Source organism: Mchenga conophoros, linkage group LG23, assembly GCF_057382185.1.
Source record: "Mchenga conophoros isolate Kocher_MC1m ecotype Shallow Benthic linkage group LG23, M_conophoros_male_GT1.1, whole genome shotgun sequence".
NCBI lineage: Eukaryota > Metazoa > Chordata > Actinopteri > Cichliformes > Cichlidae > Mchenga > Mchenga conophoros.
Window position 1 is genome coordinate 42,106,460 of NC_140547.1, and position 103,043 is coordinate 42,209,502.

Consider the following 103,043-nt stretch of genomic DNA (forward strand, 5'->3'; position numbering starts at 1 on the left):
TCTACCCGCAGACATGCAAGCGTCCACCATAACCAGCTCTGAGGCAAGTCATGTGGCAGTGGGTGTGTACAGGAGTGTGTTTCAGTGAAATACGCACACATTCTTTCACAGGGAAACACATAACAGTAAGGCTGTGATGTCATTAACTGAATCAATCTGGTACCTGATAATATCCTAGCAGGGTAAAACCTTCACCTTCAGATCATCTACAGTCCCTGGATTTGGTTATATTTTCCAGTTATGTTTCCCTGTTTTCGTCTCTCTTTATGTGTTTCTATCAGTGTTCCTCTCCGTGACCAGAAGGTGGTGTTCTAGCTCCATATTTTCTGAATAAGTGACTTCATACGGTCTAAAACGAATCATAACTGAGGTTGCTGGTCGGAATAACAGTCAGCGAAACCAGAGGTGGTGCCAAGACTCCATGACCTAGTTAATAACTGATAGAGTAGTGGTGCAATAACATAAACCTGCGTGTGTGCGTATGTGTCAGATTGAACAGATGTTGTGCGACAACAGAGTCTCCGGTGTTGGACCACATACAGTACCAGGCTGCACACGCACACTTTAAAATTAGAAAGCACCAACGCAGATGACCTACGAAGTCTTAACCCTTGACCCCAAGGTTGCAAAACCAAAGTCCTCACCTCCTCTTGGCCCCTTGCTTCTTTCTCTGTCTCCGTGCTGTGAACTTTGCCCTGCCCAGTGGCTTTGTGTAAGCAGACAGCATGGGTTTGGCCACAGGACTGTAACTGACAACTGGGATGTGTCAGCGCTGGTGAAAGGGCAGGCCACAGGGAAAATGAAAATGGGAGAAATGTTAGCATGCAAACAAGGCGGCAGGCGTTTTGGAAGGGAAGTACATAGATTTTTGCGGATTCTTTTAGCCTCCAAATATATGCGGTTTGTTCATGGAACTGACTATAATGACCATATTGCTTATATAATAGTAAAAATAACAATAAATTGCCTTTGGAAGACCTGAGGAATCATGTTAACAGTAGAAGTTTCAGCCCCCACCTTCCTTTTACACTTCTCCTGTGGCCTGTGCCATAAATTCCTAGGTGCCCCCCCACCCCAACCTTTCTCTGTACTCCTAATTTAGTGTACTGGCCCTTTATCACTGCCGATTTTCAAATGTTTATAGTTATTTTCCAAATAAGCTTTATTATTATTATTATCATAAAGCATCCTGGGTATCAAAGTATCAATTTCAACACATCATGAAAGCAACATTACTGTAGAGAGAAATCAATCAAATGTATCAATTATTATACACAAGGAGCTGCTGTATTAGCCTGGGCTGGTAGGTCGATATTAAAGGATAATCGCTGGAGATTGAGCTGCTGTAATTGAAGCTCTGTGATGGAGAAATCCATCATATCATCACTGGACTGTGCCCGACGTGTAACACAGACTGCGATCTTCGCTATTAAAACTTGTGGCACAGCAAGAATGATGTGGGAATCTCTCTCTCCACCTGGGACCTCCCTGTTTCCCTCCACCCCTCCTCCAGACCGTCACCTAACTTCCGGCCACTCTCTCTCTCGCTCTCTCTCACCTCTATCAGCCTCACCCCCCTCTCTATGTAGCTCGTCCCAGTTCCCACACACAGAGACACACATTACACCGGTTCAGTGTAAGTGCCGTGTAAACGCTCTCCCCCCGGACCCGGACTTTCGGCTCGCTGGATCAGAAACCGCGGTGTGTGCATCCGTTTTGCGTAGCGGCTCCGCCCGGTGTGCGGTGCGGACTGACTGCACACATCTGAGAGTTTTATTGGATTGCCCGACAGCGGCGGGAGAGGACTGGTCTTACCCCCAACGCGGGACAAAGAAAGCGGGGGGAAATTAAGGAAAAAGGATAAGAGTGGAATAAGAGAGGAGGGAACATGGATAAGTGTCTTTTCGCATTCGCTTTCGGGCTTTTGATGCTCGGTAAGAGACCTTTCTTTGCTTGACTATATTGATGGTCAATTAACTCCGATAGATGTCGGCATTCTCTGGTCGCGAGAAGCCAGTGTTGTACTCCGTTTTGAAATCTGACGATTTAATATGTTTCGGTTGTCTATCAGCGAACATCCATTTTAAAACATCATTTAAACCATTTTCCGCATATTTAACACCACCTATATAATTCGGCATATAGCCAACCCATCAACTATCACTTATTTTTAATGGATTTGTAACTTTGCAATTGGCTCCCGCTGCTAGTGCTGTGGATTTGGATGGAATAAGTTTGCGAGGGCAGCAAGCTAGCCTCCTTAAAAACTTGAAATTTCAGTGAAACAGAAGTGTCGGTTGGTGTATTGGGTTAGGCCGAATTGAAAAGTCAATCCAAGAGATTGAAAATCAATGACCGAGTTGTTATCTGAGACGCGGCTGGGTGTGACTGATAGAGTTACGTAAAAATGTATTGTTTTTAAATGAAGCTCGTCACGGTAAAAATTTGCACCTACTTCCTCCATAAAAAAATTTTTTTCAGTGTCGACCTTCTCATACAGGTGTGTTAAGCGAACGTTTTGAAGTCATTTCCACCAGTGATAATTTATTTGGTGTGTATTTTTTTTTAAATAAAATTATGTAAACGTGTTATAAATACTTTATTCTATTTAACGGTAGGGCTTAGGAGAAAAAAGGGACTAAAAAGGAAAAAATTCAAGTTTCGGGTGTTCTTCTGTCTCTCAGTCTCTCTCTCCTGTTCAGCTTCTCATTAGCCTAGCAAACTGTGCTCCCATTAAGACCAATTAGCCAACATGAGTTGACATGGTCCCATTAGCCTGCTGAGAAGTCACGGCCCGGCCATAATGATGAGCTGTATTATTATAATCACATCAGACTGGTCTGAGCCAAAGTGCCAAGCCAGACCAAGCCGGTGTTAGGCTGGTTTTCTCCACAGGGACAAACCAGGGCCTGTTCACTGGCATACCTGGATACTGCAGTTGCCATATGTTTATGAGCATAACCATGACTGCCACAGGGTTTCTCCAGTATATGTGTGTGTGTGAGAGAGAGAGTTGGGGACTTGGCTTAAATTAGTGCAGTGTAAGATGATCAGATGCTGCCAGCGCTCATGCTGTGTGTATTCTGACTCCACACAAGGAGAAAGCGACTATAATATGCAAAATACTGTCAGGCTTCAGGTAACACAACATCACATAACCGACTGTTGATCTGTTTCTGGTTGCAGGGCTTAAAGATCACTTGCTGTGTGACCTCAGGTAGTCCCTACAGAGCCTGGTCCCATCTTAGGTTTCCCAAATGTCCCATGTACAGCCATACCCATAAAGAGGAGGAAGCCTCTTAAGTGCAAATCCATCAAAATTAAATCTAGGATAACGGGACAACTGATCCATCTGTTAGTGTTTAATTAACAGTCATCGATGAAAGTTTAGAAAGTCTTAACCCTGACACTGGATGAATCCAGATCCAGTGTTTCACCCTGGAGCTGGGGATGAGTTCTTCAATCTCCTCGATCTTTGCAAACTCAACCTCAAAGAGTTTTATTTTCTTTTTAAGATGATGTATTACTTTAAGAGAGCATTCAGTCAGAGATCACACATTAAAATCAAAGAAGCACTGCATACATGTGCAAAAGAGAGTTGTCACATGTCACAAAACTAAGTAGACCCTTACTGCTTCCCAAAGAATTAGGGAATGTTATGTAGCCAAGTATGGCTTGTTTGGAAAAGTTGGTGGGAGAAAGCCTTTTCTCTGTAAAAGAACAGAACAGCTTAGGTTTGCAAAGTTTAATCTGAGCGAACTGCAAGACTTCTCAAACATAATACACAGCACGTTTGTTGAAAAGCCAAACACCCCATACCAACTGTCAGCACGATGATTTGGGATTGTTTGCAGCCATGGCCCCGGGCACATTGGTATATAGAGAAATCCATGGGCAACTCAATGACTGCAAAGTCTTCTAGACTTAAATTTGAGACCATCAGTCAACAGCAAATGATCCAGAGCACAGCAGCAAATCTACAACAGAATGGCTGGAAAAGAATCAAGGTGTTGCAGTGGCCCAGTTAAACTTCAGACTAACTACACTGAAATGCCATGAGGAACCTTAGAGAGCTGTGCATAAAGAAGTACCCAAAAAACTGCAATGACTTGAAGCAACATTGTAAGAAAACAAAGAAAAAAAGACTGTGCCAAACTTTCTCCTTAATGAAAACCAGTACTTTAAGTTATTATTTTCTAAAAGCTACTAATTCATGGGATCTTATTTTGTTCATAGCATAGAGTCCCTTTGAAAAAGCTTTTTCTCATGATTGTATAATGTACCCTAAATATAGTGTTCGTCCATATAAATCATGGGATTTTCTGAAAGCTGTGGTGAATCAGAAGTCTGAAATGAGAAGAACACCTATAATACCAGACAGTATCTATTATAGTACTGCCCAAACTATAGATTTAGATTAGCTATCGTACTTATTAATATAGCTAGGTTAAATAATCCCATCAAAGCTTTTGCAATCATCTTTTATTGGAAGAAACTGTTGAACCTGATCGTGACTCAGGGCCCCCAAACCAGTGCTGTTTGTGGTGACTCATTGCAATGTTTCGACACATAGTCATGAATTACAAGGAAAACAGGAAATTAGAGACTTGGTGTCACAGTCTGATGCCTTATTTTATATAGGAAGGGTTTTTTTCTTTTTCAGATAAGAAAACTCAGCTGGAAGCAGAAAAATCAAACGAGGTCAAAAAAGGGGTACAAGCTTAAATTGTAAAATTGCTGACTCTTGCCACCTGTCTGTTAGCAATAGCATAACTGCCTCTAATGAAGCAGAAATAAAACCTCAGCTATAAGACAGAAGAAACAGGTTTCAGGGTTTTTGCTGATAAGATTGACAGTCAGCATCACCTCAACATAAAAAGCCAACTGAGCATCCAGATGGTGATCCAGACGTGCTCGCTCATTCCAACACAGTGACGTAAAAATATCCAGACATCCCTTTTTTTACAAAATCGTATCTTGTGGGAATTTTCGGGCTCCGCTGGTTCCAATCTTTTATTTTCACAAGAGACCAAAAGTCATACAGGCTGGAAACTAAGTTTGAACATAAATCTCAACAACGTTTTTCCTCTTGGTGATTAATGGCCCTCATGCTGTTTGACCCTTTTGTGTTAATGTACCTTAAAATTAAAAGGGAAGCAAAGTTTTTGGTTGCATCACGTGATCGTAACTTAGCATTAGCTAAGGAAGTAATTTAAATGGCATGTGGAGGAGATCTGCTTGCTGCTGGCTTCGCCTTGGTGGTGCAGAAAACCTCAGTGAGCCTCAGGTGCTCCTTGTAGTGGATGTTCACTGTTAGCATCACATTGTCATTTGAGACCAAACTGTCAACCATGCATGTCTGATGTGAAGATGGAGACAGATTAAACTGTAGACCACTGTAGACAGACAGTGAACTGGAACAGTAGGTTTCATATGCTTCTTACTTCCATGTTACTTGCAAAGCAGAAAAAAGCCCACACTCAGCAGGCTCACACATGCACTCACACCGCCAGGCCAACTGCCAAAACATAAGAATTGAACCTCTCACAAATATTGATGGCTCATGCAAGCACAGGGCTTTTTCTTGAAGTACTGTGTTTTTTTTTCCTGATCCATTTATAGGTTTAAGGGTTTAAAGATAGAAGACATGACTTTTGCTGTAAAAATCCTCCTTTGCTTGCAGACCTCTCAGTATAGAGGTTTTGGTGATGTGTTGATTGGTATATATAGACCTAAAAATACCAAATTAAACATGGGGTTGCTTTTGAAATTACAATATATGTTGCCAAACAACAGTCTGACCAGGTAGGTCCTGATGACGGCTGAAACTTAATAATTTCTGAGACCTGTTCTGTGAAGTCTATACAGAACTAATTATTAGATTATTTCCCAAACTGTTTGATGATCTGCGTGGTTGTTCTCCTTATTTTTATTAATCTGGCTTCGAACAGAGTGGAAATGCTCCGATTGAAAGGCCATGACATGACTGCTTAAGTTTCTTGGCCTTCAAGAATATTCAATGCACAGACACACTTTGCAGTGCTGCTGTTCTCATAGTACACCTGCTGACAAAACGGATGGTAAAAGCAGTTAATTGGAACCTGACTTCAGCAAACCTGAGTTTAAGAATAAAACGGAGGATGTTAAACAGACACCCGTTGCAAACCTTAGCCTATTGAATTGCCGTTCCTCATTATCAGTCCAATGTTTCCTGTACTGTTTAGTCAGCAGGTATAGACACTCCTCATTGGTTGTCATTGTGTCTTTCTGAATGGAGATAATAGGCTAAGTTCTTCAGATTAAACCAAACAAGAGTCTGATGTTTTAGGTTTTGTTTGATTTGCTTTCCACATCCTGTTCACTTTAGTTTCAGTAGGCGAAAGCGTCAAAACTGCTTGGTTAAGATTAAGAAAAGATCCTGATTATAAATCACGTTTTACAAAGCACACAGAAAGGCTAGCTGTCTCCTTTGTAATTTAGATAGCTTCTGGTTTATCAGCGGTTACAATGGAGGATAACTGAATACTGAGCTTGGTAGTAAGTGAAAGCGGGCGCCTACTGATGATGCCTACAGGACTCATTACAGCTGATAAGGGCGTTTCAGTGCGCTGAACTGAGCGCAACAGGGATTGAAGAACTTTTCCTACATAAGGCCTCATAAATTGTATTTTATTGGTATTTTTAATTGTCCCCATAAATTGATTCTCTGCATCTGGATGAAGCGTTTCTAGTGGGAGAAATGTTTCATCAGTCATCAAAGTGACTTCTTCAGTCTGGACTCTTCTGATGAACAGCACTAACTTCCTGGGATGTTCTTACCTGTATGTTACACGATGTTTTTCATGGTGTTTTCACCATCTGTAGAGAAGAAGAACAACACTCAATAGGATTGTGAGCAGGGGCAGACACTACATGTGATAGCTTCAGTAGACATGAGTGGTGTGAAGGTGGCGAGACATCCTCAGTGACGTATCGCACTTGCTTTATGGTGATTACACTTTACTACCATCAGGACGGAGGCACACCTCCTTTGTGAACATCTCGTGCCCTGAGGTCTTTTATAGCTTGTAGTATAACTCTGAACAAACCAAGTTGAAATATGATAAGACGTGGGTGTTGTGTTTGAGCCGTCTTTAATGCCTGTAACTGTGATGTCTGTATTGTTGTCGTGTTGGTCGTATTTGTCTGACACCTGGCACGAGGCAAAAATGGAATTTCCAAAAGGAGAGTCGACATTAAATTGACACTGTAGTACAAATAGACTAATCTGACTGCATGTTCAGTATCAGCTTTCATATCTGGGTGTCACTTACCAAAAACTACTTACTTTACCATATTATTATTACCCTACATTGAAGATAATGTGCGGATGAGTTTGGTGTGGCTCGTTAAAACTAGCTTGATGATGCCGGCATTAATTGGTGTGGACCGCGCCTCACCGACCAGAAAGCACAGTATCGCGTAACTGTACATGTCTCCGTCAGTTCGGCTGTGTTGCTACATGCTCTTACCCAGCTGGAATTCAAGAGTCGAACACTTTGCCGAAGGAGGAATGAAATGCAGATGGTTTGATTTGATACGAGAGGTCTTACAATGTAACCAAACAGCACTAATGATCTGGTACGCAATTGAAGCTAAATTAAAGAGGCGCATATAAGTCTCAGCCTCTCGCTGTTGTTTTCTTCCTTCTCTGAAAGCTGCTGGAGGGCTGTCATAACCAGCGGTTGGTGTTCATGCCAGAGAAAATGATGTGGGTGTGAGCGTGTATAGAAACAAGTGTGTGTGGAGAGAGTGCAATTCAGGTTTCAGCACCGTCATCGTCAATAACGTCAGCACTTCACTCAAGTTCCAACAAGACCTGTGTCTGTGCCTTGGTCTCTGTTTTGTTTGTCTTTAAAAAGGCAACTTCAATTGGTAAAATCTTTCTTCTTTAACTCAGTAGAGTTTGTTAATTGGTTGTCAGACTTGTAGCTTGCTCCCTCTTAAACATTTTTCTTGCCGAATTTATGCGAATACAGCTTATTCTTCATGTAAATTCTATTTTACTTCACATAAGGGTGAATCTTCTTTCATCTTAGAGGTTTTGGATTCCAACTAAGCCTCCAAATATTATTGTTTCCTGTTATAGACTTTTAATCTTTTAAAATGTTTTCTCTGTCCTTCAAGGTGGGTGCTCGGCCCGTGTGGTGACGGTGCCTCCTGGTCCATTAATCCGGGTGGAGGGCCAGCCAGTCTCCATCAGATGTGATGTCAAAGAATACACAGGACCTAGTGAGCAGGTCATTTCCCCAACACACACACACACACACACCCTTGAATTGAAAGAGTTGATCCTCTGGAGAGTATGAGTATTTAGTGTATTACTTGTGGCCAATAGATTATTAATTGAACTGCATATTCTGTTTATTTGCAGCTGCTAATAGCACTGTCACTAAGGGTCAGATTTTGTCCTCTGGGTTTCTTGCATATACAGGAAAAAGTGAATGGAAGTATACTTTTAAGGCACTTTGTAATGGAATCAGAGTCTCTTACATTATTGGCTCACAAGCCACTAATGACTGTACTCCCATTAAGCTGAATATTATTTTGGTTGGTGACCCCATTGCTCCGGCCCAGTGTTTCTAATTTACTCCGCCTATATTTATGTGTGTGCATCCACTTAACACTCGGATTGTTTGTATCCCTCCTCTGCAGGATTTTGAATGGAATATGTTAAAGGACGCGAAAGGGCAGAAGACAAAGATAATCTCCTCTTTCGACTCTCGCTACTCCGACCAGTCTTACAGCAAGCGCGTGGCGTCCGGCGACATTTCAGTGGTGCGTCTCCAAGACAACGAGGTGGAGCTGAAGATTGCTGAGGTGAAGTTGACGGATGCTGGCTTCTACGAGTGTCAAACACCGAGCACCGACTACGTCATCAGTGGAAATTATATGGCTCAGGTCCAACTCACAGGTATGAAAGTGTGTGTGCGTGCTCACGTGTGCCTTTGTGTGTCTGTGTGTGTGTATTTGCCAATTTTGTCCTTTCAGGATACAAAGCTTCTGATGCAGAGTAGCTGTGTTTTTACTTTGTGTTTGAGGCTATTTGGTTATGCTGGTCCATTTAACAGCTATCCCCCACAACTTACTAATGCTCTGCTGACCATGGATGTGTCCTCTTGCACATGAACACCCCTGCTGGTTTCAGACAATCACTGGCGTATAATTTGGTTTTTGCATAGACACGCGTACCTCGACACAGTGTCACACGCGTGGGGAGCAGATGTCAGGTGGGAGTACTTGGCTTATGTCAAATGAGGACCAGGGAGGCACGGATTTGGATGAAGAATATCAAGGAGGAGAAATGTTTAGTTTCATGGTTTATTCTGCTTATAATGTTTGTAATAGCTGCTGTAACTGTCCTTGACGTGTTCTGGGAGGGGAAGGGCACCTGCTGCCAGACAATATTCACCTTGGAAAAAGTCAAAAGTGGTTTATAAATTTGGCCACAGGTCTGTTTGTCAGAGGGAGTTAGGTGATTGCTTCATAATTAAAGACTGATTAAGATGGATTCATATTTTCTTAAAGGTTCTTTTTAGACCTCACCTTTTACACCTGCATTGAGTTGCTGCCATGTGATTGGCTGATCAGATATTTGCATTAATGAGTATTTGAACAGATCTACCTAATGAAGTTTTATATTTATGATGAAAATGCTTTGATGGTTCATACCTATGAAGTTACAGTATATCTGAAAAGCCTTAAAATATTTTTTTTACCATAGTAAACTTCAAAACAGACTTTATTATATGATATAGTTTTAAAAAAGGATAACAATTGACTTCAGCATAATATAAAATAATGTGTTTTCCCGATACCTGATTTTTAGCACTATGTATGCATTGGTCAACTTTCAGATCTATGAAGTTCAGCTCAGTTATCTATGTTTTCATTTTTAGTTTCCATTTGCATTTAGATGCACGGCCGATTCTCTGATGTGTGATCTGTTTCTACCTGTGCTGATGCTAGCAGGACTAAAGCTGATCAAGCAGCAGTAAATATGTGAAGCAAGGCTGAAGGATACACTCATAAAATGAACAGAATCATAAGAATATAACAGCACGAGCACTGCAAATGCAACTAAAACATGTTGACATCAAATGGTATGTTATTTGAAATCTATATGAAATAATGACACATCTATGTTTTCCTTTTTTTTTTTTTTTTTGTATTTATTTAGTTTTTCCACAGTTGTGTAAATCAGTCTGTCTGTGGACTGGTACAGCTGAAAAGCCGACGCAGCCAGTTCCTCTTCTTCTTCTTCTTGGGTTTTTTCTCTGGCACAGTCTTAGCTTCAGTTTCGAGTTCAGCTGGATTGGTAGTTATCGTTTTCTCTCTGTCTTCTGTTTGTTGTAGAGAGTCATGCAGAGACATCTCAGTTGATGTCAGGGAGTCTTCTCCTTCTTCTTCCTTGTCCTGTTCTTTGGTGTCTTTTTCCACCAGAAGCTCAGATTTTCCATTTGCTGTGTTGGAATTTTGTTCATTTTGCTCCTGTGTGATGTTAATGTAGGACGCTTTGACTTCTTTCAACTCTTGATAAAGAGTCTCTGCTTTCATGTCATGAAGCTCCTTGTTGGAGCAGAGCTGGGATTTAAGCTCACTGATTTCCATGTTCAGTGTCTCCTGGTCCTGCCTATGTTTATCTTCCTGTTCCTTGAGTTGGTGTTGAGCTTCTAGGAGTGTTCCTATTTGCTCTTGTTGAGTCTTGTATTGGACTTCAAATTGAGCCTCCTTCAGACCTACACAGTCCGTGTGTGAAGCCTCTGTGGTTTGTGTAGAAGAATCCACACACTGCTCTGTGGTAGGGTCGCTGACGTCTTCGTGCAGGACACGAATCATGTCATCCAGCATGACAACTGCTTGGTTGTCCTTTGCTTGAACCTCTGTTTTGCTCGTATCAGGCTTATTATTATCATTAGCCTCCTCCAGTTGCTCTATGAGCTTTTTAATTGTTTCTTCATGCTGTTTTTTGTCGGCGATCATCTGTGCATGAAGTTTGGTCACCTTAGACTGGTAATAAGAAGCCCTCTTATTAGCAGCTACCAGTTTCCAGTAAAGCTCGTTCTGGTGGTTTTGGGAAGCTTGTAGTTGATGCCTGAGAGCAGCAATCTCACAACATGAATCATACTGGACTCTGCCATCATGGGGTATAAATCTGGGATTTGGCTGATGTTGCCACGTCCCTCCATTTGGCCCAGGGTTTTGTCCACTGGCGTTATTCGTGTTTGCCTCTGTCTCCATATTCACGTCGTCCTTTGGTTCTGACATAGGGAGGGATCCAGGGTTTTCCCTTTCAGAGGTTCCTTCAGGGTTTCCTGACACTTCTTCATTTCTCGGGTTGCTTCCATCAGCCACGTTGTTTTGGGCTTCTAGAAGAGCCCGAGCATACGCCCGAGTAATCGGTCGTCTGGGTTCTTCAGCCACTCTTTTCTGTTTTTGCCCCCTTTTTTTCTTGCCTTTCACGACCACTTCGGTTTGAACTTGTGCCAGAGGACGTGTTTCAGGATTTGGTGTTTGGGGTTTTTTGAGGTCATTTTCCGATCTTTGCAAAACCGTTATATTTGGGCTCACGACCACTTCCATCTGTGCTTCTGCCATTTTATATGCGTCTGCTTCAGCGTCTGCGTCTGTGTCTGCGTCTCTGTGTCTTCCTTATCTTGGTTTTAACAAACAGGTTGTTTTGTAGTTCTGCCACCAAAGAGTTGCTATCCGGTTGGCTGAATTTCTCCTTCCAATGACAGAATGTGATGACATCACAAGCTTTGTGCCTTTGATGACATCACAGGCTTTGTGCCTTTGATTCTGTGATTGGATAATTCCAAAATAAACTGCCCACAAATGTACTTTAAAAAAAGTCATTTTATTTTGTAGTATATGTTGAATTAACACTATAAAAGCTACTCGACCAGAATTGCAGTTAAAAAAACAAAACAAACAAAAGCAAAACACAAGTTTTTATAAATGGTTGTTACAAACAAACCTAACCAAAGTAGAAGACGACTGTTTAGTGGAAAAATATTAGACATGCTCACTCATAATAACTGTGTAATAATGTAAACTAATACATGTCGAAAACATTGATATTTATTCAAACGATCCAATGACCAGCATGTTTTAGTGAATGTCTGTAGGCACTGGGAGCTTGGTGGTTGCCTAGGCGACAATATGTCATCTATGTTTTGTTTTTAATTAGTTTCACTGGTGAAACTAAGAAACAACAGGCTGTAGAGGGACACGTTAACAGAGCTTTACTAACTCTTACTGTCATATCCAGTGTGGACAAATCTGTATAGATTTATATTAATATATTAATCATTCATTTGAATAACCAAGGATGCAAAATAAATATCACAGGAGAGTTTATGAGACGAGGTCAAGTTCAGAGACACAAGTTTAGCAGAGGTGAAGCCTCGAGGACAGCTGGCAGCTACACCCATGTATGACAGCACCCACCTGTCACAAAGAGCAGCCTTTCCGTGCCTGACTCTGCATAATTGTCAGCATCCAAGCATTTTAAATGAGTCATCATCCTCAGAAATCATCCTTTGCACAGTTGTTATGAAGAGAAAAATAAACTTTAGAGCTGAAAATCAGATATGAACCGTGTTGATTTTTGCTCTAACTTTAAACTTTTTACCAAGAGTGTGTAGGCACAGACTTTTTTGAACAAGTGGCCATTAAAGGAAATGCAGTTAAGCTTGCTTAATTGCAGCTTAAAAGTTCCAGGTTTTTGCCGATGTTATTTTATCTAAAAGCCGGCTATTTCAAACCGACTCTATCCTTTGAAGAGCTAATGGGTCCCTAGATCTTTTGTAGACACACGGTTGAAAGAGATACGCTTTCCATTACTCAGATCATCTACTACATTCACAGTGTGAAGATTTAATTTGAACTACTTCCTGACAAAGAAACATGTATTCAGCATTTTCCTTTGAATTTAATTGGGTTTCTTTTTTTTCTAGTTGGCAATTAAAGCTGTACTCTCCGCATTGGTTTAATCTGGTGTTTACCCGTGTCCAACCCATCCTTCTCAGGACAATTCTGTCCTCCAGAAAGGATTTCTTTTTTATAAGTGGTAATTTGAGTAAGATTTTACCTGAGGAGGTTTTAAGAAATGAACTCACAAAGAGCAATGTCTGACAGCAGGTTAGTTAGCTCCATAATGCACCATCATGTTCAGCTGCTCTCTGCTTCCCAGCACGGCTCCCCAGACACCTTGTTAAATTTAGACCTGAATTAACTAGGCAGCGCTGTTTGTGAGCGAGAGATTGTCGTGTATATGTAGAGCATATGTATCAGTGAGCGCTTCGTTTTGCAGCATGTAAAGGACAAAATATTTCTGACCGAGACTGTCTTTAACGCAGATGATGAGCTAGATTTATACCATTTGAGTCATATGTGTGCCACATTTCTTACACACACACACAAACGTGCGCTGCCTCTTTCAGCCCACTGAGGCTGATTGGTTATGTAAGAAACAAGTGAAGTACAGGTCGCTGAGGGTTTGAGAACTCCTTTCAGGCTAATTTTAATTGATAGAGCAAAACGCAGATTATTTGCTCTGCCTTTGTCATCTGCCACAGACAGCACTGCAGCACAGCAGCATCAGCAGGCCTGCAGGCTGCTCTGACCTCCACTGCCAGGTCTGACTGGTGTCTGTTGCAGTCCTGTTTATGTCCACGGTTTAAGAATGCCTCAAGGATTCAAATAAGTGCTTTAAATCCTGCAATAAGCACAGTTTTTCCTATGGATAGAATGTTGTTAAACGAACAGAGACATCATGATGCAAATCACCCAAAATCATACAAAGAACCAAAGCCCGAGAGGAGGAGTTCTGTTGATGCCGAATCAACAAAGCACCAGCAACACCCATGCATATCTGCTGTATTCGTCGCTATCAGCAGCATGTTGTAGCCTGATCGTCATGTTTTAATTTGACAGCCTGGTTTGTGTTGAGCTGATCGATAGATAAAGAGTGACATTTAGACTACAGGGGTCGTATGTCTATGTAGCAGTTCACAGAAAAGACTTTGAGTCTTTTATCCAGCTCGTCTGGAATGGGTCCTGCGATGTTCGAGCGTGCCCGTGTGAGGATATACACCAGGTAGCTGTCCAAAGGATTCACACCGAACGAGTGGAAGTTATGTCCCGTCTCCTGCATGGCTGCTCAAGAAAATCTCCCGTTGTGTGCAACTGTGAGAGAGGACAACTTACAGGACACCTTTTCTAGACACTGTCAAGAAATATGTAATGAATGAACCTTTAGAAACAATCATCTGAGTGTATTTCATGCACATACAAGCTGAAATGTGATAATTATGATTGAGACTAGAATCCCAAACCTCTGCTATAGATCTATTTTGATTTACTTATGTTATACATGCAGGTGTTGGTATGTCCTTCACTTAAATATTCACTTCATATCCTGCTCTCTTCCATCAATACTTGTGCGGACGTATGCCCTGAGTTTAAAATGTGTACAGACTCATACATGACAGGAATTGAAATCAGACAAAAAAGGTACAAAAATTCTTCTGAACATGGATAACATCATATTGTTACCTCTCAACAGATTCTGTCCATTTTCATGTGTTTGCTCACACTTTCCAGTGAACATGTTTATTAGAGATGGGAAACCTCGTGATACGACATTATCACAATATAAATTTATTGGTTTTCTTAAATTTTGTGATACTTTGAGTAAATGGTAAATGGCCTGCATTTGTATAGCGCTTTTCTAGTCCATAGGACCCCAAAGCGCTTTACACTACATTCAGTCATTCACCCATTCACACACACATTCACACACTGGCGATAGCAAGCTACATTGTAGCCACAGCTGCCCTGGGGCGCGCTGACAGAGGCGAGGCTGCCGGACACTGGCGCCACCGGGCCCTCTGACCACCACCAGTAGGTAAACACGGGGTTAGTATCTTGCCCAAGGATATTTGGCCTGCAGCCTGGGATCGAACCACCGACCTTCTGATTAGTGGCTGACCCAATATTGCAGTATTGCAGTAACATATTGTGACTAAAATTGCCTTTTTCCAACTGCAGATTAAGTCCTCACACTTAGTCAATAACTTAATTTTATTGGATAAAACAGATACATCAGTTATCTTTTTGATGCAAAATGAAATTTTGAGCATACGATCACTGTCACTAAAACCTGCTATAAATGTTACTATAAAACAGTCAGTCTGATATCAGTCTGTGATTGAATGGAGTCAAGTTGGCAGTTAAAAGCACTCTGCTTCTGATAATGCAGAAATTAACTGTAAAAAATCACATAGCTGTTGCTGTAGACAGCAACAGCTATGTGATAGAAAGAAATTCACATTGGACTATTACAGTTGTGCTCCGCATCCTTCTGGTCTTCTATAGGAATATAATCAGAATACAGGCAGCTGAGTTGAATCCCCTTGAGTTGCGCTCATTCAGAAATCCCCATTAACACTGATGGCAACTTTTTGTTTTTAAACAAACCTTCAACAATCTCTCTGAGACTGATTGGAGTCAGTCCAAGTCAGACTGCAACTGTTTGCAGAAAGGTTGCCTTTTACCTCCAGCTTTGGACAACCATTTAGTCAGCACAAGTTGCAAGAATGATGAACAAAAATCAAATAACCAGGCAGACTAGTATTTATTTTGTAGTTGTTGGTAGCTGTAAGGAGTTGGCTGTCATATTTCTACTCGTGTGACTGAGCCATTAGCCTCCAGCCTTGGATGGTCTGTCAGTTTGGTTTCATTAATGTAAGTTTGCTCGGCTAACGTTACCTCAGGATGTTGGTGCATGAGAGGAGCCCTCTTCTTCACGGTATTCCCAGAATATTTTAATTTACATAGATGATAACAATATCACGACGCAAAATATTGCAATGCCATGTCAATTTATATCAACGCCAGCGTTAATCGCACAGAACAGTATTCACGAAGACAGTCAAACCTGCTACAACACTTGTAAGTGCACAGTAGTAATTAATGTTAATGATTTATTCATTGGAAAGCGATCGAATTTTAATAAAGAGCCGGGACATTTTCACTCGCAGGACAATAGACGGTTGAAGCAGCGCTGTGCATCGTTGTCTACACCCGGACGTGTTGATCCATTGTTTTTAAGTTTGCGTCTGAAGTTGGGGCGAACTTTTTATTCCTAACTGCTTACAAAGCAGTCTTTCCCACAGGATGTAAACGTGGCATTTCTCTAATTCCCATAATGCATAGCCACGTACTTCTCATTCCCGGCCATCTGCCGCTTCTTGGATTCATTTGTAACGTGACTAGAGCTGCCTTCCAAAATACACAGTTCATCATTTATCTAAAGCATTTCAGTGATAAATCTCAGAGTTTGGAGCTACTGTTGCTTTAAAGTGTGAGAAATGGTAATGTGTGCACACAAAGATACACAGAGCACAGATTTCCTTCTTTTTTTTAATATACAAAGTTCAAATGACTTGATTGCGATGATAAAACAGAGCCTGTAATTTTTGCTTAGCAGACACGCCAACCCCACCCTGATATTGCCTCTCAGCTTTGTTATTAACCCCCCGTGTCTTCACTGCATCTCAGCATCTGTCTTTTCCCCGCACTCTTCCCGTTGCGAGGAGCAGAGGTAAAAACTTATTTTCATAGCTCTCGCCGTGCATGCATTTAAAAGCAAAGCCATGCTCCCATCAGGAAACCCAGGAGTTATAGGCCTTTCACTTTATTTTATTTTTTTCTCTCCAGCAGTGACTCATCATCCTCCTTCGTGTGTCATAACAAGAAAGGAATGAACGGTGAAATCTGCTCTGTAAAGACCTTCTGGATGATACGTTTAGTTTCATTTTTAATACGTAAACGAGCCTGAGATGAAAGAGTGGAGGTGAAAGTGGTTGCGTGAGAGTGTTGAGAGTTTACTTGGTTAAGACGGTGACCTTCAGAAGCACTCCTCTGGGCGTGTTGAGGTTTTTTTTGCAGCTTTATCTGCGTCTGTTTGTTTGTCCTTCAACCAATGACCTTGGCACGAGTGTATGCGAAATATTATGTTGGATTACATGAATCACTAGGAGTTTACACTAGCCCTGATTTTTGCCTTTTAGTTTAAGCCGGATGACCTGACAGACAGCTTTGAGGTGTGGTAAACAAAGGTGTGACACTGAAGTAAGATTAAGATTCTGTCACTCCACCCAATAAATAGATGCTAAATGTCGAATTGTTCATTTTTTATCATATGCACCTGCAAACCGTCTAATATCAGACAACAGGGAAAAGCCTTTGCTTGCCTTGAGCTATTATGTCATCGTTTTACCTACAATTTCCAGCTCAAATACACTGCTTTTTAAACCTGGGAATTAGTTTAAACAGATCCTCGAAGTAAACAAGACCTTTTCGCTCACAGCGACGCACAAATAGGCCTCAAGTGATAGACGACGAAGACAAGTGAAGGAAAATGCAGATATGCTGCCGATTAGCTGCCGTATGAGGAATCGTATCTGCTTATGAATCTGTAGGCAAAGGGAAAGATGATTGGTGCACAAAGCTTTCTGGTTTCTGTTTGTTCTGTCTGGTTGTAGTCCAAGTTTTATTGGGCTGTGTGATTAATTCACTCAAAACATTTTCTTTTGGTTTGTTTTCCCGTCAGTCATTCCCAACACCCTCAAGGTCTCCCCCAAGACCCCACCCCCAGTCATCTCAGAGGGAAGTGACCTAACTCTCTCCTGCAACGTCACTCGGGAGCTCATCCACCCCACCTACCTGTCTGTCACCTGGTCGGTGAAGAAGGGGACGACGTCAGAGGAGATTTTGACGTATGGTCCTCAGGGGGATGTGGTCACGGGGTCCAGGTTTGCCCGGCGTTATGCAGAAGGAGGCATCCGATTGGTCCCTGGCAGGAACGGAGTGTTTGAACTGGTGATTTCCAGAATGACGACGTCCGATGAAGGGAATTATGAATGCAACGGGACGGAGTGGACGCACGAAAGTGGAGGAAATTGGATAAAAATCGTGGAGAGTACCAAAGAGATGGGAACTGTTGCAGTTACTCCTACAGGTAAGAGTTTCACTGTTACTTGCACAGCTGATGCTTTGTTTTGGTTAAACTAACTATAGAAAAAAACCCTAAAACATGCTTTTGCCAGACAGATGCATTGCATTTCACTGTAGTGGATGCATGCTGCCCCTAGCTGAGCCTGGTTCTGAAGGAGGTCACTTCCTGTTAAAAGGGAGTTTTTCCTTCCCACTGTTGTCAAGTGCTTGCTCACAGTTGGTGTTTTCTGTCTTATTGGTCTTTTTCTTACATTATAAACTGCCTTGAGGCGACTGTTGTTGTGCTTTGGTGCTGTATAAATAAACAGACTTTGAAATGTGTTATGAAAGATGTCCTGTATCTGTCCTTCTGCCAGTGGAGCTGAATCACTCTGTTAGAGAAGATGCTCTGCTGCCTGTGCAGTAAGTGGTGAAGAGGGCGGTCAGGATTTTACACGATTGTTCGCTGACCTCCTCTCACAGACAGAGATGGCCTTCCTTATTACTTCATTTAGTCTGATTGGCTGATCAGATGGTGCGCGGCATTGTGTTTGTGGGTGGCTCATGTGAGGTGGGCACAAAGGGAGACAGCACAGTTCCCTGTGGAGCTCCAGTGCTGCACAGAGTAATGCACGGGACTGTGGAGATGGTGGATGTGTGTTTACTGACATTTCCTGTAGCTTCTCTCTCTAAACGCTCTCGAGGAATCAAAGGAGGCGATCCTCACCGTGCAGCTGTCTGCAGCATGTAGTGTCTCACATTCAGTCTGTATGCAAACTGCAGCAGGTCAAGACTGGTCTCTGCGTCACCTCCGTCACATGTGATGTGAAGGCAATTAGTTAATAACCGTTAAGCTGTGATGGTACAGGAACCAGATGGGACGGTTTCCATAAAACCGATGTGTTCCCCTGTTTCAGGCTGAGGTTGTAAATGTGACTCAGGATCGCTAACAGCTGAACCTCGGGGCCTGCAGCCTCGCTCTGGTGGATTGTCTCCTAACCCGGCCAAAAGTCACAGAAAAGCCAGGCTGTGCTTCTAAGATATAAACCACACCCTTCCTCAGACCTTTGAGAGCGTGTCTTCAGCTTCGTCATTGCTGTGTGCCTCTCAGTATTTCCCACTACACTGTTCACGCATCCATCCATCCATACACCCTCACTGCTAATAATACCGACGTTCACACTTCGTGGTTTTCTCTTTTTTGTTTTTCTTACTTTCATAATTTTGTCACATTTAATCATTCCTGGCTTCAGTCTGCATCTCTCTGACTTTGGAGCCAGGCTGTGACAATGTTGGCTCGACTGGGATTGCATAATGTTGAGGAGTGATAGATCAAGTGGACGCTAATTTTAACAGAGAGGTTTATTCATACAGATATGATGCTTATCAATATCAGATGCAAGAGCGAAGGTTTAAAAGATGCAGGTGAGATGGTGCAACTGAAATAAAGGACAGGTGGTGAAGCTGGAGGAGGCAGGTTGAATAGTTTGGATGGGACCACAGGGATAGTTGGAGATGGAGGCAGATGATCTTCTGTGGCAGCAGTGAAAACAAGAAGAGGATTAACTAATGAGATACAGTAACATATATTTCTACATGTTTAAAGACTTCAAAATAAGATGTTTCTGGACAACATGCATTTCTTTGTCTCCAGCAGTCCACACACACAGGCAGCTTGTATGCGACCCAGGCATACCGCACTAATGCTCGAGCTTATTGCTGTTGACACAGACTTGTGACTCTGACCTGCGTGGTCTGCTTTAATTCACATTACCGAAAAACTATAGAATCATGCCTAGGGCTGTGCGATATGACCAAAATCTCATATCCCGATATAAGAATTCTATCGTCCAATAACGATATAAATCACAAAAATGTAACATTTTCTGTAAGTTCTGTGAATCTCGGGCAGCTCGTCTTGCGTGAAGTGTTTGTCATGTAGCTGGAGTCGAGTGTTTTAACCGATGCATGAAACGATACATTTTTAGACATAAGTTGTAACAGCCGCCGTTTTCTTTGAGTATTTATTACACGGCGTGCTGCGGGGAAAAGCCCGTTCTAACGTTTGAGTCTAAGGTTTATTTTTTTTAGCACCTGACGGCTCTTTTTTAATTCTTATCCGTAAATACTCTGCATACTCTTTCATGTGATTCAGTTTATTTTGAAAAGTCTCAACAGGATCTTGAGCTTTATTGTGAAAGGTTTATGTGGGAAATAAACAAGCGGACACGCAATGGTTTTACCGTCCTTGTTGCTAACGACAACACATAAAAACAGGCGCTTGTCCGTCTGTAGTGTGGTTATATTAAATATAAGAGAAAGAGAACTTTAAGGAATGAATATAGCCACTACAGTGACCATCAAAACGATGAAAAAATGTTGCTATAAACAGTTTATTTTTGCGACACCACGAAACAAGCGATAGCGTAAAATGAAACGATAGATGTTTTTATATCGTTATCCGATATATATCCTTATATCGAACAGCTGTCGGAGAGTAGCAGTTAATTAAAAGAGGGCCACACAAGTGAACAGTTTATCAGATTTCTTCATGCAGTCTTTAAAGAACCGAACATTAAACTCTGAACACCTTTAAATGGGAACTTGCTTTTCCCGTTGATAAAGTCTGAAATTTATCCAAAGTGCTCCAGTGGCCGGATTGAAGTCTTTGCTCCGGGGACCAATTTTGGCCCCCGGGCCTTATGTTTGACGCCTGTGATATAAACGCATTATGGGGCTTTATACACTGAGCTGTGTGAAGTCTGATCAGGTTTATCAACTAATTATGGGCAACTAATTTTTTTAACAGTCCTCACACCTGTGAGGTGTTTCTGAGGTGAAATGATTGAAGTGAATGATTCTTAACACTAAATCTGCTTACTTATTACTTACTCAACTCTTTCTTTCTTTTTTTTTTTTTTTTTTTTTGGTCTCCTTTTTTCAGCCACAGCGGTTAGTGATTTGCTGCCCGGCCTCAGCTTCGTGCGCTTGTCCTTCCCTTGGACAAAATTTAAATATCTTTTCTGGGATAATTGAAAAGGAAGCTGGCCGGTGGTTATTCAGGCTTCAAAAGATCCTTTGAAAAAAAGCCGAGGGTCATCAGTAGCAGTGCAGTGCGCCGCTCCCACGTGAGTCTGCGCGCACAGGTTCTCTGCACATCCCCAGCAGGGGAGGGATCAGTACATAATCCTCAAATCTGCTTCCTGATTTGGGATAAAAGATATTTAGTATATGCATACTTAATGTGCAGATCTGTGAGCTGCTGTTGGATGTTTAACGGCAGTTCGCAGCAGCGGTCGTCTTGGGACACAATGCTCAGCAAAGTGTAGAGAGGATCCCCACGATTCCCTGTGTGCAAGCAGCTTGCGACAGTGCCCGGAGTGAAATTGGAAGAAAGTCAAGGATGAGAGGGGCGGGGAGGGAGGGGACATGGGAGAGTTCTCCCTCTGTTGTGTGGCTGTCTTCATTTTAAAGGAATCTCCTCCTCTGTGAACCGCTCGTCTTTTCATTCTCTCTGCCTGCCTCGCTCTCTCCCAGGAGGTTCACGACCCTCATTGGCTGACCATAGAGGCCCCTATGTGCACAGACACACACTCAGACACACACACTTTCTCTGTCTGTCTCTCACGCTCATCGGTGTGGTTGCTCTGGTCACCATATCTTATATCTTTCCAGGTTACCATATCCTCTTAAGGGGTTTGTAATGAAACCAGTGATGAGCAGTGCACACACACGCACACAGACACACAAACAGGTCTCGGTCTCAGGTCCATTGTGTCCCAGTCTCTTTATATTGACTTACTGACTTGAGTAAAGAGGATGAGAAAAGTCAAACAGAGTGAGCTTTGTCTCTTTTGTCCGTTTCCAGACACCATACAGACTTTTTTCTCTCCCCCATACTGCTGTTTATGTTGTCACTGGAGATGATATTTACAAGCCCGATCCAATCTTTGGGTTTAAAGATACATTTTTTTTTAGAAAAAGGAGAAGTAGGCTGACAGCCATTTGTAATTGGCTAAACCCCCCCCCCCCCTTTTTTTTTTTTTTTTTTTTTTTTTTTTTAAATTAGTAAAGAGACCTGCAGGAAGGTTTCTTGAGCACCTCTGCGTAACAATGCTGTAGGAGCAATCGCATACACCCATGCACTGCTCTAAATGTTTTTTTGTTATCTCATGACTGATATGACGAGGATGTACAGACTGTGCTGTTACATCCCGTTTTATCCCGAACTATAATAGCACTTCCCGCTTTCGGTAAGATTCGAATCAGCCAGTTGGCCAATTTGCTTATTCATATATCTGTCGTGCTAAATGAGTCACAGGTGTAGTGTTTTTGGCTTTGAATGGGACTTTGTGCTTACGTGTGCTGTCACCGCCCAGCTGGTTTGTGTACATAAAGGAAGTGTTTCCCACAGTTTGATTGGTGGGCATGCAGGCATGGGCACCTTGTTTACTTAAAGGAATAATACTATGCGTACTCTTTAAAGAAATAACTGCGCATTAATTAGCTGCCTCTGCTCCGCGGTGATCTGAAAATGATGTGCCGGGAGTTGTGCCGTTCTCGGCCGCATCAGTAACCCTCGAGCTCCCGGCTAGCTGTCGAGCTGGTGGGTAGCAGACGCCTCTGAAAACGTCGAAGCACTTTTGCAAATATGGGATATCTTGATAAACCGAGCAGATATTTGATGTTTACACAACTACTTTCTCGCCTGAAAATATGTTAAAAGTTTATTTTGTGACCCAGAAAGATTAGTATGAGTAATTTTAAAACTTAGTAGCGGCCGCCATTGCTGGAAACTGGAGTTTGGCTGGGCCGCGCTATGAATTCTGGGATATGGTAGTAATTTGGACAGCCTTCGGCGCGTCGCTGTGACGTAATCGGTCTACAAATGCGGCCTCAGGAGGATGCAGCCCATGAATTTGGACATGTCCAGAGTATAATCGCAGCCTTTGCGGTTAGAAAATTGCACTTGATCATGTCGCGATATTATCACAAATGCGATATATCGTTCAGCCCTAGTTGCAGACGGTTGTTCTGCCCTGCAGCATCGGCGAGCTCAGTGTAGTGACACATGAAAGCCGATCTTCACAAATTAGTCATCCAGCTGTTGGAGGAAAACTAGTCGATCAATCGCATCGTTGATCTATGAAAAAACAAGGCTACCTGAGTAGATGTGTGGATGTAGGAAACACCTCATTTGACAGAATCTGTGCCTTTTCCTGTTTTCTCTGACTAATTGTTAACATGAAAATGTTCATTGTGCTTCAGTACATGAAGTCTCAATTCATAAAAAGAGTCATGAGATGTGTTTTTTGGTGGGTTGGGTCAGTGCGAGGACAGAGACTTGAAGCATTTTATTGTCTTCATGCAGTGTTTTCTTAGGATTCATTGACTGATGCCATGTCTGTCCTCTCAAGGTCGTTCCCTCAACGTGAAGGCCTCACCCTCCTCCTCTCCCTCCTCCACCTCTCTCGTCCTCTCTCCTGGCAACTCGCTGACCCTGATGTGCGGCGTCACCGCCGACAACCTGCCCGCCCTCTCCCTGGAAGTGTCCTGGCTGGCCGACGGCCGTGAAATCATCACCATGGATCGCAGCGGGGTGGTGATCTCAAACACATCCTCCAGCGGAGCGCAAGGAAAAAAGGGGGAGGCGAGCCTGGAGCGAACAGAAACCGGCGACTACAGGTTGGGGGTGAGGGGGGTGACCATTGAAAATGGAGGGAACTACACCTGCCGCATCAGAGCGTTCATCAATATAGAAGGACGGAGGTGGTACATGACAGCGGAGAAGACATCCAACCCTGTGACTGTGAAGGTCTCTGAGATCCGTGAGTGTTTTCCACAGTGTTCTTCTTCTTTGTTGCCACACTATGTCTCATCTCGTATAATGTTTCAAATGAATGAGTTGAGCTTAAAGGACCAAATCAGTAATGAGAAGAAAACATTAAATAATCTTTTTAGAGTGGTCCTATTGTGGTTTCCATTATTGTTACACTGCAGAAATGTTTGTGCTTGTCCATAAAAAGCTCTCGGGTACCAAGTGCTTTTCTATTCTCGGCTCTGTGTGATGTCAGAGAGTGTGTATCATCTCCAGCACATGGGTCTGTCCTTGAGTGGAGAAGCCCCACCTACCTTCTGTTTGCCAAGGTCAGCCAATCAGAAGAATGTTTGCAAAAAGCAGGAGAGCGAGGGACGAATAAAGACAAATCATTTTTTTAGTGTAACTCATGCAAACACTGTTAGAGATGAAAGGTAAAAATATTGAAATGAACATAGGTCTTATTTAAGTTCCTCAAGTAATTTAATTTATTTGTAATAACAGCCTCTTTACTGGGAAGACTGGGACTTCTTTCTGCTTGTAGCATTGTGTGCGCCTGGGATCAGGATTTCTTTCCAGCACATTGGTTAAGAGAAGAAAAAGGTGAAACGCCCCGTTCTGCTCTGCTGTGAGTAAAGCTGGGAAATGCCACCCTGATGTGCTGCTAAAACAATCAGCAATTTATTAGTTATTTTAAACGTTTCACTGTCTAAATCCTCTTCTCGTTGAGTGATCTTGTTGGCTGTTTTTTTAATTACAGCTTCAGTTCCTATGATGGATTTGAATTGCTTTTGGACGTGTTCTGAGCTATGATGCTTTGTTTTTTTTAGTAAACAGTTTAAATTGTGACACAGCAGATGTGGGGCTCTGTCTGTTGGCTTATTGATTTTTGCATAAAACCAATAATGACTGTCTCTTTCTCAATTTTCACCTTATCAGCAAACTTTAAATGTTCCTACTCTCGACAAACGCACTCTCAGGAAGGTGTGTGTGCATCTCCTTGGCTGTGGTTGGCTAATTTTTCTTAAAGGAGTAGTTGGGGGAAGTAACAGTAAGAAGCCATGTGCACGTTTCTCATGTATGATTTCATGAGGTGTGGATGTGTAACAGTGCTGCTAGAGATGAATCTTGAGTCTTAAGGGGGGTAGCTCTTTAATCCCCTCATCAGCCTGTCGACTCCTGCTGCGAAGAGGATTGATTAGTCATGCCTGTCCTGCTCCGTGTACCCCTGGGTATTCTGTTAGTGTGCCTGGGTACATGTGCACGATGCTCTGATCCTGCTTCTAAAGAGCAGTGATGTCAAACACAGTTGACACAGCAATCAATTACTGGCGTGGTGGGTGGTCTCTCTGTCTATCCGTCTTTCCCTTCTCTATTTCCATCCTGCTCTCGCTGTGTTTGAATTTCACTTCATGTTGTATTTAGATATAGCTGGCATGCTGGGAAGGTTATCTGTGTCATGCAGTTAGTCATGGAATTGGTTTCTTTGTTTCATCCTTAATATACATAGCTGAAGTCATGGTAAGTGTATATATACATATCAGTAAATAATAATAAAAACTCATCTTACGCTCAGAAGCTCTTAAAATGAGGTGAATAAATCTTCAGTGGAACTACAAACATGACATATGACACTTTTATTTATTTATTTAACAAAAATTAAGCCAAAATGCAGAAGCAAATCAAAATGTAGAAGCAAATCAAAATGCAGAAGCAAAATGCAGAAGCCAAAGTGCAGAAGGATGTACTGTAGTACGCACACCATTACTACAGTTTGCAGCTCTGGAGAATTCAGGTTTGTTTTAACAAAGTGCCAAGAAGGAAAGAAGTCATCAGTGATCTTAGAGAAGCATCATAATAAAAGGTTATAAGGAAATTTCCAAACAATCCAAAGTTCATCCTTCTACTGGTCGATGCTTCCGGGAGTGGACGTCCCATCAAATTCGCCCCAAAGATCGTGCAATACTCACGGAAACAGTTCCACAGCTTCTTCTCTCTCAAAAGAACATGACAGCATTACTACCAGTTTATAAAGCTGCATCTGAACAAACCACAAGAATTTTGGAATAATGTTCTTTGGATGGACGAGACCAAAGTGTAGGTGTTTGGCCATGATGCACAGCACCACATTTGGTGCACACAGGTCCACACTGGACCCGTGCACCTCGAAGTCATCGACTTGACCATGAACTGCTAGAATACCAAAATATTCTAGGTTCAAATGTGAGGCCATCTGTCTGACAGCTAAAGCACAGCAGAAAACCTGTAACAGAATGGCTTAAAATCAAAAGAATGAAGGTGTTGTAATGGTCCAGTCAATGTCCAGACTGATAGGTCGCTGACACTGATGTTCTGCTCTCAAGGTGGAGGGACCTTGAGAGCAGAACATCGTCAGTCAGAACTGAAACAGCAGGGGGCCTGCACATTCTACACCATGTTTGAGATTGTTTTTTCTTTTTTTGACTTTATCAACTAGGGATTGAAGGTGACTTTTGACTTTTGACTTTTTTCTTTTTTTCTTTTTTTTAATTAAAAGCCGCAAAGGCCGTCTTTCAAGGGCAGATGCAGGTTTTACCACTAAAAGTCTGTTTGGTGCAGACTTGGGTGGTCCAGGCAGAACCAACCTGGAAAATTTTACATAATCAATGGGAAAAGCGAATGAGGGTTTATGCATGTTGTACTTCTTCTAAATTGATCTTGTTGACCCAAATAGTCTTTCCTGCAAGGTCAACCACTCAGAATTTTATAAAAGCAAGACACAACAACAGTGTCATGCAGGAAACAGAATTACTGTTTTGATAATGGATCAAAGCCAACAACAGAATTTAGAATAAAATTAAATAAAATTAACTTCCCAGCCATAATATTTGGTGCTGACTTTTTTTTTCTAAATACTGTCTAATAGGGGCTTTGTTGTGTAGTGGTTAACATTTGCGTTTAAGAAATCCGCAGTTTGACTCCAGTAGGAGACACCAACCAACCTCAAGTAGGGTTCAAGGTTTGGGGGTAAGAAGCAATGGGCGCGTCAGGAAGATGTAAAATCTTTGCCTCTTGGGAACTGAGGGATCAGCCAAAAGAAAGTTTAGTGTATTAACATCTACACCAATGGCTAAATCTTTGGTTTGTTAACCAAGCCATCCTGCTCTATTGTGGCGTCTCCGGTATTCAATACTGATGTAAAAGTCCTGTTATAACTGATCATAAGAACAGCTGAATTTCTCACAAATTCCCCAAATCCCAGATCTCAATGAAAGAAACAGACTATAATGAATAAATAAAAATTTGTTACATAAGCGCTCTTATTTCATCTACTGTACTATATTTAATGGTTTGGGGAATTCCCAGGAAGTGCTTTGGCAGATCGACTGGCTAAAAGTTTGAAAAGCCCAAGTGTTGGTTTATTTCAGGAATAAGGCAATTAGTCTTTTTGTCCCCATTTCGTTTTCGGAGAGCATAAAAGCATAAAACCCTTAATGATATTCATGGAGTCCAGTTTGCTTTGGTGCTTCTTGGCTGTAATATTGTCAGCAAGGATCAAAAGCACCTCGTAGTCCCATAATCCCTCTACGGAGTTTGGGGGACGTGGTTGCCAGAAAATACTTACATCAAAAGGAAATCGGAAACATTTCAGCATTTACTGGACGTTCAACTAACAAGTTAATAACCCATAAATCCCTGAACATTGCGATGGATTTGCCACAAGAGGTTCATGCTGTTGCTGGATTCTTCAGTCTACTTGCCCGATTTGTAGACACAGCTCCAAATCAGAACAACGGTCCCCTCAAGGTGCTTTATACTGTAAGGAAAAGGCCCTACAATAATGGAGGGAAAACCCCCAACAATCAGACGACCCCCTATGAGCAAGCACTTGGTGACAGTGGGAAGGGAAAACTCCCTTTTAACAGGAAGAAACGTCCAGCAGAACCAGGCTCAGGGAGGGGCGGGGCCATCTGCTGCGACTGGTTGGAGATGACGGGAGGGAGACGTGACAAAAGACACACTGTGAAAGAGAGCCAGAGATTAATAATTACTAATGAATGCAAAGAGAGTGAAAAGAAGTAGTCAGCTAGTGCTCCATGGGTGACTCAGCGTTAACAGCCACCTTTGCTTTATCACTTCTTGGTTTGCACCCAGTTTTATAGCCGGCCTTTGGAGAATTTAGCTGGGCTTTCCTTTCCCGTATCCAGCGTGTGGATCAGAGAGAGAATGTGGAATCCATATCCTGGTGTGCTTTAAACAACTGGAGAAGCAGGTTCATTTAGCTTTGCTAACAATGTGCAGAAGCTGGATAATAAAAGCTACAGGGTGTCATTACTGTTAGCGTAAAATCTAACAGTATATCAACCAGCCCGGCTTCAGAATGTGACTTTGAATGTGTGTTGTTCCTGTTTACTCTAGCCGCGCATGAATTATAAAGGCGCAGGGTGCCTGTTGTTTGCTTTGGAACCACTGAGCACCCCCCCCCTCCCGATTGCAGTGCCCTCCTTCAAAATCTTTAGACAAATTGTACTGTTACGAAAACAAAAAGCAAACAGGCAGATTTGTTCCAGCTACACATGTTCAGCACCGGGCACATCTTTGTTTTAAAGAGAAGTTATTGTCAAAGGTTGGCCTGAGTCGACGGTGCGAGCAAGTGATCAGAGCTGGTGACGTCCAGCATGTTAAAAAACAGCTAATGGCTTTGTTTAGACGAAGGCAGGTCTAATGTACATGCACATGGAGCAGTTTAGCAGGATTTCTTTATATGTATTTAGTGTAAAACACATAGTGAGCAGTCTTATGGTGTGGTCCAGCTATTAAACTACAATATATCTAAACGACAGCCGGTCAGTCTCAGTGGACGGTACAGTGCGCCTCTGCTAGCTGCAGGACATCCTGTAAAGTATGTCAAAGGCAGCCTTTAGTTAAACCAACAGCCATCTCTTTTCCAAACTCAAAAGATTCCTCAAGCCCGGAGGATCCGTGTTACATCTGCAAATATCAGCAAAGCTTTGCGGGCACACGCATATCAAAGTCAGCCCGCATAAGGGCACAGTATCGAACGGCACCATCAAGGACATCGTCTCGCTTTCCAACTTAACCGTTTGCATGTGTTTGTGTTTACGTGTGTGTGATAGCACTCAGATTTATCTGCATGCTTCCTCTGCATGTGTGTGTCTGCTGAGTGGTTTACAAGTGTATGAGAATGAAAGTAGGTTTGTTGAAGGCGCTCTCTGGAGAAGTAAGTGCCACATGCACACGCACGCTTCAAACACTGTCTTCAGTGTGTTTGTGTGTCCCACATACTGAGGGTATGAGGCGGTTCTCACTGGTGGAACTCTTACATGCTGGCCTGGGGGTAAACATTCCTTCATACTGCGTCTGCTGAAACACACACACTAACATTTCTAATTGACTATACAGAAGCTCATATATTCCAAACCCGTTCCTCTCAAGTTTTTTTTTGTGCGTGCACGTTGGTGTGTCTCTCTGTGTGTTGTCAGCCAGTCAGCTCCTATTCAACTGATGTGCGGCCTTGAGGATTGCCCCTTCTTCCCACGATGCTTTGCTACAGGCTCACCCTACCACGAAGTGCAAAAAAAAAAAAAAAACAGAGTTGGAGAACTTGTTTAGGAGTTTCCCCACGGCAGGAACACGCACAGACACACACACACAGATACACACGGAGTTAAAGAGGGTGTAATTTGTCTCACCCTTGGCTACACTTCCCCTATGTGTGCGCGCGTTGTCGTGTCAGCTGGAGTTACTGTCAGTAGAGCCACTTTACTGGAAAAAAGACATCTTGTAGTTCATGCAAAGTATTCAATTTTGTGTATTTTATGAATATGCGCAGCAGTCATGTCTGCGTACCACGCAGATACGGACCTGTGCACATTCGCTTTGAATCTGTGAATCATTTTGGTCTCTAAGCTGCTGTTTCCAGATTATCTAAACCACTTCATTTGAAGGTAAACTCAAAGGGTTTGTGCACACAGCTGTGGCACGTATACACCATGAAACTGAGACAGTTTGGTCAGTCCTGTGCAGTAACGTGTCTGCTTGACCTCTTTGCTTCATATCACCTCTTTTAGTGGAAGAATCAATATAAAGATGAAAGAGTAGACTAAAAAACATTATCAGTAAATTTCTGCTACAAAAAGGGTTTTAGTAGTCTTCATGTAACCCTTACAGTGCGCCTCACGGATCCTATAGCTAAAGGAACATGTTCACCCTTTATACAGTGTCATATGACACTGTTGGGAGGAGCAAAGACAGGTGGCTCTAGTCGTGTGTGGCTGTTTGCTGTCAATTTGTAGCAAAAATCCGGTAGAGCAACATGTACTGGCTGCATGCATACATGGAAAATCCAGTATATGCATATGAGTCAAAGGCATCTGATCTCAAGCTGAACTAAAGGAGCAGCTCAGAGCTTTGATTCTTGTCACTAGTTTTGATTTTTATCTCCATCTTGAGCTTGAGCCAGTGGATTTCTCACATAGAGGGTAAATGGAAGATGTCTATGCTTTTCCCAGCATTTTATTGCAATAAGCCAAACAGTCGAGCTGTTGTGGTTTTCCTGCACGCACTTGCATCATGAAAAAAAAGCTTTGTTCATTGCGATTTAATGAGGGATGATCGGGCGTTATTGGGTTGTGATCTCAAAATAAAGATTAGCACTCACACATCTCTGGTGTTGGAGAACAGAGATGTGAGCTGTTCGTTAACCACTTGATCTTTTTTTTTTCTTCTTCTGCAGTCAGTCTCTGAGCACAGGACAGAAAATGAGCAGCTGAAATCTCATTTCTCTGCTGCCTGCCTGGCCTCGTGCCACGGCACAATGAGGAATTCAGTATTATGTGTGAACCTCTGTGTGTTTCAGCTGCCACTCCACACTGAGAGGAGTCAGTGGAGGTAGTTGAACCACTTGGGGGAGGTCACAGACCCACTCAATTGGATGTATGACTGAGAGGAGACAGTGAGACCTCTCTGCAGACAGGATGGAGAGGCTCAGCCTTCCGGCTGAGATGTGAATGTCAGGTGGTGTCATTTGCAATGGAAAAAGCTCTGATCATCCAACTGTACTGGCACCAAACAAGCTGTTATCAACCAGCTGATAAACATACCGGAGCATTTAGCAGCTAAAGGGGCAGATCTTCTTCCAGCAACAAAACGCAGATTAAAAGAGAAACTGCTGGAAACGAGGATTCTGGATTCGAGTATCTTTCTCTGTGTGTGCTGAATGTAGGAACAGGCAATACTTTGCACACAGGATTCCTGTGAAGCTGCATTAATACATCATTGTTAGCTTGTAAAATACTGGAGCCTCATTTGTTGTAATTACCGTGTAAGGCAGCTTCATTCTTATAAGATTTGCAAGAGATCAGGCCTGTGCTATAGGATCTACTTGCAATAAAAGATGGATGTGCTTTAGATGTGCCAATGATAAATTGTCTATCTGATAACCAAGTTTTATTGAAAGTAGTTGCCTTCCATAGTTGTCATGAACGTTTTTGTAAGATTTGGAAAGAGTTGTTTAACCCTTTGCTAACAACAACAACCAAACTGACTCCTCACTAGCTCTCAAAGAAGCTCTAAAATCTCCCTCACCTACTGATTCTGTGCATTAATTTGCAAGGTTGTGTATTTTGAGGTTTTGCAGACACGTGACTGTTAACTTGTCCGCCACTTGGCTGTGTGACAATCATGGTGGCAGAGTCAAGTGAAAAAGGGCCAGACCACATGTGCATGGAGCATCTGCCATCCACCAGTTGTGAGGGGGAAAATGAGCATTCACTGACCGGTTGGCGAGTGTTTGCCAGGTTAATTGCAATTGCTGGATAGTCGATTGCTGAAGTTGATGGATGAACTGGTGCTCTACTTGAGCATGAAAAGCACTTCATGCTTTTTATTTGTTCTTGTTTCTAATGTCTCTGTAAAGCACTTTGAATCACCTTGTTGTTGAATTGTGCTATACAAATAAACTTGCCTTGCCTTATACAACATTTATAACACGCCCCACTCACACAGGCATTGCTTTCTATCTGACATTCACACACATTCATACTTGCGGTTCAGTATCTTGCCCACGGATATTTAGGTATGCAAGGCATTTAAACTGGGGACTGGAGCGGCGATGAAAGGAACCACCAACCTTATACCACTTAAGCTCCAGCCACTCCCAACTAGGTGTGTCCCAGTCACAAAAGGCTCAAGACTAGTCAGTGAACCCCTGGCACCTATGTGTATCTGCGATCAGCTGGCCGAAATCCTACAACTGCTTTTGTTGCTTTCAGTCTGCCACAGCTGCCCACAGTTTGCAAGGAATTACATGCCTGGACTTGTCTATAAACTCTCACTTGTTACACACTGGTTGCTATTGAAAGTGCAACAGATTAAAGATAAAAAGTGAAATATTTTCAGATGTGTTTGCGTTAGCACTTGGACCAACTTGTACTACTACTACTAGTATAGCAAATAGTGTTTTCAAACAAGTCTGCATAAACTACAGCAATTTCCTAGCAACCAAAGAAACCACAATGAGTTTTGTTGGTGCACCGCCTTCTTTCCGATTAGTTTCACCTAGCGACTGCCGACAAATTCCAGGAACGAACTCACCAGCCAGTCAGGGAATACACACTTTTTTTTTTTCATCGTGACCAGAGGTTGCATGACATTCAACACGCTGGACACCTGACATCACGCCAGAAACCTGATTAAATAATTAGCTCTTGGTCGATGTTCTATCAATTTCCATGGATGTTTTAAAGCAGGCTGTCCTCTGCCAATCTTTTTCAAATTTTCCTTTAACGTTTAACTTTATTGTAAAATTGCAGGAATTAAAACATGTATGTGATTCATTTGGAAAAAAGAAATGCAAATAAAGAGGACGTTGTGTTTCCTCAAACCGTGTTGATGCTGCCGAGTGTTTGTGTTGTGGGTGTCCGTAGCTTAGGGAAGTAGGGTTGGCTATCATTCTTGGGGATGGTGGTTTTAATTCCTGCCCACATGTTGAAGCTGATAAGCAAGACACTAAATCCCCAGTTGTTTCCAGCATATGTTTCAATTGGAGAAAAAGTAAGTAATTTTAAACGAGTAATGTTCCAGATTCATTTTAAGGATCTGAAAACTGTAATTAGTCTCTACTTTGTGTGTAAGGGTTGCGTGAATAAGAGAGTTAAGCTTGGTAAACTTTGTTTCGTACAGGATTAACTGTATGACTTTTTCTCCCCTAAGGAAAGTGTTTAAGATGCTTCCTGCTGCTTTCCGGCAGTTTCCTACACTCAGTGAAAATTTATCCTTCAGTAAAATGAAAAGCAGCTAAATTAAGGAGGTTGTGCATGGCCACGGGCTGCAAGAAGCTCCACTCTGTGGTTTTGTGATGTTTAGCATCTATAGAGTTAAGTGTCTGTCTTTCTAGCTGCAGAGCTTGAATGTTCATTCTCTGAACCCCTGCAGGTTTATTGTGCCCTGGCATGATTTTCACCTCGCCATCAGTTTGAGGTGTATTTGTCCAAAGTAATGTAAGCCCTCTTAGAGATTCAGTGTCTTAATACGAGTGTCTTATCCGACATTAGATTAGTAGTTGTTTGAGCTGTAAACGTGATATCAAAAGCACATCTGTTCAGTGTCAGCCCGCATTTTCCCTCCGTCCTGGGAGAAGTGCGCTGTGTTGACAGAAGGAGGGAATGGCTCAAGTGGTCCCCCCCCCCCCCCCCCCCCCCATTCATATCTGCTTTTCCCGTCTCTCTCTCTCTCTCACTCACACACACACACACACACACACACACACACACACACACACACACACACACACTGTGTGCGCACGCTCCAGCGCAACAAGGGCGACTCACATGCCTCTGGTTGTTTTGACATCATAGAAACACTCCCGTTCGGTGAAACTGCTGAATCTGCTCTGGTTGAGAGTTTAACGCCGCTGCCCAGCTTAATGGCACAGTCACCGCCAAACTTCCCCAGCTAACCTCCGCTAGTCACCGCGGCTTTATCGTGGCTCACGGCCCACCTGTAACTGAGCTGAAGCAGGAAACGGTGACCAGACGCATTCCAGTTAAAGCCCAGCTCATCGAAAGAACAACACGCAGCACTTCTGAGCTCCAATGAAACCTCTGCTGATGGCTGCACTTCCTTGTTTGAGCAAAGCTTCACTTTAATGGATTCTCGGATACATTTTCACAAACTGAAAACTTTGTAACAGCCTGTAACACTATATGCGTGTACTTGTGCGTTAACTGGAGGTGAATCTCTGTGCTGGCTCCCACCTGATTCCTCGACATCACACATATAACGTTAAGTCTAAACTTAGACGCAGGAGCCACCTTAAGAGAGGGACTTAAAGCCATATTACAGTTTAAGATGTGAGAACAAAGTTTACAGCATATTGTATCTCTTAAGTCTTTTTTTGTGCTCATGTTTTTGGTCTCTGCATTCTCCTGTCGCAAATCAAGATCTAAGGCTCCTTTATTTGTGTTGTACAATAAATTAGACAGGAAACTGCTGCTCAACACAGGATCTCCTCATAGTATAGATAAAAATAGAAATTTATAAGAAGGTAGATAAAACATGTAAATATTACAAAAAATGTTCTGAAGTCCTAGTCATGTGCGTTCTTAATGTCCTGTATCGTCTGCCCAACGGCAGAAGTTCAAAAAGATGGTGAGCAGTGAGCGAGTCCTTAAAGATGTTTGTTGCTTTCTGAAAGCAGCAGGATGTGAAGATTTCAGGGCAGGTAGGAGAAATGTCTGATCCTTTCCTGGGAAATCGTTCGGTCAGTTCTAGAGATGATTCTGCTGGATTCTCCTCACTGTGAGTGAAGACACAAAGTTAGTCAAAGCCAACTGCAAAGGGGGGACCACGAAAACATCCGTAACAGACCTAATCAGACCTTTCAGTTACTGTCACCTGGCTAAAACTAAAGCTATGTACAGCCCTGAGTAAGAGCCTCGTTATGAGCAAAGGGCCCAAGCAGTTACCTGTGTCTGGGCTTGACTGTCATGTTCCTTGATCTGTTCCTGGGGAGGTTTTTTAGTACGGTGGTCATTTGTCCCACTGAAGGATACTGCTGTCCCACAGCTCCTGGTCTCAGTGAATTTACTTTGTCCGTCAGTAATGTTATGGCTGATAGCTCTACTAATAAAAATGAATCTATTTGTTCATATTAAAATCAGTTGTTAGTTTTATGTGAGCTGAAAAATAACAATTGATGTGTAAAATTAAAAAAAAACAGCACTTAGTGGTTTGTGAATCTGTCACCGTTGCTCTCACTGAAATCCAAAGAGTAACTTCTCGATGTGAACACATGCTGTGTGATGAAAGCAGTTTGTTGTGTTATTGACAATGACCTATTTTTCCTCGCTCTGCCTCCCAGATCCACACACTAATGGAGCCATTTTCTTCTTCTTAAAGCTTGTTTTACACAATTTTCTTCCCTGCTTAACTCTGCAGAACGCAGGATAACAGAAAGGAGCAATTTAGGCTGCCAGTCAGACTCAGCTTTGAGGACATGACTTCAGGTCAGAAGTGTGAAAAGCCTCTTTAACATGAAATCTATTTTTTTCTTTGCTCTTCTTGCATTGAAACAAACTGCAGGATGACTGTGAATTGATGCTCAGTTTCATGCACACTGCATCGGTTTTCCATATTTAAAGCTTTTTCATAGTTGGAAAACTGTTGTTGGGCAATTTTTGTCATGTGGGTGAGATGACACGGAGAGTTAGTGGTTTAACCACAGTGTTTTAAGACTATTGATTAAATTAGTTTGCATTACTTATATAGTCAGCGGAGTAGGAAACTGATATCCCCTCAGCCCTGTGATGGACTTGTGAACCCCGCCTTTTGGATAGGCTTCAGTACCTCCAAGGGGAAACTAAGTTTGAATAGTGGGTAAGAAAATAGATGGATGGCTGGATGTTTCCTTAGCTGAAGCATGAGTTTCAGCCATGTTTTAGAAGTCTGAGGAAATCTTAATTGTTGCAGTAAATGAAAGAAATCTGTCAGCGTGGCTCTGTGGGCTTAAACAGAAAACGCTGTAAAACTAATGAAAATAAGGCTACAAGTCCAAAATATGTCCTTCATATTCTCCAAAGGCGTTCATCGGGTCAGATTGGTGTCTTTTGTAGTCCGATTGTGACTCCTGGGCCTTAAGTTTGATATTCCCACTTTACAGTTTGGGTGTGTTGAGGCGCATCCATTAGATAATAAAAACTGAAGAGTTTGAAGTTTGGAGGTCGGGTTTCTAACTTGCCGTCGTGGTCCTGAGCCATCTTTGCAGTGTGGCGGCATGCTTTCTCCTTGGTATCTGTGCCATCGGCATGGGTGATTGTTCTAGGTGTGCTATTATTTTTAGGTGTTTGGCACATGATGGGGTGCTTTGTCAGAGTACTGGCCAGTGAAATGCCACAAGCAAACATTTCACTGTGGATCAATATCATCCACTATATCTGTCAGTGGTGTTAATGTTGTGGCTGCTCAGTGTATACCTACTGCGTTTAAAGCCTTGTGTCACAAGCTGCTGTACAGTATCGGAGCCCCTGAACTGGCGACGAGTGGTCATGTTACTCGACTAAATGAGGCAACATTTCGGTGTGGGAGAGAGCGTGGAGCGTGGCTAATTGGCAGAGGAGCTTCACACGTTCTCATTGATCAAAGTGTGTGTGTGTTTCACACCAGATGGTGACAGTGCATGAGTCAGTGTGTGTGTGCGTATGACGTCCAGCTGACATCATGCAAACCAACTCCTTTGCCAAACACACCCAAGCCCATGCACTTGATTTCTTACATTTTTGGCTGCGTGTTTGTGTGTCTGTGTGTGTGTGTGTGTGTGTGTGGTATAGTGGCATCTATTGGTATGCTGGCACACTTTGGGATGTATCAGGAACTACTTTTATATACTGTGTGTGTGTGTGTGTGTGTGTGTGTGTGTGTGTGTGAGATTTCTCACGGTTAAGCAGGTGGAAATCTTGTTGTGTGTTTCCTGTTCACTGACGCGTAAAGGTGCAATCTGGATGCCTGACTGAGAGGACCTGCCTCCCCACCTACACACACACTATTAATGCTTTGATACCCACCTCATCTCACACAGTTAACGGTGTTATTTCTGCTCTATTTCTGTCATCTGGCTCAGTCACCTAACTCTATTTAAGGAAGAAATCACCTAAAAGAGAAAAAAAAAGGAGGATTCACTTTGCATGTGTCTGGTGATGTCAGACTGTTAATGTGACCTAGGACTGACTGATGAAAGCAATACCCGGCTGGGTTGGGAATAATGTCTCTCGAGGCAGCACAGTAACTCAATTTCTGGCATTATCATCGAGGAGCTGTTCAGCCGTCAGGGTTCTGATTCTCTTCTTAAAAGAAGTGCTCATTTCAACCCTGCTGACAACGAGGATAATTAAAAACTCCACGTAGCCCGTCTCCTGCTGTAGATTTTGTATGTGTACACTTAGATGTATGTTATGTGGTCATGGCCATTAATCTGCCGCCTTCTAGGCTGTTTGCCGGTAAACTTAATTGCCATTCTAAGTCTGACCACTTAATTATGCCAGTTGCACCATCTGGGCATCTGGGCTTGAGGCTTCTTTTCAGTCGACCATACTTTATGTATCGAGTTTAAAACAAGGACAGGATATATTTTATATAACAAGAAGCGCAAACCTCTGCAAAGTCAGCTCACTGTCCGAACAGCGTTTACTTTAAAGGCAATAGTATTGTGTTTTCAGTTTTAAATAGCTCTGTTATCACTTTGACGATGTATACCACATCACGTCTCTAAGTTTTGAGGCTTTTTTTTTTTTGTCAGTTTTCAGGTAATAAATCATGAAGTTGACCTTTAAGACCTTGGTGGATGGATGCCAAATTTTAATGGATTATTAACGTGGTCCCATTTTACACCAAGTTTTATCAGAATTCAGTAAAACCTTCTCGAGCTATCCCGTTTACAGACAGAATGATAAACATGCAAATGCTACTAAAAACACAATCTCACCAGGGTGCATCAAAAAGAATCATCCAATTTCAAGAAGCTATATTTTTTAAAGTAATGGACATAGAAGCTTGTGTATATTTTAAAATGAGCACAAGAGCTCTGTGCAGGCCAGTCAGGTTTATCTGTTTCTTTATGGGCTAGGCTTTTGTTCAGGTTGAAGATGCTTGGATGGAACTTCACATTTGCAGTTGCTTATTTCTTATAGTCTGCTGCCATAAAGCTGTGGTTCTTTCCTTGTGCCTTTCCTGAGGTTAAATTGAAAGCATGGCAGTTCAAACTGATAAAAATTAATTGGGTAAAAAGTACTGCAAATGAGTTTAAAACCCAAAAGGACCAGAGTTATCAGACCACCCAACCTCATTTAAAGTTTTCTATTCCGTACTGACACCCAGTTTAATTTTATGCTGCCTCGCTTTTTCACCACAGAGCCGAACTTCACGCTGACCCTCGTGGCTGAAGTCAACCCCCAGACGACAGCTGAGCCAACAGAACTCGCCTGTCGCGTCACCAACATTGCCAACTTACCTCTTGGAGGCCGACTGGGCGTCAGCTGGGAGCACACATCGCTTCCTGGTATGTTTAATTCAGATTTACTTTAGAGAAGTTTTTCCACAGAATCACTCAATTTTTAAATTGTTCTGATACCGGCAGGGTTAGGGGGCGATCCTCAGACCTCACATCCCATTGGTTCCTTGGATGCTAATGGCAACCTGCTTCCGGGGTCGATTTATATGGAAAGGATGAAGAGCGGTGCGTTAACGCTGAGCAGAGTCCAGCCCAACACGTTCAAGCTGCGAATCCTCCGCACACAGGTACAGTTTTACATGCTGTGCAGCTAAACGTTGCCCTGCAATAATTTTAAAGTCTTATTGGAATCCTGAAAACGATGAAGTGCTATGAGGCTAAATTGTGGTTAAATGAGTATAAAGTGATGGAAAGAGTAAATGGCAGTCAGGTGTCGATAAAGGAACTCGGAGGCATTAATGGGCATTCATTTTCGCTCTGCAGGAGATCGACATGGGCCAGTATGTTTGCAGTGTGTCTGCTTGGAGCGTCAACAGCCAGGGAGACATGGTGAAGACCTCTGAGAACAGAAGCTCGCCGCTGACTGTGCGATGGGACACCAAGCGTAAGAAAGCTTTTATTATGACTTAGATTCTTGATTCACTGGCATTAGTAATCAGAAAAAGCATGTAGATCTTTATTCTTTCTAGCTTTTATCTGCTGGTCAGTGGGGCTAATGTTATTATTTTTAATTAAAAGAATGTGGAGAAATTGCTGTGCCGCATCTATTACAAAAGAATCATAAACCGTTGTGATATAGTCGAGGCTTACCAGCCTCAAAATTATTACAACAAATTGCCTTTTAATTCAGTGTGACTTACCAAAAACATATGAAAGTAGCAGAAACGAGTTTCTTTTCTGTAACTGAGACTTCCACTTTTGTGGATGTGATTCTGTGTCACATGCAGATAAAAAAACTGAGCTTTGTATCAGTGTTTTGGCAAAATTAACAGTATACCTGCCTGTGTGCGTGCACAAATGTGCCCGGTCAGTGAGATACTTAATGAGGTGTTTTTGGAAGAAATACAGAAAATCCAAACTCAGATTCGTGATTCAGAAAACTACTCATGCACTGCCAGGCTGCCACAGTAGCTTCACTGCTGAGTTTCATGAATAAATGTTAATGTGTCCATATCGTTTATAGACTTTACAGAAGAATCCCACAACAGACCTCCTTTTGTCTCAGCTTCACTGTCACAGTACACACACACACACACACACACACACACACACACACACACACACACACAGACATTCACTTCCTCCCTATTTGAGATCTACATGTTGAACTTGGTGACCATAATTTAGCTGATTGGGCTGTGATGTAATTGCAGTGTGCTGCGCGTGTATGTGTGTATGGGTCTGCTTTGAATGAGTCACAGTTCATAGTCTAAGTACTTATCACTTCCCGTTGACCCCTGTCAATGGTGGGGACTTCCCCCTGTCTGTGATGGTTTGAATGACGCTCTTCTTAGAACTAAATGATTGAACGGCCGCTTCTATTTCCAGGTCCGATTGTGAATGTGGTGGCTAAACGCATCCGTGAGGCATCAGTAGGAGGCTCTACCTTTGAATTGGGCTGCAGTGTCACCACTCAGAACATTGGTGATGCGGGGTACTCTGTGCTCATCCAGTCTCAGGACAGCTTGGACAGCACCGTGAGGACCATCATGACTCTCAGCCCGGACAATGTCGTACAGCACGGAGGAGCCACAGACCCAAACAGGAGGTACACATGAACACATTTAAGTAACAAACTGCAGTTTCTTGTTTTATATTGAGACATATAAAACAATTTCTTTTGACTGCTTACTCAGAGACAATCTGGTTCTGACAAAGTCGGGTGCGGCAGAGTTTCGGTTTCGCCTGGCAGGTGTCCAGCTGTCCGACAGAGGTTACTACTGGTGTGACGTCACTGCATGGACGAAACAGCAGCCGGGACAGGCTTGGACTAAAGCCAGCAGCTCAGAATCAAATAAAATCAGGATAAACTTCCTGGAAAATGGTGAGTTTTCCAAAATTTCCACCCTCCTCTATCTGAAGTGGTTTTCTGACGATCTCCCCTTCAAGGTTGCGTCATTGGGCAGCCTGCAACACTTTTACAATGGCTGCTGGTTGTAGGTTTCTCTTGTTCTAACCCTTGTACTGTATGTCTGCGATGCGCACTGCATGTCCAAAGTTGTTTTCTCTTTAGAGAAGAGGCTAAAGTAATATGGAGCCAAATCTGGCGAGTAGACCATGTGGTTAGGCTATGAAAGGCGTTTATATAAATTATATAGCCTGTTTTTAAACATTACAGTCAACAAGCTTTACACGATCGAATCCAAGAACAAAAATGAAATAATAACTTCTTAAGTTAATCAGTTTAGCTAGATGTAGCTAAAGCCAAAATATGGTTAGCAAAACTAAGGTTGTCAACCATCATTATACCAAGTTTTTTCACATAGGTTGAAGTCTTCAGTGCCCCAAGAGACAAATGTAATGAATCAATAGGAATCATTTAGTAGAGAGCCAGATAGATCAGGGTATCATCTGCATAGATATGTTAACCTGCCTTGTATACCTGAAAGTATCACTAAAAGATCAAACAAAAGGGGACCAAGGATTGATCCCTGCTGGACTCCACATGGCGTTACGTTTTTGTCTGATTCATAAGCATCAATGGAGACAGAATAAATAATCCCTACCTTGAGAGTATGATCGTATACCATGCATGAACACTCCCTGTAAATGGTAAATGGCCTGTATTTATATAGCGCTTTACTAGTCCCTAAGGACCCCAAAGCGCTTTACATATCCAGTCATCCACCCATTCACACACACATTCACACACTGGTGATGGCAAGCTACATTGTAGCCACAGCCACCCTGGGATGCACTGACAGAGGCGAGGCTGCCGGACATTGGTGCCACCGGGCCCTCTGACCACCACCAGTAGGCAACGGGTGAAGTGTCTTGCCCAAGGACACAACGACCGAGACTGTCCAAGCCGGGGCTCAAACCGGCAACCTTCCGATTACAAGGCGGCCTCCCAACTCTTGAGCCACGATCGCCCTGTAGGACCCAATCAAATTTTCTAACCTGTCAGATGGTGTGTTAGGATGTACAGTATTGAATGCTAACATTACCAGGGTACTCAGTTTGCCTGAATCTGTATTCAGGCTGGTATCCGTTATCTTCAGGAGGGTGCTTTCTGTGCTATGATGTTTGTAAAAGTCTGATTGCAAGATTTTAGAATAATGTTAGATAATTATGAAACATACTAGGATCCAGGTTTCTCTTTTTCAAGTGAAACTGCAGTCCCAAAGGAAGACTGTGTTAGTGTGGCCAAAATAAGCCCTTTGTTTTCAGTGGGCTGTGTGCCGACACACGCTACAGTTCTGGCCATCTCAGTCAAATGTCCTTCCTCAGTTACTTCAGAACATTACAGCAGAGGATCTACATTAAATCTGTCCTGCAGGATGGATTCACTGTGGACAGCCCTGTGAATATAAACAAGGATGAAGAAAACCCAAAGAGCATGCTCCTGGCTTGGACGCTGAAGGCTCTGACGCCTGCTATTTGGTCTCAAATTCTGAAGACCCACCTCTTATTACCAGAGCTGATTCTCGTTGTGAAAGCTGAATCATTTTGAAACAGGAGTTCATGCTCAAGTTTGATGAAATGGCAAAAATGCAAGAGGTCAGAACAGGACCCTTGGAGAGCGATTTACAACAGGCAATCAGATGGCAGGTGAGACATAACTCTGATTGCTGCCTGTACAGAAAACTCTTGATTTCAAGCGTACGTCTGCCACTGCGGTGACTGAAGGGGCTCAAAGCGGCTGTTAAAACTTAGCAGCAGAGTTTCATTTCAGTCACCCTGGAGGACGTCACTGTGTGTTTGCTGAGGAGGCCTGAGTTTATGCTTTGAGATAAACTTTACATGTGAATTTAGAGTCGAAAAAACACTAAAGAACCAGCAGCTGCTCCTCTGTTTAGCACAGGATGACAGAGTTCATGTTAAACCTCCACCCTAATTGCGCCCTTTTACTCGTAGGTGGGTTTTTTCTCACTTGTGTTGCTCCTAAGGCTGTATTTGTTTTGTAAGACACCGTCTCATTTAATGAAACCTCCTAAAAGCAGCCTTTATGCAAAGTGCATAATTTAATGCTAAATGGTGATAAAATATTTTCCAAGCACTGTAGTGAAATTCATCAATAATAGAGCCGTTGTCTAGTCTTTCGATCACTTATTCACTTTCATAACAGTGGGAACAAATACCAGCGAATAAATTAATATTAAGGCCTTGCAATTATCCTGGAAATCTCAAAGTAGCTGTCTATTTATAGAAATGTGTAAGCATCCGTGTTCTGTACATCCCTCTACACAAAATAAATACACATCCTCCTCCCACACAGTGTTAATAATGAGCAACATAAATTCCCTAAAAATGTGCGGTGATAAAGATACTCTCTCACACACACAGATACACACCTTAAGCCCTTTGACGCCCACCACAGCCACTGGCCTACTTAACTTTCTTTGATCTGGGAAGTAGGAGACAGGAGAAACAGGAGCGTCAGAAAGGGAAGGAGGGAGGCAACAAGGAAGACAATGTGAGAGAGGTGGTAAAGTGGACTGAGGAGGAGGAAAGTGCAATGGGTGAGGCAGAGAAATAGAAATGGAAACAATGTGGAGAGCAGCTGAGGCAGTATCAGGGCCGGCTGGGGGGTTGGCGTGGAGGTATGCATCACCAGAAGAAGGAAAGTTGCCAAAAAGAGGATGAAGGGAAGATGAAAGTCAACAATAACAAAAGGTGGAGAATTTTAGAGAAAGGACAATGATAATAAAGTGATTAACTGTGTTAAATCAGTGAAAATTACAAACGTGTGGCTGTCTGTTGCTAATCTATTTCTATCTGCATACATGTTAAACAGAAATTAGCTGCTTACACTGAGAATCCAGTCAGAACCTCACAGATCTGAAAGAGAAATTCAGGAACTCCCCTACAAATGGTGACGTAGTTGCTAGAGGTGGGAATCACCAGACACCTCGCGATGTGATATTATCACAATACTTCTCACTTCAGGTTTAACATTTGTGATATGGTGACTGAAACATATATTATATAACCAGAATACAAGCAGCTGAGTTAAGTCCCCTCGAGTTCTGCTTATTGATACGCTCATTCAGATTGATGGCAACATGTCGGCAATCTGTCTGCATCTATAATTTAGCAATCATTTGGAAACCTTCGTATCTGTAACACAGAGATTTCCCACGTGGGATCAATAAAGTATCTATCTAGCGATGTAATGTTCCATATATGAATTGATAACCCTGTGTAAAAGCTAACCATCGCAGCTGAAAAATGTGAAAAACACCAGTTTGTCTAATGGCCACTTAGAGGATGTTTCCAAAACTCAGCCTGTCTCCATAGTTCCTAAGTAAAATGCCCATATTAAGATAAAACCATAAATGTATACAACATAAAGTAGTAGCTTTAGCATCATCACTATTTCTCCTGAGTAAACTCAGCCTGCGTTTGTGGTTTTGATGCCTTTTGGAGCATCATAACACGGTTATATGCTCTGTGGTGCAGATGGTCCAAGAAGTCTGTTCTCCGGTTTTGGTGAGTGAAGCTTTAGTATGTCATTTGTGTGTTACTTAGCACTAATTAGCAGTCTGTGTCATCCACCCATATATCATTTAATGCACCATGCTAACCTTGCTTGTTAGCATTAGCTGATCACGAAGTCCTCCAACATCTCATGCAGCAACATTTTCCTCTAAAAAATAAATAAATAAATGAAATATGATCGTAGCTTTGATGCTAAAGTCAAATATAGGTCACATTATGGTGGCTACTTCCATCTTTTATATACAGCTAATAAGTAACCACACGTAGAACCTGCTTATGCAAAAAATACAGATAAAAGATGCTGCCATGAAATTAGGAACCATTACATTTATGAGTGAATGAGCTACCGTGAGGAAATTAGAGCATGGAAATCCAAAGCACAGTTTAGATGACAACTTCAAGTTACTGTTTGTGGGCAAAAAGATTAGGAAGTCTTCTCAGGGGACATAATATTTAGTTTGAAAGCAGACGCCACCACCTGGAGTAAGTCGCACATCTTTGTTAAAAGACTGGATGAAACATTTTTAATCGTGTGCGAGAGACGTTTGGTGACAGCAGAGATGCTCTGAGGCTGCAGGAGCGAAGAAGTGAAAGATGACAGCAAATTGGAAAGGAGAAGATGAACTGAAGACCGTCTTCTGTCTTTCTCTGGGGAGGGCAGGAACCCTTGAGCTTTACTTCCCTTTTTTTTTCTTCTATCACACTGTTTTTACCTTCTTCGTTCCTTCCACCACCCCTTCCCTCTCTCACCCCTGCTGTCTCTCCCTCCCTCCCTCCCTCGCTCTCTGAGACAACTTCAAAGTGAAGCCCTTTGGCCAATCAGCCAGCTGCAAAGATCTGCACCACTGCTTTCCTTTTCTCTCTGCTTGCGTGCGTGTGTAATCTTTCAAGTGTTCGAGCGCGTGTGTCCGAGTTGAACATTTTGAGTTGACCCCACACAGAGCAACACACACGCACACACTCCCACACTAACAGCGATCAAGCTTCAAGCAGAGTGGTTTTCAAGAACCCCTTACACTCGCCTTGGGGGACGGAAGCGCTGTGCACTCGTCGTTGTTGTGTGTGTGTCGAGTGCATCCACAAACTGGCAAGCCTCCCATTGTTCCAGCTGTATCTTCAATGTTTCAGACGTGCTGTGGTATTTCTGCCTTGCACGGGGATCTTCTGCGAGGAGGTATATGGAAATGCAACGTCTCAACAGCACAGTCACTGTTTAATAATTCAGCCTTTAAGTGATTTTAACCGTTAAAATTAAGTGAGAAGTATATAAGTATACGAAAAAAAAGTGGTATCTTCTATAAGAAACAATGTCCCCATTTCAGACATGACCTTTTCTTTTGTGAAAGTCTTCATTAGTAGAGTCTGGCTCTGATCCCAGAGTGAGATAGAGGAATGAGCTAAAAGGAGAACTTTAATGTCCACCTTTACTGGGACACATTCCTAAACTCAATCATTCATCGTTTATTAGAAGGTTTTAAGTTAAATCCGTGTCATCCAACATATCATTTGTCCTCTCATGACAAGACCATCCATGGCACAGAGTGATGAGCACGTGCTTCCTAATACAAACATCAGCGACGTGAAGGAATTTTAAGGCCAGGCGTTCTTTGGACTTGCATATAGATCACCAGTGGTAAGACTTAAACATGTCTTAGTATTTTCATAATGTTTATGCAGCTGGAGCGCATGCATTATACAGTATGCTACTCATGACAGCATGGGGAGTGCAGACTTCTGAGGGAAAACTGTCAGAACATTTTAGATTTTACGAGAAATGGCTCCAAGGTCTCACGACTGTAGTTATTCCCGGGCAGTTTTTTTTTTTTTCCTTTTCTCCACACGATCAAATTAATTTGTACGTCACTTTTCTTGTTTTGCAACCCAATCAGCACTACACTTTAAGACACAAATTCACCACAAATTATGTTGTCCAAGGATAGGGATCATTTCTATCCATCTACATGTTTGCTAATATCCAAATGAATCCTTATTTTTTTTCTATGATGATCCCAATTCTTCCATGTGTTGGTTTCCAGGCATAGAATCACACAGGCTTAGATCTGGTTACCAACTATCTGGGGTTAACTGGTCCCAAAGGACACATCTATATTTCCTGACGTTGCTATGAAATTGATTGCTAAAGCCCCGTTCACAGAGGAATAGAGCCCGGTCAGTAACCACCAGGTCCTGCTCGTCGAGTGGTGGCTAAACTGTGAAAAGCATGATGAAAACTGGAAGCAGAGACTTTTTTTGCCTTCAAAATAAAAGTTTTACCTTTTGGAAAATATTGGTAGCAGCAATAAGGCACAGCTTTTACTTTGAGGGTGAGCGTTCAACGTTTCCTGTTTGCTTTGCTGTTTTTCCAAGTTTCATTACAGCTCAGTGGGGTACAGGCAGCTGGTCAGGGAATAAACATTTCGCTATTGAAACCAATTGTTGCAGATGGTCGCTAAACGCACTCTAGGCTAGTAAATGCATCTCTGGGACATATACTTACCTTCTTATTGGCAATTAACCAAACAGTAATTCGTATTATTTGTCAGATTATTGCAACTTGGATTTGAAGCTGCACAGAAAGGTAACACTCTTCTTGGCACCCACCTTTCGTTGAAAGTGGACACACGCCTAAGAAGAACTTAAGGCTGTGTAAAATCTTACAGTTGTCATGAAAAAGGGGAAATTGACTGTAGCTTTCTTACTTTCTTACTTTTATTTTTTGTACCTGGCTTTAAAACTGCTTTTTAATGGTGCAAAGCAGTTTAACATGGGAGTCTGTGGGGATTAACTCAGCAGGGACCCTCATAATTCAGCAGACCATCTGCACATATTTTAAAAGTATCCAGAACAGAGTGAGGAGCGGTGAGGGGGCGGGCAGACTGTCAGGTTAAGCGCTCCTGTGTGAGGCTTCCATCGAGGCCTAGCGTGGACCTTGACCTGCTGAACCTACTCGTAGATTTCAAGACTCGATGAACGTTCGAAATCTGAAACTAGATCCTGGTTCAAGACCCAGACACATATTTTTCTTTATCTCATCCCTGACTGAGAGTTTTTCTCACAGATTAGCTGCCACTCTGAACTGTATTTAAAGACTTACCTGACTGAGGTGCAGGTGAGAATTCCCACGTCTTGCGCAGTCTATTAAGACATTAGCCGGTCTTTAACCTGCCAGCTCCCTATTACAAAGTCAGTGTGATGCCAGATTGGTCCGATTTGCAAATCGTGCTGTGTGTGGTGCATCATTCATGCTCCAACTGCTTCAGAAAAACACCGTCTCCACTTCGACACAGTTTCTGAAGCAGACTACGTTCTGCTCCATGTGAGAGAGATCCTGATCTACAGCTCCAAAAGGTTTCACATGTAAAAAATGGCTTTTCACTCCTTCCTTCCACTTAGACGCATAGCATGCAAAAGCAGAAATTACTTGTTAGTAAACTAATTTTAAACATAACCCGAAAGAGCCTCAAGCGTTTTCCTTTTTTCTAACGAAACGGCCCAAAGCCAACCTGAAAACTTCATTGGGTTGCAGAATATAAAGCCATTAAGGTGTCAACACTGAAGGCACACTTGAAATTGTAGCTATAAATCTTTATAGTTGAGGGCTTTGTTAGCCTTGCAGCAGCGGTTCCCTTTTACAAATTTATAGCGGGTGCCGAGCTCTGGTTTTGAGCTACCATCTGCTTTAGCTACAGTGCTGCTGTTGATTTCAGCATATCAGAGAACCCGCAGACTGTGACTTTAAAGCAGTATTTATCATCTGAGGGCTGAACTATATTTTCTCCCCGCAAGCTCACATCTACTGTCTTTCCTCAGGGACCCGAATGCCGAATTATCGTATATGTAGGTTTAAAAGCAAGCCTGTGTTTGAACGAGCCCTTTTGATCTCAGCAGAGTTTCTCTGATGTTTGTTGTCTGTGTCAAATGTCTCTTGAATAAAGCTCATTTGAACCGATGTGCTGGCGTTTGCAGGCCCATCCTTCTCCATCGCCATCAAGTCGGACGATAGCAGCGTTTATCCGTGGGAAACGGCAAAGATGGAGTGCTCGCTCAGCGTCTCCGGATCCTCGCCAAAGACTGGTACAGTGCACACACACACACACACACACACACAGCATATATGGAGGTACTGTATGTGAGGTTTTCTCACGTGCACTCATAAATCACGATCTGCAACTGTTGCAAGCTCTTTTCATCTTTTTCCACGCATGCATCGAGACACTGCTGCAGCTCCCACATGTGCAAATTCATACAAACGTTTCCTTTGCCTTCTTCACCTGTCAACCTGTCAGCAGCAGCCTTAATAAGAATGATGTGATGATTAAGAGTTCTGCATTCTTTCTCTTTCCTTTGTGGTTTTATATTCGGGGCTTGGTTACTTGGTGCACTCTACTAACATTTCTATGCAGGCTGCTTTCACTCATATAGACTTTGAGGTCCGTACTGTTAGGTTTCAGTTTCTTCTGATATGAGAAACCACAGGTTAAAAAGGGGGAAACGGTAAACAATATTGTGTCACATCAGAACGCCAGAATGAAGGGTTTGCTTTCAGTTAGGTGGTCTAACCAGTGCTGTGACTCAAAGCAGCAACCTTGCCAAGTTTGTTGAATTTGCAAAGAACAGCCCAGCCTTCCTACCATCAGGTCAAAATCTGTAATCCTGTGACACAGACTGTCATTGAGTTCATGCATACAAATTCAATTATTGGTGGGCAGGTTAATTATTTAATCAGCAGAACATGAATCAATAACAGCTTCAACACACTGTTATGTTCTCTTCTTCCAGTCTCTTCAAGTGTGAGGACTTTCCACCCACTGTGGCAGCTGCACCTTATCTTAAATTGGCTGTGGTTAATTAAATTGCCATACACAAAGCATACACTGTATATAAAAGATGGACACGATGGCCTGAAAAGTAAGGCCTAGATTATACTCCATTGCTCCATGACACAGAGAAGGAGTAAGTCTGTTATACTTCTTTGAGGTCAACTTTGAGTCTCCCTGGTGTGCGCTCATAGAAAATCCACACGGTCACAGACAAACAGTCACACGGACATCCGCAAGAACCCTCGGGCTTATTGTCCGATGATGGAATTTCCATGATTGGGTCCTTAGTGGACCCTAGTGCACCCTAGTGCACACTAACAGACTCGCAGAAAGTGTAATCCCGACTTAAAGAGGACACCTTTACTACTGCTTTTGCCCAGCAGGGTGCGCTACCACTGGTTGAAAAATGCTGCCCAATTATAAATATAATATAATAATATACAAATATTCCACATGATGCACTTGATGTTTTTGTGTGTGTGTGTGTGTGTGTGTGTGTGTGTGTGAGAGAGAGAGAGAACCGGTAAAATTATTCCTGGGATGATAAAACTCTGAGCCACTGACACAGTGCTGGTAGTCTTATTATTAATCCAGTAATCAGTGAGCTTAATTATTAGACTCGACGCCATCATAACGTCTGTTTTTCCGCAGAATGTTGATGTGCAGCTCCTTTAAAGGCTTACAGACACACACTAACTCATACACTACTGCACTTGAGCACACGCACACAAAGACACCTGCACGTGAACATCAGATCTACCTCATCCAGGAGGTGCTGTCAGAAGTCTTGTTTTTTTTCTGTCTTTTTTTGGCCTCCTGCTCATGTAAGAAAACCTTCCAAGAAAACAGCTTAAAGGCTATTTTATGCCTTAGTTTGCTCGTGTGTATACTTCATTTCATTGGCAGCCTGTCCAGGGTGTACCCTGCCGCTCACCCTGTGACATCTGGGATGGGCTCCAGCCCCCCAGCGACTCTGAAAATGATAAGCGGATGAAAATGGATGGATGGGTGGATTAGTGCATTATTTATTTATTCATTTTTGCATTTAGAAAAGTGTTTTCTTTAAATCTGATTATTGTGTGGCCTGTAAATACACCAAACCCTTTAGTTATTTTGAAATGCTGTTTGCAGACTATTAAAATTTCTAAGAATATACATTTGATAGCTGCAGACTGAACATACTATTAATTTATACATGTTTTAGTCGCATGTTTTAAGCTGTAAACTGGTCGTATGAGTATATGCAATAGAAGTTAAATAGAATTTATTATTTCCATTACTGTACATGTACAATGTTCTGTGACACTGGAAAGTCCCCATAGCACACCAATGGATGCCTCCTGTGGGAACCATCTGTAGTATAACACACTACTTCTTTCTTCTCTCGGTCCATCTATATCGCCGTCTGCCTCGCCCCCCCCCTCCTCCGTCTCTCTTTCTCCATCACTCTAAACATCCATTCATCTTACGCCCTCCTCTTCCTCTTCACTCTGTACTCTTTAACTTGAACACATCACACGACGGTGCGCATAACTCACCACCTCGCTCGGCCCAGCTGTCACTGTTTCCCTCAGATTTCTCTTTGCGTCCTTCCTGCCCCGTCCAACATGCGTTTTCTATATTATATCCACATAGTGAGCTGATAAAGCACAGATGGATAGTTAATGCTGCATTTTAACAAGCAGAGCTAACAAACAGAGATGAATACAATTTCTTTTCTTTTTTTTTAATCCAGTTTTTACAGCCATGATTATTTTTGCGCCTGTGTCCTTGTAGGTGTGCATATGTGTAAGCATTAACACAGATGTGTAGAGCTGCAGGGATTGTGGGGGGTTTGCACCAGGGAGCGGAGCCTTCCTCTCCATGACAGCTGATAAAGATGCTACACGTGGATATTGATGTGTTCATTGTAGGAGGAGAGAGAGTCAGGAAAAGCATGTTGTGCACATAAAATGGTTTATGTTCTGCTGTTGGCCGTTAGCCTTCCTCAGACAGGCAGTTTTAACGTTTAAGAATAAATACTGTATGTGGCCATCAAGTCAAGAAGTCTCTTTCCGTTAAAGCAAGTCACCTGGATTCACTAAGGAGTCAGCTGGTGACGACATTTCAACCGTTTCAAACTAACATACGCCTAATTAGCTAGCTAATAGCTTCAGTTAGCAAAAATCTGTCATTTCACAGAGTAAAAATAGTTCAGTTTTTTTACTTTTATCATGAGTATCTCAGTAGAGTAAGAGGCAGAAGTTTCAGAGATAAAAAAAACTGTCTCTAAGCTCGTTTTCTTTTCTTTTTTTCTGCCATCACGATGGCACACGTTTCCTGATTTGTGCTTCCTGTGGCCGGGGTTTAAGTTAAACTGTAACTAACGGGCTCAGTGCTAATTGCAAATCATTTGTCACTTCAGCATTTGTGTGTGCTGTGCAACGCTACGGCAGTAGGAACCGGCTGAATTACTTGGGCATTTCTGTATCGGTGATCATGCTCTCAGCGCAACATCTGGTTCCACTTTGTGCATGAATGAAGGCGCTTTGAGTCACACTTTGCTCTGCAAGTAACATTTGGTCTGAAAATCGCTCTCATTCAGCACCTGATCGGCTTTCATTTGTTCCCTCTTTTATTTATTTCTGTTTTCTGACGATCGCAGTGGGTTTGTGAAACAGCTGGCAGGTTGTAGCAGATGTGACTCAAACAGGAGTGAAGGGCGGAGTGCGTTTTACGGCTGCGGATTAACGTAGCACAGCTGGAGCGGTTCTTTATCATATATGAAATACATGTTTATTAATGAACTAACAGGTTATATACATCCAGGGGAAGTATACACCCACCAGTCACTTTATTTAGTACACTTTGTCATGAAGAATTAAGCTAGCTACCTTCACAACTGTCTTAATTCTTCATGGCACAGATTCAAGAAGGTGACGGAGGTTTGGTCCATATTCACGATGTGAATTTCCTGTTTCACCACATCCCAAAGGTGCTCTATTTGATTTAGATTTGGTGACTGTGGAGGCCATCTGAGTACAGTGGAGTTATTGTCACACCCACGAAACCCGTTTTGGGACATCACACATTATCCGGCTGGAATCATGATTTCATGTTGTGTATACAATTCTGACCTTAACATCTAGTTGAGTTTAGAGCTCATCAGACCAGGCAGCGCTTTTCCAGTTTTCCAATCTCCAATTTTGCCCATCTGCTTACAGGTTTGACACGCTGTCCATTCAGAGATGCTCTTCTGCACAATTTGTCAATAACAAATGTATATTTGAGACAGCTTGGCCATGCTGGTTGGATTTGTTTTCCTCTCAGACTAGTTTCTGTGAAGGTTAGAGAGAGTTGGACAGATTTAAATGCACAGACAAAACACCGAGCTGTATCAGTTCATGTTTGATCTTTGAACGCTTGCTATAAATAGGCATTTTTCTGGGTAATAACACGTGCAGTTATATCATTGTACGTATCGCTGCAGATGATCATGTGACCATAGAGTTCTTCTGTGATCTAGCTAACCACAAACACTGTTTATATTTAGGGGTTAAACGACTGTGACAGGCAGGTGTGTTTAAGTCTGCGAAAGTGGTCGAAAGCGGGACAAGTATCCATAACAAACAGATTACACACAAGTTAAAGGACCAATTAGGAAACTGGAATCGAGTGACATGCAGCAGCAAAGGTGTGGCGTGTAGGTTTCCCCAGTTTGGACAACCGCCAAATCTCAGCTTATGCAGGTGCCCTTACATCAAACACACAAAGCTTTTTCTTGGGTGCGACAGCAAGTTGTATAATAACAGCTCGTGTTTGTGTGTGTTCTAATACAAGTGATTTGTTACTGCCTTGACTCTGAAGCTTATTGTTGTGACACAAGAAGGAAACTAAGAAATTACTGAAGAGGTTGAGCAACAGTCTGTGTGTGCGTGCGTGTTAGAGAGAACAGTACATTCCTTAGAGATGGCCAAAAACGGCTCTCCTGTCGGAGCTTGCTTTAACAGCGGGCATGGTGAAACACAATTGCGTACATAACATCCCGCATTGTTCCTCACTGCTTAGTCATTCAGTGCTCCTATTCACTGTTACGCTGACTCAGCCCATTATTAGTGAAACTACTGACTCCATACGTGTAAGTGCGTTGCTACGTCAACATTTATGGAGCGACATTACATGAGTCAAAGGAACCTGTATCATGTCGCTCTGTCGTCTAAGATATTTTAATATTTTTTACAAATGAGCAGGATTGAAATCGGTTATCATGTCATCCACAGTAGACTGTAATTGTGCAACTAATTAATAGTAGATTTTATCCCAATTGGAAGCTTAGGGTAAGAATTGCTAGCCAAGGAGACCCTTGTGTTCAAACAGGATAACTTCCCAATTGCAGATTGTTGATCTTTGGTGCATGACGAATTCTGATCAGTAAAATGGTAAATGGCCTGTAGTTGTATAGCACTTTTCTAGTCCCTAAGGACCCCAAAGCACTTTACACAACCTGTCATCCACCCATTCACACACACATTCACACACTGGTGATGGCAGCTACATTGTAGCCACAGCCACCCTGGGACGCACTGACAGAGGCGAGGCTGCCGGACACTGGCGCCACCGGGCCCTCTGACCACCAGCAGTAGGCAACGGGTGAAGTGTCTTGCCCCGGGACACAACGACCGAGACTGTCCAAGCCGGGCCTCAAACTGGCAACCTTCCGATTACAAGATGAACTCCCAACTCTTGCGCCACGATCGCCCCAAGTAGGAATTCTGTTTATGAGTCAAAATTATTGCGTAATGAATAATCACTTCCTATGAGGTGTACTGGATGCCCTGTTAGACGCATGGATAACTGTATTCAGGTGGCAAAAGAAAGAAATGCATCTGTCACGATCCCATTAAAGGTGATTCTTTAACCTGCTCCTCATTCACAAGCCCTTCTCTTCTACCATCATCAAAGCATCTATGACAGGGGTGTCCACCTCCAGGCCTCGAGGGCCGGTGTCCTGCAGGTTTTAGATCTCACCCTGGGTCAACACACCTGAATCAAATGATTAGTTCATTACTCTGGAGAACTTCAGGACATGTTGAGGAGCTAATTTAGTCATTTGAATCAGCTGTGATGGATCAAGGACACATCTAAAACCTGCAGGCCCTCGAGGCCTGGAGTTGGACACCCCTGATCTATGAGAAGATGCCTTCTAATCATAATGATGGACATGCTGTAATTCCTGTTTCCTGCACCATGTGGTACATTTTCAACCATCTTGCCACATGACTCAAACATGGAGTCTGTCTGGTTTATATCATTCTCTTACAGTTTGATGAACTGCTATAAAATGCTTACTCAAACATCCTTTAATGTCAAAGGTATTTAAATTGTTCTTAAACCCAAACCTACAAAAATGTATTTGCGCTTCATCTTTAGCGCTAATGTGCATGTTAGCATTTATTAGTGGCCAACCGATATATGATATCAATATTTGGGGATTTAAATATTTGATAGAGACACAGGAAGCCACAGGTTTCTGTAACATTTGCTACGTGTAGTTATTTGGGAGTTCGTGTTAAGATAATCTCGCTGTGTGGTTTAAAAAATAATTTTGGTTTGCTCACAAGCTTAAAAACAACAGTTACCAGCAGAAAAGTTGCAGAGTGCCCTCTGATGGACAAACTATGCAATATCAACACTAATAACAGGGTTAAAGCGTTAAAAGTGTTAAAGCTCCAGTCTCTTCTTTACATTTTTATTTTCATTTATCAGCCATTAGCAAATGGCCAGCATCGGTCAATGGTTGGTTCTAGCATTTAGCTCAAAGCATCATGAATACATAATAAGTCCTAAGTTGAACTTGTGTGCATGCAGTGAAAGTGGCAGCTTTTAGTTGGTTTTTAACTTGTGCGTGTTTGATTAGTTTTTAGCAGTACCACACACCGATACCTCCACACAGCCGCTGGAGTTGTAGGTAATTATTTTTCAGAAATCTGATGGTGCGTGGGATAACTTCAGACACGATTATTGGCGTTCAAATCGCATTTCAATTACCGTCACCGCTTTCATCACCTTCTGCGTGGGGAGTTTCACGACCCCGGTGATGACGGGAGAATTAATTGTGGACAAATATGTCAGGTTTACAGGATGTTATTCCATAATGATCGGATGCTCTCTTCCTCCCCGCGCTGAGATTACTTTGATCCTTTGTTCTTTTAGAGTTAAATTTAGACCTAATTTACTAATCAAGCAAGAGTACCACCCTCCATGGCATACAGTAATTGGACAGTGTAATCATTTGTAAATTAAAGTTTATGGAAGATTTTTCTTACCCTAACTCAAAGATTGATGTGTGTGTTTGTCTCGCTGTCTTTGACCCTGTGTTGTTTTGCTTTTCATTAACTCGACGTGCTGCGTGCGGATATGCAGCCTTCATTACCCGAGGAATGAATGGCATGTTGTTGCACTCGTGGAAGTCTGCACTTGTCAGATGTTGCATGCTAGATGTCAGTGGAGGGGAGATGACATCACCATTAGAGATAGTTTTCTTTGTGTTTTGAAGCAGTGCCTCTAAAAATGTGACACTTTTCACAAGATACCACTGTTTTTAACAGCCTGAAATTCTATTGTTTAAGTAACAGCATATCACTCTGTACCTGCTGGGGAAGGCATAAAGCTTTATTCCTCAGTGATTCACTAGTACAGACACACACTGTTCTTTCCCCTTCCAAATGAGGCATCAGGCATGCAAGCAAAAAGAAAGCTAGATGGCTACAATTAGCAAATGCCAACCAAGATGGTTGTTAAAGGTACTAAACTTAACCAGTGAGCTTCGGAAAATAAATTTGCATTTGAAACAGCTTTCCTCTAAGTAGTTTGTATCACTGCTGTTTACTGTAGTGTGTCTCATAGAAGTGCACAAAGATATTTATAGTAAAAAGTAAACATTGCATTATTCCAAGAAGGTTTTGGTGAAAATTCTTGGGTAATTCTGAGGAAAAACAAATGATATTGAATCCTGTTGGCACAGCGATCATGCCTACATTTGTCTGCCAGCAATCCCTCCAGGTCCACAGTTTTTTTTGTTTTTTTGTTTTTTTTAGAGAACGAGGGCCTAAAAACACGGTTTGGAATAAAACCACGGTACTGGCAGTCTTTTCCTGATTATCTGATTGTGTTTAGTTCTTTTATTTATGTTTGTTCCTTTAAATGAACTCCTCTAGCATATACCATATAGCAGGTTTACCAAGCTAATAACTGGCTTGTATAATTTACTAGAAGAAGACCCAGCCAAAACATTTTATAGAAAGTACGGACCGTAGGTCAATCAATTAATCAATATAGGTGGTATTTACCGTAGCCAGCAGCTGATTATTTGTGTATGTATTTATGTAGTTTGGCCGATACAGGTGTTGGTGCTTACTTCAACTTAATATACACTGTATGGGAAAAAGCATTGGGTCACACCTCTAAATCTTTGCATGCAGGTCCCAGTACCACAGATGTATAAAGTCAAGCATCTAGCCGTGCAGTCTGCCTTTCCAAACATTTGTGAAGCAATGCATTGTTCTAAACAGCTCACTGAATTCAAGCATGATGCTATAATAGGGCTTCACCATTGCATTTAGTTTGTGAGATTTGTGGAATATCTGGGAGGGAACAATCAGCTGTAAGTGGTATTATTGCAAAGTAGAAGAATTTAGGAGCCACAGCAACGGCCACAAAGTCGCTCCAAACCTCCTCCCTTTGCAAAAGTGTCTCCTGGCCAGAGAAAGACAGGATTGGAGTTTATATGATGTAGAAATGATTGTATGGACAAATCCGCATAGAAGTATCGCCCAGCTCTGCAGTTTGGAGACAAGAACCTCTGACAAACTGAGTACTGCACACCTGCAAATCACCAACCCACAGACAGACACATGATGGACAAATGACTGCCTGCTGATGAAGGGTTCCAAAGGTTTTGTCGACTGAGTGCCAATTTAGGGTGCCAGCGTATGAGTGAGCGCCGCACATGAGCAACACAGAAACGCATCTAGTGTTTCCAGCGTGTCTCTGTGTAGGACGGTGGTTTATGTTAGAATTGAGTTTTTTAGTTTTTGACAGTTTTTTAAATCATTAGTCGGGTGGCGTTTACATTTCTTGACACCAGCTATACTTGTCAGTGCTGCCTTGATGGGAACAAGAGATGAAATTAAGCACAAATATTCACTTAACCATGCTCTGCAGCGCTGTGCACTGGAAGCTCGTGCCACATTACTGCTGAGGAGGTGGTGGCAACCAAAATGGCGCTAAAAGGAGATGTGACGTTGGCCTTAATTTGGTTAGACTGCTCATGTGGCCTTTCTCATGAGATACAAAATACTGATTGATATAGTTTAAACAAATTAACCCAGTTCGTGTGTGTATAGTAGAACACGATAACTAACTAAAAAATGCGCACTGCAAGTTTGAAGTTTTATTTTAAAATCAGGTTGGGCGATAGATACACAACGATACTCGCTTTCGCTCCTCTCCTCATTTCCTCTTCAGTCTCTCCTCTCTTCTCTCCACTCTCACCAAATAACCCAGCTGTCTTCGCAGGGCCGACAGGCAGCCGTTAATTAGCCAATCTCACGCTCCGTTAGCCGGCCGGGGACACAGAACGAGGTAGAGAAAGAATAGACCCAGAGCTGGAGAGAGATGGGAAGAGATGGCGGGAGTGAATGGTTGAGGGTGGGGGGGTTGTGGTGGGGAGCTAAACAGATTGTTAAAGTGAGTGAGAGTGGAAGAGAGTGAATAGAGGAGGCAGTAAATGGAGGGAGAGTCGTTGGAGAACACCATGCAAAGTTTCCTAAAGAGAGAGATGAGGACGAGAGGAAGGCAGGGAATTAAAAGTGGCGAGAGAAAGAGTTCAGTAGAAAGAGGGATGAAGAGCGGATAGACGGGGAAGTGTAGGAAGTGGTGATCTGACAGAAAGACCAAATGATTCTCCATTTAATGTTTCTGGTGAACTAATAATTTTTACTACTAAAAACAAAAAACCCAAAGAAAACACAGCCAACACACAGAGTCCATTCAACAACTGTTAGTTGAGGTTAGTTGTAGTTTATATGTATAGTTATTAGACACCCTCAGTTTGAGGATGACAGATTTGCCCATTAAGTCCATCTTTGTGTGCGCTTGGACAAAGAGTCCAGCCCCACCCACCCACCCCACAATCAACAGGACACCAGGTTTAGCTTGTCAGCTCTACCTGTCCCGGTTTCAAACTGTACAGACGCACTACAGATGCCTGAGATTCATAGGTCTGTATTTTTTTTCCTCCTCTTTTTGAATTTTTATCCTCGGCCCAGTGGCCTGAGGCATTACTTGGGTTGTCCGGTACACGGTATATGAGAAACATTGTGAGGGGATTTGTTGACATTCACAGTCAAGGACAAAGTGATTAGATTTTGCTATTCAAGGTCATGGTGAGCCAACGTAGAGCAGATTAGTTGAGTTTTAAGCTTATCGAGGCAAAATTTCACACATTTCTAATTATAAAAGCACAAAATCATAGCGGGATGGCATTTTATATCCGATGGACAAAGGTGTAAACGACAACTTTTTTTTTTTTTTTTTTTTTTTTGAATTATTAACTCATATTTACTATATCCACATCATGATGATATGGAAGCCCGTTTCCGCCACAAAAAGAAAAAAAAAAGGATCCATAACTCGAAATTTCGAGTTATTTTCTCGAAATGCTTTTGAGTGCACGTTCTGCGCCATATGCTTCTGGGTAACAAGAAAGTGACCTCATTCACGTAGTTTACTGATTGGCAGAGCTAACTCCAAATTTTGAGTTAATAAGTCGAAATTTCAAGAAAATAACTTGAAATTTCAAGTTATGGATAGTTGTTTTTTTTTTTTTTTTAGTGGCGGAAACGGGCTTCCATATGATGATACCTTTATTTGACCTTTTTTTTAAAGCAAAAAACAGAATTACAGAGTCCTGAATCCTACAAGTTGTTTTTGACTCAGGTGTTAGTCAGTTCCTCATTTCCTGTTGTGCTCAGTCTGAGGTAGAGCAAGTCTAATTTCTTGTCTAATAAACCAAACCTCATCTGGTTTGGACGTCGTTTAGGAAGTACAGCAAGTCATAATAATGGCTCTTAATCCACATGCATATTAAACAAAAGTCAAGCAAATGACTCATGAATCATGTTTAAATTGCCTTGTAATAAAAATTTTAGTGCAGCTTGTTTCAACAATTAAAGTACATAAAACTTGAGAAAAATTCAGCAATCATTTGACTTTAAAAAAAAAAAATACATTTCTGTGTCCCCTAGATGACTGCTAAAAGTCAGAACTACCTGTTTCAGGTTTTCAGCTCAAATGAAAGATGACTGACTGAAAACATCAAATGCGGTGCCGTTCTGCCTTTTTTTACTTTATTGAAAAAGTAGAGCAAATGGTTGCCAATCAAAAAGCGGGAAACCGAGCGCTAGAAGAGGAAAAGGGAAGGGACGGGTTTGACAGTCGAACACAAATTGAAAATGTTGCACAGAGTTGCACTGTGCCATAATTTTCACTCCATTACGTCCCACAGTTAAACCGGAGTAGGAACAGAGATGCAGCTTTGAAGAAATCCTTGGAAACAGCAGATCACAGTGTCATCAGACTGCTAAGGCAGCAGTTTTCAAGCAGAAGCGTCGCACATGCAAAGATAAAACATCGTGACCGCACGCAGGGGGATTCTTCTGTTTGGGCTTACACTGCGTGCCAGTCAACAAGAGAGAGTGTCAAAATGTTTCCGACTATAGAAGGCAGTGTTTCGTGGATGCCAATGTGTGATGTGATTGCATCATTAGTCAGGTTGATTGCTTGCAGAAATCTATGGGGCAGTCTTGTGAAACAGTTAACTCTTAAAAATTCTATTCGCTTTCTGGTAAAACACATGTCTGCAGAAAATATTTAGCAGCTCTGCTGAGACCAAAGATGCAGGTGGAAGTGAATATTCATTTCAGTGGTTTAATGAAACGTGCAATCTTACATGGAGATACAGTATTTAAGGTGCTAACGAAAGTGAAAGTCAATATTTCGTGTGACCACCTTTATTCTTCAGCACAGGCTGAACCCTCTTAGGCATCTTTCTCATTATTTCTTTAAGCAGTCTTCAGGAATAGTTCTCCAGGCTTCTTGAAGGACATCCAAAGCTCTTCTTTGGATGTTTCGGCCTTTTGTTCTGTTCTGTCGACATGATCCCACTATGCTTCTATAATGTGGAGGTCCAGCCTCTGGGGAGGCCAGTCCATGACTGATGGTGTTTCCACTGGTATCATTGTCATGCTGGAAAATGAAGCTGTTGTCAGTCTTGTTCTTTCCATATGCTACTGTATGGTGGATCAAATATGTTTTCTGCTTTCATAATTCCATCAGTTTTGACGTCTCCAACACCACTGGTTGAAATCTAGCCTAAACCATAACAGAGCCTCCACCGTGTAGACACTCACTCTTGTACCTTCACATTTATTTGCTTTGTGTAGGTAGACACTTTACTGGTTTATCCCTTCAGTGCCTTTTTAATGCTTGAATGATTGATAGGTCTGTACGAACTGGCTTAAGAAAAAAAGCATTTCTGTTAAACTGGTCAGGTGCAAGGACTGGACTGAAAATGAGGGGAAAATGCAGTCGGTGTCCAAAAAAATGTTAAAACATTCAGAAAGTCAGGAGAACTAGTGTTCAAGAGCAATTTAAAAAAAAAGACCATGCCTGGCTCCTTGAAGCAAATAAAAGGAAATGACGGATGGCTTTTGCATAGTGCTGTAAATTCATGGAAGTCTGGATAAATGTAGGTTTCCCAGCTTATCTATCTTTTGTAGTGTAAACATCTAAAAGCAATAACAGACCTAAAAATATATTTCCTATGAAGTCCATATCAGTGTGGTCATTCGTTTTAAGGCAGCTGTATGTCAGTGTGTCAGATAAGAAGTACAATTTGCCTTCATTTACTGGTGTTCTTATTAAACATGCAGCGAGTAACGAGGGAAACTTAGCCTCCCGGTGGCTTTGTTTCTGTGAAGCTAAATGGTGTTTTTATAGTGTTTAGTATTCCACTCTACCAGTGCTGTCCTGCTTTATGGAGCAGAGAGCGCACACACAGTTTCATTAGATGCACTGGTGGTAATCGTCAGTCTTTTGTGTTCGTGTGTGTGTGTGTTTCGGGCAGTTTACGCCTTGGACTCTTCTCAAGGGATTAACCCAGAGAAATCCAATCAGACTGTTTTCATTTCCACCGACAGCCATTTTAGTTTTATTAGCTCAGACAGGAGCCAGATATTCTATTAGAGATCCACTGTAGTTTAGTTTCTGCCATCCTATCACCAGAGAAGAAGACCCTTTTTTGCTTAATGAAGCTGCTGCAGCACCAAAACTCAGGCTGGGATTTGGATACCATTTTTATCACACACTTCCTGATACACCAGGATATCAGTGGCGTTGCTTCCACTCTATCAGATGTGATTTTCCCCATACCAGTCACTGCACACCAAAGCTGCCTAATGTGTAGCCATGTCAGCTTCACGTGACAACAAGAATGCATGAAATCAGATTATTAAGCAGCCTAAACATGCAAAGAGGGACCAGTAGTGGTGTTGGTCTAATCATTTATGTTATTAATCGATAGATTCCTTTTTAAACCTCGATCTGTCACCTCACAGGCCTGAGAGATTAAAGTGCATGGATTTATAGCTTAGACCCGAGCAAAGTTAACCCGCTTCAAATTTAATAAGTGAAATTCAGAGATGGCTTATTTTTACCCCCTTAAGGTTGTTGACACACTGCTTTAGGGAACAATATTCGTCAAAATAACTCAGTGCTACAATTAAATGATCACTTGAGTTTGATTTGTTTTCTTTCTTCTCATAGTTGACATGAGTTTCCATTTTTATGCACTGCACTCAAATGACGAGGGGGCTGGAGTCCAAGTCTCGCCACCGAGACCTCATTTAAACAGGCCAAGAAAACGATCAATGATCGCCATTGCATCCTCTGGTCGCTGTGGAAAAATGTGTACTCCCCAACCAGCTGACAGGTAGTAGCTGGAGGTTGCTAGCTGTCAGTCACAAAGTGGGTATTGCATTTAAAACCTACTTGTGAGTACTTTGGTTACTAGCAGGTTGCCACTGCTTCCCATAGTTTGCATGGAAAATACCTACTTGCTTGCAAACACTTGCATCTACTCGCCTAGCAGTAATTTGCCTTAGCAATAAGCAACATGTTAGAAAAGACTCACATGTTTCCATCTGTGGTTCACATCTTCAATGCAAACTACGAACAACTGCAGCAGCCTGCTGCGATAATAGATCATGGTTTGGGTTCAAATATACCCTTTTACAGTCCATGGCTTTAACTCATGTTTTACTTGCGCTTATTCACCCGGTCACCCAGATGTCCATTTGTTTTGTTTTTTTTCCTGTTGAGGTAGGACAGTGTCCTCAAACCAGATGGCAATGGTATCAGACAGTTTGTTTCTAATCCCTTTGCAATTCTTAAGATGACGCAGAGACACCACAGAGCTTTGCTGCCAGCTTCACAGGAAGCCCAGTAAAGGGTTAAGAGTTCAGTACGCCTGAAATAAGCCAGATCGTCTGACCACGTCTGAAAGCAGACTACCTGGCACAAGAAGCCGGCCGTCATAGGCTGCGTCTCACTGTGTCTCAGTGCAACTGTACAAATGGAGATAACGCCACACACTTCAGGCCCAGCTCGACTCAAAGGCTTTTTCCCTCCTTCTGTACATGAAACGTGATTGAAGTAGGTGTGTGAAGAAAGAAACACGAGGACATAAGGGAGATGCTGAAATTCTGTTTGACAATCCAGAAAGACTTTACTTTTTGCTTTTCGTTTTTTTTAAGCGTCTTTTGTGCAGCCCTTTTGAGATGATACATCGTGGGCCACTTACTGCTTTTTTCCTGCAGATGATCATTACCTAATTGCAAACAGTTTGACCAAATCTTTGTTTATTAAAAACACAAACTAGCTTATTTTACAGTCTGTTAGATCACCCTTAGAGCAGCTTTCTTTTTTTCTTCTTTTTTTTTGATGCCGTGCTTACATGCAGTGAAATTATGGAAATAGTTGTGTGCACGTGCTTATGTAGCAGCACATCCACACTTCTTCTTCTTTTTTTCCCCTGTTTCTTCTGCTGGCTCTGTTTGTAGTACACAGGAAGCTTAAAGGCAGTGTTTAAAGCTTGTCAAGTAACTGTTGAGAGAGTTCACGAGTTCATAAAAGAGGGGTAGGAAGGTCTGGACAGCGGTCTAGATTCAGAGGAGGAACAGCTGTGGGCAAGAGGCTGTGCGTCACCCTGCTAGTGGGGGATCAGTTACTCCTAGAGCCCCTCTCGTGAGGAGGGGGCGGGTGGAGGCCTCTCTCTGGTGATACCGCGTCCTCTCCAAAGGCACAGCTTGAGATGCGTTCACATTTCCGAGTGCCTTTTTCTGCCGTTTATTTATGGCTGTGTAATAAACAAAATAATCTTCTCAGTCACTAAGTATTTTAAATCCCCTCTCTTCCTACCTCCTTCCCTCCTTCCTTCCCCTCGTTCTCCGTCCGCTCCACCATCAAGAACAAAGAAATAAAGGAAGGAGGCTAACTGAGAAAGCGGAGGCTTTCTAATTATAGCTCCGTTCCTCGAGTAGCGGTGTCGTCGCTGAAACAAGCAACCGGAGTTTATGCATCAGAATTATGCAAAGCGCGTCTTTGATCACTCACGGCAATGTCAGACTGTAACCTGGTGTTATCACAGCGTCAGAGAAATGCCTATCTTCTGACTGTCAGCTAGCCACTTTTTAAATGATGTCATTATATAAGAGTGTAGCTGTAGTCATTATGCAGTGGATTAACGTCTTTTTAAAAATCTTTTCACATACCGAAATGTGCTATTTTTACTCTTTTTTCCTCGCAGGTATTCAGGAAAAGTGTGTTTGGCCAACAAATTAAAGTAACATTGAATGGAATCACTTTGTTGAACATATAACCAGGACATACCAAAGAAAGGTGGCACTCAAAGAATAGAAACCCATGGTCGCTGTCTCAGTCACTGTGCCCAAAGAGTCAAACCTGAGCTGTTTCCCTGGTCCGCAGGAACAGCAGAGCTGCACGACAGGCAGACATGATATCATAGTAAAGATGAAGCAAATGTACTAATCATCTTTAATGGGTGACTGAAGCTATATCGTGGACTATCATGGCATTTGTTTAGTGCTCTTTTGGGTTGACACAGACACGTCAAATGTATCAGCACTTTGAGTTGAGTTGGTAATTAACCCTTTAAAGCCGGTCAGAGCAGCACGCTCCATTTTGCGTAACTATTTTTAAATCCCGGTAGCACTGCAACCACGTAAGCTAGCACAATAATTTTTTTTGCATATGAAACCAGAGGAGTTGTACTTACATCTGATGCCATCAGCTTGTCCTCGGTCACAGTTTCCTTCCACATATAGCTTTGCAAAAACTGCATAAAAAGCACTTGCACCAACAAAAACATAATATTCCAGAAACACGTTTCTGGGATGCTTAGAAGTCATATTGCACTGGAAGTAGTTTATTTTGATGCATATGCTGTTTTTGTGCAAATTTGCAGTATAATATTTATTTTCATTTTTCCTGGAGTATATAAAAATTGGTGTATTTCAAAAATAAAACTATGAAAACACTTAAAATAAATTTCCTGTGGTGGGAAACTATTTTGTGCAACTTTTTTGTATTTACAGTTTTGAGGGATAAGCCTCTTAAATTTCTCTAACTAGAAATGTATGTTAAAAAAACAAAAACGATTTTCAATTTTTTTGTAGTTTATTGCACTTAATGCAGACATATTATTAAAATTTGGGCTATAATGGTTGTATTGATGTATAGCAACTTGAAATGCTCCCAAAAATGGCTCCACAGCATGTAAAAATATAATATGAGCTCTGGCGGACTTGGTTCTATGGTAGGTCTTAAAGGGTTAACTTATATTATCGTGTTTGCACATGTCTAGTGCGAGTATGAACTTGCTGAGGCGGTGGGGTTGTTTTAAAGTCCCCAGGCTGTTTCTGAGCTTTTTAGATCATCCGGTCAAAGGATTGACGTGGTCACGCTATAGGGAGGCGTCTGTCATCCTGTCTGTCCATTGTTCACAAGAATAACTACTCTTCCTGGAGTGTTGGTCAGCTTTTATTGAAATGCAAGGATCACCTAATGGATTTTGATTATATTGTGGTCAAGGTCATATTTGTCATTCTCTGTGGATTTTAATTCTCATTAGTTTATGCAAAACAGCCAAACCAGTGACAGGGAAACTTCTCACCTTTTTTTCTGTGCTTCACACATTATAATAACCAGTGAACTGCGGTGGATCGTGGGCTGGATGAGCTACAGCGTCACCAGTGTTCTGGTTATCAGAGTTGTCTGGTGGCTCCATGCTTCGTAGTTTTTATGTGGTTGTGTTTAGATAGGAGTTTCCAGATACCATTACCAAGGTGGCTGCTTGGGGTGTGCAGTCTTTCTTTCTGGGATTTATCAATACAATGGCACGATTTACACAAACATTAGCAATCAAATGGTAACCCAACCAAATTCTACCACTTTTGAAAAGTTAAACTAAAAGTTGGTGTATCTGACATGCAGTAATAATGATACATTTAAAAAAACCAACCACACATTTCTAATAGGAGCACCTACCATTGTAGCAGGATATAATGAAATAAAAGGAACAGCAAAATAAACCTTCTTAATCTCTTTAAGCTGAAGTCTCTGTATGAAATATGCCTGTGCCTGAGATTATTATAGCTCATTTGATGACATCATAAAGATCCAAGACTAGAGAAAAGTGCTCGAAACTAGTCATTTAGAGGTGTCTGATGAGTCCGCCGCCTCTAACACTATTTATACAGTAAATAGCATGATGGGTCCTCTGTTCTATAAATTATGAGTGACCACTTTTTTTTCTCTAAACAACTAGAAAACTTAATTTGAACTTTTCTTTCACTCCTCCTTTTCCTTCATTTAAACCAGTTCTGAGCGCAGGGCGTGATTCTTCAGGTCACTTTGAGTCCACCGCCCAGGAGACCATCATTCATATCATACTCATCATTCATCTTGCACAGGAACTCTTTCCATGTTTTTCTTTGACTGAAGCGTGTGCTGGTGGGATCCCTGACCTAATATGGGGATCAGGTTTGGAGGAGCAGGCCTCGGTGTATTTCACCACGCCTGTGCTCCAGAGTCTCAGAGGAGTATTGGCTTACTTTTAGGCAAGCCTCGAGGTACATTAGGTTTGAGAGGGGAAAACAGCTTGAAACACTTAATGTGATGGTGGTGATTGTTCGTAAATACTTACAACCCTTCTGTTAGTGGTGAAAGTTTTATCGGGGCAAAACGGGTACGACCATCCTGAAGTGTCCTGGAATAAACTTGAAGAAATGTGATCTTGTCTTTAAAGTTTGATTAGCTGTAACTCTTTGTCATTAACTTTTTTTACTAGGAGAGGCAGAAGTGAGGAAGGACTTGATTATTTTCTTGATTAATCATTTATCCTGTTAAACACCAGCACAATTTTTTTTTTCTCCATCCTAGATCACAAACACACAGACCAGCAGCCAGTTCTCACAGTCAAGCAGACCAGATTGTCACATTATAATTTTAGCCTTAATTTTGGCATTTTTTTATCTGCGCTGTAGCAGCTTTGAGGAGACGTAGCTTTCTTGAGGATGTTACAGGGTAACTCGGCCCTGTCTCCATGTCAGAACTTTGAAGTCTTCGGTCGATTCTGGTCAGTGAGTCTGGAGGGTGTGTGTGTGTGTGTGTGTGTGTGTGTGTGTGGGTGGTCAGTCGACCCGCGGTGTCACCTCCTGTTTCCTCCTCTTTGGTTGGATGGAGCGCTCGGCTACTTGTCTTTGTGCAAAAATATCAGTGCCCTCCCTCTAGGCTGTCTCAGTGCATCTTCATCATCACCTTCATCATCGCCGCCATCAATTGAGTCAGATTTAACAGTGTGAAGGGAAGCTTTATGACTTTATGTGAGCGTCGCATTAACTCTTTAAAAATGACCAAATCTTAACTGATTTCTTTACCTTGATATCAAAGATTCTTCTGATAATTGAAAGTTGAAAAGAAATGATTTGCACATTATTGTACATTGTTTACATAAAACAACTGCATATTACACAATAACGATAATTTAACCAGTACAAATGTGGCTAACTCCACTGAAATCAGGCTCTGCACACGACAAAAGCGGCTCCTCTCCTCTAAATGAGAAGCAGTAGAGTTGATTTGCCAAAATTACATCCTAGTGTCCAGTGTGTCCACTTCTCCACTAACAGGAAGTGATTGATTTAGACTTTGGAGAGAGGACGGCCGGGGAGGAAGCGCGCTGCGACTTCTAATCTTGTGCTCTTGGAAAAGCAGCACCTCAGAATAAAAGTGCAGTTTGCTGAAGTTCTGCTGTTGTTATTTCAGCATTAAATTTAAATTCTCATGAATAAAATCTGCATGTTTAGTGTGGTTGCGTTACCATTCAAGAAGGTTTAAAGTAGAATTTGTAAGTTCATAAAAGCAGAATAAATCCAGAGAATATGGAGGCAGAAAAATGATGATACTCATCAAGCTGTACAGCGGTGCGTAAAAACACGCGCTTACAAATGGTAATTTTTATTGGGTTTATGTTGATAAATCAATATAGTTTTGACAAATAAAAGCAGCTTACACTTAAAAATATTTCTAAATTGGACCATCGGACGATCGGATACAATCATGCTAAAAAGAAAGTACACATTATGTCAGGTTTTAAGGTTTTATAAATCGGACTGTGAAATGAGGTTAATTCACCTTCAGATGAACAACAACATATGACATATTATACTTTATTATTTATTTAATAAGAATTAAGCCTTAATACAGAACCAGCCCCTCATTATTCAGTAGTTTGTAGAACCACCTTTAGCAGCAATAGCATGAAGTGTTTATTTCCTGTGTGACTTTGTCAGTCACATCATGGTGAAGGAGTTTTGATCCACTCCGCCTTAAAAGATTACAGCATGTAATCGGGTTCAGATCTGCACTTTTTCAGCCATTCTGTTGTAGATTTGTTGCTGGACTTGGGATCATTTACCTGCTGCACGATCAGTTTAAGCCAAGCTTTAGTTGTCAGACAGGTGGCCTCACATTTGATTGTAGACTACTTTGATATATAGAGGAAATCATGGTCGACACAATGACTGCAGGGCGTGCAGGCCCTGTGGCTGCAGAACAAGCTCAAACCATCGCGCCTCCACCACCGTGCCCGGCAGTTGGTATGAGGTGTTTGTGAATTATGTCCAAGCATCTCCACTTTTCTATCTAAAGAATGGTTTCCGTAGGTTGCTACGCTTTGTTACATTTTAGCAAACACATACTTTTTCAGCTTTCTTCTAATTGTATCGTCAACAACTTTGCCATTTAACATACTGAGAGTCTGAGATGTTTCCCTGTGCATTGCCCTGTCTGACCTTGATGGGAGTTTGCAGGACATCCGCTCCTGGGATGATGGTTATTAGTAAGAATCCAGGTTTTAGTCTCTTCCGCACAGACCACTCTTCAGAACATGGTCAGAAATGTTTTAATGAAAATATAAACGGCAGCATTTGCCTCAAAAACTTTACATCAGTCTGACTACGTGTGGGATAAGGTGACATTTTGCCGTCAGTGGAGCTAAAACTTCAAAAGAAAAAGGTACACGCTTTAGGGCTCGTCTTTGAATGCTGCTTTAACCTCCTAAGACCCGAACTCTTCCACGGCATGCATTTTTAATTTCTCTTTGATATTTAGGCACATTGGGGCCCGATAAATGTAAAAACAAAGAATTACCAGATTTTTTTTTAACCTTATTTTTGTTTTTATGAAAAATCAGAGCCACATATGAGGATATCCGTTTAAAATTTTGATAGAACAGTAGCAGTATAATGTCCTCGTAAGTGGATATCAGACCAAATTGAGTATTTTGGTCTAAATAACCCAAAATAGGAGGTTAATTTCAAAAAGTGGTTATGGTGTGATATTGGAAGGGGTGATGAGATTTCCTGCTAAATCGAGATTCTTTTTGAAATGTTCTGGTCTTGCTGTACTGTACATACTGTACTTTTTGGGGGGCCCTCTGGTCATCTTCTGGTGTGGCGTTCAGTCACACAAAACCTTGACTATCTACAGCAAAACTTAATGAAATTTCAGCTTAGTGTCACACACAGGAGGGCAAACAGTTTTCAGGTGATGACCAATATTGAGACCTGGGGGTGCTAAACTTGATACCAAGGTCGGTGTTATTACTATCGCCGCTGCTGCTCACGCTACTACTGATTTTTAATGATGTAGCACTTGAATATTAAAGCCATTAGGGAAGAGAGGGAGAGAGAAATTGAGATGTGATTCATTTCTCTGCTCTGGCTGAGTTCACTCCTCTTCTCAGTTTTTTTCCTTCTCTTCATTATATTCGCTGCATCCATTCTCCCCACCTCTTTCTTCCTCCCCATGTCTGTTTCTTTCACTCTTTTTTCATAATTGTTTTTCATCATCATTTATCTTATTCTTTCTTTTTTCTTTTTTTACCCTGCAAATGTTCCTTTTATTTTTTCATCTGTATCCTCTATTTGTCTCCTAAATGACAGAGGATGACTAAGACTCCATGGGGTTTTTATTGTGCTTCAGTGTGTGTGTGTGTGTGTGTGTGTGTGTGTGTGTGTGTGTGTGTGGGAGGTAGAGTGCTAATAGTCTTGCTCGCTCTCTCTCTCTCTGACAGACTAATGACTAGTTTGTGCTTCTGTCTCTCACGCTCGCTCTCTCTCCCCTTCTCTCCCCCTCTCCCTCTCTCTCTCGCTCTCTCTGAAATAATTAGCTCGCTCGCCCCCTTTTCCAAAGATTGCATCTATTATCACGAATTCTATCAAACTCTCGTCCCCGTTTTTATTTCTTTTGTCATCGCTGTCGCCCTTTTATGATGCGTGTCCGTCTCCCTGTCTTTTTATCTTAATGTGGGAAAAGGAACGCCGGCGTTTATAATGTGGTGATAATGGATTTATTCTGCTTTCTAGATTTCCTCCTCTCTTCTGTTTGTTATCGTAGTGAAATTAGGGCTGTGCTGGACCTCAGAAAACACTCAGTTTCTACAATGAAGTCGGTACAGTAGCGCTTCTCTGTAAGTGTTAGGCTGGTTAAGGTCGATGTTAGCCAGTGTTAGTGACTTAAAGGCTTAAAGAAATACTTAAAACTGAGCTGGGGTGTCGTGATCAGCGGCAGTAACACACACTTCAGCTGCCGTGCCTTCTCTGACTCTTCTGTCAAATAAAGCGACTTTGTTCTCCTAAACGGCTCGTTGGTTTGCGCTTGATCTCTTACTGGCTTCAAATATGTCACATCGCTGCAGTAACGCTATCTTTTAATGGCACTTCTAATGTTCTTTATTAACTGACACATACAGTATTTTGCCTTTGAGCTTTCTTTTGTAGTTTGTAAGGTTCAGGTTGAAGGTATTTGAGAGACGATGGGATTGGTTGGTATAAGCACGTTAACACGACGTGCGGATATTGTTAAATAAACGCTCAGTTTTGTATTGAATGGAAGTACTCACTGAAACATTACCACCAAAGAAAACCTGTATAATACTGATCTGTGTTCAGGTTGTACAAAGTGTGTCCATAGTGGGTTTAGCCTTGTTTGGCAGTCCAGCTGTGTCCCATCTAAACAGACCAAACGAGTTACACAAATTTCAGCATAGGTTTAAAAAAATGGTTTTAAAGGTGTTCAGAGGTTCAACACTTAGCTAATAGTGCAGTTACTGAATGTCAGAAACTACACTGCACTGCACATTCCTAATATATGTATGAATGATTAGTTAATATCTAATTTGTATATTTTCTTCTGTCTGTATTTTGAATATATTTACACACAGGCGGGGGGTTGAATCTAATGCACAGAACTTTTGGATCTAATATGCCAGAAAATGAAGATCTTTGAACCTGGTTTTATCCTTAAGTTCGTATTTTGTATCTTCAACTATTTAAAATCCCAAAAGGTTGATTCTGTTCATCTGGACGCGGCTTTTTCTGAAAACGCTGCGTCCAGATGAACAGAATCAACCTTTTGGGATTTACTTGGATGATTGAGAATGCATCAAGACTATTTAGATACTAAAAAACGTATATATTGATGTCTATTAGTTAAAATCATCACCACTCTAAACATCTTAAAAGTCCATCACAGCTTCACTTAAATTTGTTTCTGTGTGTCTCTCAGACGACCTGGCGTACGAGGTGAAATGGTTTTTCACCCGGCTGCGCGGCGGACCCGCGTCGGTCCAGGTGGCCAGCGTTGACCGCTTTGGCGTTGTGAGAAAAATCAACCGTAATTCATCCAGCGACGTTACAATAGAGCGCAAAGACACACACACCTACCTGCTCAACATATTTGGCACTCAGGACAGGTGAGGTGCAAACGAATGATTTGTCTGTTTAATCCCTTTTTGGCTGAGAGACTTGCACAGCACCATGACCGTCATCACAACAGCCTGTGTCCTCTGTGGTTTCCAGTGACAGTGGGGAGTATTTCTGCTCCGTCACTCCCTGGTACCTGTCGGCCTCAACGGGAGCCTGGACAGAAGCTCAAGAGCTGACATCATCCAAAGTCTTCCTCGCTGTCAAATTTGCAGGTGTGGTGCAAAAGACACGCAGTTACGTTATAACATGAACACATTGAAACATAAAAGTCTATGATATATGTGCGTTATTTTGTTATACGTAACACCAATTCTCTTGTTTCCTCTCTCCTTCTGCAGTTTGGGACTCCCTAAAGTTACCTCTCTTATATGGTGCATCAGCCTCACTGGGTAATATAGTCATTATATGTTTGTTGTACTTCAGAGACTTTGCTTTAGGCAATCTTTAATTGTCTATATCCTTTTCTTTCATCTAGATGACATATTTTTAGGGATTTAAGATTTAATTATGGATTCATTTTTCCACAGTAATGCCTGATTATCTCCAAGTCCTCTAAGTGAACTTGTACTTTTTACCGCTCGGCCGCAAAAGGCTGATGGGGTATTGTTGTCAGGTCACAGGCAACGCGGACACCCAAGTTTTTGCGATTCGATAATGAGGCGACGTAGGATATTCAAATTGATACCATAGATGCATCTCTTAAAAGGCTCGGACGAGTTTGAGTCCCAGTGACCTTGACCTCAAGATGATCTCGAGACCTGGGAGGTCACTAAATCTTCTAGAAAGCTGAGGGGTAGCACTGGAAACTTTTTTTTTTTAATTTGTGACTCAAGCAGAGAAGCTTTGATTCACAGTAGAAAATAATCCTTATGTATTTTATACTGAGCCCTGGTGCATCGCCTCAATCTATCCTCTCTAAAGCAAGGTGTTTTAGTGACATTTGGCCTTCTTTTAAGATAACCTTCTTCTGATTGGCTACCCTTTGCAAACAGAAGGCCACTCTCTATGATATCATTGAGAGCCAAAAGTAGAAAAAAATGTTTAGACCAGTCTAAAGCCTGGCCTTTTAGCCCATGGGAATTACTTCTACACTTTGCTTGTGTTGAGTATGAGTAACCACTGTTGTGACTGTATGTTTATGCCAGAAAACGAGGAAAAACGCAGAAATCACCAACTCCTGAGTGCAATTCGGTATTTCTTCGACTTTGACAGCTGACTAGCTGTGCACCTAAACAGTACATCACAGCTTTCTGGTTTCCTTGTTCTCCTGTACTGTTCTATAAAGCGTCCTCTTGTGTTATGTGTATAGGATTGTGTGTAGACATTTATGAAAGTGTGTTGTGTTGCTGTTGCAGTGCTGAATGACAAGCTGTTGTTGTCTGATTCTGAAAGAGGGCTAACTAAAATGTTGACTTAGCATGAAGAAAATGTTAAATGTAGCCAAGCGCAGCAGAAAAATGTCTCTGGAAAGTGAGAAAAGCTCGGCTCACTGATGCTTGCTGTCAGCGAGGGCGTCCTTGCTAAAAGTGCTGGCCGACAGACTCTTTTGTGTTTTCTTTTGTGCTGCACTGCACTTCGCTTGCTGACGGTGTTCGTCTCTATTTAGGACACATTTCTGATAGCTGGCGTTGTCCGTGCACTGCGGACAAGAGTTTAATCAAAATAGTCAGTAGAGTACAATTTAATTTGCCTTAATTAGCACTGATGGGGATTTTGGAAAGCAAGGATGGGCTTTTGTGTTTGCTCTTCACATAAAAATCTGTGTTTTTATTAGTGATTGTTGCAGCAATGCTAGCAGCAGCTTTGCCACAGAAGTGATTATAGTCCTGACGTAGCCGTAGTCTTCTCGGTGCCACATGAGCTGGAGACGAGGGAATCCCTGCATGTCAACTTTTAGGCGCTTGAACCAGTGCCTTAAACAGACAAGAGAAGATTGGAGTAATGAGACCTTAATCAGAGTTAAAGCTATCTGTCATGTGCTCTCTACCTCCGGAAGTCGGTCCCTTTTCCCAGCACTGGCCAAGAAATTCTTTTGTCAGATTTGTACAGGGCTGTGGTTTAGTGGTTAACGCATTCAGCTTGCATGCAAAAGGTCCCTGTTCAATGGCCAAACTCAATCCTGGATAAAATGGGAAGTCTGTGTCTGGAAGGACTTACAAAGGGTATAAAATGTGTAGCAAATCAGTCAGTACCTTGTGAAATAAAGGAGCAACCAAAAGTACCTTATTCTTCTGTAAATTTGAAGTGTGTGAAGACTAATATTAGCCACTGAACAGGGCCAAAACATTAAAGACACTGTTTTTAGAAGGTTGCTAAAGTTATTCGCTTTTATTGTATTACTAGTTAAAATGGTACTCATGAATAAATGCATCGATAGAAATGGTAGCATTAAGAATCGTTGGATTGGAATGGTTTTATTGGTGTCGGTAACATGGTGCCTGTTCTGGTTTTTCCAGGTGTCGGCCTCTTCTCTCTGGTCCTGGGTCTGGTTTGCGCCCAGTGCTGCTGCCGCAACACCGCACACCTTCCACGCTCACGCAACAAACTCATGGACCTGGAGATGGACTGACAAACACTTTCCCCCGCGCCCTCACACTGCAGCGCTCACAGGAAGCACCACACGCATAACAGACACACGCCCATAGACGATTTCTGGGACACCCAGTTGTTCCCGGGCGACGGGCGTTGGGATTAAAACGCATTTTCGCAGTGCTTTAAAAGGTGCTCAGGACTGTTGTTTTTTTCAACTCTGCAGTGTAGGAGCAGGGGACTTTCACGCTCACCAATGGGAAAAAATAGCCTTTCAGACTTCTGTTTCTATGAAGAAATCTTGTGGCACTTCTAGAGAATTTTATGCAGATAAATTTGTGCCCTGCCGACACCACCGCCGTACAAGAAGCTCTGAGGGATCCAGAGCTTAATATCCGAGGAACAGGAGACTTCTGAGACATCACTGCCACTTGGGAATAAGGGATCAGTAAACAGATCTGCTGCCTCTATAACCACTAGGGATAACAAATGAAGTGCTCAGGCCTGACTAAATGCTTTTTTAGGTTTTCTTTTTTTTACTTATCCTGATGCCAAGGCAACCAGTAAGCAACGTACCAGTGAATCCCACTATAATCTCTTTTTGGGGAAGCACGTAAAATTCATGGGTTCTTTGGGGTTGGCGAGACTGGAGTGCCATTACTTACTATGAATCTGCACAAGGTTAAAAGACATAATATATCCCTACTTAAGTCACATGGGAAACATCTGCTGAAGGTGTTCTGGCATTGCGCTACCACCCCAAAGTATTCCCACCTTAACACCTGGACTATATTTACCTTTATTCTCAACTCTAGTTTTTTGAAAATTCAGAGATTTAAAAGAAATGAGACATTTTTAAGCTTTACACAGAGATATGCAGTGTGTTTGTGTGTGAGATATACTGTACATGGTGCCAATATTTTGAACTAATGGAGGCGTGCTTGGTTCGTATTGCCACATCAACACTTGAACTGCTGCTCAGAGCGGCAACAGCAAGCACTCTTCTTTTATAAATATTCAAAAATGTATCCAGCTGTTATTTTTGCCCGGGTCTTGTGTGTGTTTCGTACACTGTGTGAGTGCTGTGCTACAGTATGTGAGACAAAGAGTTGCATGTACTGTTTTGTAATAACAGTATGATGTCATTCATGAGCAACACAAGGCGTTTGTTTGTTTTTTTTTTTGGTTTTTTTCTCCCCCACGGTTACATTTTGATCACATCAAAGCTTCCTACATCTAGATTTGAAAAGCTAGCTGTCACCTCGCTATGGCAGACTCAAGTTTGTTCGTACTGTGAACAAAATGACAAAAATAGTTTGGGTGACGTAAGGAACTTGGTTTCTTCCATGGTTTGAAGTTTTCAATAAAGTGATGCATGTTTCTTAGCTTTGGGTATAAAAGGAATAGTCGAATAACTTGGGAAACGTGCTTAGCTTGGTTAGCTTAGCATAAAGGCTAAAGGAGGGGAAATGCTAGCCTAGCTTGTTCAGAAGTGAAGCAGTTTGCTCTGAAAGAACTTACTCTTCCCTCTATATTTAACATTTCCAACCATTTTGCATAACCAACATAAATGAGACTCTGATATTGTTGCTAAGCATTTTATGTCACTTTTGGTTTAGCTAGGATAGCAGTTCTCCTCACAAACAATATAAAATATGGACGTAGCTACTATGATGTCATCCACTGGTTTCTGGAATCCCATTTTGAAGCCTTGAGATGAGCATTTCCACTGTTGCTGTGTTCATTGCAAAAAAAAAAAAAAAAAAAAAGAGTTGAGACAAAGAAGGGTGGGGCCAACTATGAACCTGTACCCTTATTGGCTAACAGCTTGGGAGTGGCAACTTATTAGCTAAGAGACGTGTGGTTCATTCCACAGATAATGTTCCATGAAACACAGCATGACCAGAAGTTACAAAATATAATTTTTAAATTTTAATTAATCAATTTTGCAGCTACATCTATCGCCATCTGGTGGCCTTTAGATAGAATGCCGGTTTAAGGCACTTTTTCCAAACAGACAGCTAACAGCTACATCCATGTTTTATGCTGTTTGTGGTTCCTTTACACACCATGAAGAAGCTACAGTGTAGCTAAAAAACAGACCAGTAAACTTCCAGTTGTTCAAGACGTGTCAACAACCAACGCGTGCATTATTTTCCCTTTGATATGTTTAGGTTCTGATTTTTCAACAGTCCTGCTGTTTTCCTTGCACCTGCTTGATAAAACTCTAAAATGTATTTCTATAAACAACAACAAAAAGAAACCTGCAATAATCTGCAATAATCAGCCAACTGGCAAAGTTAGCTGTGTCCAACTCGCATCAGCTGACATCTGTTTAGTCTCTGTGGAGTTTTTATCGCAAGTGAATGAACTTGCAATGATGGGTGTGTCGTGCCGACTGCTGTGGGAACACACACATACTTGAAGCAACCACACACACAGAAAATGAGGAAGTTTGTGTCCAAACCCAGCAGGATCCAAGTGGGCCTGTTGGGTTTTTAGCATGATGTGCCAGCCGGTTTTCTCCTGAACTGGCTGGGGTTGAATCAGGCTTTGTTTGATGTGTTTTAAAGAGAGTTTTAAGCAACTTTACGAGCAATATGAGGCTGTAGTCGGGTCACAGCTCCCAGAAAGCTAAACTTCTATTATTCACTCTTAATCAGAACTAAAACACTGTTAACTCAGGCAGCCAGTGCGGAGCCATTATCCAGTCACAAACAGATGCCCATCACCGTGTTTCTGAGTTAATGTTTTCATATCACATTTTTTCTTTTAACTGAAACCGAAACCAGTGGTCTGCATCATTTCCACATGCATCTTCCCGGAATTAGAAAAACACTGGTGAGTGTTTTGGCTTGGCTTAAGGAGGCTGGTTATTTCAGAAACTTCCAGTGTGGTTCCTTAAATCCTCTCCATGATTATACTGGTGCAGTATTCAGAACAATTTCTTCCACTATCATTAACATACACACACCTACACATTCACAGGTAAACAATATCACTCTGTGCCAGTGAACAAGACCTAAACAAGAAAAGTAGCATCAGTACACATCCCTGATCATGTGATTACATCACTGCAAGACCTCCCCAGTGTCTTTTTATTTTGTCATTTTATTGCAATTAGTATGATGACTCATGATGATGTTTTTTAATAAACAGATTTGTAAGATGTATTCATTCTGACAGTTGTTTCTGTATCGTCTCATTTTATTGTGTGGTGCTTCATGAGGATGATTTCGGTATTGGTCAGTTCCATCTGTCACCTAGGTTACCCTTGTCTTCACTCCAGCTCTTTATGAGCACAGACATGACTATCATGACTATTTTAAGGTTTAACCCCAACTAAAGTTGTTTATGAAGGGGGGGAACTATCCATTGGAGCCAAAACGGTTTTTAATGCTGGAAAAATGGCATTTTAACCTGGGAGTCTGGACGATCAGCTATTTGTTGGAAGCAGTCTTAAGTGGCCATTAAACCTACGATTTTGGCACATCGGCATTGGATACATTTTCTGTCACTGGCTAGACAAAAAAAGAGAAGAGAAAAGAGAAAAAGTCTGGGTCACTGCCAATCAGATGCAGTGTTGGGTGTATACTGGCAAAATATGGTTGTTTCTGTGTGTCTGAAACTCAGACACAAGCAGAGCATGAGCGGCTCACCTGTAAACGACACTAGTGACTCACAGTCTGTCAAATGGAAAATCGACCATGTTGTCAGTTACAGTCCCCCGTTTCCCACCATTCAATTAAATATTCATCTAAGAAGTGAGTTTGCCATTACAAGCTATTAATTCATAAATATGGTACTGTGCAAAAGGTTTGTGCCCTTCTTCTTATGGTATATGGATATAGATTATGTTTATGATACATACTTGTATGTTTTGCCAAGGAAATGGGAGGAATTTGTTGAAATATGTAAACATACATGGAAATACAGTATGTAAGGCACAAACGGAGTTGGTCAATATTTGGTGTGACCACCTTTATTCTTCTGTACAGTCTGAACTCTCGCCGGCAGCTTTATTTAAGTAGTCTTCAGGAATAGTTCTCCTGGCTTCTTGAGGGACATTCAAAGCTCTTTGGATGTTTGTGCCTTTTGTTCTGTTCTCCTTCAACATGATCCCACACTACTCCAATAATGTCGAGGTCCAGGCTCTGTGGAGGCCAATCCATGACTGATGGTGTTCCAATGTGTGTTTTTCTATCCAAGTTTGCGTTCACTGCATTGGCAGCGCTTCTGAAAATGGTCAGATAGAGGGACCGCATTGAAAATGAGTGAAAAATCAGCCAGTTTCCAAGAAAACCTTCAGAAAGCCTCAGAAACTGTTGCTCAAGATCATTTTTCAATAATAACAAAGTCTGGCTGCTTGACCAGAGACTTTAGTACAGTACTGGATGAGTAACCCAACTGAGAACCACCTTCTTGATCAGCGAGTGCCTCTTCCTAAAGCTGCTCACATTTCAGTGTTTGTATCGTCTGTTGCTGCATGCTGGAGTTGATTTATTGTGTATGAATAAGCCAACACTTCCTGCAGTTGTCCCTGGCTGGCCCACATTTACCCTCTTTCTTTTAAATGGCTGCTGAATTTTTTCCAGATGATCTGATGTGGTCGTGATCAGCGTTCCCGCTACGAGCTTTGTGACAAATGTGGGCCAATTTAGTTTTCTTTTCCGTCTGTGGGCAAGCCATCAATCAGATTTTTCTGTGCTCCCAAAAACATGGTTTTAAAAAAAAACAACCAAAAAGGCAACTATAAAAACTTCTAGCAGAATAAATGTTTTATAATTCAACATTAGACCACGGCTATATCTCTCCCTCTTCCCTCCATGTTGTTCTTTGTGTGTCTCCAATCGGCTTGTTATATGGGATTCATCTGTTTGTACTTTTTCCTCTATTTGTCACCCATCTCTCTCTGCTGCTGCTGTTTTAACCACTTCTCCATCCCTTTCTCTTAATTTCTCCTCGTCACACCGATCCCTCTTTCACTCCCCCTCTTCATTAGAAATGCAGATGAGCTGGAACCTCAGCCGCTCTCTGGGGCTTTTACACCTCTTTAACGCCAATCTCTCGTTCCATCTCTCTCCCTCTTTCACCACCACCCTTTCTCTCATCTCCATCTCGTGTGGAGAGGGCAGAGAAGAAAGACACATTGAGTGGCTCTGGAGCTGTCTGTGGTTTTGCTAACATGCTCTTGTTCTCTCTCAGGGTCCATTTGACCCATTTTCCAGTTCCTGTATGTTTGCATCTATGTCGCCTATGGATCATTGATAATGTGGCCTTGTCACAACTTAAAGCATTCTGTTCCCAGTTTGATCAGTGGTGTATATGTGTGGGTGTGTGACTGTAAAAAAATAAAAGCTTCCCTTGGTATAGTTTTTTTTTTTTTTTATTATTATTTAGCTCTTGTTCACTGCTGTAAACTCCTGCTGTTTTGGAGATGGCACATTTCATGGCGTGAGCCCTGGCACCGACTCGAACGTGTCACAGCTTAAGGGTTGCTCCACATAACAAAGAATTCAGACAGAAAACTGTAGCAGCGCGTGGAGCAAAGTAAGCAGCCTGTTATCCCCAGAGTCTACCAGAGGCGACGTTTTCTTGTCTTCATTGTAATCAGCGCTGATGTCTCCAGCAGCTCCAAACAGCCCCAGCTCCATCACACCAGTCTGCTGTCTGTTAATGTCCCGTTTCCCTTCTCTACACCCCCACCCCTCTGAACCTCCGCCCAAAACAATACTTTGGTTGCAGTTTATAAAACTGATTTTAATTCTGTTTTGTTTTTGCTCCAGAACATGGGGTTTCCTGCTGTGTTAAAGCTCAAATTAGCCTTGCTTTTGGGAACCTTTGGAGATCAGTCAGGTTGCAGATTTGAAACCATGTCTGCTGAAACTTTCTTGCTATATGTACTACAGACTTGGAAAAGATTTATAGGAGTTAGAAAGACACACTAGATCCTTTGGCTTGGCACATGAATATCTCCAAAGGTTCAGACATTCTGTACAATCATTTGCAAATCATTTCAACCCTAAATTATACAGATTTGATGCAGATGTAGAAAGTTATCCATAATGCCCTTATTGTTTTGGGACCAGGGGAGTACACATCAATCCAGTTTCAAGGTTCTCACTCAAAAATATCGGCATAGGGCGTGAAATCTCATCATCTGCTATGCTGTTTAATAACAACCAGAAAATTGTTTATCATGTCCCAGTGAAGCAAAGCTTTGAGCTCATTGATATAAAGTATTACTAACACATATAGTCCTTGTCCACCAGTACCTAATGTGGTTAGGCTGGTTTGACTCCGTTTTTAGGGTTTTTTTTACTAGGTGGTAGTGCCTGTTAGAAGTACTTTTTTAGTACCTAGTACCTACTCAGTTGGAGTTCCAAGCGATCCGAGGCTATCCAAAATCGTGACGTCAGCAGACTGCATGTCACCAGTTGGCTCATGAGAGTGTCTCCTTCTCGAAAATCAAAACCAGCATGTTTAAAAACCAACAACGAGGCAAAAAAACACCGTGGTCGCTGAGTGTGACAAAAAGCCAGACATCGGGCAGCAGGTATACCATCGTCTCGATGTCGACCTTTGTTGTGGCTTTCTTGTCGCATTCAAATGCCTCGTTGCTACAATGACCCCAAGCATATTAGCTGATTAGGCAAAACGACCAAAACCACGCTGAGTAGGTACTTGTGGAAGAGGGGGAATACTGAGCTATTGCCAAAAATGAGTTTGATGGGGTTACAGTTACCTTTAAAGGTACAGTGTGTAAAATGTCACCACTAGATGTCAGTAGATTGCTGATCGCAGTTCATTGAATTCTTACATCACATCCCAACCCCCCACATTTCTAATGGATAATCCTAACTATGGTGGCCGCTGTAGGACAAACAACTTTTCCAGCCGTTCATCTGTAGTGAGTGTAGGCTGTCAGTCTGCTATTTACCTCTACTCTGGGTCTTTATGTCTATCTACTCTGGAGGAGGCTGTAAAACTGGCTGACTGATGTTAGCTATACTGCGGTGAGTTGTTGAGGATATGCTGAATATATAATATAATCAATATAATCAGAATACAATGGCGCTGGTTATCAGAAGCATAGTCTGATTTTTAGGATACTCAAGCCAGACATTAGCTGGTATAACGTTAGCTTCTAACAAGCTGTTGTTGTTTAGCTGGCTTGTTGTCAGCTGTCTGGAGACGGTCGTGTTGGATGTCTACTGTGGTGACAACAACAAACTGTGACAATATTAGGAATAAATAAGCATATTTATTTATTATTTATTAGGTTATTAACTATTTGGACACTATCCTAGATTAAAATCATTACTTTCATATGTTTCTGTTACTCAGACTGTAAAACAACAAAGATACAACAGAACCTAGTTCATGATATCGCAAAGAACGGGAAAAGATTTCAACAGCGACTGCGTGGGTCTGCTGTGCTAAGGATTTCAGATCCTAACATTTCCTGGAAATTCTTGTCAACTTCTGCCTTTTTGTGCAATTGTTGGGGTGTTTTTCAAAATAGGAAAATAGGAAACCATCCAGTGAATTTTTCTTTTCTTCTTCTTTTTGCTCCATCAGATTGATTTATCAGCCACGACCCCTCATGCGCTCATGCTACTTCCCAGAACACAAGTCCGCTCAGACAATAAAGCTCAGCAGCTGTTTTCCCTACAGGAACACGGGTGTGTCTACAGTTCATTAACACTATGTGATGAATTAAACCCAAATTCAAACTCCCTCCATAACTGAGCTCTTGCTGATAAGCCTGTGAAAGCTGATTGCAGGCTGGAGGAGCAGATCTGCTAGTCTGCCCGGGGTGAGATCTCGCTGACTGTGTCGACGTTACAGCACTGCAACATACGGAGGCGAAACAGATGCTCTGCCTCGTCTCACCAACTTGCGTTTCTTCTGTAATCCACGGGGGCTACCACACCTTCCATCCTGGCAGTGATTGGCTGAGGGTTTACCTAGACTGTACCCACAATGCTTCCACAGTAGCTCCAAGTCCTGTGGTGCTATAGTAGAGTCTTCAAGATAATAATGAAGTATTTATTCAAGTTAACACCCATCAGCTGTTAAGCTTTGCATTGGATTATTGTGGTTAACTGGTGTGTGTGTCTCTGCATGTGAATGTCAGAAGCTTGCACAAGGTGTGCCTGCAGCCTGTCTTTTATCATCCAATATCCAAAGTAACAAAACACACAAACAATCAAAACTGAGCCCACTCAACATGCATCTTTTTTTTTTTCATTTGCAGGCCCAAACTCGTTGCTTCATGCTTATCAATTATTGCTGCAGGAAAAGAAGGCCCCCAAAGCAAACTGCAAGCTTAGTCTGGGCCTGCAAACCTCCAGGGCCAGAAAACCAAATAGTTTTTATTAAAACAAGCACACGAACGTGTTTAATCAGAATATATGTGCTGAAATTCAAAAGGTTTCAGATATCCAACAACTTCAATTAATTGGATGCATTCATGAAACCCAGTGAGTTCTCTTCTAACACCTCCTCATACACATGTCCATGAACAAGGTTTTAAAGTGTCCATAAAACCTGCTGTTTTACTGTCTCCAGAGAATTCATGTCATGGTTTTTGTGACCCTTTTGTACTCATCAGGCCAAACCATCTGTGCTTCTGTAAGGATAAACCATTTCAACCCAATGACATTTCCCCAAAAGAAAGATCCAAACAGTCGGGACACATTATCACGCAAAAAACACAAGAGCTACATCTCAGTGTCTACAGGTGTGGGCTAGCATGTTAAGTGTTAAAGTTTACGACTGCACAGTTCTAAAAAGACGGAGTAAGTACGGCTTGATTGGATTTGGTTTGCCAAGAGAAAAGTCTCTTCTCTCTTAAAAGAACATGTCAGCATTGATTAGTTTTGTAAAGCTGCATCTGGAAAAAAAGTGGAAATGACTGATCATATTGTGCTACATTTGGAGGAAACAGCATGTCAGCATATATACCTCATACCAGCTGTCAAGCACAGTGGGTCATTATTTTGGTGTATTTTGTAGCCACAGGACTTGAGCACCTGCAGTCATTGGGTCGACCATGAACCCATCTGTATACCAAAGTATCCTAGAGTCAACTGTGAGGCCATGTGTTTGACAGCTAAAGCTTGCTGAAACTGGTTGGTGCAGCAGCAAGTAAAGCTGCTGTGCATGCCCAATTTCAACGAACTGAAGGAACGCTGCAACGAAGAATCCGCAAAAAATCCTCCACAAGGATTTGAGAGACTGATGAGGTCACACAGAAAACTGCAAGCTAAATATAGTTGATCCTGGGCTGTACTCAGTGTTTTACACGCTGTGTCTGCGTTTTGTTTTTGTTTTTGTCAAATAAATATTAAAACAGTCTAATGTGTCATATGTTGTATATAAATTAAAAACTAGATTTTTTTAAGGTCAGTTTTTTAGAATTGACAGAGGATGCACTCTGTTTTTACCATGACTGTAATCTTCATATGTCTCTGCAGCAAGCATGGCCTCACCCAGCCTGTAAAGGGTTTAAGGTACAAGCGAACCTATTCCTTTATATCACAAAGAATGGTAGTGCTACAGTTTTGACACTGTTGCTGCTTTTTGTTGTTTCTCCTGTAATTCACTCTGAACACTGTGTTAAGGCCAAAGAAACAGCAAAACAGTCCAAAAGCAACAGGAATCCGTGAATGCTACATCCTCTTGGGCCTGGAGTAAGGCTTTACACTACAAAGAGGTTTCAGCATGCACGCTGACTGCAAGTTAGCTTTGAAATGTGAAGGACAGAGGCAATGACAAGCAAGAAGAGAAAACAGACTGAATCACGCATGGCACGTTTTACCTACAGGACATCGGAAATCTCTGGGCTGTTTTCTGTTTTTCCTCTCTTTTTTTTTTTTATTGGGACAGCAGCGGTCAAATATTGGCCCGGGAGAGCTGTGAGACAGTGTTAACTGACCCCCCCAGAGTAAATGTTAGAGTGTGTGTGTGTGTGTGTGTGTGTGTGCGTGCGTGTGTGTGTGCGTGTGTGTGTGTGCGTGTGAGTGAGCATGCTCCCAGGAATGCAGCGATGGCTCTCAACACCTTCCCCTCACCATGGAAACTATGTCAACACACAAGTGGGGGATGGAAAGAGAGAAAGAGGGTATACCAGACGGGAGGGTGGCAGAGTGTGTGTGTGATTTATTATTAGGCTGAAGATATTTGACCTTACTTCTCCATAAATCTCTCTTGTGCTTTCACTCTCACTTGCACACACACACACACGAACTTCACAGCAGTTAGATCCTTTTCAGAGTCACTTTCATCTGTAGAGCTTCACTCAGCTGATGTATGAAACATTTAAATGCGAACATGTTACGAGCACACTCAGGAAAAAAAGAAACACACACGCGGTGCCAGGGTTATACTTGTGTTACAAATTGCACGAGTTCCAGTCTGCGATGCCTCAGATATAATCAGTGTGCCGCAGCTTTATTTGTTCTTCACTGCAGAGTCCACACAAACAGATGAAAAAGGCACTTTATCAAATGTGTTTTCAGAGTTTTGGATTCTCAGCATTTCAAATGTACCTGAAATTGAATGGAGAGTCCTTGTGCTAGTTGTCTTCTGTAGCATGTGTTTAATCCATAGACAGCACAAATGATGGACATGGACAATGATGGCTTCCGGGTCTGGAAAAGGAAGCCAATGCCGAGGGACTAAAATTTGCATTCTTTTAAAGGCCACCAGAGGGCGATAGCTGCGGCTTCAAAATGTCTTCCGGTCCGATCAGAAAACAGCTTTATGACTTGATCTCTGTAAACACTTACAACTGAATTTCATGGTCTCATGTGACCCTTTAATGACTCACATGATTAATAGTGACCCACAGGAATCCCCCATGGGGACAGGCCCTCCAGGGATTGCCTACTGGGGCTACTGGGACTCTCCTTCAGGCTACGTTCACACTGGCCCGGATAGATTTGAAAACAGCGTTTTCATCTGAAAACGCTCCGCGTCCACACTAGAGTTTTCAGTCGTTTTCAAAGGGTTGCGCGTCCACACTATAACGGCCGAAAATGCTGACGTTGCAGTTCCGTGCGTGCGTGAAACGCAAGACGACTTGACCCGCGTCATTTCCCTCTGCCGTTTATTTACATTCCGGCTCTTTGAAACGTGGCGGCGAAATGGCAAGACAAAGCACCGAATTCTTGGTTTAAGTGGTCACATGACTACATCATATGACCAACGTGTGTCATCGTTTTCGAAAGTCTGCGTTTTCGAGTGTCCACACTGCAACGGGACAGCTCCGTTTTGAAATACATGCGTTTTTGAGAGTGTTTTCAAAATGCTGCGTTTTTTCTTGGGGAAAACGCCGTCTCAGTGTGGAGGGGAGGCCAAAACGGAGTTTTCAAACAAAAACACATTAGTGTGGACGTAGCCTCGGACACTCCATCATACAGAGCTGAAGACACTTCTAAGATGAGAACTGAAATGTCTTCACAAGCCTTTTTCCAATGACCCAAGACCATGATAATGCTAGCTACGTCCATATCTTTTTGTTTCACCTAGCTTACCTTACCCTAGCACAAGGACTTGAGTCAGAGGGAAAACGCTTGTTCGAACAACACATTTAAAAGTGCAACATGTAAATTTACTTTATTCTTACTCTAGCAGTTGCTGTTTTTTGGCTACTATGAATCCCAAGTGATGTAATATTTGCCAGTAAATTTGGGTGCGTACCAACTATTGCCAGACGCTGCTATACACCATAAAAATATCCATGATACCAAGGCTGAGCATGTAATATTGCAAGCGCTATGCAAAGAAACCTCTCAGAAGAAAACCCAGATCTTTTCGGAGGGCTAATTCTTCCAAGCCATGATGCAACATTTACATTATGCTAACTCATCAGCAACCAGTCAATAGCTCTGGAACCACCACCACCTGTTAGTTTTTCATTTTCTATTGATTATTTTAATTTTTTTAAATGTTTTTAAGATAACAAAAAAACACAATTTGCACCATGAAGACATCAGAATCTTTTGTCTTTGATGCAGGGCACTGCTGTTCACATCGCTCCATCTCGCCCTAACCTTGAGCGAGTAGTTTAATCTACAGGGCATTTACAGAGGTGTTGATAGGCTGCTGATTGAGCTGTCAGATAGAGGAAAAATCTCAAATCTGTTATTTGAGATGGCAACGTGTAATTAGTTGTGTGTCTTTTTATGCTGGTTAAGCTTTGAAGAAAGCAAATGTATTTTCCAGTGCATCCGATGCCAGCAAATATCTGTCATTCTAAAACATCAGGCTTCTGAACTCCATCTGGTTGGAGCTCTCAGAGCTGCGGTACTCTCACCCTGCAGGAGTACCACCCTGCAGGCAGCCTGAACCTCCAGCATGACTTGTCCTTGTATGGCGTTGTGTCTTCAGCCTGGCACAGCTCCAGCTCGTCACCAGGCACACATCCTCATAATGCATACACATCCAAGTATACACAAATAAATGCCACAAGTACTATAAGTATGACTCCACATTGTCTCTCCTTTTCTCTCTCTCTCCGTGGCGTGAGGCCAGCTAATATCTCGCTGAAAGACAGGGCTGCAGCAACTGCTCCGATGCTGCAAATACTGTTTACCTCAGTGCCCAGATGGTAAATAAAACTCAGGGTTTGATGATGGCTTTGAGGGAAAGGTAGGAAACCATCTTAGGCTGCCAAAAACCAAGAGTCACTAAGAGGGTCTTGTAAAAATATCAATAAGATGTGCTAAATATGTCCTCCACATTCCCCATCCACAATGAGCTGTGCATCAGCGACAGGTCGACAGCTAAATATTAACGAGCATTTTAATGTGTGAGCTGCAGCTAATGTAGGATGGTTCACTACATGCAGATTTTCAGACTGGGTTTGACATTTCTCTTACTCTCCCATTAATTTAATTATAGATCAGGGGTTTCAAACATGTGGCCCGGGGATCAGAAATGGCCCACTGATGACAACAATCTGGCCCACTGAACTGGTTTGGAAAAAAAATGTGAATGAGGGCATAAATATGGGATTTTTAACAGTATTCCAGCTTTCATTTGACCTCCATGGCCATTCACACTGCACCAAGGTAACTAATAGTTAAACAATTAAATTTTCACTATTAAAAAAAATGTCCTTATGAGTCCACAATAAAAAAACAAAACAACCAAAAACAAGCAAACAAAAAAAACCACAACAGTTTTATTACAACAGGACAGTTTGTGCGATGATTCATTTTAGTAATTTTACACCCCTGTTACTTATAATTTAGTCCCAAATAGTTGTGCTGGCAAATGTCTTATATTTAATACATAGCATATGTAGCATTTCTTGTAGAAAAACTGAGACATACAGTTGAAATTGTACTTTTTCTTATATAGATAAATGCATGGTTACATTTCCTTACACTGTCAGTGCTCCAGCACACTTATGGTCAGTATGCAGCCCATGATGTAAAATGAGTTCGACATCCCTTTTGTAGATGAAGCTAAAAGATTTGACTATGGAGGTTAGTGACCTACACATAAATCCCTGCAAAGCTTTAGAAAAAACTAGAAGGAAAAAAGATCTGAAATTATCTTGTGAATGATCAACGACTAAAACTGTATAATAACCCACAGCAATTAGACGACCGGTACATGTGGTGGGGTGAAAACGGCAATATTTCCCTCATAAGTTGAAGCATAAAGTATCATGGAAAAGAAATATTCCAGTAATGTACAAGTTAGAATACTCCGATGTACCGCGACATTAGCAGCCAGCTGACAGGTGAATTGAATAAGATTGATTGCCTCATTATAATGGCACCTGTCAAGGGGTGGGCTATATTAGGAAGCATGTGAGGAAGCAGCCCTTGATTTATGTGTTACAGGCAGAAAAAATTAGCAACGGTAAGTAAGTAACAAGGGCTTGGTCAAAGTATCTCCAAGATGACAGGGCTCAAAAGTGGTCCAAAGATTTATGACTGGACACCTGGAGTTGTATGTGGGAAGGAAATCTGGATAATCTGGTGCATTTGGTCCAAACTGCTCAAACATAATGCTCACTACTATAGAAAGCTGTGAGAACACACATGTATATGCATGAATATCTCCTCTGATGACTCCCATTTTCTTTTACATTAGGTGGGCAGCCAGGTGCACGGGCAGCAGGCTGAACCATGGAAAGCCTCCAGAGGCAATGTGTTGTTCTAAACCAGGGGTGCTCAATCCCAGTCCTCGAGAGCTACTGTCCTGCAGCTTTTAGATGCATCCTTGTTCCGACACAGCTGAATCAAATGAATGGCTTGTTATCAGGCCTTTTCCAAACTTGATGGCATGCTGAAGAGGTAATCAAACATTTGATTCAGCTGTGTTGGAGTAGGGATGCATCTAAAAGCTGCAGGACAGTAGCTCTCGAGGACTGGGATTGGGCAGCCCTGTTCTAAACAATGGTCGTAATTATAGTGGAGAACATTTCAGAGATAAGAAGTAAAAAAAAAACAAAGCAGGAGTAACAGGTGTGAGCCAAAACAGAACTTCTAGGACATGATCATGATCTGCTGCCTCGGTGCTGACACAACCAGCGTTGGATTTGTTATTAAAAAAAGTAGTGCATTACATGATGCTTATTACTTATTATAGGAAAGTAACACAGTATTTTACTTAATTACTCAGTAGAGAAATTAATTTGTTACACTACTTGTTACATTACTTTCACTTTTACTCTGTAAAGGACCTGAAACACACACCAACACAAATCCCTATCCTAGTGAGCGCAAGTGATTCTACTGTAGCTGTTTCTACAGGTAGAAATGAAGGCTACTGCAAGTTGCCTTTGTTACCTGGTGAAGTTCAGGCTCTGGGTTCTGGGCTGGGGTCAGCATACACTCAGCTGTAACATCATCTAGGATCTTGGCTAGCTTTATGTTAGCATGCTATCTGTGCAGATGCTTGCAAAGAGTCGAGGTTTAATGCAATTGTTTTTGTCTTGGAGGCAGGTTGCACTCCACTATCATGCTCTTGTTCTTTTGTGCATTCAAAATAAATGTAACGTTCATCTTTCCACTCCTGAACAACAGCTGTAGACTGCGCCACCATTTTCCTCCTCCTGCACACAAAGTGACGTCAGCTGCAACGTGCGAAGGAAAAAGCCACGTTTGATTTTTTTCTCTTTTCTATCCACTCACTGTGTGAATAACTTTGTAATGCAAGTAACAACATAACTATAATATATTGTAATACAATTACTGAATTTAGTACATTAATGTACAGTCATTTCTTTGAATGTGTTATACCCAACACTGGATACCACAGTGACCAAGACCTCTTACCACGAAGTCTTAATGGGTCAGAATATAAACGGTTGGTTTTAACGTTGAATGATTCTTACTTGTGTTATTGTACCAGTGGTAGATCTGCTTCCTCCCTTCCTCTCTGTTAGAATGTGAGTGTTACTAATCAGACTTCTTCAGTGGCTGTGGGTGGTCTAAGGAAGTCTCCTGCAGGTGTATCTGCTCTCGATCTACAATTAGTTATAGTTAAACCTTGTGCTGACCTCCATTCTTTGCCAGGTGGTTGTTCTACCTGTGGGGCTATAGTGCAGGCCTTTTGCACCACTTCATTCACTTACCACCTTGCTTGAATTTCCTTGTGTCTTGCACTTGCTCACCTGTCTCCTCCCTCTTCTTGGGAAACCTGCTGGAAAGCCTGCCTGACCCATTCTAACTCTGCCTGCATTATAGTGACTGGGCCTAGTTACTTACCTGAAGATACTCACTTGAACATAATCCCTGCCTTCATTTAAATTTCTCTCCATATTTGGAATTACTGTTGGATAAGATGTGAAGCTGGTGCACATACAGATTTCAACACCAATGTTGTGTATCTCAGTCTTGTACAGCAGTCTTCCCTTAGACTCACTTACGTGTTGGAAAGCCTCGACAACTCTTGCAAATGATTTGATCCAGTGAACCTTCTCTCTGTTCATGGTTAAACTGGATGTATTGTAAACTGATAACTTTGTTTATCTTGTCTGGTATTTAACCTCTACCATCTATGAATCCAGGAACTGCAGGTGATACAGTTACAGTATAACTGGCACAATCCATAACAAACAACTTAAGAGAAGAGCCATTAACCTCGAAGAATGGCCCCGTGTCTGCTTTAACCCTTTAAAGCTGGTCGGAGCGGGCACGCTCCGTTTTGCGTAACTTTTTTAAAATCCCGGTAGCACTGCAACCATGTGAGCTAGCGCAATAATTTTTTTTGCATATGAAACCGGCCATCAGCTTGTCCTAGGTCACGGTTTCCTTCCACATAAAGCTTTGCAAAAACTGCATAAAAAGCACTTGCAGCAACAAAAACATAATATTCCAGAAACACGCTTTGCCGATCCGATCAGCTGTTTGTAACACTTCCTACATCCATCAGCACGAACTATCGCATGTTCGCCATGACCTGCCCGAAACCGGAAGTGACGTCAAATGTAGTTTTTTACCATCAGGGCCTTATGAGCCTGTACTGGTGTTTTTAAAAGTTATGTTTGACTTTCTAACTTTCTGTGTCGTTTCTGGGATGCTTAGAAGTCATATTGCACTGCTGGAAATAGTTTATTTTGATGCATATGCTGTTTTTTTGCAAATTTGCATTATAATATTTATTTTCGTTTTTCCTGCAGTATATAAAAATTGGTGTATTTCAAAAAATAAAACTATGAAGACACTTAAAATAAATTTCCTGTGATGGGAAACTAGTTTGTGCAACTTTTTTGTATTTACAGTTTTGAGGGATAAGCCTCTTAAATTTCTCTAACTAGAAATATATGTTTAAAAAACAAAACGATTTTCAATTTTTTTGTAGTTTATTGCACTTTTTTGCAATTTATGTAATTACTATGCACTTAATGCAGACATATTATTAAAATTTGGGATATAATGGTTGTATTGATGTATATCAACTTGAAATGCTCCCAGAAATGGCACTACAACATGTAAAAATATAATATAAGCTCTGGCGGACTTGGTTCTATGGTAGGTCTTAAAGGGTTAAACCCTAAACATCATCTCCAGTCTTCCCAGAAATGGACTCAAGAATCAACGATTACATTTCTTAAAAATAGCCACAAAATGGTGAATACAGAGCACTGTGGACACACACAGACACTGATGATGGTGCACAATGTGTATTGACATCATAGCTGTAATTCCACGGCTGCAGGGATGTAAGCTAATGCTCCATGAAGAAGGCATTAAGGCAGAAGTGATGAGGGGAGTCAGACCGACTTCGACATGTCTGTTTGAAGTCGTCTGAAGCCGCTGCGACTCTGCAACTGCTGTTTTCTGCAGACTCTGGTTGCTCCTGATCAACTTATGAGCCCGTGAAGTTCACGTTCCAGAGCGTGAACATAACAAACATAATCTCAGGTTCTAATGTTAATTTACAGGAATTAATAGAAAAAATATGTACGCTGTTTAAAAATAGCTACAAGTGAATTTCAAGTACGATGATAATTTGATCGCTGGGACGTAACCTCAGGCTGAATCGAGTTAGATCGTCACATCCTATCATCGTATCCATCACTCCTGTTTTTAAGATCAACAAAGCAGAAAATGAAAGCAGTATAAGCAAATTAAATGAGGAAGCTCAAAGGGAAACTGCGTCTGTATCATCTTACTGAGTAGTAAACGTCCTCATAAAAGTGAGCTCTGTAATCCCTCTCTCAGACATAGCTACTTTAAAAGGCTCACAGTCCATCGAACAGCACGTCTTCGCAAGGATTTACACAGAAGGTTGGATTTTTTATTTTAACTTTATTTTTTTACGGGAAATTCTCTGCTTTACTGGATCTTGTCCATGAGGGTAAAGGCAGAACTGCTGCACTTAGTTAAGCATGTGGGCTTAAACTCAAGACACCATTGGCTGCTTTGGGCCTTACAGCTTCAAAATACCAGCACTGCTCACAAGTGAGGGGAAGCAAATGATGACTGTGGGACTTTTACATTATTGGTGTGGTGTTTGATCATTTTCAGAATTAGCCTTAAGTTCATATACAGTACCATTAATTACCTATTTTGCTAAGAAACTGGGAAATATGTGTAGCAATTTATTAAAATATGTGCAAACACAGATAGAAATACAGTATATAAGGTAAAAACAGAGTTTGTACAATTCTAATGAGCTTGAAAGTGAATATTTAGTATGACCACCTTTATTCTTCATCATAGTCTGAACTCTCTTAAGCAGCTGTCTTGTCATGTCTTTAAGCAGTCTTCAGGAATAGTTCTCCAGGCTTCTTGAAGGACATTCGAAGCTCTTCTTTGGATGTTTCTGCCTTTTGTTCTGTTCTCCTTCAACATGCTGCTTCAGTAACGTTGAGGTCTGAGCTGTGGGGAGGCCAGTCCATGACCGATAATGTTCCACTGTTTGCTTTCACTGCACTGACAGTGTGTTTTGTAGCCCCATAACATTACACAGCATCCACCACGTTCTACAGATTGCTTTGAAACGTGTCATATCTTTCTCCTGACCTCCTCTGTACCTGTTGATGATCATATGAACCACAATTCTGGATTCATTATTCCTTGAAACCTGTTGCCACTGATTTTCAGTCCAGTTCTTGTGCAATGTGGTATACCTCAGCATTTTCTCCATTTCTCTTCTTTAACAATGACTTCTTGATAGTCACCCTTCCACTGAGATTATTTCCGCCATTTCTGATGAGGCTTCAATGAACCAGGTCTTCACTGGGTTTTCTTTTTTTGTTTGTTTCTTAAGAACATGACTTTTAGATACTGTTTATCTGCTGTAGATTAATTTTTAGGTCTGACACTTCCTCTTTTTTCCCCTTTTTTTAAGGAGAGACTGCACACCATGCTGAGATATGCAAAGTTTTCAGCTAATAGCTCTTTGGAATCACTTTGTTGCAACAAAAACACAATTTTATTCTAAAAACTAACTTAAGAAATTGAAAAAAATGATGTGTTTTTGCAACAGGCTGCTAGTAGCAAAGTGCCTAAAGATATAATCATAAATTAGTTCTTTGCTAAGTTGTCTTTGTAGACACAACACAGGTTCATTACTTGAGTTAGGCGCCTTTTTAATGCTTGAATGATTCATAGGTCAGAGTTCAGTGCTTTAACAAAGAGAAGATCAAAAAATGGTCAGGTGCAAGGATTGGATTGAAAATGAGCGAAAGCCAGTGTCCAAAGAAAACCTTTAGAGTGACTTCAGCCTGGAGAACTGTTGTTCTAGACATTGTAAGGAGTAAGAAAAAAGTTCTGCTCACTGGAACCAAATATAATGAAATGCGGCGTGGCTCGGGACTTTTGCACAGGGCTGTTTGAAATTTATAACCCAAATTTTCATGAGTTTTAAAATTTCTTCTCGTGGTCATTTTGGTGAACTGAACCAGCCATGATGTGGCATTACATAAAAGCTGCGACTACCAGTGTGACTTTCAACGAGGGCTGAATGGTTGATGTCAGACAATGACGTCTGCTGTTCTGCAGATTAACGCCCAGTAACGCGATACGTAACACTCCGTAACTCTGCTTCTCCTGCCAGGTTGAGGCAGCACAGCGAGGATGTGGGTCAAGTCATCTTTAAAATGTGATGCGGTGCTTGTGTGCAAAGTTAGTCGACGCGTCATCAGCGAGTTCACAGTCACACAAACCCTGATGGTGAGCGAGGAGAAAACGTGTCACACTTCACGGTCACCAATCTTTAAATAATGCATCTCATTACAGAAAATACACACACTCGCTGCTCGCTGTAATGGATCCAAGCATGGAGGAAAACATAACATTCAAGTAATTTTATTGTCGCAACTAGTTAAACTGAGCCCCTGGTGTTTATTGCAAAATTCATTTCAGTAGGTCTTTACTTCATTTTATGACGATTGTGCAATATTTAAGCCGTGTGGAACCACTGAGCTCTTTTTCTGAAAGATTAACTGAGTATTTTTTACATGTACGGTTCCTACTAAGCAAGCAAATGGAGCGTGTTTGTTTAGATCAGGAAAGAAGATGGTCCTAATTGGAGTAAAGGGAATTTTACAGTGGAGCAGACTAATTATGATTATGACTGATTATAAGAGTCTTTGATCTTTGTGCTTTTATTATTCCTCTAAATTAAACGGCACAAAACAAGTGAATGTTAAATAGACTGGACCTTGAAAAAGGTAGGCAGGCAGGTGAGTGAGTGTGGAAGCTTGGCTGAATTTAAGTGACGTGTCATATTATTGGAGTTACTTTCTATTCTTTTTATGAATCGGCTGATACAGGCTGATTATAACTATATACATATATGGTGTGTGCGTGTATACAGAGCACTGATCTTATTATCATTCTCTTGTGAATATTTAACAAGGCAGCTCAGCCACTTCCTTCATCCGCTCCATTTTACATCTCACAGAACAGCCAGTGTAAATCTATTATACACATAAAGTGTCAGAGCTCATCATTACCACGCTGACCCTTCATTACTCCGCCTGTTATGATGCTCTGTGAGTGCTCACACACTTCCCGAGGCCTTCTTACATTAACCTCTTTTCCACTGGGAGAAAAGGACGGCTTCAGAGTCTGACCCGGTCTTTGGCCTTCACATAATGAAGAGTGTGGTTAACAGTGAATATCAGCGTGCCGCGCTTGAGTGCAGCCATCTTCCTGTTTATGTATGTTTTCAAAATAAAGGTAGCATGCTATCAAGCTGCACAGTGATCATTAACCCTGTTATTGGCTTGCACGTTTAGTAGCACATTAGGTTTTCAGTCATCGTAAAGCATAATGAATCGTATTGTTTTACACCCACAGCTATTTTTGTTGTTTTGCCCATCCCATTTATATCAATGATAGTCGGCTCATAACAGATACAGCTCTCTGTAAAGTGCACCATGACATCTAAGTCGTCCCAAATTATCATTAAAGATGATTTAGTGAAATTTAAATAAAAACTTAAGTGAAGATTTATTCCGCGAGTGTTGTATTATGATAAATATACGCCACAATTTTTGTGTCCAGTTATGGAGGTACTTGCCAACAAAGAAAGGTTTTTGTCCACTGAATGTGTCCCCGTGAAGTTCTCAAATTCCTACTACACGTCGCTCGAGTTGTTGGATAACAGTGTGTGTCACTCGAATGCTAACTGGAGCAAGCATGGCCCACAGACCTGTTGTACCACATATTTTTGACACTGCCCCCTTCTGGCAACAGACACTTTCTGCAAGGATATTATATTTAACTAACACTAAACTGAAAACATTTGAATTAAATGAAGACAAAAACCAGACTTAAAAAATTAAAACCAATTGAAATGATTTTGGGAAATTGGAAAAATAAAATAAAATAAATGTCTTTAGTTTTAGTATTTGTTTGTTCGGTAAAAGTTGATGGACATGTTTATTGAAACTCTGCATGTCTACAAGAATAACACTGTGATTCAAAAGTACTGTGTTTTTATTGTATTACTTGTATAGAGTACTACTAAATATAATTATAGAATAGGCTTACTAAAGCTAAATAAAACTAGATTAAAACTAAACATTTTCAAATAGAAAAAAACTAAAACGAAACAAGAAAATCCAGTGTGGAAACTATCCATCCATCCATCCATCCATCCACCAGTCTGGAAACTAACTAAAACTAAACTGACAAAAAAAGCAAAAGGTGAAAATGAAATAAATAAAAAAAATACAAGTTAAGTAAAAAATACAAAACTAACTATATGAATTTCTCTGCAGGCAGATGTGGAACCCAAAGCTGCCAATGGAAGACCAACATGTTTTCACCGCTGAACCATAATTTCACCAGTGATTCTAAGTGAAGCCGCTGACTTTACCCACAAAAAACCCTTTTTTTTTAAAAAAAAACTTAAAATGTCCTGGTTATTTTCTGCTAGTACATCATCTGTTTTTTCAGTGGAAGTTGTGCAATTTATTTACATTTTTTGAGTGGAAGAAAATCACACTGATGAGGTTTCAAAAACTCACAAATAGAGTTGAGATGGATGGAAAAATTCTGCATTTCAAAAATGTTAAATGGAAATATCTTTACAGTTTTTTCCCAGTGTGCATCACATGTATTGTAAGCAGGCATCACATCAACATCCATGTAATACTGGAGAAAGCAATCTTTTATAGCTTGCTGAGACACAGCAGTGCCCAAAACATCAAACTTCTTCAGCATTTTTAGCCTTCACGTGACCAGCTAAGGTGAGTGGTGTAAACCTTAAACTTTTTTTTGGCTGCCTAAGATGCACTTTGCCCATGTGTGAAAGTAACTGAGAGCACTTGTTCTGTGAGCTGGAGTATCTGCTGCACAAATCAATAAGCACATTTTGGAGTTGCAGTCTCGCACTCCTCTCTCTGCAAAGAGGAAGGTTCAATAACGTTAGCTCAACGAAAGCCAAAGGTCGGAATTAAAGAGTCTAAAAAAAAACAAAAAACGGGAATTCAAAATGTTCTCACTTTCTCCTCTGACAAACCAAAAAGCAGTGAGCAATTTAGAATCTTCCATTAAAATAACCTCAGAGACATTAGATGGCAGCTGGGTGATATTACATTTTAATAGCACAGCTTGCAGTCATCCTCTGCTGAATCGCTCCAAAGGGGCGTTTGAAGAACTGTATGTGCTTATGGTCTAGATTTTTCCCTTTTCTGGGGAATGTGTGATGAGAATGCACGTTAAATATTACAAAAGAACTCTCCTGTCGGTATGTAAGTGCTGCTATATGTGTGTTAATATTATGCACGCTGATAAATATAAAGCTTGACAAAATTACAAGTGATTGTATTAAATCCTCTTGTATTGCATTGCATCTTTGCCTTGGGCCACTGCTCATATCAAAATAAAAGTCAGATTATGCCTTAGGGTGTAAGCTAGATCGACCTCTTCTCTTCTGCCAGCGCACAGTACGTGCTCTCTTTGTCTGTGCTGCTTGATGTTTTCCCCTTCTCCCCGGTCATTCCCTCCAGCTCTGCACCAACAATGCCTACAAATGATTTTCAAACACCCTATTCATTAATGCAGGACACTTATAATTGTTGTTTTGTTTGTTTTTTGGGAGATGCTATGCTATTCTCCTAAAAATTTGTGTCTACATGAGTATAACCTGACTATACCCGATACTGATTTTTGGTCTGTAAATAAAAGCTGCCCCTTGCTTCAGTGCAACAGCTTTTCCACCAGCCTGTTCAGTATGTCAGTCTCTCCCTTGTCTTCCAGTTTGTGCACATATTGGTTTCTTAAACAGGGAAACATGACAACTGTGTCCTAGGTCTCTTCTAAAATTTCAGTGTGGAAAACTAAGTGCACCCCACAATTCAATAACTTGTAGAATCACTTCTAAGAACAATGATTTGAAGTTATTGTTTTCTGTGTGACTTTATCAGTCTCTCACATCATTGTGGAGGATTTTTGGGCCACTCTTCTTTATGCTGTTTCAGTCCATTGAGATTTGTTCCATTTGTTTATACAAAACTCTCCACATCCTTTTAATCAGATTGAGATCATTGTAAGACCTTTTCTTTTGCAGCAACTCTGTTGTTAACTTTCTGCTGTGTTTGGGATCTTTGTCCTGTTGTGTGACCCAGTTTGGCCCAGGCTTTAGCTGTTGGATACTTTGGTAAATAGAGGAGTTCATGGTTGACTTAATGACTGCAGGGTCCCCAGGTCCTGGCTGCAAAACAAGCCAAAATCATCACTCCTCCACCACCGTGCTTCACAGCGTGCATGAGGTGTTTGTGCTGATATGCTGTGCTAGGTTTTGATCTTAATGTGCTGCCGATCATTATGACCAAACATCTCCACTTTAATCTCATCTGTCCAAAGGACATTGTTCCCGAAGTCTTGGTTTGTTCAGATGCAACTTTTTAAAGACGAGTCTTAGTCTTGATGAAGACAAGTCTTACTCTTGGCAAATCTTCCAAACGAGCCAAACTTGTTCAGTGTTTTTCTCATTGTGCTGTCATGAACTTTAACATTTAACATTGTGAGTGATGCCTGCAGGCGTGTAGATTCTTGAGTGGGAAAATTACTTCTCCCACTCAAGAATGATGGTCTTCAGATTGTTTAGAAATAGTCTTATAACCCAGGGGTCTCAAACTCGCGGCCCGGGGGCCACTTGCGGCCCAAGTCACCTCTACTTGATGTGAAGAAATATAATGAAGTTTGGCCCTTGAAGTTACATTTTTTGTTAGGTAGGATTCGTATGTCTGGATTTTTATTTTTTTTAATAAGAAAAAATTTCTAGCAGAAGTGCTGCCACGTGTCTGGGCGGAAAGAGAGTATCAATTTGTTTATTTGGTAGTTCATTGAAAGGCTTCAGTTAGTTAAGCACGTGCTGTTTTTCATCTGATGCCTAATTTTAAGACCTGCTGAAGACCGGATTATTTTTTATTTCTTGACGCACAAAACCGTGTAAGGTAAGCGCCATTTCTGGCAATATTTTTCTGCTTTTCAGTTTCCTGTTGTAGCAACATCACACATGTGGGCAGTGTTTCGGAGCGGTGTTAATTAAGTTCACTTTTTTTTTTTTTTACTTTGATCAGACATGGTTGATGATACTGCTGCCTGTTGTAACTAGTCGCACCATCCTTCCATTACCTCAGCACTGACACTTTCTGATTACTGATAGTGAGACGCCACAATGCTCATTCCCACTATGAACAGATCCACCAGGTCTGTGTTGCTGGAGGGACATGGGGAATTTTTACTGGTACGGACAAAGGTATAGGTACACACACTGTAGGTACATCCAGTACCTTCTGTTCTTGACGACTGCTCTCCGTTCAAATTCTACATGCGGTTCACAATAAAAAGAGCCAGATACACATCTCTAGTTCCTTTTTTTCTGACCCTCTTTAACCAGGCGTGTATTTACAGCAATATCCTGGGGCAATAGAAGCACACAGTCTCCCCAGTGTAACCAGTCTGGATTGAGTTGGAGGTTTGCTGCAATTCAACCAGTTGCTTAAATGACCAGAGGATATGCTGTAAATACAACTGTAACTTCAGGGATCAAACCTGAGCAGTTTTCTAAAAGAATTCCCACCAGCTGCAGCTTTTTACTGGTTATGAATCATTCAGACGCTAAAAGCTGTTTTTTTTATATCTCCCTCCCTGTGGTATGAATCATTAACAATTACCCTCCAGGTCGTGCACTGAAAGGTTCCTCAGAAACAAAAGAATGTCAAAACAAAGGTAGAAATGCCACAAAGTACATTCACATTTTTAATTATGGAGCAAACATATTTTTCCAGTCAGCAGCCTCACTGATGAGTTCACAGAGTCACAGAAACAGGAATATTTGCAGCACAGGGAATCCACAGACCCAAAATGGCAAACACAGGTAGTCGGAGTCGGAGGTAGTCGAAGTCACGTCTACAGCAGAAGTCGTTGGTGGGGTACACCAAGTCAAGTCAAGTCAAGTCAAGTCAAGTCAACTTTATTTGTCAATTCTGCCACATGTACAGGACATACACAGAATAGAAATTGCGTTACTCTCAAACCCTAGTGATTAGAAAAATGCAAATAAAATAATTAAAAAGTAAAAATTTAAATAAATACAATACAATTTTACGTATAACAAAAAAAAAAAAAAGCTATGCAATATACAATATACAATATTCAAGTAAGAAGGCATAGTGGTGCAAAATAGGCAAATAGTGCAAATGGAGATTTAGTAGTAATCTCCATCACCAACGACTTCACCAACGACTTCAGTAAGACCAGCGTAAACGAAGGGCAAAGACTGTGAATGGCTTATTAGGAACTAGCTGGATGTAGGGAATGGGACAACAAGGACCTTGGATGAGATGAGAAATCTAGTGTCTAACATCTGGTAACAAAATACCAATGTATAATGTTCTTGGTCCAAGCTGTATACAGTGTCATACCCAGTCCAGCAAACTTCCACATTTGGGGCTGAAGGAAATCAGATCTCTGCCCTCTTTGCTGTGGAAAAGAGTCCTTGGATCACCTTCTTAGCAACAAAGACTGTGCTGTTGTTGGCCCCATGATCAGGCACTCAAGGCAATGGCTGATGGCAGCCATTAAAAACATCAATGAGTGCCATCACCCAAAGACTTGCAATTGCTGGAGAGAAACCAAGCTAAAGCAAAGGATGGCCTCCTCATCACTGCATCAACTCAGAGGAGGACTCTAGCAAGCAACTAAAGTTTCCAGCCCAGACAAAACCATCATGGCTGCTGCCTGACATGATCACTATACCAGAAATTGATGGTGCTGGAATAAACTGTGCTCTGGAAAGAGCACATAGATGAGGTAAAAACAAAAAAGTGTGCCAAGTATCAGGACCAATGACTGTGTAAAATGACTTTGAATGTTTTTAAAAAATTGAGAACCCAGGCAGAAGGAAAGGGTCGAGATGTGCTGCTGAGGATTTGCTGGACATTCACTATGCAAAGTGCTTGGATCAACAGAGGGCCATTAGATCAAGTACTGATGCTGCAGTGAAAGCCACGAATAGCTACCACTGGAAAGCAAAATGAGGTCTGATCAACCCTGGCTGGGTTGATCAGAAAGGGTTTTTGATGCTGACACACCCAAAACACCCGAAACAACCAATGATCCCAGGTTACATCAGTGATGGATCTTTTGAGACATACATGTTTGAAAAGGATGAATACCCAAGTTAGCTCATTGTTGTTATTGGTTCTGATTACTAATGTAATAACTTGCAGACAGCATTTTGATTTTGCAGAATAATGTTGCAATGCAGAATAAAATATATAGAGTGGTTTTTGTGTCATCAAAAATGTAGAATCTTAATGTGAAATGCAAACATAGCTTTTAAATAAATGCAGTGGAGAAAAAAATTCCAACATTGAGTTTGGTTTCCAGCAGAATTCTGTAACTTCTGAGATAGTCGTTCATTCACAGGTTACAGCGATGTTTCGAACTATCATTAGCTCTTTAAAATTAATGATTTGCAACAGAACAAGATGCAAACACTTTACTCCAAGATCATATCAAAGACCTTTTTATAATGTCTTTGAATATACTTACATATTCTTCCAATTACGCAAAACCACCAAAGTGGTGGAGAGGTGGACCACGGGCAGAGGAAAACACCTTTAATTTTGAAATCATTCATTCATTTGTTAGTTTTTATTCAGCACAACAACAATGAAGATGGTTAAGATACAGTTTTTCTCAAATGCTAAAACACATTTCACAAACGTTACCACCAGGTCCCCCAATGTCCAAACACAACACCCTTCTCTAAAGCTACATAAACACAACCACACCTTCCCACTGCAAAACTCAAACTCCCACACCAAGAGAGCAGCTCGAAGCTGTCAAAACTGTAAACACTATACACAGCATTACACACTACAGCAAAACAATTGAAAACACAATGCTCAATTTGTGAGAAGGTTCTTTGTTTCATAACTGCCAATGCATATTTTAGAAACTATACAGTAACGGATCGTCGTAGATCTCTGCAGAGGATTAGGCATTTAGATTTGTGAGTTTCATATGAGTAGTATAAATCTATAGAAAATCCTGCATGTACGTACACTACTGTAACACAACTCAATGCAAAAACAGAATCTATTGCACACAACAGTAATCTTGAAAACATGAACAGGGTGTGAAGTTTTTTTATTTACGTTATTCACACCACACACACCACAATCACTGTGCGGCATCATGTCGCTGAGCTGTTGCTCGCATCTCGTCTGTAATGATGGTGCGAGGTTGTCTTGCTCTCCCTCCTGGACCTTCTCCTCTCCCATGTTGGCCTTCTCCTCTTCCTCGTTGGTCGCTCCTCTTCCTCCTCTCATTTGAACTCCTCTTCCTCATTGGCCTGCTCCTCTTCTTCCAGGGCCAGCTCTTCTCCCTCCTCTGCATCAAATTCCTCTTCCCCTGACTCTGCCTTCATCCATTGTGTTTGTTTGGAATCTTCAGCATACTGTGCACTCTGAACTTGCTTTTACATGTGGGTACAGCATTAGCAACAAGTGTCTTCAATTTTGAGTCATTGTGTGTAGTGAATGACGCCAGGTGTGTTCCCTGTGTTCAAAGATTGGTGACTGTGGCAAGCATTTTGCATCACATGGGCTTTCATTTGAGGATATGAGCAGAGTTGTTTTGCAACATGTGTTTTAGCAAGGAAAAATGTGTTTAGATTTATGAGTACAGAGGGTTGTGTTTTGTGAATTGTGTCTTCATGTGACATGTGTTTATGGTACTGGAATATGGTGGCTACATTTAGTAAATGTGTTTAGACTACTGGTCATTTGGGTTACAGGATTGGCTTTTGTGTTTTAACATTTGAGAAAAACTGTAATATTTAAGAAATACATTTTAATATTTAAGGTTTTGGATTAAACTAAAGTGGTTAACTTTAAGATGTTTCATTATTTACAACTTTTCCCTTATTTATTTGTCTAACGTTATTGCATTTACAGTGGCGTCTAAATCAGGTTCTGGGGAAGTCACTGAAAGTAATAAATGATGTATTCATGTCACAATGTTCCCCTTTAATGACATTCATATTATAGATAGTAATGCCATTGTGTGTGTGTGTGTGTGTGTGTGTGTGTGTGTGTGTGTGTGTGTGTGTGTGTGTGTGTGTGTGTGTGTGTGTGTTAAGCTGTGAAAAAAATCAATTCTGCTCTGATTTGCAGCCTTCAGGTTTCACTTCCTCTTCGTGTCGTGGTACATGCATCCAGAGCACAAGTGTGACTGAACCACGAGGCTCTTCAAGTCCACAAGCATTCAGGGTAACTGAGGTCAGGTTCTCTGCATTTAGCAGCTGACTGCCCTTCATCACTCAGATGGTCCGAATGACTGTCTGCACCCAGGATTAGACTCACACAGAGAGTGAGATGGAGGGCTGCTGGGGGTGCAGTTCAGCTCCGATCCTCCCATGGACCGTCTCCAAAGAGCAAGCGGATTCACTGCTGTCGAGCCACCAAGCACTGTTTTCTGTTTCTTTACCACTAAGCTCATTCACAGCTAATAATCTGCTCTAGAGATACAAAAGCACAGCTTTATATTTTCATTTGAACTTTTCTTTTTTGAGATGATTTAGCTTTTTGGGTACTTGGGTGCACAGAAAAGAGCATAATATGACATAATATGTATGCTGTGTATGGGGAGGGGCGATAAGATATAGAAAAAAGCCCTTTTATGAACATGTGTGTGACTGTGTGAATGAGGCTTGTAGTACAAAAGTGCTTTGAGTGCTCTGAATACAAAAGTGCTAGTCCACTTACCATT

At 41.6% G+C, this 103,043-nt stretch overlaps 1 protein-coding gene across 1 annotated transcript; it reads left to right on the forward strand.

The window, feature by feature from the left end:
* The first annotated feature begins 1,569 nt into the window (after positions 1–1,569).
* ptgfrnb (prostaglandin F2 receptor inhibitor b) lies at positions 1,570–76,997 on the forward strand. Its single transcript, XM_085264453.1, has 15 exons — positions 1,570–1,934; positions 8,167–8,279; positions 8,695–8,953; positions 17,663–18,070; positions 23,463–23,873; positions 38,268–38,414; positions 38,493–38,653; positions 38,850–38,970; positions 39,915–40,134; positions 40,223–40,410; positions 47,994–48,101; positions 71,096–71,282; positions 71,389–71,507; positions 71,634–71,684; positions 73,752–76,997. Exons 1-15 carry the CDS (start codon positions 1,889–1,891, stop codon positions 73,862–73,864), a joined length of 2,652 nt encoding a protein of 883 aa, XP_085120579.1. The 5' UTR covers positions 1,570–1,888; the 3' UTR covers positions 73,865–76,997.
* Positions 76,998–103,043: the final 26,046 nt, after the last annotated feature.

Excerpts from the sequence above, each read along its gene's own strand:
- ptgfrnb (XM_085264453.1), top strand. The coding sequence starts at position 1,889 with ATGGATAAGTGTCTTTTCGCATTCGCTTTCGGGCTTTTGATGCTCG. Across the intron at positions 8,280-8,694 it reads ACACAGGACCTAGTGAGCAG|GATTTTGAATGGAATATGTT; the intron begins GTCATTTCCCCA and ends CCTCCTCTGCAG. Across the intron at positions 23,874-38,267 it reads TGTGAAGGTCTCTGAGATCC|AGCCGAACTTCACGCTGACC; the intron begins GTGAGTGTTTTC and ends TTTTCACCACAG.